This window comes from Bos indicus x Bos taurus, chromosome 5, assembly GCF_003369695.1.
Source record: "Bos indicus x Bos taurus breed Angus x Brahman F1 hybrid chromosome 5, Bos_hybrid_MaternalHap_v2.0, whole genome shotgun sequence".
Taxonomy (NCBI): domain Eukaryota; kingdom Metazoa; phylum Chordata; class Mammalia; order Artiodactyla; family Bovidae; genus Bos; species Bos indicus x Bos taurus.
The window spans coordinates 9,966,025-10,105,808 of NC_040080.1; the positions used below are offsets into that span (position 1 = coordinate 9,966,025).

General features: G+C 52.9%; 3 protein-coding genes across 15 annotated transcripts; 2 read left to right on the top strand and 1 right to left on the bottom strand.

The window, feature by feature from the left end:
- The first annotated feature begins 12,723 nt into the window (after window positions 1–12,723).
- On the top strand, window positions 12,724–49,690 carry CSNK1E (casein kinase 1 epsilon). Of its 12 annotated transcripts, none has more exons than XM_027540798.1 (12): window positions 24,644–24,769; window positions 28,245–28,329; window positions 38,088–38,198; window positions 38,330–38,478; window positions 39,886–40,114; window positions 40,728–40,898; window positions 42,045–42,193; window positions 45,388–45,448; window positions 46,212–46,404; window positions 46,536–46,675; window positions 47,237–47,302; window positions 48,441–49,690. In XM_027540798.1, exons 2-11 carry the CDS (start codon window positions 28,254–28,256, stop codon window positions 47,251–47,253), a joined length of 1,296 nt encoding a protein of 431 aa, XP_027396599.1. In that variant the 5' UTR covers window positions 24,644–24,769; window positions 28,245–28,253; the 3' UTR covers window positions 47,254–47,302; window positions 48,441–49,690. The 12 variants fall into 12 exon arrangements, with proteins under 12 accessions (XP_027396596.1, XP_027396595.1, XP_027396599.1 ...); XM_027540800.1 differs by having other exon boundaries at window positions 48,612–49,690; XM_027540799.1 differs by having other exon boundaries at window positions 48,615–49,690.
- A 21,579-nt stretch (window positions 49,691–71,269) lies between these two features.
- TMEM184B (transmembrane protein 184B) lies at window positions 71,270–121,551 on the top strand. Of its 2 annotated transcripts, XM_027540806.1 has the most exons (10): window positions 71,270–71,403; window positions 96,727–96,976; window positions 98,504–98,669; window positions 110,282–110,372; window positions 110,869–110,944; window positions 114,329–114,420; window positions 115,208–115,377; window positions 115,836–116,030; window positions 118,102–118,122; window positions 119,180–121,551. In XM_027540806.1, the coding sequence occupies exons 2-10, from the start codon at window positions 96,785–96,787 to the stop codon at window positions 119,419–119,421; spliced, it is 1,245 nt and encodes a 414-aa protein (XP_027396607.1). In that variant the 5' UTR covers window positions 71,270–71,403; window positions 96,727–96,784; the 3' UTR covers window positions 119,422–121,551. The 2 variants fall into 2 exon arrangements, with proteins under 2 accessions (XP_027396607.1, XP_027396608.1); XM_027540807.1 differs by lacking the exon at window positions 118,102–118,122 and having other exon boundaries at window positions 71,271–71,403.
- A 1,691-nt stretch (window positions 121,552–123,242) lies between these two features.
- Window positions 123,243–132,363, bottom strand: MAFF (MAF bZIP transcription factor F). Its single transcript, XM_027540808.1, has 3 exons — window positions 132,029–132,363; window positions 125,672–125,737; window positions 123,243–125,080 (listed from the first exon to the last, which is right to left on the bottom strand). Exons 2-3 carry the CDS (start codon window positions 125,705–125,707, stop codon window positions 124,598–124,600), a joined length of 519 nt encoding a protein of 172 aa, XP_027396609.1. The 5' UTR covers window positions 125,708–125,737; window positions 132,029–132,363; the 3' UTR covers window positions 123,243–124,597.
- Window positions 132,364–139,784: the final 7,421 nt, after the last annotated feature.

The window sequence follows — 139,784 nt, forward strand, 5'->3', positions numbered from 1 at the left end:
CTTCCCAACCTCCTAGAGGAAGCTATTTCATATCATTTCACAAGTGAGCAGCTGAGATGGCCTTCCCAGGTGGTGCTAGTGGTAAAGAAGTGAAAGTGAAAGTTGCTCAGTCGTGTCCGACTCTTTGCGACCCCACAGACTATACAGTCCATGGAATTCTCCAGGCCAGAATACTGGAGTGGGTAGCCCTTCCCTTCTCCAGGGGATCTTCCCAACCCAGGGATCGAATGCAGGTCTCCCGCATTACAGTCAGATTCTTTACCAGCTGAGCCACAAGGGAAGCCCAAGAATACTGGAGTGGGTAGCCTATCCCTTCTCCAGTGGATCTTCCCGACCAAGGTATCAAACCGGGATCGCCTGCATTGCAGACGGATTCTTTACCAACTGAGCTATGAGGGAAGCCCTGCCCATCTGCAAATGCAGGAGAAGTATGAGACACAGGTTTGATCCCTGGGTAAGGAAGATTCCCTGGAGGAGGGCATGGCAACCCACTCCAGTATTCTTACCTGGAGAGTCCCATGGACAGAGAAGCCTGGCAGGCCACAGTCCACGGGGTTGCACAGAGTCGGACATTACTGAATGACTGAGTACACATACAGCTGAGACTTGGGGAGGTGAAGAGATATACTCAAGGCTACACAGGGAGTCAGCGGCCGACTATTTGTCTCCATAGGGGCTCTGAGCCTCCCCTGTCCTCTCCTTGGGACTCTTCCCCAAGATCCTGAGTCTTCCGAAAGTAAAGATTCAGGGCCTATCCAGGGGCTGGGGTAGCTGAGTTCCTGTAGCTCAGACACTCAGCACCCAGCAATCCTGGCTGATCTGACCTCTCTCCTCACTCTAGGCCTCAGTGATCTCATCTGTCAAGTGGGTAGATTACCTCAACTGTCACAGGGAGGATGTCTGTGATTACAGTCCATCCTGGGCTCCTCCCCCTGGCTTCCCCAACTCCTCCAGCTCAGAAGGCCCCAACAGCTCAGTGCCCCCATCTGGCCTTCTCTCAGGCACCCAGCCCCACAACCCCCATCTCCTGGACCAGAATCCTGAGCTGCCCCTGGACGTTGCCCCTTCCTTGCCCTCGAATACAGTCACTAAGTTTTATAGCTTCTCCCAGCAAAGAGCTCGTGTGGCTTCCACTCTCACAAAGTTGCAAGCTCTTCAAGAGTGAGCCCCAGTCAGAGCCGTAGTTTGAGCCACTGAGTTCTGGGAACACCCCCTGGTTGCAAAGCCTTATGATTTTCGGGCTAACACACCATTCAGGCAGATTCTTGATGGACCCCTCCAAGGCAGAGAGATGGGTCACCGGCCCTTAGGGCCACCGGTTCAAATGACATCGCCTCCCAGAAGTGTCCCTAATTTCCCAGCTGTACGTGAACGCGTTCAGGGCACTTCTCGGGGTCGCAGTCTCAGTCAGGGAGTTTTGGGGCGGTCAGGGCCTGTTTTCTCTCTGCTCATGGCCCTCGCGTTGCCCTAGGCTTGGCCCGAACAAGCACCTGCTCTCCGCCTGACCCAGACCGAGCAACACCACCGCGACCCGCCTGCAGCGCCCGCGGCGGCCACTTGGGGGCAGCAGGTGAGCGCCCTCTGTGCCGCGCTCCTGCCCGCCGCCCGAGTTCTAGCGCGGGGAGGCAGCCTGGAATGAGGCGGGGTGGGGGGGGGGGGGAAGCTTCCGGGGGTGGGCGAGGGGAAAGGCGGGTCGCGGGGTGGAGGGGACTTGGACCTGGGTCTGGCTTGGCCCTGACTCCCCCCGCGGACCCAGGCGATCTACGGAGCCTCACTTTTCCCATCAAGCAAATGGACTATGCCATCTGCAAGGGCCTTAAAAAAAAAAGTGAATATAAATTGTCTATTTATTTACTTATTTGACTGCCCTGGGTCTTAGTTGTGGCATGAAGTCTTCTTATTTGGTTTTCATTCAGGATCTAGTTCCCCGAACAGGGATCGGACCCAGACCCCTTGTACTGGGAGCAGAATCTTACCCATTGTGCCACCAAGGAAGTCCCTGCAAGGGTGTTTTTGACCCTGGTAATCCCTGACTCAGGGCTTCCCTGGTAGCTCAGTTGGTAAATAATCCGCCTGCAATGCCGGAGACCCTGTTCGACTCCTGGATCGGGAAGATCCGTTGGAGAAGGGATAGGCTACCCACTCCAGTATTCTTGGGCTTCCCTTGTGGCTCAGCTGGTAAAGAATCTGCCCGAGATGCGGTAGACCTGGGTTGGATCAATGTGGTAGACATGGGTTGGATCCCTGGGTTGGGAAGATCCCCTGGACAAGGGAAAGGCTACCCACTCCAGTATTCTGGCCTGGAGAATTCCATGGACTGTATAGTCCGTGGGGTTGCAGAGTCAGACACGATTGAGCAACTTTCAATTCCTGAGCAAGATTCAGTAACAAATGGAGAGTGCCTTTTGTGCCTGGTGTCCCTGCTCACAGAGCAGAGTCTTGTCTTGGCCTGACTGAAACCTCTCAGGCCCAGGTGGGGAAAAGGAGCCAGGAGAGGGAGGCGAGGGCCCTGAGGTCACTCCTGACTCCAAGCGCAGTGCCCTGCCTTTGGAGATCCCCATATGCAACTCGTCCCCAAAGGGGAGGGGATCTGCCTGCTGTGTCGCCAGGACAGGGCAGCTGAGCCTCCCTCTCTGCCCAGCGCTCCCTCCACTGACTCCCTGGAGGTTTAAGAACCTAGCGGCCCCACTCCTACCCCTCACCTTGACTTGAAAAAAATTAAAGTTAAACAGAACAAGAATTGGCAGCTCACTCTGTGTGTATAGCCAGAGAAAGGGGAGGCTCCACAGGCACCGTGGAAGTTTCTGGACTCAGAGAACAGCCCCCATTCACTGCCTCCTGAGGGTCTGCACCAGGAGCCTGACCTGGCTGCCAGGACTTGTTTCCACTTGACCCTCTTCGAAATGTCATCTCGGGGCCAACCTCACCCAGGTCCTTCCATCTCCCTCAAGAGGGAGGAGGAAGCCAGGGGTGGCCTCCGCAGCCCCTGAGCATGGCCCTTCTCATGAGCACAGATAGCAGCCCGGACAGGCTGAAGAAGATACTTATGTTCATGGGTCAGAGGTGGGGCCAGGACTTGAACCTCCCTCTCTCCAGGCTGGTTATACCTCTGAGCTGTCCCCTGCCCACCTCAGAACAGGAAAGGAGGGCAGAGGGGATATCTGCTGCAACTCTGCCGGGAGCCTGGCCCGGACCTTGCCTCACTGGATGTTCCAGCTGCTCTGAGAAGTGGCGCCATAGCACCTCCGGGCTTAGACATGAGCCCTGAGCCCTGGCCACCAGGAGGGAGCACAGGCTGGGGCTTGAAGCTAGGTCAGCTTGGCTCCCACCCCTAGCACGGAGGCTAGGGTCTGACCTGTCTCCTACAGGGACCCTGCAAGCTGCTTCCCCATGTGACCCGAGAAATCACCAAGGGGAACAGCGTTTTTTTTTTTTTCTTTCAATTTTCATTAAAAAAAAACAATGTAACTGAATTCAGGGAATCCTAGCATCTTATGGACCTCCTGCCTCAGCTATCACACACAGCTATGCCCTCTGAGAAGACCCTCAGGTTGGTCCCCTTCTAAAAACCTCCTGGGACCCCCACAGTCTGGAAGATACTATCCGGAAGCTTTGGTCTGGCACTCAAGGCTTCCGGCCCCAGGAGACGTCTGCCATCACTCCTCTGGGGGCTGCACCAGATCCTGTACCCAGTGCACACCTCCCAGAGTGGCCCCATAGGAGCCTCTGCTTCTGGAAGTCCTGCTCCCTCCCTCATCCTGTGCCCTCGCACTCCTCCCCCGGGAGCACCCTCCTCCATCCTCCAGGGATGACCTGGTTTCCTCTTCTGAGTGCCTCCTGTCTAGCTCACTGGGGAAGCTTCCCTGGAGACCCGCAGGGCAGGGCTGAGTGTCCACCAACTCCAGGCCCTTCCTGGAGCCAGTGCACAGAAGGGGCTCAGGTGGAATGTGCTGAAGGATTGGTTTAAAGCAGCTCTCCTGTCCACCCTCTTAACTCAGTGGGAGCAAGTGGGACTGGTGGAGAGTTAAGTGTCAGGAGCCCTGGGTTCCTGCCCTGAGATTTGCTTTGTGACCTCCAGGCAAGTGTCTCTCCTCTCTGGATATTGGTTACAGCCTTCTAGGAAATGTGGCCTCCTGGGAAGTCAGTTCCATGGAGCTTGCTCTGTCTGAGAGCCATAAGGGCGGGGCAGGCAGAATCATCAAGGGCCATGACCTTATTGACAGGGCCAAGGCCATCATCCCCATGGTGGAGTTTTCTAGGTGCTCACACACACACACACACACACATACCACCCCAAGCTATGCCCAGCACTTAGCTGAACCCGCCCTGGGCTGTTAGAATGCCAGGGAGGGGCCAGAGCTCCATCACTGCCGCCATCATGCTCTTCATCACTACCATCATCTTCATCACCACCATCATCCCTGTCATCATCAAGAAGTTGAAAGAATTTCCTTCTCTGGAGGGCCCATCTCTGGCTGGAGACAAGCCTGCTCTCTGTACACACAGTGGGCTGGACAAGAAGACCTTTTTAGACCCTGGGAGGGGCTGGAGGGAAGCCCCTGTGAGTCTTTGTCCCCAACCTCCTCAGGGGTGAGAGGGAGGGAGGGGACCCCACTTTACGGAGGATCTGGTGTGTGCTCGGACAGGGCTCTAGCTCCTTAAGCTTCAGGGCAGAATTCTTCCCCCATCTGAAGTGGCGGCTCAGAGAGGTCAAGGTTGCACAGATGTGAGTGCACAGGGGTGGGGGTGCTCAAACTCTAGTCTTCTCAGCTTCAGTCTGGTCATCCCCCGGCCCGGTGATCCCATGTGCTGTGAGGCCATGCAGTGTGTTAGGAACCAGGCTCAGGAGCCTTCCTGCCCAGGTTCAAAGCCAGCTCTGGCTCTTTCCAACCATGTGCCCTTGAGCAAGTCACTGCCCTCAACATCAGAGTTCTCCAGCCATTAACTGGGGATGCTAATAGCACCTGCTTCCAGGTTGGCATGAGGGCCGGGTCAGCCTATGGAAAGCCCATAGATCAGAGCCGAGCCAGGCACATGGCCAGGCACCGATAAGCCTTGGCCAGCAGGATTAACATTTCCCTGCCAGGCAAACTCCTCTTCCTCTTCCTCGCCGACTACCCTCCCAGGCCAAGCTGCCCTCTCCCTCCTTGGGAGCTTTTTTCATCCTCCAAGCTGAGGGACACTTATCCCCCTGCGCCTCCTCATGGCAGCCCGTGCCCCTCCTGAGACTGGCAGGTGGCAGTGTCCTGCCAGGCTCCTGCCCACCTCCCAGGCCCAGCCCAGGGCTAGCCCTGGCAGGTCTACTGATATTAGAATGGGTGAGTCCACATCCATTTCCTCCTCCCGCAACTGCCAGTCACCTCCTCACCTCCCAGGACTTTGTGGAATCTTCCCTGACCTTCTGCTGCCTCATCTCACAGCTCAGGCCTTGGGCTCTGCAGACCTACCCAGCCCTCCTCCCTCCACCCTTCAAACTGTCCCTACAGTCTCTCCTCTGCCCTGCACACCTTCCGACCTCAGCCCTGCCCTCCAGGAGCCTGGAGTCCTGACATCCCCTTCCTGCTGGCTGTGTGATCTTAGGCAAGGCCCTGCCCCTCACTGAGCCCCAGGGATGTCAGGTCTAAAGGGAGAAGAACCCTCATCTCAGTGCATTCCTATGAGATTGAAAAGAGGGGATGGGGAGCTCTTTGTAAACTGGAAAGGGTGGCGCACTTTAGAGATCTGTGTTAGTGGACATTAGGTGCTGGCTGGAATGGGATTGGAGCGGTGGGCGGCTTTGGGATATAACCCCATCGTAGGTTGGGTTAGAAAGCCCCCGCCTTCTCTCAGAAGACCTAAGTGGGAGGGAGGCTTGTGTCCTGTGGCCTTAGAGTCAGAATACCTGGGGTCCCTTCTGTTGAATCATCTATTCCTGATTGGCCTGAGGCCCTGCTTTGGGCCAAGACTGGTGCCAAGTACTGGGACCAGGTGAATCCACAGGCTCTGTCCCCAAAGAGCTGAGAGCCTGAGGGGCTAACAGTTCTGGAAACCCTTCCCCATCACCAGTGTGAACCAGGGAGCCAAACAAGGAGGCGTGAATGCTGTCAAGTGGGAGGGGGATGTAGGGGGGTCCCAGAGGGGGTCCCAGAGTACGCAGCGCTGCCCAGAGTGAACCTGAAGTGGTCAGAGTCTCCATCTCCCCCAGAACTCCCTGGTAAGGTCTCAAAAAGCCTCAGAGAGGAGGCAAATCAAGTCTTGAAAGAAACTGCCATAATTCAATCAGAAGAAGAATCCCATTAATTGAGTCAGAGAACCACTTAATTGAATTTCTTTCCAAATGCAGGCCTATTCAAAAAGTCAGTGAATCCAAATGCTGCTAAATTTAAAGTAAACTCCAAGATAATTTAATAAACAGGCCAGTCCAGTCAAATCCCTGATAAATCTAGCCCGGAGTCATTCCAGTCCTATGACTGCTCATGCAAACAGCTTATCCTTTTCTTTTTTTAAAATAAAGTGTAATTCAGGCAAACAATAGTCCACTTTGGTCAAACCACCAGAAAGTTCAGGATGAAGATGGCCGGCACCAGTTAAATGAGAAATTCGTCACGCCTACTGGCCAGCTGGGGTGACATGGTGTTGGGACGGTCAGTGGGAGGGCAGGAGCCATAGATATGAGCAGGATGTTGGCTGCCCCATGCACGCCAGCCTTGTGCCCTCAGGGAGTCTTTCTCCAGCTCTAAACCTCAGTATTCACATCTGAAAAATGGGGAGGTAGCTGTGAAGATTAAAACAGGGAACCAAGGCGAGAGCACCCTTTTCCCCTCATTCCCTTCTTCACCAGGGACATTGTAGGAGAGGAACCTGCAAACTCTGTTGATCCATGGAGTTTCCCTTACTGTGAAATGGCTTCTTAAATTTTTAATTTAATATAGTTTTTGGAATGGAAAATATTTTCACATGAATCAAAATTTCAAAGTTACCAAGGAGGATACAGTAAAAGCCTCCCTCCCATGCCTTTTCCTACAGCCACCATTTCTTCTCCTGGAGAAGCCCCCAACAGCATCAGCCTCAAATATTGCCAGCCAGAGATACTCATATAATATACAAAAAGGGACTTCCCTGACGGTCCAGTGGTTAAGACCCTGTGCTCCCACTGCACGGGGGCATGGGTTCGATCCCTGGTCAAGGAACTAAGACCCCACACATCTCAAATCATGGTTAAAAAAGGATGATGGATAGATAGATAGAAAAAGACAAATGCACGTTCTTTCTCCTCGCTGTCTTTTTACATAATAACAAACTACATACTCTTCTCGGAAACTTGTTTTTTTTTCCCCTGCTGAACAATACTTCATGTATTAATAGATCTTTCCCCATTTGTGCATAAAAATACTTCCTCATTCATTTATATGACCTCATTATGGTCCACTGGATGAATGTTCTATGATCCATTTTGTTGTTAGAGTTGCTAAGTCATGACCGACTCTCTTTCGACCCCATGGACTGCAGCCTGCCAGGCTCAGCTCCTTACTGATGGACATAAATTTCCAACACACACACATTCACAGATATAAACAAACCCCTCTTTTTTTTTTCACATAGACCATTTTTTAAAAAGTCTTTATTGAATTTTTTGGAAGGACTGATGCAAAGTTGAAGCTCCAATACTTTGGCCCCTTGATGCAAAGAACGGACTCATTGGAAAAGACCCTGATGCTGGGAAAGACTGAAGGCAAAAGCAGAAGGAGGTGGCAGAGGATCAGATGGTTAGATGGCGTCACTGACTCAAGGGACATGAATCTGAGTAAACTCTGGGAGATAGTGAAGGACAGGGGAGCCTGGTGTACTGCAGTGTAAGGGGTCACAAAGAGTGAGGTTTGACTTAAGGACTGAACAACAACAATTACAATTGAATTTGTTACAATATTGCTTCTGTTTTAGGTTTTGATTTTTTTGGCCTCCAAGCATGTAGCTCACCAATCAAGGATGGAACCCACACCTCCTGCTCTGGAAGGTGAAGTTTTAACCATTGGACCACCAGGAAAGTCCCCAAACAACCCTTTACATAAGCTAATTCCCTCCTGTGTGACAATAGAAAGGTAAATGCCTGGATTTGGAATTCTGAGGGCAAAGGAAATGCGCAGTCATCATTTTGATGAGAGTCATCATTGCTCTCCTCTGGGACTGTACTTGTCTACTCTCCTAGGGATGAAGCGGTTTGTTACCCCAGAGCCTGGTCAGCAGTGTGTTAACAAAATTCTGTATCTTTCCCAACCTGATGGGTGAGAGTGGAATCTCTGTGTAGCTTTAATTTGCATTTTTCTTAGTTTGAATGAGGCCGCCATCTTTTCTAAGTTTCTGAAATCTTTGCATTTCCTTTTCTGTGAACAGTCTTTCCTTTTTCTTAGTCATTTTTATGTTCTATTGTTTGGGTTTTTTCCTTACTGATTTCTACGTGTTCTTCATATTTTAAAGAAAGGGTGATCCGTAAACATTTTTCTTCTGGAAACTTCCAGAGTCTATGCACATAGAAGCAAAGACATATATATTACAATGAACATTTTGAACTAGAATTTGCTGGAGGTTCTTTTCACTCAGTGGCCCAGGGGTCTGAGCTGGGGGTGGGATCCCTCCAGTCAGAACCTTGGAGCTGGAGCTGAGGATGAGCTTAGACTTTCTCCTTTCTGGGATAGAAGCTAATGACCCCCAGGTCAAGTTTCAGCAGGCTTCCTTAGGCCTTTGATGGCAGGGGACGCTACCTGGGGACAGCAGTCAGGCTTCATGGTCCCCTGAACACTCATCATCAGACTCCTGGTCCAGTGCTCTTTGCACTGTTCACTGCGTAATAACGTCTGCATACTCTCAGGACGTGCCGGGCCAAGCCACACCCTCCCTCTATTCCCTCTTGCCCAGGGCAGACGTTTGTGATCACACGTCCACAGTGAGGAATGGAGTCGTAGGCCACAGCCCAAATCACACCTCAGGCCTTACTCATAATGGTGGGCTCATTCCTCTGCCTTTACTCCCCACAACAAACTCCGACACATGCTTAAAGGCCCAGCTTAGTGATGCTTCCTCTGGGGAGACTCCATGACTCTATGGGTCTTTTTGCTTTGTTGTGCTGCGACTGCACAGCTGTGGGATCTCAGGTCCCTGAACCAGAATCGAACCCAGGCCCACAGCAGTGAAAGCACTGAGTCTTAACCACTGGACCGCCAGAGAAGTCCCATCTTTAAAATTAAAAAAAAAATTTTCTCTATAGTTCTGATCACTTTGTCTATGCCTATATTTACCAGAGCAAGAAAAAACAGTGCTTTTTAAAATTTTTATGTATTTATTTATGTTGAATTTTTTTGAGGGGGAGCATGTGCCATATGGCATATGGGATCTTAGTTCCCAGAGCAGGGATCAAACCCTTGTTCCCTGAGGTGGAAGCACGAAGTCCTAACCGCTGGACCATCAGGGAAGTGCAACACTGTTTTTTTCCCATTTCTCTGTCTTTTAGTATCTCCTGAGATGAAGTACCAAATTTTACCAAGGGCACAGTTTTGGGCCTTAGTTTCCTGATTTGAAAAGGAAGATCAGAATATAAAGCCAACAAAGGATTACTGAGAGGATTCAATGGGTCAGTTCATGTAAAGTGCTCAGCACAGCGCCAGGCATATAGTAAGGGTCTAACATGTGGGAGCTATTGGTTATCACTAACCCTGTGATCTGGGCATACCACTTCTCCTCTCTTCTTTATCTATAAACTGTAGCATGAACTAGCAGACTGAATTCATGGTCTTCAATGGATGCTAAAATCACTGGGTAAAAGTTTGATGGGGAACTCTAAAACAGAAGGCTGAGATTAATGACTCCTAAAGCCACTGATCAACCTTAGCATTGCTAAATGGTGGAACACCCCAGCCTGTGGCTCCTTCTCTGATACACTTGGAGGGATACAACACCATCCATGAAACATTCTTGAGAGGATCATTGAATCCAAATCAAATCAAGCCTCAAGGGACTTCCTTGGTGGTCCGGTGGTTAAGACTCTGCCTTCTGATACAGGGGGCCTGGGTTCAATCCCTGGTTGGGGAATTAAGATCCCACATGCTATATGGCCAAAAACAAATGAATAAATAAATAAAAATTAATTAATGAAAAAAAATCAAGCTTTCAGTTTTTAGAATCTACATCTAATTACCAGTTTATGAGAAACATAGAGGATAGTGGAGCATGTTAAAAGACACCGCAGGGATGCAGTCAACCAATTCTAGATGGTGGAAAACTTGGTCTGGACTATTATTCAGCCATGAAAAGGATTGATATATGTGGCCACATGGTGGAAACTTGAAAGCATGATGCCAAATGAAACCAGACACAAAAGGTCGCATATCATGTGATCCCATTTATGTAAAATAACCAAAGTAGGCAAAAGACCAAAGTGGCTGAGTGGTCACCAGGGGCTGGAGGAGCACAGAAATGGGGAGTGACTGCTGGTGGGTATGGGGTTTCTTTTTCTAGGATGATAAAAGTTTTAGGGGCTTAGATAGGGATAAAGTAGTACTTGCAAAACCCTGTGAACCTACTGAAAGCCATCAAATTGTACACCTTCTAAATGATATGTGAATTACATGATATGTGAATTTTATGATAGGTGAATTACATTTCAAGGAAACAAAGAGATTTAAAAGATTTATCAAACATATATAATATGTGGGTCTTGTGGGGATTCTGATTCAAGGAAACCAACTATAAAAAGATACTTTGAAGATAAACTAGGGAAATTTGGACATGGACTGCATATTAAATGATCTAACAAAATAAATGTATTATTTTCAACAGCTGTTCTAATAGTTGTGTGTGGGCCTATGTTTTGTTTTTTTAACAAATTCCTTATCTGTTAGAGATAATTATCAAAGTATTTATAGGTGAAATATGATCTCTGTATTTTTCTTTAAAAAAATGTGTGTGCGGTTGGGATTGACACATACATATTACTGTATATAAAATAAGTAACTAATCAGTACCTACTGCATAGCACAGGGAACTCTACTCAGTCCTCTGTAATGGCACATATGGGAAAAGAATTTTTTAAAAGAGTTGATATATCTATATACACATAACTGATTCACTCTGCTGTACACCTAAAACTAACACAGCATTGTACATCAACTATATGCCAATAATTTTTTTTAATGTGGGGGGGTAGATAAAACAAGAATAAAAAATGTTGATATTTATTGAAAATTGGTATTGGGTATATGGGTTGATTATACTATATCCCCTCTACCTTTTAGTATTATTTAAAATTTCCATAATAAAAGATAAGGCGGTGAAAGGATTGACTTTTCTTCTCTACCTTTTGCTTACTCTCAATTTTCTGTAAAAACATAGATGCTGCTTTTATAATCAGAAGAATACATTAAGGCTATAAAATTAACTGTGGAGGCTGAAATATCTGACCTGTCAACCTCAGAGCTTGGTCTCCCCGAAGCTGTGTCTGTGCCCCACCTCTCACCCCACCCCAGGGTCCTACCAGGGTCACGCTAGCCTCGAGGCTTCCTGGTGGGAGGGAGAGACTACTCATTGCTTCTTCAGGACTATTGCAAGGATTGCATGAAAGGGGCTTATTCTAAATTATAGGAAGTGCTCAATTAATGGGAACTATTTAAGAAAGAGATAGAGGGACTTTATAAAAGTGAAATGATCCTATTAGATGAAATACAGGAAACAAGGATAAAAAACAAGCTTCATAGTGCTCCTACCCAGAAAGAACCACAGTGAACTTTTTCTTTAAGCTTTCTTTCCCATGCAGGAAATTGTGTTTGGCTTTAAAGTACAACTAAGCCTGCTGTCACCACTCACTTACAGCCTGCTTTTATTCTCTTAATATTTTAACATATTTCCTTGTATGCTTAGCTGTTTGTAAACATAACTCTTCAATGGTTGCATAATATTCGATGGTGTGTTTGTGCTGTTCACCTGAGCCGGGTGTTGGACACTTGAACTAGTTCCAAGTTCACCACAATAAGGAACAGGGGACACGTATGCCTGAATGACTTCCTCAAGATAGATTTTCAGAATGAAATCACGGAGCCCAAGGGCCAGCACATTTTCAAAGGGCTTGGAGAGGTGAACCCGGGTGGTGCTCTTGATTTTTGCCACCGTTTTGCTAGAATTTTCAACATTGAACTTTGCCAAATATAAACAGGCTCTGATCATACAAAGAAGATGGAAACATTTTCTGACTATGGGTGTCAGATGGCAGGTAATTTCCCCTGATACCCAAGAGCTGGAATCACCCTTCTTGGCCGTTCACGCACACCCTTAGCAGGAGGTGGGGTCAGAGGGTAGTACAGAGAGCGGAGTAGGAAATGAAGAAAATACTCGGGGGGAATCACAGGCTACCCCCGTCCCTTCGATCACTCCTTACTCCAGCTGACGTGAACCTGAAATCTGAGAACTCCGCAGTTCTGTGTTAGCAGAGGGATTTGGGGGTGGTGGTGGGACCTCCCCTCTCAGTCCGCCCACCCCCGAGGGTCGCACTTTGGAGGCACCGCTGATGGATGGCTGGGGGCCCAGTCCGAATGAGGTGTGCGTGTCGGGGGAAGTGTCCCCTCACCTCACCCCGCAAACACGAGAATCACGAATCCCCGCGGGCCTGGAAGCGGGGGAGTGGCCGGGAAGTCGGGGGCGGGACCGATCTGGTGACGTCACGGCCCCGCCCCTGGCCGGCTCCCTCCTTCCTGCGCGCGGCGCGCTCGCAGAGTCCTCACCTGGAGGGACAGGTGTGCGCATCTGGCATCGGAGGCCAGCCCACGAGTGTCAGGTGAGCGTCCGCAGGAGCTCCAACCGGGGGAGCTAAGAGGAGGGTCTGGGGTGGGAGTCTTCACTGGACCCAGAAAAGAGCCTGGTCTAAGAGCGAAGCTGGTCCGGCGTGCGAGGAGGTACTGGTTTCTCCCCAAACTACCTATCTCTTGTTTATAGTCACGGTGTACTGAAAGCGTAGCCTTTGGAGGGATTTGAAGGAGGGGAAGCTGACGGGGAAATAGCAGATTTCCAAATATTTCAACCACAAATTATTATTTTTTTACACGGTATCTTTTCTTTGTTGTAAAAGTAACAGACACTGATTGTTTGGCAACTGGATAAAAGTAGGAAAGAAATCACCCATGGTACTAACACACAAGCAAAACAACTGTGGCTATTTTGATGTATTTCCTTTCAATCTTTTTTCTGGAGGCAGTCATTGTAATGCAACTTTATCATACTGTATTTACAGGTTTTGTGTCTTCCCTTCTTAACATTGTGTCATATGCATTTTCTTGTGTTGTTATTAGTCATTCCAGTATGTATAATCATTATTTTTAATGGCTGCATAATGTTACATTTGAAGGATGGGCCGTAGTTGGGTACCATTCTGAACACTTGGAGGAAGGATTAGAAGGGGGGACAGAGATGTATAATAGAAAGAACATGGGCTCTAGGTCAAGGAGGCCTTCAACAAAGGAATCTTGGGAAAGATCTTTGCTTTCTCTAAGCATCAGTTTCCACATCTGAGAAATGGCTACATAAATCTGTTTCCCCAGGGTACTGTGAAGATTAAGTGAGCTAATTTATGTAGACAATCCCCATCTCCCACCCAGCTCCCATGGTTCCAGCAGAAAAAGGGTCCACTTGTTTGTGAGGTTGGAGGAGGGATTTGGACGAGTGGAAACTGCTCAATGAGTGGAGTAGAGGAAGAGTTGGGGATGGAGGATGGGTTCTTGGGGAAAACCTCAGAATGGAGAGGCCTCTGGGTCTGGGAAAGATGGGCATGGCCATCCACTGTGTTTGGGACAGGCACAGACAGGGCCCCTAAGGCCCTGCTGGCAACCTCCAGCCACCTCCTTGGGTTCAGCTCCTCAGCTTCTGGAAAGAGTTCAGAGTGAGCGGATTGCAAGAAAAGTAGAGTGGGCAGAGGTGGAGCTTAGTCGTCAGCCCCTTGTACAGATAAGGAAACTGAGGCTTGAGCACAGGTGATTTGTTCAGGATCCACACAGGCAGCAGTAACAGAGTACATGTGGAGTCCCAGGCTCCTAATACCCTCAGGGGCCTCCACACCAGAGACTACTCAGTGTAGGAAGAGGAAGAGGTCAGGGCTGAGTCACCAGCTGCACTTATACCAGGCTAAGTTGTGCTTAGAGAAAACAGATGTCTCTGTTCTGCAAGCCTCCATTTTCTCATCTGTCAAATGGGGAGAATAACTCCTCACCTACCTACTTAGTACCCACTGCCAGGCCTGCCTATCCACAGCTAGCCAGGGCCTCCTTCCACTTTCAGGGACATAGTCTGTCTCTGGTCATACACCCTTACTCTGAGCCCCTCATCTTCTTGACCCCTAGCCATCTTCAGGGGGATGGGGTCTGGGACTTGTCAGCTTCACTAGGCTGTGGCCACACTTCAGTTAGAGTGGGAAATCCATACTCTCCGAATCATCTGTTTCCTGACCTGGGACATTCTGTTCTGTGTTTCTAATTTGGCTCTCCCATAATGTGCCCTGACAGCCCGCTCCCACTGGATGAGAAGGACTCTGAATCCTGGCAGGAACTCCTGAGGACTAAGAAAATCTTGTACTGAGGGTCTACAATCCTCTGAGGCTTTCTCTTTTCTTTATTCTTTTTTGGCCAAGCTGCGGAGCTTTCGAGATCTAAGTTCCCTGATCAGGAATCAAATCCCCCAGGGCCCAGCAGTAGACACGCAGAGTCCTAACCACTGGACCATTAGGGGAATTCCCTTGAGGCTGTCTGTTTCTGCCAGGCCTGTCACTCCAGGACAATAACGAGGGTGTCAGGGATCTCTGATGTTCTGAAGCAGAATCGGGGAAGTCGCCTTCCAATTCACAGAACTTGAGAACTAAGACTTGTTGAGAGCCTCTTGTCCTCTCAAGAGGTTTGCCAGCCTCTTTTTCTAAGTGCTTTTGAGCCATACTATGAAATTGTCCCCTTATTGTTCCCATTTTACAGATGGTGAAACTGAGGCACAAAAAGTTAAATAAATTACTCACATGGAGCCAAGATTCAATCCTGGCCATGCTAACTCAAGTGTTGGTTCCCATTACTGCTGCCTCTTTAGCCTACAATGGTGTCTGATTTGATGCACACCTGTTGTCATCTTCTGCCTGGACCATCAGGGCTTTCTGGGATGTCAATATCCTGCTGATGTCCTGTTGATGTCCTTAACCCTGGTCACACTGATTTCTAATGACTCATTCTGGGTTCTGAGTCTGCAACTGACACACTCCATCAGAGCAGGGCTCATCCCAAGGCCCAGACCAAGCCTGGCTCTGCTTCCTGTAACTGAGTTGGTTATAACTGCACATATCAATATGTGTCAGGCTCTGGCTACAGACTTTTGGTCCATCACCTCTTTTAATCCACTTGAGTGCTATTACCACACCAATCCCTGAGATGATGAAATGAGGCTTCGGAAGGTTTTATAAACTCACCCTGCCACATAGGCCAGAAGTAGCTGATGGAGGACTTGAATCCAACTCGTTGAAGCAGGGTCTCTACCATCACTGCCTCTCAAGTGAGAACGCATTGCAGGGCTCCTAAACACTAATGCAGACTTTGGCTGCATACCCAGTCTGTACAGATAATTTTGAACATGGCTTTTGTATTTAAATGTATGTCTGTTTGTTACAACTTAAGTGTGTGTGTATATATATATTTTCTGTGTTAATGCATGTGTGTGTGCTGTGCGCACTGTCTCTTCAGTCGTGTCTGACTCTTTGCTACCCTGTGGACTGTAGCCCGCCAGGCTCCTTTGTCTATGGGATTCTCCAGGCAAGAATACTGGAGTGGGTTGCCCTCCTCCAGGGGATCTTCCTGACCCAGGGATCGAACCCCTGTCTCCTGAAGCTCCTGATTTACAAGCGGATTCTTTACTGCTGAGCCACTGGGGAAGCCGCAATGTGTGCATTATAAAACAAACATTAAATTAGAATACTTAGGGAATTCCCTGGTGATCCAGTGGTTAGGACTCCACACTTTCATTGTCAAGGGCTTAGGTTCAATCACTGGGTCAGGGAACTAAGATCCCACAAGCCACCCAGCATGGCCAAAAATAAATAAATAAAAATAAAATAGAATGTTTAGAAGGCTCAGGTGAATAAGAATACAAATTCCATTTTTTCTCTTCCCACACCCCAGTGGATCACTGCATGAACAGGTATCTACTTTGGACATAACCACCTTAGTGGGCCCCAGAATCCCCTGGATGCTTCCAGAGTGGGTGAGCAGACTCATTTAGTGGGGGCCTGAGATACGTGGGCAGGTCCAAGTTGGCCCGAGGGAGACAAAGGCAGACTGGGGCCCAGTCCCCGAGGATAGGGTGGGGCTCCAGAGTGGATCTGGGCTTCCCTGGTAGCTCAGACAGTAAAGCGTCTGTCTACAACGTGGGAGACCCGGGTTCGATCCCTGGGTTGGGAAGATCCCCTGGAGAAGGAAATGGCAATCCAGTCCAGTACTATTGCCTAGAAAATCCCATGTACAGAGGAGCCTGGTAGGCTACACAGTCCATGGGGTGGCAAAGAGTCGGACATGACTGAGCACTTTCACTTTCCAGAGTGGATCTGGGAGGGTAAACTGAGCCTTTCATAGCCTTTATGAACATTAGGTCAGATTCTCCTGGACTCTCGAGTTTTGAGCTGTGAAACAGGTGGGGCCATCTCCAGCTCCCAGGATTGTAGAATTCAACCAGGTTCAATCACGAGCGCCTAGTGTGGCCACGGGCACGTTGTGTATCCAATAAATGTCAGTTTGCTAGTTCAACTCCTCCCTCTCCTTTTCACCCATGTGTAAAACGTGAAGCTGCTCTGAGCTAACAGTGGATAAATCCCCTATTTAGCTGTTTTGGTTTGGAGACCCTGCTGACCTCCACCTTCTCCCCAGAGGGAGATTTGACTGGGTGCCATTTGACTGGTCTGCTCCCCAACCCCCAAATATCTGAGGTTCCTTCCATAGGGCATTCACCTGGGCTGTTCTTTTTTAGCTTCTGTCTCGTCGCCATCCTCAAATCCTATCCACTTTCAAGTCCCACCTCCCCCCACCCTCACCAATGGCAACTCCTGAGTCACTGAAAGGGCTGGGGCTCAGTGTGCTTAGAAGGAGACTCAGGGACTTGTCTGGATGCTCTATGTGTGCAGCACCTCACTTGAAGTTAAGAAAACCCAGAACTTCTCCTAGTACATCTCATAGAACGCCCCAGTGGAGGGCCAGGGGACGGCTGGCCACCATTTGGTGCCTCTGCCGACTGCAGGCCACGTGGATATGTCTGGCATTGTTAGTCCATCTTTTTTCTTTGGTACACCTAGCCTCCCCCCAGCGGATTTTCAACTCCTGGTGAGCAGAGTCCGGTGAGCATCTCTCAGGCCCTGAGAGAAGTTGGCATCAGGAAATGTTTGTGGACAGACATGTGACACAGTGAAGACATGATGAGTCGCAGCAACTATGCTGAGTTGAGAAGTGCTGTGGGAATTGGGATTATTAGCCATGGCAATCATTGTAATTCCCGTGGCCTGGCTAATGAGTGGTTGTGTATCCTGGGGACGGGATTCCTTGGATTCCCCGAGGATGGAAGGCGCGAGTTTTGGAGAGAGTCAACAGCAGTGTGAACAGGGGAGGTTGTGCCTTGTTCACAGGGGCCAGGTGAGCCCAGAGGGGCGGCCAGGGGACAGGCTGAGTTGTTGGAAGGAAGTGGATGAGGGTGGGGCTAGAGGCAGGGTGATGTGGTCCTTTGGTGATGCTGGGGTATTTTTAGTGCTCACTCTGCCTTTGGGACACGTGGCAGACATTCCTAACTCCTCTGGGAGTTGATTTCCCTTAAGAAGACAGCAGCATAGGAAATGCTGAGAGGGTGTGCCCTTGCCGAAGGGCGGGCTAGAGCCCACCACAAGAAGGCAGGGAGAGGGTGAGGAGAGACCACAGGCCTGTCCCTGAGGGGAGGCTGTCAGGCCACATCTGGCCCAGGGATGGAAAGTGCCCGGCCCCGCCTCCACCCCCACGACCACACACCCGGGCAGAGTTTGCTCATTGCACAAGTATTTATGGACACCCAATACCAACTAAGGGCCCACGGGAGCAGCCTGTTACATGAGGGGTCCTTTCTCTAGGAGATTATGTTCACGAGCATTAAAAATAAACGAGCTTATGTGTTCAGCCTCCAGCAAGTTCCGTAAAGACAAGAAAGTCAGGGTGATCCAGCAAACCAGGGTGGCCTGCTTTAGATTGTGTGATCAGGGAAGGCCTCTGTGAGGAGGTGACTTTTGAGTTGGGTGTTGAATCATGAGTAGGAGGCAGTCACTGAAGACCTGGGTGGGGGAGATCACTGTAGGCAGAAGGAGCGGGAGGGTGAGGGGCCCTGAGGTGTGACAAAACGGAAAGACGAGGAGAGGGTTTCAGGGTGAGACCTGAAAGGCAAATTGGGGCCAGATCGTGGCAGGCCTGGGAGAGGACGTGGATTTCACACGGCTAGAAGGAGCTGTGATGTATTTTCAGTAGCAGAGGGACACAACTTCAGCATTAACAGACCAGTGTAGGGTCCAAGTAATTCAAGCCAGGTTCAGAATGCAGTTGGGAGGCAGAGCTGACAGGAAGTGCACGTGTTTTGAATATGGGGGTGGTGATGGGAAGAGAACCCTTTCCCATTTGGCCCAGATGTGTGTGACCTCAGGTATTTCTTAACAGAGTGCCCGGATGTGGAGTGTGTAGGCCATTCCCCACCCGGTCCAGCCTTGAGTTTACGGACAGGAAGACTGAAGAAAGAGCCTTACAGGTCTCCTTGTCCAGCCCTCTGGAGGGGGGCTGTGAATTCTCCAAGGTCCCACTGAAGTTCAGGCCTCCTGGCCCCGGTCCAGGCCTCTTGCTGCCCTGCCCTGCTGCCTCTTGGCTGAAGCTGGCAGAGGAGGGAGGAATCACTGCCGGAATGACCTGACTAGTCATGACGATGTGGTGAGGTCACCCAGAAGAAGCGTGGAAAAGCAGTGGAACCTGGAGAGGGCAGGCCAGGGCAGGGCATCACTGTAGCAGCAGCCGGGGGGGGGGGGGGGGGGGGGCGCGGGGCGGGTGGGGTAAGAGGGACGTCCTGGAAGGGTCTGGGGCAAAGGGCCAGGGTGAATGGAATAAGGCAGCATTTTTAGGCTAGCATGCAGGACAACCTCTGAGAGCAGAGCCTACGTGGGCCACTGACCCTCGGGGGTCTCGGGAAAGACACTAGTAGGAGGACCCCAGATGAACTTCTCCTAGAAGCAAGAACACAGATGTAGACAGAGTGGGCAGGGCCAGTGGCTCACCTGGGCCCAGCTAGGCTTGCATCCTTCCAGCCCACCCACCCCAAAGGGATTGGTGGAGGCCCCTCTAGGGGGAGGTAAGGTAAGGAAAGAAGAAGGGATCCAGGACAGGCCTGTTTGCTCCCTAACTGCTCCTCAGAGCAATCAATAGCATCAGCATCTTCCTCTTATTCTGGACTTTTTCTGCACTAAGGTGTTTCTGTGCATGCCCATCTGTATTATCTCCACTTTACAAATGAGACTCAGAGAGTTAAAGGAATCTTCCTAGGGTCACACAATTCAAAAGTATCAAAGTCAGGTTTTTAACCACTGTGGGCTACTGTCTCAGACTCCCTCTGTGACCTTGAGCAAGACTCCCTGAGCCCCAGGCTCTCTGCCTGTGAAATGATGGAGTTGGAGTAAATGAGCCCCATGAGGCCCCCTGTCTCTCCACTGGGTCCCAGAATTGATTCTCGGGTAGAGGGGCTTAGTGGTCTGATGGAGGGGGCCAGGGTCCTGTCCCGGAGCTGTGTTCTCCACCAGCCTGGGCAAGGTGATTAAGAGCATAGGCTCTGCCAGGCCACTATCTCTGCGGAGGATACACGTGAAGATTGAATGCAGGTAACAGGGCTCAGGGAGGGCCTGGCACACAGTAGGTGCTCAGTAAGTGATAGCTCTTAGTGTATTCTCAGAGCTAGTGAAGGCCGCCCTTTCACAATCCAACCATTCACTCCTTCAGCACGTATTTGTTAAATCCCTCCTGTGTTTCTGAAGGACAGTAGTCTTGATCCTGGTGACCTAGTGATGCCCCCAGAGAGCTTTAACTCCCTGCCTTCTGATATTCCAGTGGGGGAGGCGGACCAAAAAAAAAAAAGCCACATGAAATAAATACCATGTAGAATAAGGTAGATAGTGATAAATGCCAGGACTCACTGGGAAAGACCCTGCTCCTAGGAAAGATTGAGGGCAGGAGGAGAAGGGGGCGACAGAGGATGAGATGGCTGGATGGCATCACCAACTCGATGGACATGAGTTTGAGCGAGCTCTGGGAGATGGTGAAGGACAGGGAAGCCTGGTGTACTGCAGTCCATGGGATCGCAAAGAGTCAGATACGTCTTAGTGACTGGACAACGAAGTGCCAGGAAACAAAACAAAGCAGAAAAGGAGAGGGAGAGGGAGGCAGTGTCTGGAGGAGGGTGGGGGGTGGGGGGTGGATCTTATATCAGGACTGGAAGGCCTCCCTGTGAAAGGGACTTGAAGGTCCTGACCTGAGCGAGGGAGGCTAATCCCTGCGGGAAACACGTCCTTGGCAGCTGGAGAGCCAGGCCTGAGATCCTGAGGCTTTGGGACAGCCTTGTGGGACAGATTGTGTAGGGTCATTTTTTTTTTAATGGTTTTTTTTTTTTTAATTCCTTTTTTAAAAACAATTTTATTTATTTATTGTTGGATGTGCTGGGTCTTCCTTGCTGCGTGGGCTTTCCTCTAGTTGCAGAGAGTGAGGGTTACTCTCTAGCTGTGGTGGTGTGCGGGCTTCTCATTGCAGTGACTTCTCTTGCAGAGCACAGGGACACCTGGGCTTCAGTAGTTGCGGCTCCCCGGCTCTAGAGCACGGGCTCAAAAGTTGTGGTGCACAGGCTTAGTTGCTCTGCGGCATGTGGAATCTTCCCAGATCAGGGATCAAACTGTGTCTCCTTCATTGGTAGGTGTATTCGTTACCACTGAGCCACCAGGGAAGCCCCCATAATTCACTTTTTCAATATTTTCTTGGCCATGCAGCACAGCATGTGGGATTTCAGTTCCCTGACCAGGGATCAAACCCTCATCCCTTGCATTGCAAGCTCTTAAGTCTTAACCACTGGACCACCAGGGAAGTCCTATGTAGGGTCATTTTAAGGATCCTCCCTGCTGCGTGGTAAATCTACAGTGACCTCCCCCTGCCCCAAGATTCAGGTTGCAGGTGCCTTGGGGGTGATACTGAAATCTTTCTTCTCATCACTGGGCACCACAAGCTTCCCAGCCCAGTGCTCTGGGTTACCAGAAAAAGTTCAAGCTCTCAGGAATGGCTGCCCCTGACCCAGTACAGAGGAGCTGAAACCCAGAGCTGGACTCAGTGATTAGCTCCTCACTGACACCTATTGTCCCAGGCCTGATTGCATCTTCTGGGTGGGTGGGTTGGTGAGGGAAGGGGAGGGAGGGGGGCTAGGGGAACTCCAGCCTGACACACCCTTGGGCTTTAAAGTTGGGAGTCAAGTCCTGGGAGGAATCATTGAGAATCCAGTCTGGAACCCAGCCTCAGGCCCAAAGGCTGCTAGACAGAACTCCCTTTGAATCACCTTTGAATCACCTCCCCACCTTGGCTGGGTTTTTCGGCCCCTCAGTTTTTTCTGAGAGCTGAGAGGCAAAGTCCTTTAAAAGGACTCATGGGTGGTGTCAGAGGGGAGAAGGAAGGAGGAGAACTTGGGCCCACAGAACAGCTAATCGGAAGGGGGTGTGGGGAGCATTCTTCCGAGGAAGAGACTGGGTGGGGACTGGGGGGAGAGGCTGGGGACAGGCCTTGAGGCAAGGAGTGGGTCTGAAGACTGGTTACCAGGATCAACAGTGGTGTGTGTGTGTGTGGAGGGGGGTCAGTTACAGGTTTTGGAATGGGAGGGGACATGTGACAAGACTGGGAGGGGAAGCTGGGACATCTGACTGTTAATGTGTGTGTGTGTGTTAGTTGCTCAGTCATGTCCGACTCTTGGCAACCCCATGGACTGTAGCCCGCCAGGCTCCTCCGTCCATGGTATTCTCAGGCAAGAATACTGGAATGGGTTGCCATTTACTTCTCCAGGGGATCTTCCCGACCCAGGGATCAAACCTGTGTCTCCTGCATTACAGGCGGATGCCTTACCGTCTGAGCTACTAGAGAAGTCCCTAGTTAATGTGTACCTGGAGGCAAAGGTGAGGAGCCTCAGATTTCTCCCTGAACCAAGGAAAGGACAGAGGAGGATTCCGTCTCCTCTACTGAGGATTGAGAGGGTTAAATGAGATAGTAGGTGCTGGTGGGGGGTGGGGGATTATCAGTCCCTTCTTGGAGAAAGAGGGCTGGGAAACAGGGCCATGTAGGAAGCATGGGATGGTTGGCTGGGATGGAGAGTACAGTGGTGTATCCACCCTGCTTAGTAGTGCCATGGGAGGCCCTCTGCCTGGGGACCCGGGCCTGGCACCTTGTCTTACTCAGGAGAACCTGCAATCACAGGCAGGGTTGGCCTCCCTGGGCTCTAGAAGCAGGATTCAGGGTTGATGAGATTGGGTTGGAAAGAGATGACAACGGAAGGGCCTTGGTAGCCAAGCCTGGTGGGTGGCTTCTACAGGTCACATTGGGGGCCTCCAGGAGATGAGGGAGTCATCAAAATGGGCAAAACAAAGCTGACATGAGGAAACCAGGGCCCTTGAGCTGTGACCAAAGTAGGTGGCTGCCACCCAGGCCAGCTAAGTATGGCCAGGGCCCAGAGTGAGTTTGGGCCCAGAGTGGCAGTTCTCCCAGTACTTCAAGAGAAGTAGGGAATACAGACCTGTCATCTAAAATCTTTCCTTTTTTAAAAAATTTATCCACTTATTTAGCTGTGCCAGGTCTTGGTTGCCGTGTGTGGGAGCTTTCATTGCAGCATGTGGGATCTAGTTCCCCAACCAGGGATTGAACCTGTGCCCTCTGCATTGGGAACATGGAGTCTTAACCACTGGACCACCAGGCAAGTCCCAGATCTTTCCATTTTAAAACTCTGGGAATCAGTTAACAAAGCAAAAGAAATAACAACAAAAAGCACCACGCAGGCCAGGCAAAGCCTACCACTTTTGACTGGTGACCCTCTCCTCTGGCAACAGTGGCACTGAGGGCAGGTCCCCAGTTGAATGTCCCAGACCTCTCCTGGAAGACTTGTCCTCGCTCTCCTGCTCTTGGAAGCGAGACTGTGATAGACTCAGTTTCCCAGGGCCCGATGGGAGAACAGAGACATCTTGGGCTGTGTGGCCCTGGGCCAACCCCTTGCCCTCTCTGGACTGCGGTTTCCTGGGCTCTGAAAGAAACCAGTCTGTGGGGCTCCTGCCAGTTTGGAGACTGTGTGACTAAGTTCTCAGGCTTGAAGGAAGATGCGATTATTATTGACGTGACTCTTCCCACCAACCATGCTTCTGGGATTGGATGCGGTGCACTCTAGCACTTTGCGTGTCCACAGCCAGAGTTGTGTGCATGAATGGTTGTGTGTCATAATTTGGAGCTTTGCATGGTACAGTGTAAATATCATTGTGTTAATAACTCTGCCCTGGAACCTTTCATCCCCTGCTCTGGAAGCCAGTAGGAAGCCTTAATTAATTCTTGGTGGCCTTGGGAGGGGTGCAGGTGAGGAAACCTAAGCCCAGAGCTGGGAGGCAACTTGGCTAAATGTGCAACACTTGGGGGACCCTGACTCAAGTGTTGGTTCCAGGTCAGGGAAGGCAGGAACCAACCCGTGCCAGGCCATTCCTGTGTGGGGTCCAGTCATTAAACGTGTGAGGACAGGATTGGGTTTGAGGTCAGCTCTGTGCCCACGAGTTTGAGCTGTGGGAAGAGGAAGAAGGCAGAAGAGAAAGGTCACTTGAGTTTTTCTATGGAGGGGAGAAAGCAGCACAGCCTTGGCTACCTCTCTGGACCTTTTGTCAATGTCCCTCCATCTCTTGCTATCTTGTCAAAAAGTTGGCCCCTGAGTCAACCTGGCCTGCGTGCTCAGCAGCACTCAGAGCCCCGAGGCGAGGCGGAGTAAGCCCTCAACTCTCTAAACAATCTCCTTTTGCAGTAACTCACATAAACACCGGCCTTCGGAGGGGCCCACTGCTAGGGTGTGAGAGGAGACAGAACCCGGCAGAGGAGAGAGGACGGTCTGGGGCTAGAAGACCCCAGCTTTTGGGGCGCCTCCTCCTCCCCACCACCACCCAGGTTTTTCCACCTGTGCCCCCCACTGGATCAGTGGTGTTCGTGTCTGTGTGCGCTTCCCGGCCCCACACGGAAGACCCGGTTCCTTGGAAGGCGCTCCTCGCGAGGCTGGTGGGGGGAACCGTGTTTCCCGGCTGCGGGCCCCCAGCGTCCCCGGGATCAGGGGGGGCGCGGGCCCTTTAAATCCTCCGGGGCGGCGGCGGCGGGTCGGGGATGACATCAGCGGGCGGGCCCGGGGCTCAATGGGAGCCGGCGGGCGCGCGCCGTGCGGGAGCGCGCGAGCCGGCGGCGGGGGCGGTCGGGCAGAAGGGCCCGGAGGAGGGAGGTGGCGGCGGCGGCGGCGGCGGCGTTGAGAGCCAGATCCTGAACCCGGCCGGGGCGAGCGGAGCGGGGCGCGGCGGCGCGGCGGCGGCGGCGGCGGCTGGGCCGGGAGAGGCTGGCGCGGCGGGCGGCTCTGCAAATCCTCCGGCATCCGCCCCGGCGGGCCGCCCCCGCCTGCGGCAGCCCCCCGAGCAGCGGCCCGGCACCGGCGCCTTCCCGGCGGGGTAAATATTGGGGGGCCGCGGGCCGGCGGAGGGGCGCAAACCTGGGGGGAAACGGGGCTCCCTCCGCCTCTTTGTTTTTGCGCGAGAGGGAGGGGGGAGAGGGCGGACACACACGCGTTCGCACTCGGCTATGGGGGGGCTGCCCGGGCGCCGCCCGCTCGGCCCGGCGAGGACAAAGGCGCGGCTGGGGACGAGAAGGAGAGGAGGGTGACTATTTTGCAGGCTTGCCCAGGGGAGCCCCCCACCCCAAGTCCGGCTCGCCTCTGTCTCCCCAGCTGGACCCTTCAAGGCCCCGGCCGGCCGAGGCGGCCACCCCTGGCTGCGATTTGAGGACGCTGACGGAGGTGGGGGGGTCCGGGACTGGGGTGCCGGGGACACCCGATTCTGTTGATTCGGGATTCTCAGCCAAACCCTTGGCTTCGGTAGGCTTCACTAGCCCATTAGCAGCGCCCCCCACCCCTCCGCTCCTGGCTTGAGTGCTCCAGACCTGGGGGTCAGCAGGGCTGCTCCTGCGTGTTGGATGGGGTCGCTTTGGGGCCCTGGGGTGATGGGGTGTGTGGTCACCCAGCCACCGACTCTTGTTTTCCTTTGTGGAGAGAAAGAAAGGGGTGGGGGTTATTTATCAGATCGGATTCTCCCATTTCTGCCTGTGAGAAATCCATGTTTTGCAAGTCCCTGCGGAAGAGAAAACTATGTTTGTGCCCGGGTGTCTTTAGAGAGCAGATTCCCAAGCTCTTCACACCCAAACTCAAAGTGGGGTGAGCCCCCTCCCCAACTTTTTCTCTTAGTTTTCTTGCATATATTCTTGGAGTAGCCTTCTTTGGGGAGAAGGATTTGGGGACAGGGCCAGGGGATCCCCAGTGTCTTAAGTTGCACCCGTTCAATAAATGCCTGTGTCTTGGGGCTCCTTTGGCTGGCTGGCTGGGATGTCCCTCCAATTTTTATTTTAATGATCCAGGGAGGGAGGTGGGCAGGGAGTAAGAAGACTGCCCATGTGCCATTCAGCTTGGTAGTTTGTCTCATTTTTCTTAACCAGTTGAAACTCTGGAATCTTCACGTCCGCCTTTTTTATCCCCTTCATTTCTTCCAGCGCCACCCCCCCTTCCTCCCCCCAAAAAGAAGCAGCAAAGAACTGGAAAGCCTCTCCCATTCCCGCCTCAAGTCTTTCTGCTCTCTGGGAGGCTTTTGAGGGGGACAGGGCTGGGACACTCTAGGCTCTCCTTGAGGCCTTGGCCCCTGGAGTGTAGGAGCAACACTGGCCGGTCTGGGTGGTAGCACAGAGCTGGGTGGGGGGTGGGTTGCCTGCAGGGCTAGTGGTTTGCACCCTCTCTTCTCCCCTTTTCTGCCGACAGCCGGGTGAGTGGGGAGGGGCTGGGGGGGTCATGTGCGGTGTATTTATGTAAGACACCCAGACGGGAGGGCACGGGTATTTATATAACCCGGCGTGGGTATTTATGTAATATAGGATGCGGGTGTATTTATGTTCCTTTCCGAACCTGCGGCTTGCCCGGCTGCCATGTGTGGTCTCTGAATTGGCGTTGGCGGAAAACGGACTTGGGGGTTGGCGGTGTTTGTGTGTGTACACACCCGCGTCCCCCCACCCCCACCCCATTCCCCCCCCCCCACAGCGGGGCTCCCGGTACATGTCTGCGTTTCTTTCTTCCTTTGAAGTGTCCACACAGGACGGTGTGTGTGTGAGGTGTGTGGCGGGTGAGTTTCCCACAAATGTGGAGTGGGTTCTCCTGGCCGCCCTGGCACCTCCACTGAGACTGGCCGGGGCGTGTGGGCAGAGGCCCTTGGTGGAGAGCCCGGAGTTTGGCCGGCGCGGGGTGGAGGCTCCTTCCTTGTGACCACTGCTGAAGGGCTAGCAGCGGCTCCCTGGGAACTGGCACTGGGGTGGACGTCTCTCCTGGGCAGGAGCTGTCGGCTCCTCGCCTCCACCCGGGCGGGGGGAGGCAGAGAGTGACCACGACCTTGTGGCAGAAAGCTCTCCTCCCACCTCCCCTCCCAGGTGGGTCTGGCTTTCCGGGTAGTCCTTAGTGTGGGGAAGGGGCTGAGACTTTGCCATTTTTCCCCCTTCCTGTGCGGCCTCCTGGCCCTGGCATCAGCTGGTGGGTGGGAGGCCGCCAGGTAGGGCAGCAGGAGCCCTGTCTGGGCCTTAGGGTAGGAGACTTGCTGCTGGAGGGGAGGTGGGCAGGCTGCGTGACCTCCCTGGGCTTGAGTTCTCTGTCTGCAGAGAGCATCTCGCCTTCCTAGTTGTCTACACTGGCTGTCTTGTAGACACTCTGTGATTTTAGCCGACCCCCACACAACCTTCTCCTTATTTCATAGGCCCCCCCAGAGCAAGACCTCATCTCCCAGCCTTGGAGTTTCCTCCTCTGCTGGCCAGAACCTCGAGAGTGCCCAGACCTTTGCCCCAGGCCAGAGCAGAGGGGTCCCTCCCAGGGTGGTCCCTGCTGTTCAGAGAGCTTGGGAAAGCTTGGACACCCAGCGTGGGGCACAACAGGGAGGGAAGTGCTCAGATAGGCACTTCCCCCCAGACTCCTCCCACCCCACAGAAGCTGACGGGCGGCTCAAAACTTGGCTTTGGTCCCCTTGGTTGCTCTGCAGGGCTCTCTTAGGAGACCCTCCTCGTCTTGAAGAAAGCCAGCCCCAAACTCTCTGTCTATCCATAGAAGGCCGTACAGAGTCCTGTTGCGGTTCTTGGTGTTGGCGAGGTTGAGAGAGGGAGAAGGCCAGAAGCTGGATGTTCAGGGGGCCCCTTTCTGGCCTTCCCCCTGAGTTAGGGCAACCTCTCTTTGTGGGGCTCAGTGCACACTTGTAGAGTCTACCTCTGGGAAGACCTGTCCAGGCTGTGGAGACCTGGCCTTCAGTTCTTGGTGCTGGAAGCCTGGGGTGGGAATGGGGTCACCGGGACCCCATCATTTCCACGTCCTAAGGGGGCTGAGGAACTCCTTTGGGGACCCTCCATTCACTCTGTCCTCCTGTCCCTGGAGGTTGGAATTAGCAGGTGGTTGCCATGGCAGCAGCCCCAAGGTGATCAGCTTCTGCATCTGCCCTCCCCATCACCCCCTCTGTCCTTGATTTTCCTTTCAGGGTCTTTGCCCATTGTGACTAGCCTGCCCTGAGAGACTCCTATTGGAGAGTCCCCAAATGCATGTCCCCCGAGGAACTGCTTGCTTTGCTCTTTCCTCCTGCCCCCTGTCTCCAACCCCCTTCTTCTGCCTGGCGACACTGACACCTGTTCTGATAGCCTCACCACCCGTGGAGGCTGTTGGGCTACCTGACACATGGTTGCCCTCAGGCAAAGTGAGGCCAAATCCCTTCCAGGCCAGCCGGATGGAGATCCCAGTGTCCCGAGTTTTTTCTTGTGGCTTTGTCAGACCTTTTTGGTGGTGGAGGGGTGGGGTCTGGGGGCTCACCCCCTTCCCAGCTCCCCTCCTCTCTGACCCTGTGTTTCTGCTTCCCTCTGCAGGAGTGAACCATGGAGCTACGTGTGGGGAATAAGTACCGCCTGGGCCGGAAGATCGGGAGCGGGTCCTTTGGAGACATCTACCTAGGTGAGTGTTTCTGGCTCCAGCTCAGTGGATCTGGAGCCCCTGGGACAGCGCTGGGGACTCGGAGGAAAGATGCCAAGATTTCACACTCTGAAGCTAGAACCTGACTCTGGTACCGTGTTTTGATCGTTTTGTCCCAGAACCATCCCAGGTGGGGAGGAAGCCGCAGGCTGGGGGTGAGGCAGGCCGAGGGACTCCTCCTCAGTCAGGGCAGGAGGGTGGGCGGCCGGGATGTCAGTGCTGCCATCGGGCTGTAGGAGGTATTTTTAACTCTTGGTTTCTAGCTGCAGATGACCTGGGTTTCCATCTGGGCGTGGGAAAGCCCAGGCTGGGTTAGCACCCCTGTCTTGTCTCCTGGGAAAAAGGATGCTGGTGGACAGAAGTGGCCTGGGCCGCTGTTGCTTCCCCCGTTTGGCCTGCCCCGCCAGACGGCCGCCTGGAATTCAGCCCAGGAAGACTTTGGAATGATGCAGCCTCCCCACTAACCACGGGGGCGGGGGCGGCGGGGGGGCGGTGGCGGGGCGGCGGCGGTGGTCTTAACTTTTTAGAATCTCTCTCCCCGGATGTGCTTCCTGTTGAAAGGCTGAGCATGGTCTCGTGTTGTTGATTGAGTAAATCACTGACATCTCATCCCTGTCCTTGACCCTGGAGAATGCCACTTTCTCAGCGGCCCTGGATCGGGGAGGGGGGCGAAGTCAGGAGGCGCGACCCTTCCTTGGCAGTTGTTGGTCCAGAGAGAGAGACTGTGTTGGTCGATCGGGAGTGGGAGTTGTTAGAGCGAGGTAGCAGCCCCTGGGGTTTCTCCCCATTGCTGTCCCTGTGCTCTTGCCAGCATCTGTGCTTCAGTTTCCCTCCTGGAAAAAGAGTCGTTGGTCAGTTCTGTCCTGAGCGGAGGAAGCCTACAGGTCAGTGTGCCGGGCTTGTTGCTTCAGACCTCAGAGGGTTTCTCTTACCCAGTGGTCTGGGTCCCTGCCCTCTTGGGGTATGAGATCTGCTTCTCAGTGAGCCACTTCTTCTCCATCAAGGTCGGGGGAGACATGTATGCCCACATTCTTCAGGCAGTACTTGTGCTGGGAGCCCTGTGCGAATGTGGTCTCTGCTTACAGCCGCCTCTGGGGACAACGCCGAGCTGTTCCCGCTTTACAGATCGAGACAGGGTGGAATGGTCAGGTTGGCCACCAAGACTTTTCTCCAAAACTAGAAATGACAAGGCGCTCTCTTGGTGACAAGGTCCAGGGGTTAGGACTGCATGCTTCACTATCAAGGGCGCAGTTTCGATCCCTGCTCAGGGCACTAAGATCCCATGGGCCAGGTGGTGTGGCCAAAAAAGAAAAGAAAAAAAAAAAACTAGAAAAGGCAGACTTTCTACCCATAGCCCTCCAAGGAGTAAGAGTGTAGAGGACAGAACATGGGAGGGAGCCGTCAGACCTGGCTTGGTGCGGTCGCTGAGGTCTGTGCGATGCAGCAGGTTTGTGTGATGCTGCCGCCTGGCTGACCAAGGACTTCCAGGAGGCACATGAGGAGAGCATCTTGTAGACTGGCAAGTGCCAGCCAGATGTGCACGTCACGGTCAGGTACCTAGTAGACCACCCTCCTGTAAACACTGCAGAGCCCAGGGCAGAGGAGGAGGGGACAGTGCAAGCGGGAGCTGATGGAAGGGTTTGCTCTGCCACTCTGAACTCCTGTGGGTGTGGGGAGGGGCACTGGCTTGCCTCCATGCTTTTGCCCCAGGGCTCAGCACGTGGGGGTTCAGTGAAAGCCTCTGAAATGAAGGAATGAGGAAATGAGGCTGTGACACTCAGAGGCCTGTGAAGTGGCAGGGGAGAAGAAGGATGGGATGTGGGGGGCAAGTTCAGGTCCCTGGTCTATTTCTCATGGGCTTTGACACCTGGGATAAGTCATTTTCTCTCTCTGAGCCTCAGCATTCTCATCCGTGAAAGAGGGAGGTACCCCATCTCCTTTCTGTTTGTGAAATTGGGGTGAACATAGAGGATCCGCTTATCGTGGCAGCTTCGGGCTCAGAACTGAAGCCTGGAGCCGTTGGTTCAAGGTGGCTTTTGGCAGATGCACAACACTGGGTCCCAGGCCTTCTCTATACAGAAGGGAAACTGAGGCCCCGAGATGGAGGGCAACCCAAGGTCATTCAGAAAGCCAGTGTTCCTGGTCCTCCCTGGGACAGGACTTCTGTTTATCCAGTAATCATCTGTGTGACTTGCTCAGTTGTGCTGACTCTCTGCGACCCCATAGACTGTAGCCCACCAGGCCCCTCTGTCCATGGGATTTTCAGGCAAGAATACTAGAGTGGGTTGCCATTTCCTTCTCTAGAGGATCTTCCCAACCCAGGGACCAAACTTGGGTCCCCCGCATTGGAGGCAGATTCCTTACCATCTGAGCCACCAAGAGAAGCCTTAATTCCCAGTATTCATCTAGTTCATTTTAAAGTTTAGGTCCGAGTTCACTCCTCCAATTTACTCTGGAGTACATTCTACCGGCTCTGGGTATTGGCCTTTCTTTACCTCGTGTGTGCCCTTGGACAAGGGATGACCTCTGCCAGCCTTGGCATCTCCGTCTGCAAGGTGGGGTCGTGAGGCCACCAGGGTGGCGAGAAGCAGCGAGATCAGGGCACACAGACCCTCTGCATGCGCTCAGCCCAGCAGTGGTGCTTTCTTGTGGTGTCCCCCAGCCCTCAGTCTTGGTTAGGATTTGCTACCATCAGAGGAGCTGGGTCCCCTTGGGCCTGAGCTGGGGTGGGGGCAGGGGGTGCAGGAGCCAGTTCTCCGCTGACTGTCCAGCCTTCATCGGTGCACAGGCCGTGGGGACCCTGGCCTGGTGCAATGTCCCGCCAGCTCCTTCCTGGGCCCCTTTCTCTGGCGTGGGGGTGGCAGGGATTGTAGGGCCTGCCCAGCTGGCCTCGCTGGCTCCCTTTGTTCAGAGCTCTGGCCACATTCTCATCGCTGGTGCTGGCGCCAGGGCCTGACTCCAGATGGCCTCTGCAGGTGGGGCTGGGCGCGGCCTCCAGGCCCTGCTTTCCAGGATCGACCGAGGGCAAGCACATTTGTGGATGTGGCTTCCTGGCCGGTAGTGGTCCTCTTCAGGTCCCTCCTCCCTCGCCCTTGGCATCTCAAGGGGCTGCCCAGCAGGGGTGGCCCGCTTTGCTAGTGGCCAAGCTTGTGCCACCAACTCTACCAGCTGCCGACCGACTGCCCTCAGGAACTCTCTAGACCTCTTCTTAGTCTCTGGGCCTCAGTTCCAAATGGGGAGGGGATGGCCCACTGCAGTGGGTGATTGTGGGGTGTGCGTCATCCCCACCTTCCGTCCAGCCAGGTCCCTGATTATGCCAGTGTCTGAGGGAGCCCCCATGTGAGATTGGTCATCCTCCTCCCCATCTAGAACTTGCCAAGGTCCCAGACCCTCAAGGGCTAGCCGGGGCCAAGCCCTTCTCTGTGTCCAAATTTGTTTTCCAGAGTGTTTCATCCCTGCCCCACCTCCCTGCAGAACTGCTGTATCCGACCAAGGGGCCCCCTCTGCTGCCCTCGCCTGGCGCTTTGTGCCTAGTCAAAGTTATCCATTGTCATTGCCACAGAAGGTGAGCTGAGCTCCTCCAAGGCGGGGCCGGCTCAGGGCTCAGTGTGTGTCTGTTGAGTGATGAATGAGATGCTAGGGAATTAAAATCGAGAAAAAAGCAGCAGCTCCAGAGATGAAGTTTCAGATCCTGGCTCTGCCCCAGCCGGTTCTGTGTGACCTCAGGCCAGTTACTTAACCTGTCTGAGCCTCAGGTCCACAGCTGTGAGAAGTAAGGGAGGTCAGAGAGAGGACTTGCAACTTCCTGGTAAGAGTTCAGGGGCAGTGCGGGGATCTGGTGGGGCTGGTGGGACCCGGAGGCAGCTTGGCAGTAGTAGGAGTCATACGCCTTTGTCTAACATCTTAGGTCCCTGCTCAGGGATGCTGTGCAGCGTTTGCTCATTGATTGACCTTTGGTGTCTCAGTTTCCACACGTGTCAAATAGAGATAAAGGCAGTAGTACTTGCAGGATGGTGTGTAAGGGCCCAAAGGCCCCTCCCCTTCACCCCCCCTCCCCCATCTCGGGGAGGGGCCTTCCCCGTGCACCTCTGCTCTCCGCACAATCTGCTGAATCATAAGTGCTGAAGGCCCTGCGTCGCCCAGGCCCTGCCCCCTGCCTGAGCGGGGCCACCGTCGTCTGGACAGTTGCAGCAGCCTCTGTGCAGATCCCCACCAACTTCAAGTCCTCTCCTGTCCTTCCTGATACACCAGTGGTCCCAACAAGAGGTGGGACTGCCGGATTTTATCACACGGGAGACATCAGTTTTGGTTGTTTTGGCTCAGGGTGGGGGGACTGCTGGCAGCTGGTGGGTAGAGTCGGGAATGCTGGAGAACACCCTGCAATGCGCAGGACGGCCCCACCACAGAATCACAGGGCCCTGTAATAAGGCAGCCAGGCCTGGTCCCCAGAGGCTCAGGCTGATGCCTAGGATTGTGGCACTTGAGACCCTTCCCGCCTCCTCCCCGCTCACCTCTTCCACTGTCTGCTTCGGCCCACTCGAGCACCAGCTAGCTGCACCAGAACCACCCAGAGCTCACTGCACCCCACCCGTCGGGCCTTTGCACGTGCTATGACCACTCTGGCCCAGTCCTCCTCACACCGCAGGAGCCTTTGCAGCCTTTCCTGCCACTGCTAGGCTGGTGGACTGCAGTGAGCCCCAGCCCCCACCGCCTGCATCCTTACTGTGCCCCCAGAAACACGCGAGGCTTTCCCCAGCGATGAGTGTTGATGTTTCAAAAGCACCTTAGAGTTTGCACAGTGCTTTCTCTCCTCCCATTGTGCACTGAATTTGGAGATCTGCTTTATTTTTTTAATTTTAATTTTGTATGATTCAGAAATGAAAATACACACAACCAAAGTCCAAAATACACAAGCATACTAAGGGAAAGAAGCCAGTTACAAAAGATCGCATATTGTATGATTCCATCTGTATGAAGTGGCAGGAGTAGGCATATCCATAGAGACAGAAAGTGGCTCCGTGGGTGCCTAGATTGGGGGGGTTGCTGGGGGAGGTGGGGAGTAACTACTAAGAGATACGCGTGTTTTGAGGATGGTGAAAGTATTCTAAAATTGATTGTGGTCCCGGTTGCATAACCTTGTGAATGTACCAAAAAAACCCCACTGAATCCTACACTTCAAAGTATGTGAATTTTAACAAAGGTTTTGAAAAAAAACAAGGGCAACATATAACTTAGTATCAGAGAAATGTCCTTTCACTCCCCTGCCCTGCTCCAGCCTTGTGGGTTTCTCCTGTTTCTTTTCAGTGTTTCTTTATGTAGATACAACCAAACACAGATACATACTGTGTCCTCGAGCATAGAATACATACAGTTCTGTACTTCGCCTTTTCACTTCCTATATCTTTGAGATCTTTCCACTTCTGCACCGAGAGAGCTTCCTCATTCTTTCTCCATTGTGTTCCGCTTATGGATGGGCCTTTCTTTATTTAACCAGGGCCTGCGCTGGACATTTGGGTTGTTTCCAAGCTTTTACTATTGCAAACAGCCTACAGCCCACAGCCTCATCCAGGCCTGTTTTGCCCTGTGTGTGCCTGTGTCGACTAAACTCCCCCAAGTGGAAGCCGGAGGGAGCCAGGCGGCCCTGCAGCCTGCTTCCCCAGTTCATATGGGGCCTGCCCGCTGGGGAGGGGAGCCCCCTGCCCCTGCAATGCAGGCCACCTTACGTGGACCTGGTCTTTCAGGATAATATTAACTTATATTTTCTCTTACAGGAGGTTGGGTGTCTTCATGAGTAAGCCATTTTTATACTAATAATTTCTTTCTCTGTTAAGTGTGTGTTTGACTCCTTCAGCCTATTTTCTGTGGAGTTGTTGGTCTCTTTCCTGCTGATTTGTAGATGCTCAGTATAAGTGTGATATTAGTTCTTTGCCATTGATAAAAGTTACGAGTATGTACTGTAAGTCTTTGGAGTTTGTTTGTGGTGTTTTTGCCATGCGGAAGGGATTCCTCTTTTGGAGGGGAGGGAGACTTTTTTTTTATGGCTTCTGGATGTTAAGTCAGGGATAGAAGACCTTTCAGTTCAGTTCAGTTGCTCAGTCGTATCCGACTCTTTGCAACCCCATGGACTGCAGCACACCAGGCTTCCCTGTCCATCACCAGCTCCCAGAGCATACTCAAACTCACGTCCATCGAGTTGGTGATGCCATCCAACCATCTCATCCTTTGTCATCCCCTTCTCCCGCCTTCAGTCTTTCCCAGCATCAGGGTCTTTTCAAAAGCGTCAGTTCTTCACATCAGGTGGCCAAAGTATTGGAGTTTCAGCTTCAGCATCAGTCCTTCCAATGAAAATTCAGGACTGATTTCCCTTAAGATGAACTGGTTGGATCTCCTTGCAGTCCAAGGGACTCTCAAGAGTCTTCTCCAAGACCACAGTTCAAAAGCATCAATTCTTCGGCACTCAGCTTTCTTTATAGTCCAACTCTCACATCCATACATGACTACTGGAAAAATCATAGCTTTGACTAGACTGACCTTTGTTGGCAAAATAATGTCTCTGCTTTTTAATATGTTGTCAGGTTGGTCATAGCTTTTCTTCCAAGGAGCAAGTGTCTTAATTTCATGGCTGCAGTCACCATCTGCAGTGATTTTGGAGCCCAACCGTTGTTTCCCTATCTATTTGCCTTGAAGTGATGGGACCAGATGCCATGATCTTAGTTTTCTGAATGTTGAGTTTTAACCCAACTTTTTCACTCTCCTCTTTCACTTTCATCAAGAGGCTCTTTAGTTCTTTGCTTTCTGCCATAAGGGTCACGTCATCTGCATGTCTGAAGTTACTGATATTTCTCCTGGCAATCTTGATTCCTTCTTGTACTTCATTCAGCCCGGCATTTCTCATAATGTACTCTGCATATAAGTTAAATAGGCAGGGTTACAGTATACAGTCTTGACGTACTCCTTTCCCGATTTGGAACCAGTCTGTTGTTCCATGTACACTTTTAACTGTTGCTTCTTGACCTGCATACACATTTCTCAGGAGACAGGTCAGGTGGTCTGGTATTCCCATCTCTAGAAGAATTTCCCACAGTTTGTTGTGATCCACACAGTCAAAGGCGTTGGCGTAGTCAATAAAGCAGAAGTAGATGTTTTTCTGGAATTCTCTTGCTTTTTTGATGATCCAGCAGATGTTGGCTATTTGATCTCTGGTTCCTCTGCCTTTTCTAAATCCAGCTTGAACATCTGGAAGTTCTTGGTTCACATACTGTTGAAGCCTGGCTTGGAGAATATTGAGCATTACTTTGCTAGTGTGTGAGATGAGTGCAATGGTGCAGTAGTTTGAACATTCTTTGGCATTGCCTTTCTTTGGGAAACCTTGCCTACCCCCAAATTAAAAGCAATGCTCCCTTCCTGTAACATCTCATTGTTTTATTTTTTAAATTAAATGTATAAAACATGTGCATGGTTTAAGGCACTCTTCTCACCACTAGTTGGAGGAAGACAGCTCTGTCACCCTGAAGACCCCTAGTAACCCACCCCATCCTGCCGTCTGCTTCCCCCACACGGAGGTAACCACACCCCATCCTGCCCTTTGCTTCCCCCAAACAAAGGTAAGGACTGTCTGAATCTTACATTTTAAGTTATTCCCTTTTGTTGAAGAGTTCTATCACATGTTTATATCCCTAAACTGTATATATTTCGGCATGGAATGTTTTAAAATTGAGACAGTCAGGATTGTGCTTGCATCCTTCTGTCTCTTCCTTCCTCTTTTTTTTCTCCCCCTGAAATTGAGGTGAAATTCACATGACATACAATTAATCATTTTAAAAGTATACCATTGTCTGATAGGACTGAGCAACTTCACTTTCACTTTTCACTTTCATGCATTGGAGAAGGAAATGGCAACCCACTCCAGTGTTCTTGCCTGGAGAATCCCAGGGACCGGGGAGCCTGGTGGGCTGCAGGGGAGTCTATGGGGTCCATGGGGTCGCACAGAGTCGGACACGACTGAAGCGACCTAGCAGCAGCAGCAGTACAATCTCAGGGGCTTCCCTGGTGGCTCAGATGGTAAAGCGTCTGCCTGCAATGCAGGAGACCTGGGTTCGATCCCTGGGTCGGGAAGATCCCCTGGAGAAGGAAATGGCATCCCACTCCAGTACTCTTGCCTGGAAAATTCCATGGATGGCGGAGCTTGGTAGGCTACAGTCCATGGGATCACATTCGGATAGGACTGAGCAGCTTCACTGACTCTAGTACAATCCCAGTGTGTGTGACCACCATCCCTGTCTAGTTCCAAAACATTTTCATCACCCAGAAGAAAACCCTGCACCTGTTAAGCAGGGTAGCCTGCCCTGTGGCCTGTCCTACTTCCCCCTGCCCCAGTCCCTGGCAGCCACCAGTCTAACCTTTGTCTCTGTGGGTTCCCCTGTTCCGGGCATTTCATATACTGGAATCAGACAGTGTTTGCCCTCTGGAGTGTGGCTGATCCACCATGCACCATGTTTGTGAGGTTCGTCAGCGTCGCAGCCTGTGTCGGTCCCCTGTTCGTTTTTAGGGACAGGCAGAGTGGCGGTCCACGGCTGCGCTGATGAGCTCTCGGGTGTCTCCACCTTCTGGCCTTTGTCAGCGGTGCTGCTCCTTGCCCTCTGCTCAGGGAGGGTTCAGGTGCAGAGAGCCACCCCCACAGCCGTCGTGCTGGTTCCCCCTGCCTGGGGCGTCCCTGGGCGCCTGCCCCACCTCGTGGCTGATTTCTGGCGCTGGACATTGTGCTCCTTTGCTGCTGCGCAAAGGTCCTTGCTTGGCCTCCCGGCAGTCACGTTTCTGAAGGGTGTACCCTTGGGAGTGGCCTGGTTTGGCTGAGGGTCTGTGTGTGTTCAGCTTTACCAGACAGAGACCAGCCTGGCCTCCAAAGTGGTTGAGCCAACTTACACTCCAGTCTTTTTTCCCCCGTGTGATCTTCTGCTCTACTCAGGACTTGTGGTGCGTGGCGTGAGCTGTGTTGTCTTTCCTCAGATTGCCAGCTGTTCCAGGCATGTTTGTTGTGGAGCCCCATCTCGGGCATCCCTGGTTTAAGGTCCTGGCTTTATCATGCCCTCCCTTCTTCCAGTGGCTGTCTCCTCCTCCGGACTTTCTGTGTTGTCTCTGTGCTGAGACTACACCATTTAGTGATGGCAGCTCTAGTACCCCTTGGCTCCCAGCAGGAGCTGGCCTCTCAGCTTAGCCCCCAGCCTTCCAGCTCAGCCTGCCCGTGGCTGCAGCTGGGGAAACTGAGGCCCGGCACAGCTTGGGTTGGGATCTTTCTCGAGACGGCCCTGCGCCTCTGCCCGTTCCCCTCCTCGGCTCTACGCCCCACTGACGGCGCCTCTCTCCAGGGAGTCCTCAGTGGCTCCACTCTGCAGGACACAGCTCCCTTGAGTGGTCTGGGAACGTTTTTTGGCCCCGCCCTGACCCCCTCCCGTCTGGTCGCCTGCTGCCCCAGCCTCCAGTTCTCTGCATGGTCCGCAGCCCTTCCCTCCTTCCACCAGCATGTGCTGCAGTTCTGGTTCTCCCTTCCTGCCCAGGCTGGGTCAGGGGCATGCTCTGTGCTCCCTGGTCCCTCTGCTTCCCCTGGATACAGCCTGGGGCCTCCACCACCTTTCCAGCCTCTTCCCAAGGGACACTGAGCTGCTCAGGGGCAGACATGGAGTGGTCCTGGCCTGGGGCTGCCTGGCCAGCTGAGTGTGACCTGGGTCCCTCTACCCCTGCAGGTGCCAATATTGCCTCTGGTGAAGAAGTCGCTATCAAGCTAGAGTGTGTGAAGACGAAGCACCCCCAGCTGCACATCGAGAGCAAATTCTACAAAATGATGCAGGGGGGAGGTGAGGGCCGGAGGGGCGGTGGGTGTGGGGGTGGGAGCTCTGCACCTGTGCCTTGAGCACTTGCACGGGGAGGGGCCCACGGACTGGTGGGCTGGGGAGTGATGGCGCCTGACTGCCCTGCCTCCATGCAGTGGGGATCCCATCCATCAAGTGGTGCGGGGCCGAGGGGGACTACAACGTGATGGTCATGGAGCTGCTGGGGCCCAGCCTCGAGGACCTCTTCAACTTCTGCTCCCGCAAGTTCAGCCTCAAGACTGTGCTGCTCCTGGCCGACCAGATGGTGAGTCCCCCAACTCCTCCCTCAGGCCGGGGGCCACTGGGTACCCAGCTGGAGGATGCTGGAGCAGGAAGCAGTGACAGCGACCTGGGACTGGGACCAGGGGACCTTGACCATCAGCCATGGCTGGGAGTGGGTATTAACATATAGACTGCCAGTTTCCGCTCCAGACCTGCTCAGCTGGGCTCCCACGGAAGGCCTGGGACTCTGCCCTCGGGTGACTGAAAAGCCTGCGGTCACCCAGACCTTTGGGCCTGTTCCCATGCAGTGGCCATAGGTAAGCTGCTGGGCCTTGTCTCTTCAGGAGTGGCTCCCTTTTGTGGGGTCACTTGGGACGCCCCCTGGCCCCAGTGCCCACGGACAAACATTTCTTGCATCCTCAATCCTTTTATAAATTCAAGGGAGGAAAAAAAAAAAGTAAAGCACAGGATCCTGGCCCTGGGGGACTTTCCTGGTGGTCTAGTGGTTAAGACTCTGCTTTCAATGCAGGAGGCACAGGTTCAATCCTGGGTCAGGGAACAAAGATCCCACAATACTGCATGGCACAGCAAAAAAAAAACAAAACAAAAATCCTGGCCCTGGAATGGAACGTGGAGATCTTGTTCCCCAGGGTCTGTGTCTGCCCTGCAGAAAGTCCGCAGACATCCTCCAATTTTAGGCTAAATGTGTGTGCGCAGAGAGGGTTGTCAGATTCTCACAGGACGTGAAACTCAAAAAAGTCTAGGTTTTTTGAGTTTAGGAAATATTCAGAAGCTTGAGGCCCAGGGAGGGGGCCAACCTGCCAGAAGACAGATTGTGTGCTTATTTATTAACATGTGTTTCTAACACATTGTTGAAAGGAAGGTCCTCTGTGTCTCCCTGACTTTGGTATCCTCCAGAAGCCAGGGGTTAAATCCTGCCTGTGTGCTTCATCTCTGTCACCCCTACCTACCAAGTTTAGGGTTCCATGTGCTCCTGTTCCCCCCAGTCTGGTTGGCAGAACAACCTCTGAAATGCCTCTCTGGTTCCTTGAGGGCCTCTTCTGTACCCTGAGGGTGTAGGGCCAGGCAGATGAGGCCTGAGTGCCTTTCTGGGCTTCCTTTCTAGAGCTTGCCATGTACTTTCCTGCCTTGCTTTCTTTCCTGTGTCACAGCAAACCCGATGAACCCCTCCATCAGAGTTTCTCTCTACTGTCGCTTCCTCCAGGAAGCCTTCCCTGACCTGCCCCTTTAAAATCATCATACATGGTGGCTGCAGACTGATCTTGCTCCCCTCCTCGTGGCAGGGGTCCCCATCCATTGGCAGGGACCACGGATGTGTTTTCCATTTGTAGGGCCCCAGCCCCCAGCCCAGGCCTGGCTCCGAGCATCTGGCGAGCCCTGCTCCCCCTGCCTCAGCACTTGCTGAGTGACTCGCTGTCCCCTCCCCCAGATCAGCCGCATTGAGTACATCCACTCCAAGAACTTCATCCACCGGGACGTCAAGCCTGACAACTTCCTCATGGGGCTGGGGAAGAAGGGCAACTTGGTGTACATCATTGACTTCGGCCTGGCCAAGAAGTACCGGGACGCCCGCACCCACCAGCACATCCCCTACCGGGAAAACAAGAACTTGACTGGCACTGCCCGCTACGCCTCCATCAACACCCACCTGGGCATCGGTGAGTGCGCAAGACCTGGGAGCAGAGGGTACCTATGGGCTGCCCGCCAGGACCTTGGCTTCCTTCTGCAGCCTGGGTTTATTCCTCAGCTGGTCACACAGGCAGGTCTTCTTCTTCGCAAGAAGCACTCTTTATTTCATGCCTTAGTCATCCCCACAGCAGCCTTGGTGGGCGGGGACGTGTCCCCATTTTTACAGCTGGGAATTGCAGGCTGACCGTGTGACACAGGCACTTAAGGTCGTGCTGCTTAGCAAGTGTTAAAGTCAGGTCTGACCCAGGCCTGTCTGATGCCACTGCTTGTGCCTGATCCATGGGGTGGGCTGGGCAGGGAGGCCCCGGGGTGCCTACTGCACAGGGACTAAATGAATGAGAGCCTGAGCTGGAGACACTAGGCCTAGGTTGAGTGAGCAAAGCCCAGCCTCAGGCCCCTGCTCTGCAGGAGGGGTAATAGTGCAGCAAGCCAGCATGTGGTGGGGTGGGGTGGGCTCGTGCTGAGTGCACAGGGAGGGTTGTTCACCCCAGTCAAAGAGCAGGTCCTGGAGAAAGGGGTCCTGGCCCCCTCAGCCAGGAGCCCAGGTGGACCCTGCCCCTCACCTTGTCCTTGACTCTGCAGAGCAAAGCCGTCGAGACGACCTGGAGAGTCTGGGCTACGTTCTCATGTACTTCAACCTGGGCTCCCTGCCCTGGCAGGGCCTCAAAGCAGCCACCAAGCGCCAGAAGTACGAGCGGATCAGCGAGAAGAAGATGTCAACGCCCATCGAGGTCCTCTGCAAAGGCTACCCCTGTGAGTAGCCCGCTGGGGCAGCGTGCTTAGCCTGCGGTCCCCAAGGCCCCTTCTGAGGCCCAGCAAGGCCGCACAGAGCCCGTCTTGGCCCCGCTGCCCGGCTCCACAACATCCGTCACTCATAGCTCTGTTGTTGTCCTCAGCCCACACTCCTGCCTCTCCTCGCAAGGGCTGAGTGTTGAGACCAACGCTGGACCTTGCTTGACACCAGCTGGGTGTCCTACATTTTAACTCACTTCCGACACTACCTCCCTGGAGGAAGCGTCAGACCCTGCAGTTAAGGGCTCAATCCTACGAGGCTGTTCCTGCCACACTTCAGATGCCAGTCACGAGTCCAGGTTGCTACCTGTGCTCCTGATCAGTTGGCTATAAATCTGAGATTTCCCTCTTCAGATTCGATTAATTTGGCTCACCAAAGTCAGGGAAATACGTTTTAACCAGTCTATGAAAGAATGTGATAAAGGATACCGACGAGCAGCCAGTTGAAGAGAGACCTGTAGAGTGAGGTCTAAGAGCGTCCTGAATGCAGGAGCTTCTTTCTTGAGTGGAGTTGGGGATGTGGTCACCAACCAGGAAGCCCTCCAGACCCCATGCTGTTGCAATATTTATGGAGGCTTCATCCCATCGGCATGGCGACCATTAACTCTGATCCCAGCCCCCTCCCTTCTCTAGGGAAGCGGGTAGGGGTGGGCCCCGGGAGTTGCAAGTTTCTGATCATGGCTTGGTCTTTCTGCTGACCCGCTGCCATCCGGGAGCCACCTGGAGTCTCCTCCGTTGAGGTCTGGACAGGATGCTCCTTGTGCTCTCACCACTTAGGAAATTACACGGGCCTTAGGAGCCCCGGGAGAGGAACCTCTGTGTGTGTGTGTGTGTGTGTGTGTGTGTTCTGTCATCTCACAAGGGCCCTCTCTCACCTCTGGTTTTCAGAGGAGGAAACCCAAGTTTTTCTCCTATGGCTTAGAATTTCCATCAGGTTCTTGACTGTCTTTGGGGCTCACAGATCGTGGTAGGGAGGACATCGTCTTGACCCCTCTTAGGTCCAGAGCATCTGTAGGGGCGGGGGCTGGGTAGCACAGCGCCGTCTGGGGGGCCCCGGGAGTGCAGGCCTCATGACAGCACCTTCTGTCCCCCCGCCCCCCGTACCAGCCGAGTTCTCCACATACCTCAACTTCTGCCGTTCGCTGCGGTTTGATGACAAGCCCGACTACTCCTACCTGCGCCAGCTCTTCCGCAACCTCTTCCACCGGCAGGGCTTCTCCTACGACTACGTCTTCGACTGGAACATGCTCAAATTCGTGAGTCTCCTGAAGGCCGAGGCGGGCATGGGGGACTGGACCGGGAAGGCCAACGTGACCCTGTGGTGGGCGGGGCTCCCGGAAGCAGGGAGCTATGAGCTGGACGGCACACGTGACCCCCACTCCAGCTTCATCTGTGCGGACAGCCTGTGCTGCCGCGGTCAGCAGGGCCCAGGTGGGGCGCCGCCTCCCAGCGGACCCGAGAGGGCCCACCTGGGCCTCCCGTCCGTCCTGGATGCCTGGGTGAGCGGGGCCCGGATGGCACCGGTGGGCCCCCCCACTGTCTTGATCCTGGCCTGCAGCGTCTTGCTCTTGGTGTCCTGCACGTGCCAGCTGGCGGCCTTTGCTGAGTCCCCCTTGGCCAGCCTGGACCCCTTCATTGTGTCTTCCTTCTCCCTGGTTGTGGCACCCTGGGTCTTGCTAGGCACCTCTCTTTTCTCTCTCTCTCTTAAGAGTTGTGGGGGTGGGGTGGGGAGAAGTGTTCAACCGCTGGGCCTGGGACTCCGGAATCTGTGACATCCTGTATCTTGTTTCACGTCTCTTCTGGAGAAGGGGGCTTCCTCGAGCCAGGCTCAGCCCCGCGACAGCGAAGCTGTTGCACTGCCCAGCCCCCGCCCCTGTCCCTGTGCTGGGCCGGCGAACCCACCTGTGTACTGGTAAGCGCCTCCAGGATCTGACTTCTCCGAGACTTACCGCTTGGCGGGGTGGGGGAGCCCAAGAGGCTGAGCCTCCGCTGTGCTCTCTCTGTCCCTTCCAGGTGCCCGGCGCCACTGGGCACCCAGGACCCTCCACATAGGCCCGTGGAGGAGGTGGAGGAGCTGCCCCCCCAAAACTACTGGCCTGTGGTCTGGGCTGCGGGGCCCCAGTTCTGACATCACCAGGTGTGCCCAAGCCCATCGGGGCCAGGCCCGAGGAGACAGCCCTTGATGTGGTGGGGGTATAGTGGAGAGGGCGTGCAGAGAAGGCCCTGCTGTGAGATTCTTGGGGACGAATCAGCTGCCTGGTGAACAGAGCCTGAAGGAGACACCATGTTCCTTGCCCTGGAGGGCCTGGTGGCAGTGGACCCCAGGAACAGCCTTGGCCAGACCCCGCCGGCAGCCTCTGTGTTGAACCTGAGCTCATTAAACGCCCCTACCTGGAGTGCATGTCCTCCTGACTGCCTCTTTTCTTGGCGGGCACCCTTCTGCCGGATGCTCAGGACGAGGCCTTGTTCTCCAGGACCCTGGGATTGGCACTTGGTCTCTGATCCGCGCTCTCTCTGACTCTCAGACAGTGGCCTAAGGAGCGGGGCGGAGATTGGGCGGAGGATGAAAATGTCCCACAGGCTGGAGGGCCCCAAGGGTGGGAGATGGGCAGTGGCAGCCATCACCGCAGACCTTCTGTCTAGGAGCACAGCTCTCACCCCAGGGTGCTGCTTAGGGCACTGTGCCCACCCTCTCATCCATGTACAGACGTATTCATGAGTCTGGTTCAGGGCCGAGTTTGGCCCTTCCTCTCGGTACAGCTCAGAGAATGGATTTTGCAGTCTGGGCCTATGCCCGCCAATGTGGTAGCCACTGGCTACATGTGGCTAATTTTTCATTAAAGTTAATTAAAGCTGAAAACATACTTCCTCAGATCGTTTGCCATATTTAAAGTTCTCAGGAGCCACAGGTGGCCAGCTAGTGGCTGCCACACCTGTCAAGGTGGATGTTAACACATCCATCATTGCAGAAAGTCCAGGGGCACCTGCAGCTCCAGATGGCTCCTCATAGAGCCTCTCATGGGACCACCCAGCCTACAAGATCTCACCTCAAGCCAGGCCGGGAGCACTCTCTCCACCCTTTGCTGGCACCCTGACCCCTTCCTGGAGTTCCCATCGAGGCAGGCCCTAGAGGCAAAAGCTGAGCAGAGGTACCAACCTCCCACACCGATCTCCGACTTGAGGGCCATTGGACTGGATAACTGGGCACCTCTGACCCCATTCCCGCTATGGTGAGCTTGACCACCTCCAGCTGCCCCTGGCGGAAGTATCTGTGGACACGCCCTGGGGACCTTCCATGTTTTTACCTCAAGGCCAAGCTCCTCCCACATCACCCCTCCTGCCCTGCCTACAAGAAGCCTTCACCGGTACCTACCAGCAGACCGGACACCATGCTGGGCACCGAGGGCTGCAAACTCTTCCATGGGAAGGATCCTGTCCTTGACTGAGAACTTCCCTCCTTGGAGGGGCCACGCCGTATTGTTCAGCGTCAGGGCCCCGGAGTCCCCCGATACCTGGAACCTGGGATACTGCACAGAGCCACTGTATTCTGAAGTCCAACCAGCCAGCCGGGTGGAAACTTGACACTGCCAAGGACAGGGGTCTGCACAACACGGGGGAAGGCTCATGTGACTCGGACGTTGACCTTTTGTGTCTTCTTGTGGGCAAATAAAAGCCAAGAGACCTTCCTGGTGTGCATTTCTTGAGGCATCACTCGGGTTGGATGGAAAACGGGATGAGTGACTCAGCTCCTCCTGCTGCAGGGCTACTGTGGGCCCAAGTCTGTGGAGGGCGAGGGCTCCAGCCCTCTGCTCAGCCACAGCCCCTGGGCTGGGCACCTCTGGGGGAGTCACTTGACTTCAGTGAGCCTCAGTGTCCCCCCACCAGAGAGTGCGGACCTGCCTTGCAGGGTGGATGTGCCCCCTCCCCGAGGGATGTTTAATGAGTGGGCGTGGCAGCTCTCGTCACAGGTTTGGCCCTGCTTCTGGCTCAGTCATTCTCTCTCCCCATCTGTTAACTGAGTGGATGGGAGCCCAGGATGAGGACCCGGGGTCAGGTGGTATCGCCCTGGTGCTTCCCGGCCTGCCTGGACAGGCTTGAGGGTGGGAGGACGGAGAGCATACATCTCTAGAATGTTCTGCCCGAGTCCTCTGGGAGCACGGAGAGCGGAGACTGGGACATAGCCCAGTTCTGCCCTGAGCTGTGCGGCCCCAGGCCTCCCGAGGCCTCTCTGGGTCCCGGTTCTTCCTGTAGGATCCAAGGATCCTCTGATCCCCCAACCGCTAGCTCCTGGAGTTGCTTTTAAGTCCAGAGCCAGCCCCCACCCCATCTCTGAAGGATAGTCAGGCCTTCTCGGCCAGTTCTCTGGGAGAGACAGGGTTGTAGGAGCCTGTGGCCCATGAGCAGGCCGCCTCCGCCCCCCCAACTCAGCCTGCAGCTCTCTCCTCCACAGATGCGGCCCCCCTCATGCCAGCCCCCTGCCCGTCCCTGTGGACGACCCCAGGACCAACTAGGTAACGCGGCCGCTGCCGCCCCCATGCCACGCTCCTCTCTCTCGGCCTTTCTCCTTTCCTCCTGCGTTGGGGGTGGCAGAGGCTAGAGGGCAGAGCCCCCCAGGGGCTCACGCACCTCTTCCGCCCCCATCTGCCTGCTGGGCCTCTTTCTTCCATGGGGCATCTAGTCCATGCCTTCTCCAGCTCCCATCCCAAGCAAGGCAGCATCTGTGTGGGTCCCTTGGGCCTCTTAGTTGTGAAACCATTGCCAGGTCCAGGGGAAGAGCAGCCCTTTGAAAAGATCCCCCTAACTGGTCCCTGAGAGGCCTGTTTGAGTCCTGGCCCTGCCTTCAGCTCGCCTTGTAACTCTTTTCTCGGCCTCTGAGCACCTGCCCTGCTGTGTTTGGAAGCGTCAGGGAACCAAGGGCCCTCTGTACATGGGGGCGGTGGGGAACCTAGGTTGGTTGGCCGTCCTGGGGCATCAGTCCTCCCAGCCCTGACTCCAGGCCCCACGAGACCAGGACAGAGTGACCTCCCTCTGCTCCCCAGGTCGAGCTTTCTCCTGGGCAGTCGTGTGGCTTTGTTTTTTATCTGTGCAGTGTGATCAGGGGGCATCTCTGGGTCTCTCGGGCTACCTGCTTTGTGGGGAGGCGGTGGGACCTGAGGGTTTCTGAGACACACACCCCCTGGCCTGCCTCCCCTGCTCTGACCCCGATGGAGTGCCGGATCCCGGAGCACCCCATCCCCCGCAGGGTTGACCAGGGTTCTCGTCTCATGCCCGCAGGGTGCAGCCCGAAACCCCGAGGACGTGGACCGGGAGCGGCGAGAACACGAGCGAGAGGAGAGGATGGGGCAGCTCCGGGGGTCGGCAACCCGGGCCCTGCCCCCTGGCCCACCCACGGGGGCCGCTGCCAACCGGCTCCGCAGTGCAGCCGAGCCTGTGGCTTCCACCCCTGCCTCCCGTATCCAGCAAGCTGGTGAGCGGGCACCTTGGGCAGTGGGCGGGGGTCTCCAGTGTCGGGGGCGCAGGGCAGCCAGGGGCCTGGGTGCTGAGGGCAGCTTCCCTCTCCCTCCTCCCCCAACCCTGACCCCCCGCCTTGCCTTCCAGGCAATACTTCTCCCAGAGCGATCTCACGGGTCGACAGAGAGAGGAAGGTGAGCATGAGGCTACACAGGGGCGCGCCTGCCAATGTCTCGTCCTCCGACCTCACTGGGCGGCAAGAGGTCTCCCGGATTTCAGCCTCACAGGTGAGCTGCCCTTGCCCCCAGCCCCTTCTGGGCCTCACCACTGCCCCAGCAAGGCGGTGGGAGTCAGGACCCAGCCCTCTGCCAGGGGCCCCAGCCCGGGTGGGTGGCAGGGAGCTCACAGCGGAGGGGGTCGTGGTCCCTGCCATCAGCACGCCCCTGCTGTCCCCACTCAGCACAGGATGGAGGGGTGGTCGGACCCCATCGGGTGGCCCCCACATAGGGGCTGTGTGTGGACTAGCAAAGTGGGGAAGGGAGGATCCCCGGGGAAGGGGTCTGGCAGAGGTGGGCGGGAGAGCCACTCTGGGCCTCCAGAGGCGGTGGTGGCACCCCAGCAGGACAGGTTGAGAGCTGGGAAGCCCACGGCCTTGAGCAGCTGCTGGGCCTCCCAGGGCAGCGTGCTTGTCTACAAGATGCGAACATCTGGGGTGCTTGAGATCACACACCCACTCCTTCCCTTGCATGAGAGTCCTGGCGGGGTGGAATTCTGTAGTGGGGAGAGACTTGCCCGCTTATCCTGCCAGCAGCTCAGCCCCTCCCACCCTTCTGCCTCCCTCCCCCCAGACAAGCGTGCCATTTGACCACCTCGGGAAGTGAGGAGGAGCCCCCATCGGACCAGTATTTGCTTAGGTGAGTCGACGTCTGCTGCAGTCGCAGCCCAGCCAGGTCTGGACCCCCACGGTCCCTGGAAGAACCCATGGTTGTGCTCTGAGCAGGCCCGGCCCATACCAGCTAATTTCTGCCAGAAAGCCCTCTCTTTGTGTGGGGCTGTGTGGGGCTGGCTTTCCATCCCCATGCTGCCCTAACTGTTCTGGGAAGTTGGTAGCAGGGACGGAACCCGAGGGCCCACCCTGTGACCTTCCCCAGGGCTTTCGCCCTGGTCTCAGCCTCTGGGCGGTTATGCTTCATTCATGCAAACCACTTAGAGTAGAGCCTTGAAGTCAGGAGTTTACCTGCTCTCTGAGAAGCCCCTTGGTGACCTCCGCAGCCCCAGGGCTGGGAGGGTGGGGGGCGCCCTCTGGTCAGTATGAGCCTTGATGGGACCTGTGGTTGCACGAGGCTTTGAGGCGGGGTGTTACAGCTCAGCTCACTGGGGCCCCATCTGGAACGCAGGTGTGGCAGGGACTAACTTGAGTGTGTGTGTGTGTGTGTGTGTGTGTGTGTGTGTTGGGGAGGGGTAGTCTGAGCTCCCTGGGGAATATGCACGTGGCTGGCAGCAGCTGACATTTCACGGGCTTGACCTCACACCAGCTGCGTGTGACCTGCTTTGTGGACGTTTATTCCGCAGGTAGCTTTGGGCCGGCATTCGGGCTTTACCTTTGTCAGCCTCACGCCCAGGAACCAGCCCCGTTCATGGCAGGGTTGGGTGTTTGTATAGCTAGGAGGTGGCTGTTCACCAAAAGAGAGGAGAGAAAGTGATTGTGTCTTTTCTGTGAAAATGGAGCACCTACTGTGACTCAGACGGTCAAAAATCCGCCTGCAGTGTGGGAGACCTGGGGTTCAATCCCTGGGTTGGGTAGATCCTCGAGGAGGGCATGGCCACCCACTCCAGTGTTCTTGCCCAGAGAATCCCCATGGATGGAGGAGCCTGGCAGGCTACAGTCCATGGGGTCACAGTCGGACATGACTGAGCGGCTGAGCACACTGTGTGCTGTAGAGGGACTGACTCGGAGCCTTGGGGCCAGGGAGACCGGAGCGGAAGGTGGTTGGCGGCTGGGTGACCAGGGCAGATGCCCACCTTATCTGTCTTCTCTCTCCCCCTTTCTAGTGTCTTCACTGTATTTTCTTTAAAAAAAAACAAAAAACAAAAAACAAAAAGATGGGGAAAAGAAACCACTCAAAAGAACAAAAAGAAAAAAACCCAGCACAAAACCAACGATGGATTCTGTTTCGAATTTTTTTTCTTCTTTTTTTTTTTTTTTAATTTGCCGATGGCAAGAAGATGGGATACCCTCAGCACAGAGAATCCTGTCCCTTCACGTTCCCCGCTGCCCACAACCTCCAGGCTGCCAGAGGCTCCCAGATACCAGGCTACACTCACCGGATGCCACGGCCCCACCCAGCCACCGCCTGACTTGGCCAGGAGGGACATTTCTGCACTGGAGCTGCAGCGGGTCCTCACAGGCCCTCAGGAGGTGGCCCGAGGCACTGGGAGGAACGGACCTGCTGGTCAGAGGCAGGTCCCGCTGGGTGTTCGTGAGCCTGGGGACCTCAGGAGATGAGTGCAGTCCCCACCCCCAACCCCGAGATGAAGGTCACCAACTTTCTGTGTTGGGCTTTCGTCAGTGCCCCCTTGAGCGTGAGAGTCCCTTCTCTGCCTCCCCACAGAGACCTTGAGGAGTGGGGTGGTGAGGCGGTGGGGCTGAGAGTCCTTGTGGGCGTGTGTGTCTGTATCTGACCTCTGTCTCCTAGGACAGCAGGTGTCCTGCCCGCCTGCCAGGCCAATTTTTCTGTTCTTATGCCCCTGACAAGGACATGGGAGTGGGCAGTGACCTCCATGTCCCTCAAGAAGGGTACAGACAGTCTTTGCCACCACCGACCCCTGAGACTGTCCTCGGCCTGTGGTCCCCCTGGTGTAGGGACAGAATCCGTGGAGACTACTTCCAGAAAGCATCTGGCTCCTGGGTTATGAATTAATTCCCTGGTTCTGACACTCACCTGGGTTCCCCCTTCCCAGTGTTCTGTCTCTGTCAGGAGGAGCCTGGGGTTCAGGGCTGGGCACTGGATTTATCCATCCCACCTAGTTAACCCTTTTTTTACTTTATTTTTGTTTGTTTTTTCTTTTTCCGTGTGTGTATTTCCTAATTTATTTACCTCTGTTTCCCCTTTTATTCTTTCTTCTTTTTTTTAATTAAAGAGCAAAGCTTTTTATTACTTTGTAATTTAAAAAACTGAAAAAAAAAATACTGAAGAACTTTGGGGGGAATTTTGTACTTTTTTCCTGTGTAAATATTGGACTTTTTTGAGCTTTATTGTGGTTGTTAATTTGAAGTAATAAAGTAGAAAAGGATAAAGTGACCTGGGAAGCCCTTGGTCCACCTCTTGCTCTGGGGGCTTCTCCCCAGCAGACCTGGTGAACCGGGTATGGCTGGGGACACTCGAGCAGCGCTTGGTGCCTCCTTGGGGCTGTTTCAACACTTTGCTTCAAAAACCACACACAGGGACGTTCCTGGTGGTGCAGCGGTTAAGAACCTGCCTTGCGTGGGCTTCCGTGGTGGCTCAGTGGTCAAGAATCAGCCTGCCAGTGCAGGAAGCACAGGTTTGATCCCTGGTTCCAGGACGATCTCACATACCAAGGAGCGACTGAAACCTGTGAGCCACAACTGTTGAACCTGTGCTCTAGAGCCCAGGGGCTGCAACTCTTGAAGGCTGAATACCTATAGAGCCCGTGCTCTGCAGCAAGAGAAGCCACCACGATGAGAACCCTATGCACCACAACTAGACAGAAGCCCCAAGAGCAATGAAAACCCAGCACAGCCAAAAAGTGAATAAATAAAATCTGCCTTGCAATGCAGGGCACACGGGATCAATCCCTGGGTAGGGAACTAAGATCCCGCGTGCCACGGAGCCGAAAATACTGAAGCCCATGTGCTCTGGATCCTGTGTGCCACAACTTGGGAGTCCATGCACTGCATTAAAGATGGTGCGTACTGCAACTAAGCCCCGACACAGCCGGTCAAGTCAGTTCAGTCATTCAGTTGTATCCAACTCTTTGCGACCCCATGGACTGCAGCACGCCAGCCTTCCCTGTCCATCACCAACTCCCGGAGCTTGCTCAAACTCGTGTCATCGTCGAGTCAGTGATGCCATCCAACCATCTCATCCTTTATTGTCCCCTTTTCCTCGTGCCTTCAATCTTTCCCAGCATCAGGGTCTTTTCCAGAGAGTCAGTTCTTCACATCAGGTGGCCAAAGTATTGGAGCCTCAGCTTCAGCATTAGTCCTTCCAATGAATAGTCAGGACTGATGTCCTTTAATGGACTGGTTGGATCTCCTTGCAGTCCAAGGGACTCTCAAGAGTCTTCTCCAACACCACAGTTCAAAAGCATCAATTCTTTGGCGCTCAGCTTTCTTTATAGTCCAACTCAACATCCATGCATGACTGCTAGAAAAACCATAGCTTTGACTAGACGGACGTTTGTTGGCAAAGTAATGTCTTTGCTTTTTAATATGCTGTCTAGGTTGGTCATAGCTCTTCTTCCAAGGAGCAAGTGTCTTTTGATTTCATGGCTACAGTCACCATCTGCAGTGATTTTGGAGTCCCCCCCCAAAATAAAATCTGTCACCGTTTCCATTGTTTCCCCATCTATTTACCATGAAGTGATGGGATAGGATGCCATGATGTTAGTTTTCTGAATGTTCAGTTTTAAGCCCACTTTTTCACTTTCCTCTTTCATCAAGAGGCTCTTTAGTTCCTCTTCGCTTTCTGCCATAAGGGTGGTGTCATCTGCATATCTGAGGTTATCGATTTTCTCCCAGCAATCTTGATTCCATCTTGTGCTTTAACCCAGCCTGGCATTTCTCGTGATGTACTCTGCATATAAGTTAAACAGGCAGGGTGACAATATACAGCCTTGATGTACTCCTTTCCCAATTTGGAACCAGTCTGTTCAATGTCCGGTTCTAACTGTTGCTTCTTGACCTGCATACAGATTTCTCAGGAGGCACATACGGTGGTCTGGTAATCCCATCTCTTGAAGAATTTTCCACAGTTTGTTGTGATCCACACAGTCAAAGGCTTTGGTATAGTCAATAAAGCAGAAGTAGATGTTTTTCTGAAACTCTCTTGCTTTTTTGATGATCCAGCGGATGTTGGCAATTTGATCTCTGGTTCCTCTGAGTTTTCTAAATCCGGCTTTGAACATCTGGAAGTTCTTGGTTCGTGTACCATTGAAGCCTAGCTTGGAGAATTTTGAGCATTGCTTCGCTAGCTTGTGAGATGAGTGCAATTGTGCAGTAGTTTGAACATTCTTTGGGATTGCCTTTCTTTGGGATTGGAATGAAAACTGACCTTTTCCAACCCTGAGGCCACTGCTGAGTTTTCCAAATTTGCTGGCATATTGTGTGGCATCATCCGACACAGGTGAATATTAAAAAGAAAAAAAACTACACACAAACCACCTGGGGAACTTGTTACAATGCAGCTTCTGACTCAGGAGGGCTGGAATGGGCCTGGGGGTCCACATCCTAACACGTTCCAGGTGATGCCGCGACCCTGCTGAGTGGGGAGAGTTCAAAGCACTCTTCACAGCATTATCTTATCCACAATTCTATCCATTAATCCTGAGTTAGGTATTAACCTCTCTGCCTTCAGATGAAGGAACACCATGAAGACAGTTGTGCCATAGATGACCCTGGGTGGTCTCTTCAGCCAAGCCCAAGCTCCGATAAAGAAACAGCCCTCAGCCTCAGCGGCCTTTGTCTGACCAGCTTATCTAAGAATTGGTCTAGCAGTTCACGTTTACCCAGCACACATTACTGTCCTACGTATTCATTAACCCAAGAGCCACTATGACCATGATCTCTGCCCACAGGCAAGAACTCAACCTGAGGAGGGGATGGAGGGCTCTGAGAGCCCCCTTGTAAGTCTTGGGCATCACTCAAAATCCTCATAATTCAGGTCTCTTCCAGGGCTGGCATTCCAGTCTGGCTCAGCCCTAGTAAAGGGTCTCCTGGACCTTCCTGTGAGACTAAGGAAAAGGTGGGTCCTTAATGCCTGTGTGTGTGTTACTCACTTAGTCATGTATTGACTCTCTGTGACCCCATAGACTGTAGCCTGCCAGGCTCCTCTGTCCATGGGATTTCCCAGGCAAGAATACTGGAGTGGGTTGCCATTTCCTTCTCCAGGGGATTTTCTCAACACAGGGATTGAACCCAAGTCTCCTGCATTGCAGGCAGAATCATTACCATCTGAGACACCAGGGAAGCCTTAATTCCTCAGTTTCCAGTTCAGTCGCTCAGTTTTGTTGGACTCTGACCCCATGGACTGAGGCACGCCAGGCTACCTTATCCATCACCAACTCCCGGAGCTTGCTCAAACTCATGTCATCATCGAGTTGGTGATGCCATCCAACCATCTCATCCTCTGTCCTCTCCTCCTACTGCCTTCAATCTTTCCCAGCATCAAGGTCTTTTCTAATGACTCAATTCTTTGCATCAGGTGGCCAAAGTGTTAGAGCTTCAGCTTCAACATCGGTCCTTTCAATGAATATTCAGGACTAATTTCCTTTAGGATTGACTGGTTTGATTTCCTTGCAGTCCAAGAGTCTTAAGTCTTCTCCAACACCACAGTCCAAAAGCATCAATTCTTCAGTGCTCAGCTTTCTTCATGGTCCAACTCTCACATCCATGGGCTTCCCTTGTGGCTCAACTGATAAAGAATCTGCCTGCAATGTGGGAGACCTGGGTTCCATCCCTGGGTTGGGATCCTCTGGAGAAGAGAAAGGCTACCCACTCCAGTATTCTGGCCTGGAGAATTCCAAAGAGTCGGATGTGACTGAGACACTTTCACTTTCTCACATCCATATGTGACTACTGGAAGAACCATAGCTTTGACCATACAAACCCACCAGGAAACGCCAGAGGGTCCTGCTTTGCAGGCAGTGAACCACATGGAGACCTGCCTTGGAGTAGGGTCACTCTCAGCCCCTCCCATCTGACTTCAAACAGTAGGTGTGAAGTTAGCAACTGTGGGCCCTGAGGGGAAGTACAAGGAGCTAATCTTAAAAAAAGAGCTTTTTATTTCTATATCTTTTGCAGTGAAAGTTTTAGTTCCTGCTAATAGTAACGTGCTTATTTGCTGTACCCAACAATATATGCAAGTTTTCGTTTCCCTGGTGGCTCAGGTGGTAAGGAATCTGCCAGCATTGTGGGAGACACAGGTTCGATCCCTGGGTTGGGAAGATCCCCTGAAGGAGATGGCAACCCTCTCCTTGCCATTTCTGTTACCAGTATTCTTGCCTGGCAAATCCCATGGACAGAGGAGCCTGGTGGGCTACAGTCTGTGGGGTCTCGAAGAGTCAGACACAACTGAGCGAGTGACACACCCACACACTAAAAGTATATGATGTGTTAGTTGTTAAGTCTGATTCTGTGACCCCATGGACGGTAGCCCACCAGGCTCCTCTGTCCATGGGATACTCCAGGGAAGAATACTGGAGTGCATTGCCATTTCCTTCTCCAGGGGATCTTCCCCACCTAGAGATCAAACCTGAGTCTCCTGCATTAGCAGGCAGATTCTTTACCCGTGAGTCACTAGTTGGTTCAGCTGCTCAGTCGTGTCCGACTCTTTGCGACCCCATGGACTGCAGCACGCCAGGCCTCCCTGTCCATCACCAACTCCCAGAGCTTACTCAAACTCACCTCCATCGCGTCAGTGATGTCATCCAACCATCTCATCCTCTGCCGTCCCCTTCTCCTCCCGCCTTCAATCTTCCCCGGCATCAGGGTCTTTTCCAATGAGTCAGTTCTTCACATCAGGTGACCAAAGTATTGGAGTTTCAGCTTCAGCATCAGTCCTTCCATTGGATATTCAGAACTGATTTTGGAAGCCCAATACCTATGGGTAAAGAGTTTTTTACAGACTTTTTTTCCCCCTTAGATTATATTCTGAGGAAATGTGGTCAGAGCACAGTGCCTGGAAGTAACTTGAAGTCATTCTTTTCTCTGTATTCTGTGTAGTAATTAATTTCAATAATGAGTTAGTGTCCCCCTTCTCTTTTGTTTTAATTTTTTGGAGCTATTACATATATGAACATCAAGCTGTATAAGTCAATTTGTGAGACTTCCCCGGTAGTCCAGTGGTTAAAACTCTGCCTTCCAATGCAGGGGGGGCGTAGGTTCAATCCCTGGTCTGGGAGCTAAGGTCCCACATGTCATATAGTGCAGCCAAAAGTCAAAAATAAATAAAAGTCAAATTATAGAGAGTTATTACCATCCCTGCCCCCTCCACTGTGTTCCTACCCACGATCATCACTGGTGTCTGGTTTCTCTTTCCTGTGTTTCTTATTCAGGGAGCTAATGTATATGAGAGGGGGTGGTGGCTGACAGCCTCTGAGGAAGTGATATTTAAGCTGAGGCCAGGGAATGACCAGGATGCGTCAACCAGGCGAACAGTTTATTTTTATAAAGTACGCCAAACAATTGCTCGGAAATTGTGCCCAGATTGGAGGGGGCAAGCATGCCACTTAGTGAATCATTTTTGTTCATGCAACAAACACTGGGGCTTGTGGGTGCCAGTGCTGGGCTGAGGGGGAGTGGAGTGCAGGGGTGAGGGGTGGAGAGCACAGAGTGGAACCCAGAGGGCTGGCTTGGTCCCTCTGTGACCTGGGGCATTGTCTGGGCCTCAGTTTCCTCTTCTGTAAAGTGGAGGTACTATTACCTGCTTCAGAGGTTGTAAGATTAAATAAAACCACAGATGCTCATAAGGGCCGAGGAGGCTCCTGGTGCCAGGCCCTGTTCCCACCCTCTCTGCTCATAAGCATCCTAGGAGGCTGATGTACTCTGATGCTCGCTGAGTGCATGAGGACACAGAGACACAGTGGCCCATGCTCCTAACCTTCACTCTAGCCCAGTGCTGCGTAAGTGCTCAGTAATGGTTCCTGCACACTGCAAACCCGAGGTGTGACTTTGGCTTCCAAGGGCCCAAGTCAGAGGAAAGACTCAAGTTAACCAATGGCTTATCCCAATCCAAAATCCAGTGTGAGATACGCAGTATGAACCAGGGACAAAGGAGGGAGGGGGTGTGTCAGGAAGGTGTTCAAAGATACCTGATCTGACCCTTGAAACGTGAGTAATTTACTGGGTGGTGATGGCCTGGGGGGTGGGGAGGAGGGATGAGGTGGGGACAGTCATTACTGCCAGAGGAAACAGCATGAACAAAGGCCCAGAGCTATGAACTAGCTCGATATATACTCAGAGATCCAAGCACAAAGGGGTAGGGAGGAGATAGCCGCCAAGGATAGAAGAGGCAGACGCCAGAACCCACCGGCCTGACTTCCATCCACCAGCATCTGCACTGCGGGGAACCAACGATTAGAGAAGAGCCACGACGGATGTGAACTTGAGGGATATGAATTTGGCAACAGTGGGCAGGGAGATTGGAGGATGGAGCAAGGAGGCAGGGAGAGGAGTTAGGGAGCTATGGTTACAATCCAGGCAGGAGACATCCAGAAGGCAAGGATGACTGAACCCTTTTCTGAACCGGTCTGTTCTTAGCCGACTGAAAGAAAGGGAGAAGTCGGAGGCTCTGAGGTGATGTACGTGGGAGCCTGGGAGCATCGCAGGACCGCTGACAGAAAGCAAGAACGCAGATAGGGCAGTAGGGCAGACCTTCGGGGCTTGGAGACCTTCGCAGCTTGGAAATCAAGGAGGCCGGGCCAGGGAGAGAGGAGCCTGGCTGGGGGCGGGGCTTCAGGGAAGAGGTGGGGTCAGCGAGCTCAAAGCAAACAGAGCAGAGAGAGGAAAGGGGGCTGGCAAAACACAAGCTTCCCACTGACCATTTCCCGCTCGATCTTCTTTTTCTTTTCTAAGAATTGAAGTATAACGTATGCACAGAAAAGCACACACATCTTAAGTGTACAGGGATCCATAGCTTTTTACCTGTTGCTATGTACCTGTGTAATCACTACCTGAAACAGATGTGGGCAATGTCGACCCGCCAGCAAGTTCCCTCATGCCCCTTCCCATCCCTGCAACTTTGCCCCACATGCACACACAGGTAACCGCTCCAATAAAAGCCAACAGGTGACCTTGTGTCTGAGGGGGTGTGGGGAAGAGTGGAGGGGAGGCAACTGGGGTTGAGGTGTGGAAGGAGATGGTTTTGAGGATCTAGGAGGCCTGTTCTTGTTTGGAGGCCAAAGATCACTGGAGGAAGGGGATTGAAGACTGAATGGCAGAAGGTCTGGAGGAGGAAGGAGGGGAGGAGACCGAGGAGACACCCGCAGAAAATGGTCTGGTACAAAAGGAAGGATTTGGCTTCCTCTGAACTTGGTTCAGTCACTTCCTGCCGTAAAACACAAGCCGCTGGCGCCACGGGGCTGCTCCGTGGCAGCCTCTCTCCTTCTCCCCTTTCCCACCTACCTTCTGATGCCCCCCACAACCCTCTACACTCCCCTCTGCCGAAAGCCAGGGCCTCCTGTAGGGGAGTGGATTGGGCAGACCCCTGCCATCAGCTCCAGTAGGAGTCACTCCAGTGTGACTTTAGCCAAGGAGAGAGCCTTCCCCTCCTGTATTCTCTCATTCCCTTGCCTCCCCCTCCCCCATCCCTGCTCTATTTCGGAAACGGAGATGGGAATAGTTACAGCTAAGAAGGCTGAGGCCTCCACGTCACATCCTCGTTCCCAAAGCCTGCAACACAGGCGCCCACAGGAACCCGTCTAATCGTTCAGAAGAGTAAACACATTCCAAGCTCCAGCCTCCAGCTGCCCAATCTCTAGACATCTCCTCTCTCGCTCAAGCCACACTTGTCTGGGGCCAGCTTTCCGGGCTGGGCTGTGTGTGGCTGGGTGACGAGAAGGGGTCTGATGAGCCGGGGAAGTGTTGCCATGGTGACCGAGAGCCACCTTCCCCTCCTCCTCTTCCTCTGGCCTGCTCCCTCCATTCTTCCCTCCACCCTAGCCCTGAGACGCCAACAGCATCTTCCTGTCTGTCCTCCAAACTGTTCCATGTGAGGCTGTGTCCTGTTGCCTATTGAAGTGCAGGAAGCTGCAGAGCTGGAACCTGGCTTCGCAGAGGCTGCACTTGCCCGTGCAGGGGATGCTGATAGGATGGAAGAGCCGTCCAAGGAAGGGAACAGAGAGCCCACCCCTGGGGTGCTGCCCCTTTAAGAAGGCCCCACTGGGGACTCCCGCAACATATCTCTGCAGATGGTGACTTGGGCTCCTGCAGGCCCCTGAGAGAATGGCATCTCCTGTAATTATACCTCCCAAGGCCTTTCATCCCTGCATCTTCAAAGCACCTATGATTAAGGTGCCGCCCCTCTGAAGTCATCCCCTCCAGGTTTACTGAGTCACAGAAGATCTGAGACTGGGCCACCAGGCCTACTCTGGACCCTTCCCTCTTATTAAAGGCTTTCCCGGGAAACCCTGAACCCCGCTTCCCCAGTTCCTGCATGTCCCCGACCTGAACCTCCCTTTCCCGATCGCAGTGCTCGGGATAGTTGGCAGCAACCTGGGATTTTGTAGAGAACCTGAAACAAGTTCCTAGTGATTCCAAGGCAACTGCAGTAAATCCTTCTCTTTGTTTTCACTTGTTTGTTGGTTTGGCTAGGTAAGCTCCAAGTGGGACTCGCCTCACCTTTGTTGGAGGCCCAGGTGTGTAAGTCTGTGTGTGCACGTGTGACAGGCAGGCAGAAAGAGGAAGCTCCTCTCTGTGTCTCCAACTCAGGCTCTTTTCACAGCAACCCATAAATCCATCACCAGCCACATCTCTGATTCACACACACACACACACAACTTGGAAGGCAGGAATGGCCTTGTTCTGCTTGCTGATGGTCACTATCCCAACAGGAAAGTCTTGGTGAAGTCATAAGCCTTTTGTCTTGCCAGTTGATTTTTCCTAGTTCCCTGTGGGACTGGTGTGGGTCCCGGCTTCATTTAATAAACCCGGGACCACTAGGCCTCCCTGTGTGCTGGGCAGCTCAGGTGTGACTTTGGCCAGGTAATGATGCGTCTCCGTGCCTCAGTTTCCTCATCGGCCAAATGGCAGTCAGCACCGCTGCTTGTTGAGATAATGAAGAGGAGCTTAGTACATCGCCTGCCACATAGCAGCTGCTCAGCGCGTAGTAGTCGTGATGAATATGATGGCCCGGTGTGTCGGGTTCTGAGCAAAGATGACTAACACCCAGTCCTTGTTTGGCCTCTGTTTATGGGAGGGCCCGTGCTTCTGCATTCCAGAAAATTACTACGCATTTTATTTATTTTTATTCATTTTATTTTTTTAGCTACACTGCACAGCTTGAAGGATCTTAGTCCCCCAGCCAGGGATTGAACCCACACCCTCTACAGTGAAAACCTCAGAGTCCCTAACCACTGGGCCGCCAGGGCATTCCCTATTTTTTTTATGTATTTTTTAAAAAGTATTTCTTTTTGGCTGCGCTGGGTCTTTGTTGCTGTGTGTGGCGTTTCTGTAGTTGCGGTGAGCGGGGGTTCCTCTTTACTTGCGGTTGGTGGGCTTCTCACTGTGATGGCTTCCCTTGTTGGGGAGCTCGGGTTCTAGAGCGTGCTGGCTTCAGTAGCCATGTGCAGGCTCTCAGCTGGGCTGTAGAGCACAGCTTCAGTAACTACTACACATTTTAAACCACACACAAATAGATGTACACACATATATTTGCATAAATGATATATTTAGTACTGTTCTGTACGGTATTTTCTTTTCTCTACTTAATGACATATCCAGGGGAACTGACGTTTTATCAGGGACCTGAGGGAGGGGCAGAAATTACCTAGCGAAAGAAAAGGGTGTGAGAAGAAGTGTGGTCCAGGTGATGGGAACAGTAACAAGGCCCTGACGCCAGACACAAAGTGGTTGCTGTGGACAGAATCACTGATGCCAGAGTTTGAAGCAGGGTCATCAGAAATGACCCAGTTGGGCCTGTTTATGTTTTCAGTTGCAAACAAGAATTTCAGGAAAGGCCTTCTTGCTAGTTACATTTATAGATATTAAAAATAGCACTTTCTGGCTTCCCTTGTGGCTCAGCTGGTAAAGAATCCGCCTGCAATGCAGGACACCCGGGTTCGAATCCTTGTTGGGAAGATCCCCTGGAGAAGGGAAAGACTATCCACTCCAGTATTCTGGCCTAGAGAATTCCATGGACTATATAAATAGTCCATGGGGTTGAAAAGAGTCAAATGTGACTTAAAAAAAACACAAAACACAGCACTTTGTTGAGGACTTCTCTGGCAGTCCAGAGATTAAGACTCCTCATGGCCAATGCAGGGGCTAGGCCTGTTCAATCCCTGGTCAGGGAACTAAGATCTCACTTGTTGGCTTAAGTGAAAAGTGAGCTCATTTGTGTCCGACTCTTTTCGACTCCATGGACTATATAGTCCATGGAATTCTCCAGGCCAGAATACAGGAGTGGGGAGCCTTTTCCTTCTCCAGGGGATCTTCCCAACTCAGGGATTGAACCCAGGTCTCCCGCATTGCAGGCAGATTCTTTACCAGCTGAGCCACAAGCTTGGCATGGCCTAAAAATAGATGAGTAAATAAATACATTACTTCCTGAGTCCTTACAGCATGTCAGGCCCAGTGCTAACAGCCTTCCTTGTGTTATTTCATCTTCACATCAGCCTTGAAATGAAGGTATGGTTGTTGTTGCTCAGTTGCCAAATCATGTCTGACTCTTTTGCAATCCCATGGACTGCAACACACCAGGCTTCCCTGTCCTTCATTCTGTCCCAGAGTTTGTCAAACTCATGTCCATTGAGTCGATGATGCCATTCAACCATCTCATCCTCCGTTGCTCCCTTCTCCTCTTGCCCTCAATCTTTCTTAGCATCAGAGTATTTTCCAATGAGTCAGCTATTCACATCAGGTGGCCAAAGTGCTGGAGCTTCAGCTTCAGCATCAGTGCTTCCAGTGAATATTCAGGGTTGATTTCCTTTAAGAATGACTGGCTTGATCTTGCTTTTCAAAGGACTCTCAAGAGTCTTCTCCAGCATCACAGTTTGAAAGCATCAATTCTTTGGCACTCAGCCTTCTTTATGGTCCAACTCTCACATCTGTACATGACTACTGGAAGGACCAAAGCCTTAACTATATGGACTTTTGTCAGCAAAGTGATGTCTTTGCTTTTTAACACACCGTCTAGGTTTGTCATAGTTTTCCTGCCAAGAAGCAATCGTCTTCGAATTTCATGGCTGCAGTCACCATCTGCAGTGATTTTAGAGCCTAAAAAGAGTAAATCTGTCCCTGCTTCCTCCTTTTCCCTTTCTATATGCCATGAAGTGATGGGACCGGATGCCATGATCTTAGTTTTTTAATATTGAGTTTTAAGCCAGCTTTTACACTCTCTTCCTTCACCCATAACAAGAGGCTCTTTAGTTCCTCCTAGCTTTCTGCCATTAGAATGATATTATCTGCATATCTGAGGTTGTCAATATCTCACCTGGCAATCTTGATTCCAGCTTGTAACTCATCCAGCCTGGCATTTCATATGATGTACTCTGCATATAAGCTAAATAAACAGGGTGACAACAAACAGCCTTGTTGTACTCCTTTCTCAATTCTGAATCAGTCAGTTGTTCCAAACAGGGTTTAAACTGTTGTTTAATCAGTGAAAGAGTCCAAAATGCAGTACTTGGGTGCAACCTTAAAAATGACAGAATGATCTCGATTTGTTTCCAAGGCAAACCATTCAATATCACAGTAATCCAAGTCTATGACCCAACCACTTATGTTGAAGAAGCTAAAGTTGATAAGTTCCATGAAGACCTAGAAGATCTCCTAGAACTAACACCAAAAAATGATGTCCTGTTCATCACAGGGGATTGGAATGCAAAAGTAGGAGTAACATGCAAGTTTGGCTTTGAAGTAGAAAATGAAGCAGGGCAAAGGCTAGCAGAATTCTGCCAAGAGAATGCACTGGTCATAGCAAACACCCTTTTTCAACAACACAAGAGATGACTTTACACTTGGACATCACCAAACGACCATTGACCTCAGATCAGATCAGATCAGATCATTTGCTCAGTCGTGTCCAATTCTTTGCGACCCCATAAATCGCAGCACGCCAGGCCTCCCTGTCTGTCCATCACCAACTCCCTGAGTTCACTCAGACTCACGTCCATCGAGTCCGTGATGCCATCCAGCCATCTCATCCTCTGTCGTCCCCTTCTCCTCCTGCCCCCAATCCCTCCCAGCATCAGAGTCTTTTCCAATGGGTCAACTCTTCGCATGAGGTGGCCAAAGTACTGGAGTTTCAGCTTTAGCATCATTCCTTCCAAAGAAATCCCAGGGCTGATCTCCTTCAGAATGGACTGGTTGGATCTCCTTGCAGTCCAAGGGACTCTCAAGAGTCTTCTCCAACACCACAGTTCAAAAGCATCAATTCTTCGGCGCTCAGCCTTCTTCACAGTCCAACTCTCACATCCATACATGACCACAGGAAAAACCATAGCCTTGACTAGACGAACCTTTGTTGGCAAAGTAATGTCTCTGCTTTTGAATGTGCTATCTAGGTTGGTCATAACTTTCCTTCCAAGGAGTAAGCGTCTTTTAATTTCATGGCTGCAGTCACCATCTGCAGTGATTTTGGAGCCCAGAAAAATAAAGTCTGACACTGTTTCCACTGTTTCCCCATCTATTTCCCATGAAGTGGTGGGACCGGATGCCGTGATCTTTGTTTTCTGAATGTTGAGCTTTAAGCCAACTTTTTCACTCTCCACTTTCACTTTCATCAAGAGGCTTTTGAGTTCCTCTTCACTTTCTGCCATAAGGGTGGTGTCATCTGCATATCTGAGGTTATTGATATTTCTCCCGGCAATCTTGATTCCAGCTCGTGTTTCTTCCAGTCCAGCGTTTCTCATGATGTGCTCTGCATATAAGTTAAATAAACAGGGTGACGGTATACAGCCTTGACGAACTCCTTTTCCTATTTGGAACCAGTCTGTTGTTCCATGTCCAGTTCTAACTGTTGCTTCCTGACCTGCATACAAATTTCTCAAGAGGCAGATCAGGTGGTCTGGTATTCCCATCTCTTTCAGAATTTTCCACAGTTTATTGTGATCCACACAGTCAAAGGCTTTGGCATAGTCAATAAAGCAGAAGTAGATGTTTTTCTGGAACTCTCTTGCTTTTTCCATGATCCAGCGGATGTTGGCAATTTGATCTCTGGTTCCTCTGCCTTTTCTAAATCCAGCTTGAACATCAGGAAGTTCACGGTTCACATATTGCTGAAGCCTGGCTTGGAGAATTTTGAGCATTACTTTACTAGCGTAGGCTATGTTTCTATGCTATACATTTAGCATAGAAACCTAGAAAACAGACACATCTGGCATCAGACCAAACCACACCCTTATTCAAGTTCTTAGTCCCTGTTCACCATGGGCAATCTTTGAGTTTCAATTTACAGAGGCCCCAGGCTGGCAGGAGCAGAGGCAGGTGGTGGGTATTTTTAGGTTTGGGTTGTTCAGAAAGGGGCTCACACACAGAAAGTCACCTGGCCTGACTGACATGGCAGGTTGGCAGCAGGTGGCACTGGGAGCCCTCATTGTTTTCTCCTTGTCTTTCCTCATCCTCTCCCCAGGCTGTCTAATTTAGAAGATAAATGTTTCCCTGCTCTGTCACCTCCTCACTCCTTGCAAATTTTCATTCACCCTGGCTCAAAGATGTCACTCACATCAGTCCCCTCGCCCTTTCATGCCCAGGGCCACTGTCCTAGTTCAGGTCCCCCTGGTGTGTGTTAGTCGCTCAGCATGTCTGACTCTTTTTGACCCCATGGACTATAGCCCGCCAGGCTCCTCTGTCCATGGAATTCTCCAGGCAACAATACTGGAGTGGGTTGCCATTTACTTCTCCAGCAGGAACCCTTAGTTCTGGACAATAGTAACAGTTCCTCAGCCCAACCAGACACCTTTACCCCTGCTCACTGGCTACAGGAGGAGTCTTTTTCCACCTCCAGCAACAAGCTACTCTTCCTTCAAAGGCCAATTCAGATATCATCTTTTGGTTCTTTCTAGATCCCCACCTCCCCCACCCTCCCTTCCCCATTCCGTTTTAATTAGCTTCTCCCCAATAAGAAAAAAAATCACAAATGATTTGAAACTCATCACAGAATAGTTAAGTAATTATGGTAGATCCATGGCCCTAGTGGTAAACAACCCGCCTGCCAATGTAGGAGATGTAAAAGGCTGGAGTTTGATCCCTGGGTCAGGAAGATCCCCTGGAGAAAGACATGGCAACCTACTCCAGTATTCTTGCCTGGAGAATCCCATGAGCAGGAGGGCAGAGGGACCTGGTAGGCTACATTCCATGGGGTCACAAGGAGTCAGAGACAGCTGAAGCAACTTAGCACGCAGGCACACACAATGATATATATCGTGTAGATATCAGAACAGCCTCTATGCATTACAAATAACAAGGGGACAATGATTAGTAAGACTACTCGTCGGAAAAGGTAATAAATTTGTAGTAAAAAGTAATAAATTTGCATGGCAGCCTGATCTGAACCCTGTAGTTAAAAAAAATAATAAGTCTTAGAAGAAAGATTGGAAGGAAATATAACAAAATGTTAATAGTGGGTTCTCCTAAGTAAAAGGATTATGAATATTAATTATCTTCTTTCCCCTCCTCCTTCTCTCTCTTTTACTTGTTTAATTTTTGTTTGCATTTTCCAAAATGTGTTTGCAAAAAGCATGCAATGTTTTCAAAGAAAACAGGTTGTTTAAAGAAATGATTTGTCGTTCCCTTCTGTTTGCATCATTTTAGCTGAATGCATCTGGCTCCCCTCCCCACCCAACCCCCAGACTAAGGGCCTCTCGTGGGTAATGGGGACCAGGTTGGATTATCTCTGATCCCAAATCCACTCCTAGCATCTGCTGGAGAGTACAGAGGAAAGAGCCAGGGCCTCAACAGTGCTAGCTGACAAGTGGCCTAGAGCCCAGAGCACTTCAGATACACTTACCTGCAGTCTCTGCATCTTCTGCTTGCCCCCAAGGATGCTGTGGGAGCTCTGGCCAAGTGCCCTGGAGAGGCAGTGTGGTGTGGCAGGCAGAGCACAGGGCCAGCTCCACTTACTTCCTAGCAGTTGGTCTTAGGCAGGTGGCTTTGCCTTTCTGAGGCTCAGTTTCCCCATCATACAAAAGTGTTGACACGGAATTTTGCACACGGCTGACAAGAATGGTACAGTCTATGGCATGGGGCTGCTGAAGGCCCAACTAACTTAGTACCCGAACTGGATCCATTTGGTTGCAGCGGATTAAAAGCCAGTTCAAACTAATTTAAAAAAAAAAAAGAAAGAGAATTTAAGTGCTCACTTAATTAGAACGTGTGAGGCACAGCTGGATGTGAGGCTTCATACACCTTCATTAGCTCATTATTTCTCTCATTCTTTTGGGGGGGTGGTGTGTGTGAGGGGCTTGTTCCCAGGTGGTCTTTTCCCTCTACAACAAATAGACTACCTTTCCTTTTGTGGCTGGTCAGTCGCTCAGTCATTTCTGACTCTTTGTGACCCCATGGACTGCAGCATGCCAGGCTTCCCTGTCCTTTACTGTCTTCCAGAGCTTGCTCAAACTCATGTCCATTGAGTCAGTAATGCCATCCAATCATCTCATCCCCTGTTGTCCCCTTCTTCTCCTGCCCTCAATCTTGCCCAACATCAGAGTATTTTCTAATGAGTCGGCTCTTCCCATCAGGTGGCCAAAGTATTGAAGTTTCAGCTTCAGCATCAGTCCTTCCGATGAATATTCAGGGTTGATTTCCTTTAGGATTGACTGGTTTGTTCTCCTTGCTGTCCCAGGGACTCTCAAGGGTCTTCTTTCAGCACCAGAGCATCTCTTTCAGCCCTCAGCCTTCTTTATGGTCCAACTCTCATGTCCATACATGACTACTGGAAAAACCATAATACCTTTCCCAAGAATTCCAAAAATTCTGTTCCATAATTGCCTCTGATTGGCCCATCTTGGGTCACTTTCCCATCTCTGAGCCAGTCACTGGAGCCAGGAACTGCAGTGCTCCAATTGGCCAGTCCTAGGTCAATGGCCTGATGTTCAAGCTGGTTTTAGAAAAGGCAGAGGAACCAGAGATCAAATTGCCAACATCCGCTGGATCATGGAAAAAGCAAGAGAGTTCCAGAAAAACATCTACTTCTGCTTTATTGACTATGCCAAAGCCTTTGACTGTGTGGATCACAATAAACTGTGGAAAATTCTGAAAGAGATGGGAATACCAGACCACCTGATCTGCCTCTTGAGAAATTTGTATGCAGGTCAGGAAGCAACAGTTAGAACTGGACATGGAACAACAGACTGGTTCCAAATAGGAAAAGGAGTTCGTCAAGGCTGTATACCGTCACCCTGTTTATTTAACTTATATGCAGAGCACATCATGAGAAACGCTGGACTGGAAGAAACACGAGCTGGAATCAAGATTGCCGGGAGAAATATCAATAACCTCAGATATGCAGATGACACCACCCTTATGGCAGAAAGTGAAGAGGAACTCAAAAGCCTCTTGATGAAAGTGAAAGTGGAGAGTGAAAAAGTTGGCTTAAAGCTCAACATTCAGAAAACAAAGATCACGGCATCCGGTCCCACCACTTCATGGGAAATAGATGGGGAAACAGTGGAAACAGTGTCAGACTTTATTTTTCTGGGCTCCAAAATCACTGCAGATGGTGACTGCAGCCATGAAATTAAAAGACGCTTACTCCTTGGAAGGAAAGTTATGACCAACCTAGATAGCACATTCAAAAGCAGAGACATTACTTTGCCAACAAAGGTTCGTCTAGTCAAGGCTATGGTTTTTCCTGTGGTCATGTATGGATGTGAGAGTTGGACTGTGAAGAAGGCTGAGCGCCGAAGAATTGATGCTTTTGAACTGTGGTGTTGGAGAAGACTCTTGAGAGTCCCTTGGACTGCAAGGAGATCCAACCAGTCCATTCTGAAGGAGATCAGCCCTGGGATTTCTTTGGAAGGAATGATGCTAAAGCTGAAACTCCAGTACTTTGGCCACCTCATGCGAAGAGTTGACCCATTGGAAAAGACTCTGATGCTGGGAGGGATTGGGGGCAGGAGGAGAAGGGGACGACAGAGGATGAGATGGCTGGATGGCATCACGGACTCGATGGACGTGAGTCTGAGTGAACTCAGGGAGTTGGTGATGGACAGGGAGGCCTGGCGTGCTGCGATTCATGGGGTTGCAAAGAGTCCGACAGGACTGAGCAAATGATCTGATCTGATCTGATCTGATGCTAAGCGTAAGATATGGTGATAACCGAGACAAGGACTTTGCCCTGGAGGGGTCATGTGCAGGGAGAGAGAATCAGGAAGTCGTGAACAAGTGAAGATGATGCAACTGATGATAAATGTTGTTTGTGTGCTGGGAAAGCCCTGAGCAACTTCCTACCTGGGGGCTGGGAAGGAATTTGCCTAGAAGACTTTCTCTAGATGATCTCTGTTCATGCTACACATATTCTTTAAGCATGTTGTCCATACCAGCCCTAGTACTAAGTACTGGAATTATATCAGGCAACAACAAGGACAAAATCTTTGTTCTTCTAGAATTTATGTTTTACAGGTTGAAGACAAGCAGTAAAACAGGCGAACTGTGTTATGATAGACATTAAGTGATGTGGGGAAAACTAGAGCATGGAAAGGGGGAATCAGGACTTGCAGGTAAGGAGTTTGGCAATTTTACTGGGTGGTCAAGGCAGGCTTCCTGAGTGGGGAATGTGTCAGTAAACCCTAGAAGGAAGTGAAGGAGGGGGCATTCAGGTATCTGTGTGTGTGTTCAGTCACTAAGTCGTGTACGACTCTTTTGCAACCCCTTGGACTATATAGCCTGACAGGCTCCTCTGTCCATGGGATTCTCCAGGCAAGAACACCGGAGTGGGTTGCCATTTCCTTCTCCAGGGCGTCTTTCTGACCCAGGAATCGAACCTGGCACATCTTCTGCATTGCAGGCGGATTCTTTACTGTTGAGCCACTGGGGAACAGCAATAGGTATCTGAGGGAACAGCACTCCCAGCAGTGGGGAACAGCCAGGGCAAAGGATTTGAGGCCAAGGCTTCATTTGTTCTAGAAACAGCAAGGGGTCAGCATAGAGGGAAAGAAACAGAGGAGATGAGGTTGGACGTGACTAGGTGGGTGGAATGTTAGACAAAGCAAGGCAAGATTCAGCAGGGATCTGTTAAGGTCTTTGGGTTTTACTCAGAGTGAATTGGCCAGCCAGGCGAAGGCTTTGAGCAAACAAGTGCTATGTTTTGAGTTAGATTTTAAAAGAATCCCTCTGGGGACTTCCCTGGTGGTCCAGGGGTTAGGACTTCGCCTTCCAATGCAGGGATGTAGGCTTGATCCCTGGTTGGGGAGCTAGTCTCCGACATGCCTCGTGGCCATACAACAGAAACAATATTGTAACAAATTCAATAAAGACTTTAAAATGGTCCACATCAAACAAAAAAAAACAACGAACCCTTAAATAATAAATATAAGAATCCTTCTGGCTCCTGCACTGAAGTAGACTGGGTCACCAGGAAAGCCTGGAAAAACAAACAGGTTAGGAAAATATCACATTCACCCTGGCCAGCTTCGGTTCAGTTCAGCTGCTCAGTCGTGTCTGACTCTTTGTGACCCCATGGACTACAGCACACCAGGCTTCCCTGTCCATTACCAACTCTCTGAGCTTGGTCAAACTCCTGTCCATTGAGTGGGTGATGCCATCCAACCATCTCATCCTCTGTCGTTCCCTTCTCCTCCTGCCTTCAATCTTTCCCAGCATCAGGGTCTTTTCCAATCAGTCAGTTCTCCACATTAGGTGGCCAAAGTATTGGAGTTTCAGCTTCAGCATCAGTCCTTCCAATGAGTATTCAGGACTGATTTTCTTTAGGATGGATTGGTTTGATTTCCTTGCAGTCCAAGGGACTCTCAAGAGTCTTCTCAACACCACAGTTCAGAAGCATCAATTCTTCGGTGCTCAGCTTTCTTTATGGTCCAACTCTCACATCCATGCACTTCCCTTGTGGGTCGACTGGTAAAGACTACTGGAGAAACCATAGCTTTGACTAGATGGACGTTTGTTGGCAAAGTAATGTCTCTGCTTTTTCATATGCTGTCTAGGTTGATCATAGCTTTTCTTCCAAGGAACAAGCGTCTTTTAATTTCATGGCTGCAGTCACCATCTGCAGTGATTTTGGAGCCCCCCCAAAATACAGTCTGTCACTGTTTCCATTGTTTCCCCACCTATTTTCCATGAAGTGATTGGACTGGATGTCATGATCTTAGTATTCTGAATGTTGAGTTTTAAGCCAACATTTTTACCTCTTTCACTTCCATCAAGAGGCTCTTTGGCTCTTTACTTCTTCTTCGATTTCTGCCATTAAGGATGGTGTCATCTGCGTATCTAAGGTTATTGATATTTCTCCCAGCAATCTTGATTCCAGCTTGTGCTTCATCCAGCCCAGCATTTCACATGATGTACTATGCATATAAGTTAAATAAGCAGGGTGACAATACGCAGCCTTGACGTACTCCTTTCCCGATTTGGAACCAGTCTGTTGTTCCAAGTCCAGTTCTAACTGTTGCTTCTTGACCTGCAAACAGATTTCTCAGGAGGCAGGTCAGGTGGTCTGGTATTCCAATCTCTTTAAGAATTTTCCACAGCTTGCTGTGATCCACACAGTCAAAGGCTTTGGCTCTGCATACAAATGGGCATATCTTTCCTTTTTTCCTTTGCCTTTAGCTTCTCTTCTTTTCTCAGCTATTTGTAAGGCCTCCTCAGACAACTGTTTTGCCTTTTTGCATTTCTTTTTCTTGGGGATGGTCTTGATCACTGCCTCCTGTACACTGTCACAAACCATAGTCATGTTCATAGTTCTTTAGGCACTCTGTCTATCAGATCTAATCTCTTAAGTCTATTTCTCACTTCCATTGAATATTGTAAGGGATTTGATTTAGGTCATACCTGAATGGTCTAGTGGTTTTCCCTACTTTCTTCAATTTAAGTCTGAATTTGGCAATAAGGAGTTCATGACCTGAGCCACAGTCAGCTCCTGGTCTTATTTTTGCTGACTGTAGAGAGCTTCTCCATCTTCGGCTGCAAAGAATATAATCAATCTGTTTTCAGTGTTTACCATCTGGTGATGTCCATGTGTAGAGTCTTCTCTTGTGTTGTTGGAAGAGGGTGTTTGCTATGACCAGTGCATTCTCTTGGCAAAACTCTGTTAGCCTTTGCCCTGCTTCATTCTGTACTCCAAAGCCAAATTTGCCTGTTACTCCAGGCATCTCTTGACTTCCTACTTTTGCATCCCAGTCCCCTATAATGAAAAGGACATCTTTTTTGGATGTTAGTTCTAGAAGGTCTTGTGGGTCTTCATAATACCATTCAACTGGTCAGCTTCGGCTGCTATAACAGATTACTGTAAACTGAGTGCCTTATCAACGAGAGACACTTACTTCTCATAGTTCTGGAGGCTGGAAGTTCAAGATCAGGCTGCCTGCCAGCATGATAGGTTCTGCTGAGGGCCCTTTTTTGGGTTATAGAGTGCCAACTTCTTTCTGTATTCTTAGGAGGCAGAAAGCAGGCTACAGAGTTCTCTGGGGTCTCTTTTTAAAATCCTATTTAAGTTTGCTCCAAAAGTTGCTCTGCTCCACCCAGATGAGCTAATCACCTTCCATCCCCAACTCCTAACACCATCACATTTGGGGGTTAGGATTTCAGCATGTGAATCTGAGGGGATACAAACATTCATTCCCTAACAAGAATATTGCAATAATTATAGACAGAAAATAAGCAAAGTGGTTGGTAGCAGTGGAGATGGAGTGGAAGAGGTCAGAGTCTAGGTGGTGCCAGTGGTAAAGAACTTGCCTGCCAGTGCAGGAGATGTAAGAGAGTAAGAGTCGCAGGTTCAATCCCTGAGTGGGGAAGATCCTCTGGAGGAGGGCATGGCAACCCATTCCAGTATTCTTGCCTGGAGATTCTCACGTACAGAGGAACCTGGTGGGCTACAGTCCACGGGGTCACAAATAGTTGACACGACTGAAGCAACTTAGCACGCACCCAACGTAATTTCCTGGTCTAGTGGGTAAGCAGTTGAGAAGAAGGATCCAAGGGTAACTCCAGGAGTTCTGGGCTGGTGTCGGAAGGGGGCAGCTACTAACTGCTGTTGTGGGTAGGCTATGAGAGTGCAGTCTCTGCAGTTTGAGAGGAGATGGTTCTGTTGTGGGTGTGTTGACTTTGAGCTCCTACTGGACCTCAAGGATGAGATGTGGAGTACACAGTTCAGGCGAGGAGTCTGGGCTGAGGATAGAAGTAAATGTGGGGATCTTGAACACACCAAAGCCAAAACTTGATTGGATTTTCTGTTTTTCAGTTAAACTGCTGTTTGGTGTGGACCTGGCACACAGAAATGAGGTGAGCGGTTTGAATGATATCTGAAGAATTTGCTAGTTACGCTACCTAGAGCGAGGTGGGGCAAGACGCAAGCGCTGCTAAGTGGAGTGGGAAGAAAAACCTCTTCCTTTCTTTTGCAATTTCATTTCGATTATTGCACACAGCACTTCAGTAGACATTCATTCCACAAACACCTGCATCCTTCACACGATTAAAAAGCCGTTACTGTTTCATTTTCAAACAGGCCCAAATGGAGGGAATTAGGGTTAAAAGAAGTGAAGTTCCATACAGCCTGAGAGTGCCAGGACAGAGCTTGGAGCCCACGACTCTGTCCCGGCACCCCAAGAAGCTCAGTGGTGGGTGGGGTTGGGGGGGGGTCGGAGGAAGGTGGGGGAGGCGACTCGACTGGTTTGCTAGAGGCTGGAGAGCCGAAATCGCTCCCACCACTACGGGGTTTGGGGCCGCGGTCCCTTTAAGGCCGGGCGAGTGAGCTCAGCCTAGCGTTCGCCGCCCCGCCCTCCCCGGCGGCGCGCTCAGTACGCAGGCGCGCCGCGGCGGCACTCGGCTGGGCCCGGGACGCGCCGGCCAGCGGCGAGACTTCGGGGCCGCGGTGCTGTCTGCCTGCCTCGCTCTCCCAGTCCGGCTGCCGCGCGTCGCCCGCACACGCCGCCGCCATGGGCTCCTGAGGTACCCTGCCCACCTGCCCTGCGCTGGAGGCCCCGAGGCGGGGGGAGGTAGACGAGGGCTCTCGGGAGCGGAGGGGCTGCTCCGATCTGGAGGGGCCCGTTCGGGGGGTCGTCCCCGCGGGTCGCCGTGGCCGCAGGTCCTCAGGCGGGAAAGGGGACGGAGGCAGCTGTCTTGGCAGCGGAGGGAGGGGGCGTCTGCGCCCCCGCCGGCCTAGCCCTGCGCCTTCTCCCCGCCCTGCGAGGTCGCGGGGCCGCCCGTGGGTGTGCCCTGGCCCCCTCCTCGCCAACGTGGCGGGGCCCGCGCCTGGAGTGTAATCGGACCTGCCCGTGGGGGTGGCTCGGGGAAGAGGGGAGGCGGGCTGGACAGGCCCTTTGCAAGTGGGATTGTGTGCGCCTGGTGGGTGTGCTGGCGCCTGGCACGACCGAGTGAGTGGGGGAGCTCCTGTGCCGGGGTTGGGGGGGGTGGCGCGAGGGGCGAGCTGTAATCTGGGATGGTGGCTGGCCTGGCAAGGCCTCCCGGGAATGCGTGCATGAAGGTGTACACGGCTTGCATACAGGTCTGCAGTCTGGAGGGTCACCGGCAGGGACCTGGGGCTCCAAGGATGTTTTCTTGGGAAAGGACCCCCGAGACTGGTTTAGGGTGTGTGTATGCCTGCCCTCGGTGTCCTCCCTGGACTAGCTGCTGGGGTCTAGTGCTGATGGACTCCAGGCCAAGGCTAGAGGATAGGGTTGAGAGGTGGGCATGAGTATCAGTTCCCAACTCATATATGCCCTCTGGAGTTGTGTAAGGCCAGGCATTACACACACACACACACACCCAGGGCACTGTGGGACTAAGCAGGTGTTTGCACAGCTGATACCTGCGAGTGAGGCAAAGGCCATATATTATTTATCTGACTGCTTGGTGCTTTATGTAAGGAAAGAAGCAGCAATCAGTGCCCTGGAGGCCCTTGTGCCGCGGAGGCGGCCAGGCAAACAAGCTCGCACACCTGCCGAGGAGGCACAAGGTCTCAGAGGTGTGACTCCTTCACAGGTTACCTGTGCAGCGTCCCTTCCTATCTCCTTTCCTTTTCGGTGTGCTGGAGGGTGCCGTGTGTGTGTGTGTGTGTGTGTGTGTGTGTGTGTGTGTGTGTGTGTGTGTGTGTGTATCAGAGCTTGGACTGTGGGTGGGAGGGGCCCTGCAGTCAGGCCTGCATGCCCATTTTATCAGGCTTTGAACATGGAACTCATGGTGCCTCTGGGACTCAGGACCTCTTGGGTTGGAGGGGGAATCCAACTTAAAACCAAGTAGTCACAATGATGTGAAAGATACAAAACAATAGGGGCACTGCAGAGTAGGTTCAGTGCTGGGGGAGGGGGCACATGGCCAGCAGAAAGGGCTCCAACATGAGGTGGGAAGGTGCAGAGAGAGCTGAGCTGAAATGGAAGGGTAACTAGCATTCCTGTGATGCTATGGTGCTTTCCATGTGTGTTTCCCCAGTTAGTTCTCTCTGAGGCTGTGAGAATACAGAACTGTTTGTTATCCCTCTTTACAAATGTGGAAAGCGAGACCCAGAGGGAGCACGTGACTCCTTGTCCATGTATGTGGGAGGCCCGGATGGAGTGGTCCATGAACCAGCACCACTCTCTTGCTGCCAGGTTTTGCTGCCTTGTAACGTACCTAGCTGGACTTCCTAGGTGGCTCAGGGGTAAAGAATCCACCTGCTAATACAGGAGATGTGGGTTTGATTTCTGGGTTGGGAAGATCCCTTGGAGTATGAAATGGCAACCCACTCCAGTATTCTTGCCTGGGAAAATCCCATGGATGGAGGAGCCTGGCGGGCTATAGTCCATAGGGTCACAAAGAGTCGGACAGGACTTAGCAACTGAGCACGCACAGCTTACTGAGCATCTACTATGTGCCAGGCACTATGCTAGGGGCACAGGGGTTTAAAGATGAATGGGACCTGGTGCCTGGCCTCTGAGGGCTTCTGGTCTGCTGGGAGATGGACGTAGATAGTGACCTCAATCCAGACACGAGGCCCTGATAGCTAGTGTGCGTGGGGAAGGCACCGTTAGCTCCCTCCAGGAACCTCAGGCAACCTGGTTCTTTTGTGCAGCCTAAGGGGGATGTGTTGTCAGTTGCTCCCACGTGGTAGTAGTGGGTTATACCAGGAACCCCATCTAAAGGTCGCCAAGAGGGTGGGAAGAAGAGCTTCAAGGCAGAATGGGTGCAAGTGATCTTGTCCTAGTTCGCTCGGGTTGGCCGAGTTCTGCGGAGCTCGGGCTTCTGTCTGGAGGCTGTTTTCTCCTCTGCCTTTGAGGTTTTGCTCCTGGTTCCTGGCGGGCCGGCCGTGCTCTCTTCCCTGAGAGGGGCTCCGTGCTATTTCCAGTCCCTGCTGTGCTCATTTCTCCCTGTGAATTCCCTGGAGTGGAAGCAGCCTGGGAAGGCAGAGGACAGCCCTTCATTGTTTTGAAACCAAGTAACTGTGAATGCCCTCCTCACTCTGCTGGGCCTGGAGACTGGGGATTTGGTGTGTGAGCTGTGGAAGCAGCTGGGCCCTGGAAAAGCTCTGGGGTTGGGGGGGTCTGCCGTTGAACCCTCATAGGTGGTGAGCACTTGCTGAAGACCTACTGTGTGCCCAGCACTGTGCTGAGTCGTAGGTTGTGTCTCTTGCGACGCAGTGGTTGGCTGAGGCTGTCCACTGGGTAACAGATACATGACAGACAGTGCTCTGCTTGTGGTGAAGACAGAGGGCCCTAGCGGAGCCAGAGGACAATAGGAACAACAGCTCGTTTATTAAGCACTTACTGTGTGCCAGGCACAGTTCAAAGCGCTTTCGTGAATTACTGCCTTTCATCCCCCATCACCCAGTTAGGTGGGGACAGTTTTCTCCACGTTTTTCAGAGGAGGCAGCCTAGGAGGGTAAAGCTGTACTCGTTGGGGAGCTTACCCTGGAGCCCACGCTCTTCCCCACTAACCGTGGGGTGTGCCAGGCCTGGAAGGATAGGCATGCTCTGCCCAAGGAGAGAGAGAGGGCCTTGCAGGCAGAGGGAGCCCCTGGGCAGAGGTGCAAAGGCCTGAAATACCTCGCCTCCCAGACATGGCTGCAAGGGCCCGGGGCCTGAAAACCTTTGAAGGCCCTGCTAAGGAGTTCAGACTTGACCCCAGAGTGGCCAGCAGGGAGTCCTGAAGGTTTCAAAAAGGAAACGACATACTCAACTGCGTATTCCAGGGCAGTATGTTGGTGCCTCTCCCCCTTGCTTCCTTCCTGCAGGTAACTCCAAGGACAATGGGCTTTTCTTCCTTTTGCTTTCCCTCAGGTCAGTGGCATCCTTTTGGTCCCTGTAGCCTTTCCCTTCTGTTCTTCCAGCAGCTTCTGGTCTTGACAGCCCTGTGTGATGCAGGACGGGCCTCTGGAGCCCACTGCTGTCATGGTGGTTCTGGCCTGGCCTCTGTGGCTGGTGGTGGGGGTGGCTCTCTGAGCTGGAACTTCGGTTCTTCCCGGCTCTTCTGGGCCTGGCAGGTCCTCCCTGACTTCTCACCCTGAGGATCTGGACTAAGTGGGCAGCCCCCTTCCCCATCTTGCATCCTCCAGGCCCCCACGCTCATGAGTGCTATAAATACAGGCAGGGGTGGGGCTAGGGACATAGCGGGAAGTGGGCATAGACAGCTGGGCTTATCTGCCTGATCCCACTTGTGGGTTCACGGAGGGCATGCCCGCCCTAGCCGCCTGCTTTGTTGGGTGTTGAGTAGCCAGCTGAGTGCCCCAGCCTGTCCCACCCTGCAGGGCTGAAAGACTAAGGGTCTTTGCACAGGATGTTCGGTGAAGCACAGCAGAGGGGGTCCACATCGGCATGGGAAGCCATGGGTGTAGGTCATGGGGAGAGGAGTCAGAGATGACTTTTGAGTGGAGTGCCTTGGGAGAGGAGGCTGAGGATTCAGAAATGGGACAGAAATGGTCACTGGGAACACAGGACCAAGAAGTGCCCCTTGGGGTCCCGGGGAGAGAGGGAGGTCAGCCAAGCCTTCTGGAGAGCGAATTGAGAGCTGAGGTTCAGTCTTCATTCTCATTAGCTGCATGGCCTTGGACAAGTTGCTGACTGGGTTTTGATTCCCATTCTTTAAAAATAGGGGGAGATGATGCAATTTCCTTCATCTGTGAAAGGGCAGGAGTAAGAGTGCAGCCGTCACATGCCGATGGTGTTCTAATGTCTGTGTGGAGTTCCCACAGCACTCGGCCCATAGTACGTGCTCAGTAAACAGTGGCTTTTATTATTACCTTCCAAGCTGTTTTGCTTATTCAGGAAAGAGGTGTTGCACACCTGTGTGTCAGTGCAGGGAGCCGAGTATCCATCTGGGGAGAGAACCGCTCCAGGTGTCATGGGTACTCTGAGGGAACGTTGGGGCATTCCTGCCTGGGCAGGCACTTCTCTGACCAGGTAACATATAAGCTGTTACCTGGTGTAAATGGAAGTAGGTTCCAGGCAGAGGGAACAGCATATGCAGAGCAAAGGTCTGAGTTCTTTGTCTGCAAAACTATTTGGCATCAGGGCTCAGCACATAGTAGGCCCTCAGCACATAGTAGGCCCTCGGTTAATGTTAATTGAATGTGATCTTCTTGGCTCCAAGAGGACAGGAAGGGGAAGAAGTACAGTGTAAAGGGCCCAGGAGAGAAGATTTGGATGGTCCCCAAGTTTCAGGTTATCTCGTGTTCCCTCCCTGTCTTGTCTCCCTCTGCCAAGTGGCCTGCAGTTCAGGTACCTTAATTCAGTGCAGTTAAGCTGCTGGGTTGTCATCAGGGGCTCAGGCTTGGCCCCCACTTTGCCCAAGTCCTGGGAGGAGCGGCACTGGAATTAGGCAGCACTTGTTCACATTCCTGTTTGCTGCTGTTTTGGTGTATCTGAAACCCTATGCCAGGGCAGAACTTAGAAGGGTGGCATGGGCCTGCCTCTGTCTCATTGGTCGTTTTTCCAGTTTGGGGTTAATGGTGGCTCAGTGTCTGGTATGATTCCTTGCACAGAGTAGGTGCTGAAATAGTTTTTGACCAAACAAGCCAACACTTGGATAGCTTAATATCATTGCCACTCAGGATAAAGCTAGAATTGTTCTTGAGAAGTGACAGGTCAGAGCAGCATTGTTTATTAGTACTGAGCTTATATCAGAAATCGACAGGTACATTAGACAGCCTTGGGTCTGCCCAAGGGCAGGCTCTGTCTGATGGCCTGGAGGTCTCGGGCCTGGGCTGGGAGGCAGGAAGCCCCACAGTCACCTCCTTTTCCTTCTCTTCTGGGGCGGAAACCAGAGAGGGAAGATCCCACCCAGAAAGCCTTTGTGCCTAACCTGCGTCACTTCCAGCTTTACTGTGTTTTTATAAAGTTACACAGGACGAAATGAGCATTTCACGGAAAGCTTGCGATGTTTCAGCCTATGGAAAACAATAGGCATCTCTGCTTTTGAAAATAGTACTTGTTGGTTATAGTAAATTTGGAGCACAGAAGAGAGTGAAGGGTAAGAATAAAAATCACCCCGGATTTCCAATAACCAAGAAATAGTCACTGTGGAAAAGTGGCATAATCCTCCTAGGCATAATCCTGCGTTATCTCATTGTTCGTATCACGGCGGGGCACAGGCCTTTACCCATGCCATGAAAAAGGTAGCCATCAATGTGAAAGGATCGGAGAGGGGCTGAAGCAGTGCCTCCTAGTCCTTTGTGTCAAGCTTTCTGTGAGAAAGACGGGGTCCCCACCCTGTTTGCTGGATGGTCCTACGGTGTGAGGAGCAGGCAGAACCCTGCCCAGAGTCAGAGAGCCTGGTGCTGACCTTGGTGCAGTCACTTGCCCTGCAGTGGGGCTGCTCGTCACCTGCTGGCTGTCACAGGGCCCAGAAGAGGTCCTAGGTTAGAAAACCGTGAACCTCCTCCCACCCCCCAGAGGAGGGGCCTGGTTTCTGTTTTGGAGGGAGAAGCCGTCTTCATCGTCACGTGAAGATGGATGGAGAAGGGGTGTGTGTGTGTGTGCATTTTCTTTTCCAACCTGAAGTGTTTTGGGCGATCTTCCGGAAGACTTCAGTCTCCTGGTTGGGGAGCCATGATCTGTGGGCCCTGTAACTTCTGGCCAAGGGTGGTCCCAGGATGGCTGTCCCCCACCCTCACCTCAAGGCAGGGGGTGGCGTGAGACCTCTAGAAGTTACCGCGTCTGTCACCCTGAAAGGGATTTTCAGATCTGACAGCCTCCGCATTGGGAGTGAAATGTGTGTGGAGGTTGGTACCTTTATTTTTCTCCTACTGCAGCCCCTGTGGACAGCCTGCACCCATGGAGGCCCTGTTCTTCTGGCAGGTGGCTGGGTACCTCCATCCTGCTGGGCAGGGCTGTTCACCAAAGCCCTCTGGGTCATCACTTACAGGAAAGCTCCAGGCGAAAATAACTAACCCCATGGCGGCGGCTGCTGTAGCTGCTGGCAGAGCCCTTGGTCTCTATGTCTGTAGCAGCTGTGTATGTTATTTTCATCTAGAATGAACAGAGAACCTGAGATTCCACGAGCAGTCATTTCGGGTGCCTGCAGACACAATGATAGGTGTTGGTAAAGGGATGTGTGTGAAGAAATGAACATTAATCAATGTTCTTATATTAATTAGTACTAATATTCCTAATCCTCACTGGGATTGGTGTAAGGCTTTGCAGTTTGTGAATGACTTTTCACAAATAACATTTCATTTAATCCTCCCAAAGGCCCTGGCATCTTGGAAATTTTGCGCCCATTTTGTAGACAGATAGACTGAGGCTCAGAAGGGTGAATTTGCCTAAGAAACTGTGAAAGGAAGCACCCAGGTTTTCAGTTGCAAATCCTGTGCCCTCGCTGCTCTGAGTGGCCCCTCCAGCACAGCCATGGCCCCCAGAGAGCCTGCAGTCCCACTGGGAAGCCTGGCAGGTAGAATTGCTTCTCAGACTTGGAAAGCGTGTTAATAGAGAATCTGGTTGAAGCTGTGGGGGCCCCAGGAGGCAGCCCTGTGCTCTGCCTGCCGGTGAGCTGAGGAGCTGAGACTCCCCAGGAAGAGGGCAGCTGAGCTGGGGCTCTGATGGACAGTGGCAGTGGGCAGGTGGAGGAGCCGAAGAAGGCTTTGCAGGTAGGGGGGCCACCCAGAGCACAGGCCCAGGCCGGTGAGTGGAGGAGCGGAGGGAGTGAGCTCGTCTGGAACAGTAGGTGTCAGGGCATCGCTTCCAGGAAGAGAAGTGTGTCTCCCCATGAGCTGGTCGGTGGGTTTTAAACAAACAGTATGTATGAAAGTCTGGACTTGACAAGGCGGTACGTATTTGCTTCACAAAGAAAGGTTGATGCACGGGGCAGTGGTGACAGAAGGTTAACAGCCGTAACCTCAGTGCATCTGAGTATGATTTGACTTGCAGGAGGCCCTGGCCATCCAGTCTGCTGGAGCAGGGCACAGGCTGGGAACGGGGAAGGCTGGCGAGCCTTCTGCCCCTCGAATGCTGCCTTTGGTTTGCCAAGAGGTATCTCCCACTCGACTGGGGCAGAAGACCACTTCTTCCATTTGCAGTTCTGGGTCGTTGAGCAGAATTTGTGGGGGTGGGAGGAAGCCCCACCCTGCCCGCTGCGTTTACCCAGCTGTCCTATCTCACAGGGAGGACGTGAGGCATCCAGAGGCCCGCCTCCGTCCTCTGCCGGCCGCCGCTTGATGAGCGAGGGTTGGGTGGCCGTGGCTGTTACGTAACAGGTCTGATGGACGCAGCAGTGAATGGAATGGAGTCTGAATGTGTCATGCAGGGCTGCGGTGTCCCTCCAGCTCATGCAGGTGCATGTCACTGGATCAGGATGGCCAGACTGAAAGCACCCCGCCTTCCTGGGCTCCGCAGTCCCACCCCTCCCCACCAGGCCTTCTTCGTGGTCTGCCCGCCCCTCCCCTGGCACCTTTGCCCAGAGAGACCAATTAAAGCTGGGTGTCGTGGTGACTGCGTCTTCATCCGCACTCCCACTGGCCCTGGAACCAGAGCCTGTCTGTGCCAGGAAGGGCCGAGGGGGTGAGCAGGTCTGGCCCTTCACTCACAGGTGAGGAAATGCGAGTTCGTGGACCAGGGCACTAGCGAACCAGGGCCGCTCCAGGTCTAGAGCCATCTCCTGACCCAGCGCTCTCTGTCTGCTGAAAATGGGGCTTTACTGTCTCTTCATCTGGATGTCCGTGGGGCTACCTGTTGTCAGTATTTTCCTCAATAATTCGGCTTCTTTCTTGGATGAGCAATTAAAATGTATCCTGCGTCTCCAGCAATGTTTTTAAAATTACAGATGCTTGAGGCTCTCACCCGGCAGTTGCACTTCTAGGAATTTACCCTACAGATGAAATTCCACGTGTACAAAGTGACTGTGCAGTTAGTCACAGCTGCCTCTTTTTTAATAGAACAAGGTTGGAAGCAACCTGAAAGTCCATCCGTAGAGGGCCAGGAACAAATTATGGTCCATCCACACCATGGACCACTGTGCAGCCGTAAAAAGTTAGATGGAGACTGCTTGCCATCCACAGATACAGAGCAATCACCAAATGGATGTCTGTGAACGAGGCAGGTGCAGGACGTGTGTGTCTGCTGTGCCTCCGTCTGTGTGAAAGTGAAGGGAAGTGGAAAGTGCATTTGCTTCTGTGTGTGCTCAGGGTCTCTAGGGGTTCACACAAAGTCGGTGACTGGGGTGCCTCTGGGGTCGAGGTGGTGCCCGGGAGCTGTTCACTGGAGACCCCTCATACCTTTTGAGTGCCGATTCATGTGACTATGTAACTTTTTCAAAAACTTAAAATGAATACAATTAAATAAACAAGAAGCACAGGAAATGTATCCTCACCTCTTGCCAATGCAGGAAGGCCAGGGCTACCCTGTCAAGGAGCAGCGTCCTCACTCAGGCCCCTGTTGTAGTTGTTATAGTCATGTCCAACTCTTTGCGACCCCATAGACTGCAGCACACCAGGCTTCCCTGTCCTTCACTGTCTCCCGGAATTGGTTCAGACTCATGTCCATTGAGTCAGTGATGCCATCCAACCATCTCATCCTCTGTCCCCCGCTTTTCCTCCTGCCCTCAATTTTTCCCAGCATCAGGATCTTTTCCAATGAGTCGGCTCTTCACAACAGGTGGCCTAAGTATTGGAACTTCAGCTTCAGTATCACCTTCCCAGTGAATATTCAGGGTTGATTTCCTTAGAATTGACTGGTTTGTTCTCCTTGCTGTCCAAGGGACCCCCTGACCATCAGTTAATCAAGAATGCAAGCTTGGGTCTCACGAAGGGGACCAGACGTGGAAGTTTGGGTGTTTCTTGGGAAGTCTGGCCCCTAGCCCCAGCCCTGGAGAAATGGAGCCCCCTCCCTCTGGTCCCTCTGAAGTACCGCTGTTGTCTAGCTTGGTATTTAAATCCCTGCTCTGATATGTTTGTTTTCTGACCCCTGAAATCTTCAGGGGTTCCCCCTCTGACACATGAATGAAGTCCCTGCCCCAGGCCCTGCTTACTGGGCCCCTGGCTGAGCCACACTTGACTGGGCACCCTTTCCTCCAGGTGCCTCCTCGCCTGCCCACCTCCGTGCTGTTGCTCACGCCATTCCCTCTGCCTGCCTGCCTCTCCCTCCCAGGCGGTCTCCACGTGCCCAAATCCTATCTACCTCTGAAGGCCCAGCTCAGTTTCCACCTCCCTCTGCCCTCTGACCTCCCCGTTTCTTTATCTCTTCCTCTCCGCTGGCACTTAAGCCTTTTACACTGCGTCCTAGGTGTGATTCCCCACTGGGCTGCAGGTTCCTTTAGAGCCAAGTGCACTTCACAGCCCCTGTTTTGTTAGATGTTTGCACTTTTGATAGAGGGGGTGAGTGGTGGCTGCCCTCTTCGTGGTGGGATCAGGAGCCGAGGCAGGGCAGGGCCTGTTTCACATCTGTGAACCGTGGTGCCTGGCACAGGGCGGGCGCAGCCTCGCGGCAGGAATAACAAATCTCACGGCCCAGTGCTCTGGGTGCATTCTTTCCCTGATCCTCGCAAGGACCCAGGAAATGCTGTGCTTTCCACTGTGGTTCCCCCGTAGGCTGAAGAAGCAGAGCAAACGTCGGGTCCAGGTCACACGGTGAGAAGCAGGATCGGACACAGGTCTGGCTGCCTCCAAAACTCCTGCATTGGATCAGTTTTTTCTACCCCTTTCCCTGACTCAGCAGTGATGCCAGCAATCCCTTGGCCAGCTCTCATCACCTGCCCCACTGGTCACGGGCAACCTTGCGTTGTTATTTGAGTGTATTAATATCTTCTTCCCTAGTGGACTGTGAGCTCTTAAGGGCTAGAGCCTTGCTTGAGATACCCTTTGGACTTAGCACACAGAAGGTGCTTGAAGGTATATGTTCATTAACCTGCTATAGTAAAGTACACAGGTGGGTGTACAGTGCGATGATTTTTACATCTGTGAATACCCGTGTAAACCACTGTCCAGCTCAAGCTGCAGAACATTCCCAACCTCTCCCTGGGGCTCCCTGGGGCCTCCTCCGGGTCAAAACCTCTGAGGGAACCACTGCTCATACCTCACCACTATTGACTGGATCTGGCCTTCTTGAAAATGGAGTCATGTCTTTAGAAGAGTCACCCAGGTTGTGTGGAGCAGTCCTTGCTCACTGCGGCATGGAAGTCCACGCTGTTTCAATATACAGTTGGTCCTTGAACATGGCTTTGAACTATGTGGGTCCACTTACCCATGGACTCTTTTTCAATAAATGTGCTCACAGTGCTGCCTGATCCATGGTTGGTTGAATCTACAGATGTGGATGCAAAGGGCTGACTGTAAGTTATGCGTGGATTTTCCACGCCTGAGGGCTGGAGCCCCTCACTCACTGTTCATGGACCACTGTTTATTCACTCTGAGGTTGGGCATTTGGTTTGTGTCCAGGTTTTGGGTGTTTTAAACAGGGCTGCTATGAAATGTCTTGTTCTTATCTGTGGGACACACGTGGATTCCTGTGGGGTGTGCACCCAGGGTGGAATGCTGGCTCAGCCCACTCAGTACGTACATGTTTTCATGAATGACCTTCAGGCTGGGATTTCTCACTGGGTACCCAGGGCTGAAGCTGGACTTCTTGCCAGAGGAGTCCCAGGGGTCGGGGCAGGTTCAGGGGTCTCAGCTTCCACAGTCTGTTCTTCCGGGCCAGCGGGACTATTGAGGTTCAGGGTTTCTCATCCCAAGGGAACCCATTTGCTTAGGGCTGGATTGGGTTTAGCTGGCTGAAAAGGTGGTTTCATTAGAGGGACACAGGGTCTAGTTAGAGAGGCTGAGCACTGGCCCATCTGTTCTCAGTTTGGGAGAAAACTGTAAGGGTCAAAATTTGGCCTGGTATGTATTGGAAAAAACAAAACAAAACAAAACTTAATTATAAGGCTGAATTAAGTAAGCTCTTGCTGAAGGATTTTGGATTACTTTGTTCTCTTTCATTTCTGCACCTACCCCCTGTCCCTACCACCAAGTGAAGGATAGATACACGATTGGATGGTTTTTCTTTCCTGTTGAGAGATTTGTGGGAACTTGGCCCCAGGAGAAGAGGAACAGATGCCGAGCCACTGGCGTGGCCTTGGCTTGTCTGTGTTGATCCCAGGGGAGTGGGACCGAGAGACAGGACCCTGCCCCCTCGGGAGGGCATGTGATACTCTTTCCAGAGGCTAACCACGCAGAACCGCCGAGCCCCTGGCTGCTCTTTCCCTCTAATCCCCTCTGGAGAAAGGCCAGGCTGAGGGCTGCTGACCTGCTCTGATGTGGGTCAGCCTCCCCCAAAAGGCAGCCACCCAGAAGTTCCCAGAGCAGATAGCCCCCGGAGACCGGAGGGCCCGTCATCCCCCCGGTGGCCCAAGTGGGAGCAGTGGCCAGTTCAGATTAACTGTGCTCAGATCAAGTGCTGCCTAGTGAGCTCTGCGAAGGTGAAAGTTTCTCCATGGATCTTAAAGAGCTGAAATCCCTCCCAGGCTGTGTTAATATTCCAGAGACGTGCTGGTGAGCGTGTTGGAGCCCAGCTTGGCTCATGGGTGTGTAGCAACCGTCCGAGCAAGCACTTCGTGGCTGCAGCTCAAAAGGGTTTGGATCGGAACCTATATGAATGAAAATATGACCTTGGAAGGTTTAAAACAGAGCCGACCACTGGAGACAGGACTGGCCCAGGTCTCAGAGACTGTTGGGTGGGTGCCTTCCCACCCTGGCCAAAGGAGGGAATGCCTGTGAAACAGGAGCGAATTGTCACAGATAATGCCATGCCCTCCTGACCCTGTCCTCGGTGCTGTGTAGTAACTTGTTTATTCCCTACAGTTCTCTCGAACCTAAGTGTGGCTGCAGCCCCATCTTAGCACTGAGGAAGCTGCAGCAAGGAGAGGTTGTGTAACTTGCCCACAGACACAGAGTGAGTAGGTGATGGGGCTGGAAGTCAAGTCCTGCTGTCTGACTCCAGAGCTCACGGCTCTTTAACAGCCCTTGGAAATCCAGGGCCTGACAGGACGGCGCGGGCAGCGTGAGGAGCCTTTTACCAGGATTCTGTGGGCAGATGGCCTTAGCCCTCCAGACCCCTGTTTTCCTCATCTGTAAACTAGGTGTATTAATTTTCCACTGCAGCTGTCACAAACTGCCAGCAACTTAGTGACTTAAAAGATGAATTTGTTATCTTTGGGTTTTGCAGTCAGAAGTCTGAAATGTATTTCACGGCTCTGAAGTCAAGGCGTTGGCAGGGCCCCATTCCTTCTGAAGCCTCGAGGGGGGAGAATCTATTTCCTTGCCTTTTCCAGCTTCTAGAGGCCACTTGCATTCTTTGGCTCAGGGCCCTTCCTCCAGCTTCAAAGCCTTTATTTTCCCCTCTTGTAAGGACCCTTGTGATTCTGTCTGGCCTACTCAGATAATCTGGGATAATCTCTTCATCTCAAGAGCCTTAATCACACCTGCAAGGTTCCTATGGCCATTTAAGGTAAAATGTTCACAAGTTCAGGTGAATATCTTTGGGATGCCATTGTTCAGCTGTCCACACAGGAAATCTGCAGGGGACACGAAACGGCGAGATAGCGCCCAAGCATGGAGTGAGATGATAGAATAAAATCTGGGTGAGATGGTAAAATACCTAAGTTCCAAGGCAGGTGGCTGAGTCTGGGGACTATACATAGCTCTGTAGCTTTTCTGGAAAAGGTGGGTGTCTTCAGAACGGGAGTCAGCCAGAAGATATCTTTCCCAGAGAAGGACGGGGTGGGGCTCTATTAGCAGCCGTGAGCGTCTGCGTCACTCCGGGTTGTTTGCTAAGCTGTGGCGTGGTTCATCAAACCTGCCAGGGCCTGGTTGAATTTGACTTGAGACCCTCCCATCTCCCTGTACGCTGATCCTGTGACCTCAGGTGCCCTTCTGGGGGCTGATAGGAGGCGTGGAGGACATTCATAAACCAGCACTCCTCGCTTGTGTGCTGGGTTTGCCTGACCTTGTCCCCCCAGTCCCGGGCTTTCTGCACCTGCCAGGTGAGCTCTGCCCAATCTTGCAGCTTGCTGCTCCCCGAGGCCCTTCCAGAAGACCCTGTTACCCTGCCAAGATGCTGTGACTCCAATCAAACCCACTCCACACGGCTGTCAGGAGTGCTTTGTCCACTGTAGAGTCCACAGGCCACCTGTCAGGCAGGACGCAGTGCCCCTCACCTGACAAGGTGTCCTGCTCTGGGTGCACCCCGCTGAGTGTCCTTGTCACCATGTCCCCACAGCAGTCATTCAGCAAGCACATTTCATCATGGTACTTAGTCCCTGCCCTCATGGAGCCCGACTCACAGGATGTTAAGGGAACAGATTTAATGCCACTTGTGGTAGATAATGGGAAAGGCCAGGGAGGACATGCCATGTACAAGCAGCTACAAAGGCAGGGAGGAGGGGGAGGTGGTAAAGATCCGGGGGCAGGTGGCACAGGAGAAGGTGTTGTTCCTGGGGTTGGTACAGGGCTGGTGGGTGGTGTCATAGAATGTTAGAGTTGGAAGGAGTTGCAGAGCCCGAACATTCATTTGGTTTCCCCCGCCTTTATCCAGCCAAAGCCTGTTGAGTGCTGACCACATCCAGGCTCTGAGGTAGGTGCTAGAGATCAGAGCTGCACATGAGACATGGCCTCTGACCTCCAAAAGCTTGCAGGCTGACTGGGAAGAAGACAAGAAAGAGTAAACCACCTTCCAGAGGTTCCTCAACCAGTGTCTCTGCACCAGGAGACCTTTAGCCCTGTTTTATTGGGAGCTTCCTTCTTTTGGAAGCAGCCAGAACATTTTGCTATCTTGTGCCAGTTGGTTCAAACATCCCTATCTTGGCAGGTTCTCACCTTCCTGTTGCTTACACCAGGTGGACTAAGTTCTGATGGAGCACTTGGGACAAATCCCTTTGCTCTCAGTGGCGTGGCCTCTCCACATTGGAAGACGTGTGTGAGACAGTGTAACTCAGCCTCCATCCTTTGCCCTGGCCTATCCTTTCCTCCAGCCAAACATCGAGGTCCTTCAGCAGAACTCTGAATGGCGAGGAAGGGACCAAGTGACAGAAAGCCAGCGGCCTGCATTATGTGGCTTAATGCCTGGCGTTTATCAGTCATCTGATTGATCCTTCTCTTCCAGATCCCTGCTGTGTATCTGGTGCTATGCCAGGCTGAGAGATAGATGACTCAGGTGTGGGGAGACGGGAACATTGTCGGAACAAACCTCATGGAGACAGCTGGGAGGGAGTGAGCCGGCCCTCACGGAGGCTGTGATGCTGAGGATGGCTCATGAGTGAAAGTGGTCACTTGCCACAAGGACCAGGGCTGAGAGGAGGGTGTGTTGGGACCGGGGCCAGGCCACATGTAGAGGGACCCTGTGTTGCCAGCACTCAAGGAGGAGGCAGGGAGGGAGGCTGGGGCTTGGCTGCGAAGGGCTCTGGACCTCTGCATCCCACCATCAAAGCCTAATGTATTCTCAGATAATTTCAGATCAGGAGAAGGGATGTGGGCATTTTTGAAGATAAGTGAAAAAATAAACCACACTTGATTCCTGCTTCCCGCAGCATCACCTCCCCGAAGTGTTGGAGGATGGTCCAGGGCCGTGTCCCTTCTCCTCCTTTCTGGAATCCAGAACGCTTGAAATCCCAAAGGTTCTTCCTAAGTCTGCAGCAAGCTAATTTTGTGGCAAAAATCTGACCTGAATTGATGCGAGACTAATTATGGTCTTTAAAAATATCTCACCTTTCTCTGTGGAAATACTATGTGTTTGATTTGGGGGTGCCACCCAGACCCCTCTAGGAGTGTTACCACGTAACAGCACCATGCACGTGTGCTAAAGTCGCTCCAGTCGTGTCCGACGGGAGTCCAGAGGGTCGCAAAGAGTCGGACACGACTGGAGCGGCTTCACTTTCACTTTTCACTTTCGTGCATTGGAGAAGGAAATGGCAACCCACTCTCCAATGGGCTGCTGTCTGTGGGGTCACACAGGGTCAGACACAACTGAACTGAAACGACTTAGCGACAGACTGTAGCCCACCAGGCTCCTCTGTCCGTGGGATTCTCCAGGCAAGAATACTGAAGTGGACTGCCCTTTCCTCCTCCAGGTGATATTCCCAACCCAAGGATTGAACCCAGGTCTCTTCTGTCTACTGCAGTGGCAGATGGGTTCTTTACTATTAGTGCCACCTAGGAAGTTCATAGAAAGAAAAAGAAAGTGAAGTCTGACTCTTTGCGACCCCATGGACTGTAGCCTACCAGGCTCCTCTGTCCATGGAATTTTCCAGGCAAGAGTACTGAAGTAGGTTGCCATTTCCTTCTCCAGGGGATCTTCCCAACCCAGGGATCTAACCTGGGTCTCCCGCATTGCAGGCAGACGCTTTCCTATCTGAGCCACCAGGGAAGCCCATACAGCACCACAGTTCAGTTCAGTTCAGTCGCTCAGTCGTGTCCAACTCTTTTCGACCCTACGAACCGCAGCACGCCAGGAGTCCATGTCCATCACCAACTCCCGAGTCCACCCAAACCCATGTCCGTTGAGTTGGTGATGCCATCCAACCAATACAGCACCACAGTCCTTCCTTATATCTGAACAGCTCTTGAGTTGGTAAACTCTTTGGCCCAAGGGTCCTGCTTACAGCATGGTGCACCCAGAAAACCAGTTCGGTCACCTGCCCAGTCACTGCTGGGTAGCGGCACCGAGATTCCAGCCCGGCTTCCCTGACTCAGAGCCTACGACCGAGTGCAGCAGGGGCAGGCGAATAAGGCCCACGTTTGCGGCCACCTTGCTGCTAGTGGGCTGCCGGAAGAGAGAGGCAGGACCAGGCCTCGACTGTGCTTCCATTCTGGTTCAGCCTGGGACTGAGGGAGGCGGGAAGACAGAAGCAGAGAGACTGAAGAGAAAGTTAGGAGCCGTGTCAGTGACTGGCTTTTCCCACTGCTTACAGCATCACTCCAGACTTTCTTTACTCACATGTCCCTATCAGTAAAAGAACTTTGGGGACATGTGCCCCCATCATATGGATACTGTTGTAGTTAGTATATACTTGTATTTTCTTATTGTTACATTGCGAACTTTGGAGAAGGAAATGGCAACCCACTCCAGTATTCTTGCCTGGAGAATTCCATGGACAGAGGAGCCTGGTGGGCTACAGTCCATGGGGTCGCAGAGTCGGACACGACTGAGCGACTAACACACACACATACATTGCGAGCCTAGTCACTCAGTTGAGTGCCATCGCCTCTTGCAGGGGATCTTCCCAACCCAGGAATTGAACCCAGGTCTCCTGCATCTTCTGTGTTGGCAGGCAGATTCTTTACTGCTGAGCCACTGGGGAAGCCAGTGTTTACACAAAAACTGTAAAGATACACTGTTACAATACATGTATCATAAAACCTACACTAAAACTGGAAATCAGAAGATGAGTTAAAGATGTAATGATTTTTAAAAATTGTTAGTAGTTCAAAAACCTTCTGGCTTCATGTACTTATTTTTGGAAACTGTGCTCTGATGCTGTGGGAGAGACCAGTTTGTTTAGTTACTTTGTTTTAATGGCTGCCCTCCCTGAAAAAGATCCCTGCCTGGGACACGTAGCTGCACACAGAGGAAACGCATCACTGGCTTGTTTTCTAAATCGGGTTACTCATTTTTCCATCCCATGCACGCGTATGCAGAGGATTTGTTGAAATTTGGCTAGTACATTTCCATCCTCCCCGAGGCCAATCAGATGTTCCTGTAAACTAAATGGAAGGTATTTTAAAGTTCTTAACGCATGAGTCCAAAACCCACTCAGATGCTTTGGAAATTTTTAAACAGATTAGAAAATTCTGTTACGTAGGCTTTTAGGAGCTCAGATATGAACATTTTTTTAAGTTTCAGCATATTGTTTTGGGTGACATACTTTTGTAACAGAAGTGTTTTATATATACTTTTCTGGAAACCTCTGCCCTAACTGAGGTTTCTTTTAAAGAGCAGTTCCTTTCTCATTGACTGTGAGAACAAGCCTTTCCTGTGAGGGACATGTTAAACATGCTTAAAGATGTTATTAGGCTTCCCTGGTGACTCAATGGTAAAGAACCCGCCTGCTAAAGCAGGAGATGCGGGTTTGATCCCTGGGTCAAGAAGATCCCCAGGAGAAGGAAATGGCAACACACTCCAGTGTTCTTGCCTGGGAAATCTCATGGACGGAGGAGCCAGGCAAGCTACAGTCCATGGGGTCACAAGAGTCGGACATGACTTAGCCGTTAAAATAGCACCAAAGATGTTTTTGCAACATCCTTGGGAAGCATATCTCTGACAGCCAGTGGTCACAGGGAAAAATGGGCAAGTAGAACTTTTTTTTTTTTTGGTTAAAGAAAGATGTGTTGAGGTCAGTGATAAGGTTTGACAGATCTTTTTGATTGTGTTTCTACAAGATAACCAGTAAATCTCTGATAGAGACGCTTTCCTGAGTCAGCGCCCATCTCATTACAGATTTGGTGGGAAATTCTCCTGTTCTGTGGTCGGAAACTTTATTATGAAAAGTGTCTAACGCAGGGAAGTAGAGCGCCTAATAGACTATGTTTCTACCTGCCAGTCACTCAGCTGCAACAGTTAGTGACATCTGGCAGCCTTGTTGGCATCTGTCTCTTTCCCCCTTTCCAAAGAGCAAAATCCCAGCTGTCGTGTTCTTTTTCATCCTGAAGTAGTTCAGTATGCATCTCTACTTGATAAGGACCTTTTAAAACCTTTTAAATTTTGAAATAATTATAGGCTCATAGGAAGTTGCAAAAATAGTACATAAAACCCCATGTACCCTTCCTCCGCCAAGGCTAACATCTCAAAATTGCTGTAGGCCAATATCAAAACCAGGATGTGGACATTAGTATAGTACTGTTTTTTGAAAATATTTATTTATTTGGCCGTGCTGGGTCTTAGTTGCAGCATGTGAGATCTTTAGTTGAGCCGTGAAAACTCCTAGTTGCTTCATGTGGGATCTAGTGCCCTGACCAGAGATTGGAACCTGGGGCCGGTGCCTTGGGAGCGTGGAGTCAGCCACTGGACCGCCAGGGAAGTCCCTATGGTACTGTTAACCAGACAACAGTTGTTGTTTAGGCACTAAATCGTGTCTGACTCTACAGTCCATGCACTGTAGCCCACCAGGTTCCTCTGTCCATGGGATTTCCCAGGCAAGAATACTGGAGTGGGTTGTCATTTCCTTCTCCAGGGCGTCTTCCCAACGCAGGGATCAAACCTGCATCTCCTGCACTGCAGGCGGATTCTTTACTGCTGAGCCACCAGGGAAGCCCAGCTAGACAGCAGAGGACAGACCTACTCAGTTTTCACTGTTTTCTTGTGTGTGTCCCTTTTTGCAGTTTTCACCTGTAGTCTCATGTAGCCACCACCACTGCAAGATACAAAGTGTCTCTCCGCCTGGAGGGACCTCCCGAGTTTCCCTCTATGTATATGTGCGCCCACTTTCCTTGCTGCCTTGGCCAACCACGGAGCTGTTCTCCATCTTTATAGATTTGTGGTCTTGAGTATGTTATATAAACGGAACCAGGCAGTATGTGATATTTTGAGACTGGCTGTTTTCACCAAACAGTACCTCGGGATCTGTTTAGACTCCCGCCTGTGTCAATAGTTTGCTCCTCTTTGTCGCTGAGTGGCGAGCCACGGTCTGGATGCACCAAAAGTTTAACCTTTCACCTGTAGAAGGATATCTGGATTGTTTCCATGTTTCCATGACAGTTACAAAGGCAGCTGCTGCAAACATTTCGTGTATAGGTTTTTGTGTTAATGTACGTTTTCATTTCTCTAGGATAAATGTCTAAGAGTGATTACTGAGTTGTATGGTAAGTGCGTGTTAGTTTTGTAAGAAACTGCCAGACTCTCTTCCAGAGCAGCTCTACCTTCTCATACTGCCTCCAGGAATGTGTGTGTGAGCCAGTTTCTTTGCATCCTCACCTACGTTTGATGTCGCTATTTCGTATTTATATGCGGGTAGTGATACTTCGTTGTGGTTTTAGTTTGCATTTTCCTAATTGCTAATGTTGAACAGCCATTTACATGTTGGCCATGCTACTTGTGTGAAGTGTCTGTTTGTATCTTCTGTGAATTTTCTGACTGAATTGTTTGGGTTTTTTTTTTTTTTTTTTCTTTTTACTGTTGAGCTTTGAGCATTCTTGCTATATTTTATATTCCAGATGCTGGTTATTTGTTGGATACGTGGCTCAAAGATATTTTCTTCTGCTCTGTGGCTTGTCTTTTCATGCTGTTCACATAATCACAGCATGAAAGTTTTTACTTTTGGTGACGTCCAGTCAGTTTTTCCTTTTAGAGGGTCATGCTTTTGGTGTTAAGTCTAAGAACGCTGCACCTAGCCCTGTGTTTGAAAGATTTCCTCCTGTGTCTTCTAAAAGGTTTGTAGTCTTATGTTTTGCATTTTTAAAAACAATTTATTATTTTATTTTTGACCGTGCTGAATTTTTGTTGCTTCTCACATGGGCTTTCTGTAGTCAAGGGGAGTGGGGGCTACTGTTTGTGGAGGTGCCCGGGCCTCTCCTTGTGTTTTCCTTGTGGAGCACGAACTCCAGGTGTACACACGTCAGTAGTTGCCTTTGGTCTCTAGAGTAAGGCTAGTTGTGGTGCGTGGGCTTAGTTGCTCTGTGGCATATGGGATCTTCCTGGACAAGGGATCGAACCCATGCCCCCTGCATTGGCAGGTAGATTCCTATCCACTGAGACACCGGCTAAGTCCCTACATTTTGCATTTAAATCCGTGATCATGGTGTAGAGTTTAGGTTAAGGTTCTTTTTTTTTTTTCCGTCTCTGGATATCCAGTTGTTCTAGCTAGTACTATTTATTGAAATGATTATTCTTCCTCCATTGATAAACACTTTTATTTTTGCAAAGCTACTGTGCACCTAAAGTGGGCTTCCAAAGTGGCTCAGCAGCGAAGAACCCACCTGCCAATACAGAAGATGCAGGTTCCATCCCTGCATTGGGAAGATGCCCTGGAGGAGGAAATGGCAATCCATACCCGTATTCCTGCCTGGAGAATCCCATGGACAGAAGAGCCTGGTGGTCTATGGTCCATAGGGTCACAAAGAGTTGGACCTGACTGGAGCGACTTAGCACATGCGCCTAAGAAAATCGGCAGGAATTCTCGTGTGCTATCTATTTCAAAGATGTCTTCTTCTATTTTTAATTTATTTTTTATTTCTGTTAACTTCTTATTTTATGTTGGAGTATAACTAAATAACAATGATGTGATAGTTTCAGGTGGACATCAAAGGGACTCTGGGACACACGTATCCATAAAGATATCTTTTTACATCAGTGGTTTGTTAACAGAAACTCAACAAAGTCCACACGTTGCATTTAGTTGTAATGTCTCCTTGGCCTCTTGTTCTGTTACTGCCCCTCAGCCACCTTGGTTTATAAGCCATTGATTCCTGGGAGAAACCAGGTCCTTCGTCCTGTAGATGCTCCCACGATCTGGCTTTGCTGCTGCTTCTTCATGGTATCATTTCATCTGTTGTGCTCCCCTCTGTATCTCCTGGATAGTGGTGGTTAGTTCTAGGGACTTGCTTTGATTCCAGTTCACTTTTGGGGTGAGGGTCCTTCCTAGATGATGTCGTGTGTGCCCTGCGTACCCCATGCCCCTCTTCAGTGATGTTGACCTTGACTGTGGCCTGTTCCATCCCTTATCAGATTCCCCATAGCCTCACCCAGTGGTTTTATCAGCCACTGATCCATATCTGTGTCCATGGTTTGTATTTGGAGTTGCAAAATAGTCATTTTTTGGTTGCATTCTGTCTCCCTTTACTAATGGGACTTGTGTAAAGTAGAAACTCCCCCGACAATGATGTCGTTACCCTCAAATATTATAGATGAAGCAACTGAAGCTCTGAGACATGAAGTCGAGCTTGCAGGTGGTGGAGTCCAGTAGGAACTCGGCTTGGTGACCTCACAGCTGGAGCTTGGGTGTGCTCCTTGGAGCTCTGCCCAAAGCCCCCTGCCACTTTGAAGCCTTTCCCGACCCCTCTCCCCAGCCTTTGCCAAGGCGGTTGGCGCTTCCTCGGGGCTCCCTGGGTAGTGGGCACTCCCTTGTGCAGTGTGGTGGGGCCAGGCCTCCAGGTCCCGCAGTCATGTAGAGCAGGCGTGTAGAGGAGCCGTGAGTCCTTGAACCTGCTCTTCCATGCCCAGCACAGTGTCCAGAGGCCTCAGGTCGTGTTTGCTGGAAAGATGACTCCAGTGTCTCCCCTCAGGCTCTCTACATGACCCTGGCAGTTTAATTTCAGTCGATTAAGAACATACAGGGCACCTGCCAGAGCTGAGGTTCTGAGCTCCATCTGTGTGTCTGCCTCCCTCTGGTGTGTGTGGGCTGTGTGGAGAAAAGGCAGCTATTGGGGTCCTTTCCCCTGGGGAGCAAAACCCCCCACTTCTCCCAGTTCTGAGGTGTCACCAGGCCAGGATCCTGCTCGCTTGTGGGGTCCAGGCAGGCAGAGATCCTTTCCAGGAAGGTGCCTGTCCCATGTGTGAAAGGATGGGACCCAGTGCCCGCCCCCTGCTGCCAGCGCTCACACTCTGTGAAGTTTGCGGGGTTTAGCGCCATGAGCTGCCCAGGGTCCCAGAAGCAGGGCGACCCCTGAGAGCCGCCTTCACTTGCCTCTCTCGGTGCTGGGGACCCTGCCCCTGTAAGTCAGAACACTGCCTGAAGTATTTGGGGTTTATTACGAAAATCCTAGAGTTATTTGGTGGTACGCCCAGAAGTATTTTGGGGGTTATTATGAAAGTCCTCGAGTTGTTTGGTGGTACCCCCGGAAGCTGTAAAAACCCAGTTTCACATTGTTCTCCTCATCTCTGAGATGCAGACAGTCCTACTTACTTCAGAGTTGCTGTGAGAAAAGGCATGAGATCATGTTGGGGGAAATGGTTTGTAAACAGCGAGGGCCGCCTGAGAACGAAGTCAGTGGTCTGTAAATCACGGGGCCCCAGCACGAGACATGGTCAGAAACGTGGCCAGCATGGCTCAGGCCGCAGGAGCACCCGCCGAGGCCGCAGCTTCCTCTCCTGGGAAGTACCTCCCTCCCCTTCCTGCTAGAGTCAGGGCCCTGGTGAGACGGCCGTGACCCCCGTCCTGGAAGGGGGCTCTGGAGCCCGCGGTGGCAGCTCATCCACGGCCCCCCATTGGTAGATAGTAGGCGTCTGGAACATATTCTACTGAAGTCCTGGGTCTGATTTGGGGGCAAGTCACTCACCCTCTGAGTGGACTTCTTGGGAACTAGATGACCTACATAAGGAGAGCACTCAAGGGAGAGGAAGCAAAGCCCAGCAGGAAACCAGCCACACTGAATAGATGCCCTAGTGGGTCACCCCTTAGCGGGGCCAGAGCTCAGCGGTTACCCCGTCTCGGGAGGTCTATGCACAGTCCCGTCAGCACCGCTGTTAGTTGAGGGCAAAACAGCCTTTGACACACCCAGCCCTTGCTCAGAAGGGGAAGATGGAAGCGTGTCTGTACTTCCTGAACCCCCCCTTCCCGTTTCCTTGTGTTTGTTCATTTAATTGGGGATGACAGACAAAGATGATGATTTACAATCCAAATCTTCTCTTTTAGGAAATACTTCTGGCACTGGTTTTCAGTGTTGCAACCATACTTCCAGGAGCTATTCTGAGACTTGTCACCGTGTCTCTTTTTCAAAGCGCCACCAGTCTTTATATAGACACCTTCAATTTTGAGTTTCTTTATATAGATGCCTTCTCCACTTTTGAGTTTTTAATCGAGATTCTTCTCTCGGTTGGTGCGTTAGAGATTGTTTATTTTTACAGGAAAATAAAAACATAGGGGGCTCTTCCAGGGTAAAAACATATAGCTAAGAGCAGACGTGACTCAGACGGGGGCCGAGGGGTGGGGAGATGTGGGCAAGAATTCTCTTCTTCATCTCGGGGTCAGGATCCACCCTGGGAAGGCCCCAGGAAGCCTCAGACGGGGAGGGCTCTGGGAGAGGTCATCTGGGCTGACTGCAGGGTTCAGGCTGAGATGGTTGGGTGTGGGGGATTGGCCGTTTTCTGGGTCGGGCAGTGGAGACACTCTGGGGTCCACTGAGCCTGTGCAGACACACAGCTGGTCGTGGTGGAGCTAAGATTTGAGCCTCAGCCAGGGCTCTTTCCGCTCTCACCTTCGTATCTGTTTGCATCAGTGGTTGGACGGTCACCTGGTCCGTTGCAGGTTAGTCTGGGGCCTTTGCTGCATGGAGGCTCCGTGACCCCAGGATGGCATTGTCCAACCTGTCAACAGGTGGCAGCGCTGAGAGGGACTCCCATCAGGGCCGTGGGTCTCGGCGAGTCTGTGGAGGGGAGTGACCGCTCCTCCTAGAGCTTTCCAGGTGCTTCTGATGGAATGGCTTCACTCTTTGAGAGTGGTGCCAGCCCCCAGCCTGGCATTGGTCCTTGTTTGTAAACTTGCCAGGAGAACTGTAACAACAGTTCTTCCTGTAATATATGGTTTCCTTCCAGCGTGAAACTATTAATTTGTTACCCCAGGTACTGAAGTTGCTACCAGGAAGTGTGGGGCCGACATGGCAGCCCACGTGGGGTAACTGCCCGGGACGCTGGAGTGCCATCCTGTGCCCCACCCACCCCGTCTTTACTTTCCCCACCCAGAATCTTCCTTTATGTCAGCTGTCTCGACCCTATTCTTTGCTTCTCTCTGACGTACCTCAAATTCCTTTTGAAATAAGGAGTGGAAATCGATGGATGATAAAATAAACATTATAAATGGTCTTGGTGCTAAGCTTGCTGCTGGGGATTCCGAGATGGAAAAGTGGTCTTGCCTTAGGAGGGTAAATGCAAGCAAATGACAGCAGCAGCACGTGTCACGTAGGGCAGCAAAGGCGGGTGAAATGCACGGAAGTACCTAAATGGGGAAAGTGATCAGGGCAGGCTTTTAGGACGAGTGGTCCGTGAGCTAAATTAAAAGGTGAGCAGTTTGCAGGTGGGGAAGGGCCACAAAATCTCCAGCACAACACAGCTGGTTGGTGAGGACCAAGTGTCAGCGTTAGGGAAACTGGGGAGAAATGGCAGAGGAAATACACCTGCCATTAGAGGGGGTGCCTCAGGGCTAGAGTGACCCTGCTAGACCCGAAGTGTAGAGATGGGCGGGGCCCGCAGACAGTCACCGAACACCAGCTGCGTGTGTGCCCGCGCTGTTCCAAGGGCCGGAGATCCAGTCCTGAGCAGAGCAGGGCCCCTGCACTCAGGGAGCTAGTGTCTGGTGTGGGAGACGGACAGTTAACACGTGAGTGATGTACAGTTTGTCAGCTGGAGCCAGGTGGTAATGCGTGCTCTGGAGAGAAAGCGAAGAGGTCCAAAGCGCTGGGATGAGGGTGGTCATATTTGAATGGGTGGTCAGGGCAGAGACCTACAGGGTGTGTGGGAGCTGCTGTGTGGGGGGACAGAGGCTGTGCAAAGGCCCTGTGGCAGGAGCAGGCATGGCATGTTGGAGCCGCAGGAGGCTAGTGTGGCTGGAATGGAGGATCATGATGGGAATAGACATGAGATCAGAGAGTGTCGAGGGCCCATCAGGCAGTCTGTGGGCCTCTGTAAGGACAGCAGCTTGTAGTCTGATGGAGACAGGAGCCATTGGAGGGTTTTGAGCAGAGGAAGGGCTCAATCTGACCGATGTCTTAGAAGGTTCACTCGCTGCTCTGTGTGGATGGCGGGGCCAAGGAAGAGGCAGAGAGATTGGTCAGGAGCCTGTTCCATTAATCCAGGGACTGGAGTGAGGCATGGTCAGGGTCTGGTTACATTCTGAAGGGAGATATACAGCCTAGAAGGTTCTTTCTGGTGCTGCTGCTGACACTGGAAGGAGGCTAACATTGTGGTTCCCTGTTTCTAGGCCAGCTCGTCGTTTATTCTGAGGCTTTCTCTCAGGAAGCCCCCTGCTGCCGGGCACCATGACCGTGAGGGGGGCCGCGCTGGCCCCGGATCCAGCGTCGCCCACCACGGCAGCAGCCTCGCCCAGCATCTCCGTGATCCCCGAGGGCAGCCCCACGGCCATGGAGCAGCCCGTATTCCTGATGACAACCGCTGCTCAGGCCATCTCTGGCTTCTTCGTTTGGACAGCCCTGCTCATCACCTGCCACCAGGTACCCAGGCCAGGCGAGCCAGCAAGCCCCAGCCCTCCGGGGGTAGGGGGGCAGTGGTCCCGAGAGGTTTCTCATCCAGCATAGTGTTAGTTAGGCCAGGCCAGGCTACACTACAGTAACAAATAAGCCCAGAATCTCAGAGGCTTCCCTGGGGGAGTCAGGTTCTCGCTTAGCCAGCCCAGTGCCGGTCAGCTTCCATTCTGTGGCTCCAGCATCTTACAGTTGCAAGACACCATCTGTCTGACAACTGCAGGGAGGGGTGTGTGTAGAAGGTACTCTGAATATTTAACCTTCTCAACCAGAAAAGGCCCACCTTCTGTGGGCCAGAACTGGTCACGTGTCCAGCCCAAGCTATAGGGGAGCCTGGGAACTGTGTACAGAGTAGCAGTGACCCCTTTGCAGATGAGAAAGTTGAGACCCAGAGAGGAAAGAAGGAGGGGACACTAGCCTAGTCACATACAAGTTGGTGGCAGAGCTGGGACAGAAGTCAAGTTCCGCATCCCCCGGGCTCGCCATCCCAGGGGACGCTGCCATGGGCTGTGACGTGCCTTGGCTGCCCAAGGAAGAAGGTTTGAAGGCTGCTCCGTGAAGAGGGAGGCTGAGCCCGTTCCAGTTCCAGGGTTCCCCGCCCCTCCTAGAACCCGATTGCTTCCCAGGCGGCTAGCTCACAGCAGATGGGAAACGCTTCGTCTTCCTCCTCCCGAGCATAGGGCTTGGCTCGGCCAAGCATGAAGTCATGGGAGCTGGGACAAGGGAGACTCTGGCTGCTGGGACTGCTGCATCGTGGTTAGAGCTGTTCTTGGCATTTGTGTGCAGCTTTTATTTTTTCCCCTGCTTTCTAAAAAGTGCATTGCATTCTCCCAACTTGCCAGCGAGGCCGGCAGCGCTGCCCCTGTTCAACAGATGGGAAAGTGAGACCCAGAATGAGGCTGTTGCTGCAGCCACTCAGCCAGAAAGGACTTCCACCTTCTGTGGAAGGGAGGGTCCCGTCTGTCCCGCCCTCTGCACCATAAGTTAGTTAAGCAACAGGGCAGGGTGGGCCACCACCTGAACACCTGTTTGTTAGCTCCATGCCCCAAGGGCAAGTGTTTAGAAAGTCCTGGAGGTGGAGGGACAGTACATGCATGTCAATCGACTCCTGCATCAGGCACCTGGTTCCCAAACCCAGACATGCACACATCCTGGTCCCCAGGGAGCATGTCATTGCTGTGGATCCCAGCTCATCCCTGACTGATTTGCATAATCTTGGGGGTGACCTCGTGGCCCTGGGTCTGCAAGGCAGCCTGGGCACCACCACATGCAGCTTGCGGGCTTCACGCACCCCTTGGTCGGACGCTTACAACAGCCTCACCCGGGAAGTGTATGTCATCACAGTGGAGAGAGAAGGACGCTGAGGCTCAGGGCTGAGTTATGTGGTGGTCCCTGTGCTAGTTGAGGGCAGAGCCGGACGCGGGCGGGCTCCTCCTCCCATGGGGTGGGCGGGCCGTGGGCCCTGGGGCTCCGGCTGACCGGCCCCCTCCCCCGCAGATCTACATGCACCTGCGCTGCTACAGCTGCCCCAACGAGCAGCGCTACATCGTGCGCATCCTCTTCATCGTGCCCATCTACGCCTTCGACTCCTGGCTCAGCCTCCTTTTCTTCACCAACGACCAGTACTACGTGTACTTCGGCACCGTGCGTGACTGCTACGAGGGTGAGGACGGCTTGGGCGGCAGCCAGAGGCTGTGGGGGGGCTGGGAGCTGTGCACCCCCACTTTGTCTGGGGGCTAGAAGACCCTCTTCTCGGCTTCCTTCTGGAGGGGCCACCTGTCCCTTCTTGAACCCCTTCAGGGTTTTCCATCCCTAGGTTTTCAGGTCCCAGCACACGTGTAACCAGGTGTCACCTGCTGAGACGCTTCGCAACGTGGCCCCCAAACACCTGCACAGACACCCAGGATCAGGGCTCCTTTCTCAGTGCCGGCATCTCTGGTGGGGATGGGGGCAGCAAATAAGTGGCTCATTGGTAGACAGAAAGGCCTTCCTTTCTGTGGAAGGGAGGGTCCTGTCTGTCCTGCCCTCTGCACCATAAGTTAGTTAAGGGACAGGGGGGGGTTGGGCCACCTGTGTTTTAGCTCCACAGCCCAGGGGCAGGTGTTTAGAAAGTCGTGGAGGTGGAGGGACAGTACATGCATGTTAATCGACTCCTGCATCAGGCACCTGGTTCCCAAACCCAGCCATGCACACCGGTCCCCAGGGAGCGTGTCATCACTGTGGATCCTAGCTCATCCCTGACTGATTTGCATAATCTTGGGGGTGACCTCATGGCCCTGGGTCTGCGAGGCAGCCCGGGCACCACCACACACAGCCTTCACGCACCCCTGTACCACGAGGTACAGGTGGGTAAGGGGCTTGTCCAAGGTGTATGGTAAGGTAGTGTAGTGGCAGGGCTAGGCCTCCCTCCCTGTGTGTCTTAATCCTGAGGGCTTTGTCCCAGGAGGAGCTCGCTGCCTTTCAGGGGGCAGTTCTCATGTGTGGTGTGGACATGTCACTTGCTCCTGTGCCGAGCTCCAAGCACCCAGCCAGGCCCCATGCTGGGCTCCAGGCAGGACAGCCCTCACCCCGCCTGCCGTCCAGGAATCTGTGCAGCCTAAACAGTCAGCACAAGGAGACAGGGTGCTCTCTCCCAGTGGCCCTGGCTAGGGTTGGGGTGGCGGTGGGGCAGGAATCAGGGTCTTAGAGATGAGTTGGCATCTGCCAGGCAGTGGCATGGATGAGCATTCATTCTGGGCAGAGAGGAATCTCAGTGTGCCAGTTTGGGGGTGCTGGAAGCTGTGGGGGGAGTGGGGGGCCAGCCATGGCCAGAGGAGAGGCCAGTGGCTGGAGGCGATGGACCTGGGAGGCAGGGATGGGGACATACACAGCTTTGGGGGCATAGAAGGAAACAGAGGCTTTCTTTTTTACTGGTGATACACAAGAATATGACATGACTGGAAATTGCAGTTTAGAAAATCTCCAGGTGCTGAGTGGGTGAAGGAAGGGGAGGCCAGAGACCCCAGGACAGGTCGCAGGCCAGCGATGCTTCTGCCTGTCCCCAGGCAGGCCAGCAGGGAGAGGAAGGAGGACCCTTGAACTCAAGATGCCTGCTCTGACGCCCACCCTCCTCAATGGTTCTATGCTTTCCTGTCTCCTCCCCGTACCTGCGCTGATGGTTTCGGGTAGAATGACCAAACATGGTTTTCTTTATGCCGAGGCTCTGACCACGACTAGTTATCTGCTTCCCAGACCCCGGGGCAGGGGAGCGCTTTGCCCTGGCCCTGGATATTGGAGTGCAGCATGCTTGGCCCCAAAGAAGCTAGAGTCTCCTCTCATCTCACTTTGAACCTGTGTATCCCTGAAGACTCGCAGGGTGCAGGAAGTGGCCTTTGAACTTAAGAAAGAATGCAGGCACCGGGTGGGCCCCGCCGGCCCTGCAGCACCGCCGGCCTCCTTTCCCACCCAGCACAGCACATCTGTTTTCCCAGTACCAGCAGAGCTCTTTCATCTTGACTCCAGCATCCCCTCAGAAAGGCCTTCCCGTGGCTCTGGCTCCCAGCCCCTGTTGCAGTTAAGCATGGACAGCGTGTGAGCCTGGACTGTCAGCTCCACGAGAGTAGACACGGGCAGAGAGCCCGGGTGATAGAGCCAGCAGGTGAGAGGTGCTCATGCCATCTGTATTTTTGAACGAATAAGAAGCACAGAGTCTTCTACTGCAGGGGGTGCAGGTTCGATCCCTGGATGGGGAACTAATAAGAACGTGTGTGCAGCTTGGCACAGCCAAAACAAGAAAAGACTTTATTAAACACCCGCTACGCGCCTTGCAGTCGCCCACATGACTGCCTCGCTGAGTCCCCAGGCTGGAGTCCCTGCCCGGCTCCATCAGGGGAGAACGTGGCAGCTGGGCGGGGACCCTAGAGCCTGATGTTCCTGGAAGCGGTGGATCCCCAGGGAAACCGCTGGGCACCTAGGCAGTGGTAAAGCCTGGGGCCGGGGACGGTGGGCTCCCTTTTCTGTTCAGCTGCCAGCCTTGCCATGGTGCCCAGGAGCAGCCTCTGCCCACTGGTTTCTTTGGAAGCAAAAAGCACTTCCCTACTGGGGGCCTGGGGTGGGGCTATCCTGTGTGATGGGGGGACAAGTATAGGCTCCCTTCTCTCCAGGGCCCTGAAGACTGGGGCTCACAGCAGAAGTGGGGACCACCCGGGGCCTCCAGCCCATCTCACTCTGGGCCCCGGAGCCGGCAGCAGATGGTCGGCAGCTACTCCATCCCAGAACCCTTTTGTTCAGGTCCAGCCCGTCCCATCCTTCCAGCCACACGAAGGTCCTCACAGGAAGCCGGCTGCCCTACGAAGCACATCTCCTAGCAACGCTATTATCCGCTTGGCCTCTCCGAAGGAGTTTACAAACAGCGCAGCAGCTGCCGTGGAGTTCAGGCTGCCCCCCGAGTCCACCAGCTCGCAGTGTCTGAGTCAGTGGGCTGAGCCCTGGCCTGACCTTTTCCGCACCTCCCTCTTGCTGCTCTTATCTGCAGCTGCCCGCAGGAGCCGCCCCCACAGAGTTGGTGATGGGGCGTGTCTCTTAAAATTCAAAAAGAACCGCCCCCCTTCACCTTCGTTCTCCCTCCCACCCTCCCCCCCAAAACTCGGGAAGGGACACGAATCGACTGGGCTGGGGGCCTCTTATTTCAGATAGAACCTGCCCGTTGTGTAGGCCGGCTCAGAGCCAGACTCTTTGTCGGGCCTCTTCGAGACATCTGCTTTTTTTTTTTGAACAAAATTAAAACAACTGAAATTTTACTGTTATTGAAGTAATATATGCCCTTGGTTGAAACAAAACTCCTTCTCACTCTCAAAGTCATCCCACTTTCAACCTTTAAACTGGTTTCATTTGCTTGAGTGACCTAAAAATAGGCTTTTACTGTTATTTCTTAGCTTTTCAGTTTTATGTAGGGTTACGTAGTGACTTCCTGCTGTGGAAGGCTTTTTGTTTTGGTTTTGGGGTTTTGTTTTTGGTCACGCCGTGCAGCATGTGGGATCTTAGTTCCCCAACCAGGCATTGAACCCATTCCCCCTGCAGTGGAAGTGCAGAGTCTTAACCACTGGACTGCCTGGGAAGTCCAAGGAAGGCTTTGAGCTAGGTATCTTATCTCCAACTACAGCACACACACACACACGTTTTCTTTCCTTCCTCTCTTTAATGTGATCGTATCCTGATTTTTCTTAGTCTGTATGCAGTGTGAGGATTATACATCTGTAACTGTTGTTCAGGGCTCAGCCTTACAGTGACCCAAGACGACATTTCCTTCTTCAGCTTTGTTTTCCCTCTGGTTACTACTTGTCTGCCTCTTTGGCTTGCTGTTTTGTGTTTCTTATCATTAATTTATCCCGCCAGCACTTTAGTTGAATAAAACAGGAAGCCCTCCTGTCAGTCTCGTAGCTCCGGGTGTTCCAGGCGGAGATCCTCCTGGAGCCCCGCCCTCCTTGCTCCCCTCTGGACTGGTTGTCCTCCACGCCTCTTACTTTTCAGCTGTGGTCCTGGGTTTTTCCTTCACCATCAGTCCAGGAATCCTGCCGTCTTTCCTGTCCTGAACCGCCTGTTCCCTGGGTGCTGTCTTTTCTGCGTTTGAGGTTTGCCCTTTTTGGTGAGCACACATCTTCCAGGGGCTTCCTGAGAAGACAGGTTGCATGGGAGTTCTGTTTTCTGAAATCTGAACATTATCTGCAAGTATCTTTATTATAATGTTTAAGTTTGTTGGTGTTTGGTGGGAATATGATTTCTGAATTGAAAATCATTCTCCCTCTGAATTTTGAAGGTGTGTTTTTAACTGTCTCTTAGCTTCCAGTGTTGTTTTTGGAAAGTCTGCTGGATCCTTAATGCTTATATGTAACTTTTTTTTTTTCTCCTAGCTTTTTAGGATCTTGCCTTTATCCCCGTTGTTCTGAAATCTCACAAGAGATGGGGTGTTCATTGTGCAGGGCATCTGGTGGGCTCTTTCAGTATGGCTACAACTCATGGTCCTAAGGTTCTGGGAAATTTTCCTGAATGTTTCTTTGATAATTCCTTCCCCTCCACTTTATCATCCCTTTCTGGAGTAAGTTAAGTAGGACATTGCACTTTTGGATTGAGCCTCAAATTTCCTGTACAGTTTCTTGGCATTTTCCATCTCTTTCTTTGTTCCGCTTTCTAGGAATTTTTCTGATTATGTTTTAAATCTTTACCTTTGAGCTTTCTGTTGAAGGTTTTATTTCCTTTATCACGTTGTAAAATGTCAGGAGCTCTCCCCTGCTCTTTTTCCCTTGTTCCTGGTTTTGTTCTTCTCTCTCTGGGGATGCTAAGTACATTTTTCTTCTATTCCTCACATTATCTCTGTCTCTTGAGTTTCTTCCATTTGATTGCGCACTTTGCTCTTTGACCTTTGAATAAGAAGCTTTCCTCAAATGTCTGGTGTTCTTGGCTTTTTTTTTTTTTTTTTTTAATATATTTGAGAATGGGGCTTGGGCTTTTCAGGTGGCACAGTGGTATAGAATTTGCCTCCCAGTGTGGGAGATGCAAGAGACATGGGTTCAAACCCTGAGTCAGGAAGATCCCCTGAGTCAGGAAATGGCAACCCACTCCAGTATTCTTTCTTGGGAAATCCCAGGGGCAGAGGAGGCTGGCAGGCTACAGTCTGTAGGGTTGCAAAGAGTCAGACATGACTGAGCACACACATAAGTAAAGGAAATACCAAGTACACGCTGGAGCCCAAAGTAAGAAATCTAAAATGGTGGAAAAGAAGAATGGGTTTTAAAACTGCTGGGCCTTGTCCCAGTTGGGTGGAGGATGTGGATAGGACATTTCCTCTGCCTTTTATTGACTTTTTTCTTTTACTGCAGCATATGGGATCTTATTTCCCTGACCAGTGATTGAATCCACACCTCCAGTAGTGGAAGTGGGGCATCTTAACCACTGGACCACCAGGGAGGTTGTTCCTCTGCTGTTTGCTTGCAGTGATGGGGTAGACAGTATATGAAGGCTCCTTGATTCTGGGCCTGTTTCCCCAGAGAATAATGTTCTCATCGCCTTCTAGGAGGACGAAGCTGAGGGGCTGAGCTATAGCTGGGAAAGGGCCCTGGACATCTTCCCTTCGTGTTCAGACTTCCCGTCTATATTTTCTGCAAGTCTCATTGCTGCCCTTAGCTGGGCCAAGTTCTGTGAGGGCAGAACCATCTCAACTGTCTCAAAAGGAAAAAGCCAAGAGCACCACATGGAGACTTGTAGCCAGTGTTCCCATCTGTACCCACAGTCATCAGAGCTGCCTGGCGTGCCTGGTTACACAGGTTCCTGGGGTTCTTACTGGCTCCTTCCTGTCCCCAAGTCAGTGGCCATGCCACACCTTCCAGAGCTTTTGTGACATCCCTCTGCTTCATGGCGCCTGCTGCTTCTGGGGCCATGTCCTTGCCTTTGAAGGTCTATAGCTTTCTCCCCAATTCCTTCTCACTTCAGGGCCATTTCAGGGGAGAATGGAAGTAAACCCTGTGAATTGGAGCTAGTGATTCCATTATCTGGGGAGAAATGGATGCTTGCCCAGTGCCCCTAATGGAAGTGTTAGTTGCTCAGTCGTGTTCGATTCTCTGTGACTCCATGGACTGTAGTCCACCAGGCTCCTCTGTCCATAGAATTTTCCAGGCAAGAACACTGGAGTGGGTTGCCATTCCCTTTTCCGGAGGATCTTCCTGACCCAGGGATTGAACCTGGGTCTCCTGCATTGCAGGTAGATTCTTTACCACTGAGTGTCTACCACCTGGTAAAGACCAGAATTCACAGAGCTGGGAGTGGAGCACCAGGGTGTACAGGTGTACAGGTGTACAGGCAGATGGTGAAGGGGTGGGATCCAGCCCCCTTGCCTGCATTTAGTGTTTGACTGGGGTAGGGGGTCACCCCTAAAGATGACTCTGAGACACCCTGGGGAGTACGGTGGTTGGAGAGGCGCAGGTGGCCGAAGCTCAAATTGGGGAAACGCTTCCACAGCTGCTCTGTGTGGGCACTGTCTTGTTAATAAGGTTTGTGTGGCACTTCACAGTTCACCACATGTGTTTCCAGTACTGTTAGCTCATTCTCTCATCTCAGTTACCTGGTGGAGTATCTGTTATCATCCCCATGTTTCACATGTGAAAAAAAATTCACATAGGCTAAGAAATTTGCCCAAGTTGTGACCTAGAGAGTAACTGCCAAAGGCCAGACTCTGGTCTGGGTCTCTGAGGTCCAGGAATTGCTCTGCGGCCAAGCTTGGGGAAGGAATACAGGACAAGGTTCTTCCTGCAAAAGTGTGAACTCTTGTTAAGGGAAGAGGTGTTACATGCACGAGAGAAACAAAGACTGATGCTTCTTTCACCCAGTTTCCAATTTGGGATGAACTTGGATTCCTGGATTCTGGTCCAAAGTGAAACTTCTTCCCAGGTGGGGAGAGTGCAGTTGAGGACACCAGCTTGAGGACCACCAAAGACTCAACGACAGTGTGCTGCTGCAGGACCCACGGGGCTGGCAGTGGCCCTTGCTGGTCATGGCTCTGAGACCGCCAGGAATCAGAAGAGCTCAACCCATCAGGATAAAGACAGGCAACCAGAAGAAACCAATGAACACAGGGATCGGAGTCAGCTTTTTGGGTGGCAAGGAGCAGCAGTGAGCAGGAACAGCAAAGGGCAGAAAAGCCACGAGGGAGGAGGAGCAAGGACCAGTGCAACGGCTCAGAGTTCGGGGTCAGTGCTGAGGGAAGACCCCACCCGCCTGGCTGTAGCACGTGCATCTGCTATTGTCCATGATGATCAGCAGCCACGGGAAAAGCGGGAAAGAACGTTCGGGTGCCCCTTGTTTGCTAAGCAGTTGACTGTGGTCTTTTGCCTCTGATTGTGTGCATCTGTCTCTAGTTCATTTAAGATTTGGTGTCTAGAATGGAGATGGAAGTTCCAGGTACCTGACTGTCCAGGGTGAGCAAGAAAGAGAGAGAGCCCATTTTTCTCTTATGTTGGATGCTCCTTGTGGGCCCCTGTGGTCACTTGTGTGTCTGGGGTCTCTCCAGGGAACCAGAATGGGAGCTGTGGTCAGAAGCGTGGTCAGGTGAGAACCCCCCACTGTTAATCTTTTTTGCTCTTGTGACGTTCAGAGCTAGCTTATCTCTGTGTTTGTTCCCTGGCTGTGTGTTGAGCTGTCCATTTTAAACACACATGCTGGAGCGTGGGGGTGGTATTTTGCATGGCTCTGTCATTTCCTAGGAAGGGCATTGATTTGTCCAGATGGTCAGTGGGTCTTGGTGTGGGCTGGTTGAGTCATCTCCAGGAGATTCTGTCTTGTTTCCCTTCTCCAAGATGCATTATCGACTCACTAATGATTCTTTTAACAGAAACCATCAGCACATTGGGATTTTACAGACTGTCTGGCCCCAGAGCACTGATCAAAGGTCAAAAATCCTGAATTGGGAGAGATGGAAGAAGTTTGGTGATCTCACCAGTTGAATGCAGAGCTGCATATGGACAGAGAGCTGGACCACGTAATTCAGGAGCGGGCTGACATATGTTGCGACACAGGAAAGGATGTGAGCTCAGGCACCAAGCTCTTCCCAGAAGTGGATTGCAGGATAGCCTAGTTCGGTGGTTCTGGACAGAGGGGCAGAGGAACCTTGGGCCCTGTGGCCTCTCCCTTGGACTTTGGTGACCGGAAGTCCGATTACCCTGGGGAAGGTGCAGCTTCCCAGCCCGTGAGAGGTTGAGCACCCTGAACGCAGGACTCAGTGAGGGCCGCACCCACAGCCGTCCTCTCTGAGCCTCACCTGGAGCTGTGGCCTGTGTCCATCCATTCGTTTCTTCGTTGCTGATTGAGTGTGGAAGTGCCAAGCCGTTTGATCGCTGTTGGGGGTGGGCCTCGGGTCCTGCCTGCCAGGTGTTCACAGAGGACAGTGGGTAACACTGTGCAGTGTTCACTGCAAGCCCAGCCTCGTAGATAAGGCATCACACTCTCAGCCCTGAGCCCCGTCCTCACCGCAGCCCCCACCCGGAAGGAGCTATTATCCCCGGCTTAGAGATGAGGAAACCGAGGCCCAGAGCACTGAAGAAATTTGCCACACAGCTCCTAGGTGGTGGGACCTAAGTGGTGGGACACGCAGGCAGTCTGGCTCCAGGGTCCATGGCTTGCTGCCCGTTTTACGCTGCCTCTTGTACTTGAAGGAGCAGGCGTATCCACAGAGATTGTGGGGTGTGATATGAGCATGGCGATAAGACAGGGGACCAGCCAAGGACAAGGTGGCGTCGCAGCTGGGTCTGCCTCCGGGATTTAGCAGAGCGACCTGAATGTACCCCCAAGGGGAGGCCTGAGAGATCGTGGCATGACGTGGGGACTCCAGAAGAGGTTTTGTGTGCATCCCGCTCACTTGGCTGTGTACGTAACTACCCCACAACAGGCTCGTGTGAACAGCAGTTTATTTTGTCCATGAATACTGCAGGTCAGGAATTTGGACAGGGCACACCGGGACAGTTTGGCCATGCTCCGTGGGACCTGGGCCTGAGCCGGAGAACTTGAAGGCTCGGGGACGATCACCTGATGTCTGGTTTAGTCACGTTGCTGGCAGTTGATGCTGGTATCAGCTGGGAGCCTGGGTTCCTGCCACATGAGCCTCTTCATGTGGACTCTTCACATGGACCAGTGTGGGCTTCCTCTTGGCATGATGGCCGGGTCTAAGGGCCAGCATCACAAGAGAGGATAAACCAGAAGGAGGCCTTTTCTGGGCTTCCCTGGTGGCTCAGTGGAAAAGATCTGTCTGCCAATGCAGGGGACGTGGCTTTGATCCCTGATCTGAGATGATCCCACATGTCTTAGAGCAGCTAAGCCCATGCACCACAACTGTTGAGCCTATGCTCTAGGGCCTGTGTGCTGCAACAGCTGAAGCGCATGCACCCTAGAGCCCGTGCTTCCCAACAAAAGAAGCCACCGCAATGAGAAGCCCACGTGCCGCAACTAGAGAGGAGCCCCTCTGCTCACCGCAACTAGAGAAGAGCGTGCACAGCAATGAAGACCCAGCACGGCCAATAAATAAATTTTTTGAAAAGTTATAAAGAAAGAAGGCTTTTCCAACCACAACATCAGATGTCAAAAAGCTTTGCTTCCGCTATGATCTCCCCCGTTCACCCAGATTCGAGAAGAGGGAAGAAAACCCCCATCTCTCAGCAGAGGAGTGTCAGTGTCAGGATGTGGCTGCCTTTGGGAAAATACCATTGACTACAATATAGCTGGACCGATTGGAAGAGACACATCCACTCCTCTTGACCTTATATGGTTTTGGATAAAACCATTTTAGTAGGCTGACATCACATTTGGCTTGATGCTCCTCACCTCCTGCCTTCAGATGCCCAAAGTTCCTGTCAGTGGAAAGTGATCTAGAGGCCAGTGAGTGGAGATTCCCACCACATACAGGGCGCTCAGCCTTGTTGGGGGACAGCGGGCCCCCAGGGAAGGTGGGCAGATAAACAGCCATGACCGCCGATGCTGAGGGTGCCAGCCACTCTCCTGAGCACCTTGCATACTCACAGAAACCCCACCACCTCCTAACTTGATAGGAGCTCTTTGTGCCCCTGTTTAACAGATGAGAAAACTGAGCCACAGAGAGGCACCCAGCAGAGCCACATTGCGAACCCTCTGCTGTGTGTCTCTAGGGGGATCGTCACAGCACAGGTGGCCAGTGCTATGGGTCCTGTTTATACAGGGTGCCACCTGGGCCCCTGTTTCCCAGCCCCCGACATGAACCCTTAGTAGGTTAGACCAACTGAGGGGTGTACAGCCCTTTCCAAGTGGCTAAAGGCCAGTTTTACCTACAGACATGTGGCCAGGGTCTGCTGTGCTCCAGTTCCAGGCAGTCAAGCTTCTGTGTTAGTGTATGGCGAGGGCTGAGCCCATGCTAATCCCAGTCAGTGATCACACTCCAGCGGGGAAGGGCTGCCTGGTGTCTGCAAATCAGCAGGTTCCGTGGATGTGGGATGCACGCGTCCCCATGGTGGTGGCCAGGGACTTCTCAGGAAGGGTGATGTCTGACGGTTGGCGGTTCCAGGAGTGCAGAGGGCAGGGCACAGGCAGTGGGGCCCCCGAGGGCAGAAGCACGAAGGGCATAAGACCCTGCCAAGGGGAAGGGGGTGCCTTGTGTTGCTGGGAAGGAAATGTGAGGGCTGTGCAGGGACCAGGCTACCTGCTGAAAGGCCTTGAGCTGAGCCGGGGGCCTGCTCTGGGAGCCTCGAAGGCCTTTCTGCTGCACGCGGACGCGGCGGGTCAGATGAGAAGGGGCCTGCTGGCTGCAGGGCCGCTGGTGCGTCTCCCTGGATCTTCTTACCCCCTGACCCCGCCTTGACCCTCCCCTTGGCCTCACTCCTCTGCCGGACGCCTGTCCTGTTCCCCTGCCCCCGCCCCTGGCCTGCCTCCTGCACCTTTCCTCCACACGTCCTCCTCCTCTCTGTGCCCTGGCTTCCAGCACATCCTGGTACTTCTAGTACCCTGCAGGCAGCAGCCTTCATTTGCTGACCCCTCAGAAGTCCTCTGACCAGGAGACCTATGACAACGTCGTGCTGTATTTATAGCACTCACAGCATACTTCTACTGTGCCCCCGTTGGAGGCTGTTGCAGATTTTGTATCTTTGTGGGCGATGTCAAGCTGTGTCCTGATTCAGAACGCGCTGGCCCAGCTTCCCGAAACATTTGCACTGTATTTTGGGCACCTCTCATACGTTTTGTTGTAGCTTATCGTGCAAAGGCTAAGATGCTGCTACATGCTGATGAATGCATAAGGGTTCTTTCTGTCTCATTCTTGCTGAGAATTTCTCCTGAGATCCTTCTGGAGAATGTTTAATTGTTGCTTGGTCATAAAACTGTGATTTGTAACACAGACACAGAAAAGTGCATAAAACTAGTAAACAATTATAAGGCCAAAACCCAGAATGTGCACCCTGCCAGCTCTTCAAGCCCCCAGCCTACCTGTCCAGCTCGCCCCTCACAATCCTGTATTTGGTGGTAATCACGTTCTTGCCTTTCTTTAAGGTGAGACCAGCAGCGTCTGTGAACACCGTGGTTTAGCTGGGCCTGAGTTTGATTATACACGTGGAATATCCCCTGTGGGTTCTTACATTCCTGAGGTCCGCCCCCCACCCCTGCCACTTCCAGTCCTCCCCACCTCGTCTCTGTCTGTGACTGTGGTTCATTCACTTTTGTTGCTGTTTAGAATTCCACCATCTGTTTATCCGTTCTGTTGATCTGAGTGGTTTTCTCTGGACTTTGTTTTCACAGCCTTGGTCATCTATAATTTCCTGAGCCTGTGCTATGAATACCTCGGAGGGGAAAGTTCCATCATGTCAGAGATCAGAGGGAAGCCCATCGAGTGAGTAAAAAGTCCCCAGGAGCCTTCCCCACTGCCCTGTTTCCTGGGCCTGACGTTCTCTGAGCCATCCTGGCATCAGCCAGTCACACAGACCATCTCTGCCTGTGACCTTGACTTACTCTGCCTCTCTTGCACCTCCTGAACAAGGTCATTCACTGGGACTCTGGGGAGGGCCTGCCTGGCTTTCTCCTCATCTCCCTTCCTGTCCTTTACTGTCTGCCTATGTTTTCCCTCTTGCAGTTTTCACATTCAGTGCCTTTCAGGTTGATTTGTTATCCCAAGGGTTCCTGCCGCATATACTGTGTCTCTCCCAGTTCTTGGCCTCAGGCTCAAAGACTGCCCAGGATCTGAGCTTGATCCCCACCCTGGCCCGCTCCACCCCGGCTTGTCAGGGTGTGAAGGAGTGAGGGTGGCCTGCCCCCGCCACTGAGTCCCAGCTTTCCTGAGTCCCAGCTCTTTCTTTGCTCACCAGCCCTTCTCCGCTCGTCTCTTCCAGGTCCAGCTGTATGTATGGCACCTGCTGCCTCTGGGGAAAGACTTACTCCATCGGGTTCCTACGGTTCTGCAAGCAGGTGGGTACCCCCTGCAACTGCCCTGGTCACAAGCTGCAGGCCGGGGACCAGGAGCCTGGGTCTATGCCCTGGAGCGGCAGCTGCAGGGACCAGGCTACCTCTGATTGACAGAGCAGTAGAGGCAGGCGTCAGGCCAGGAGGACCCTGCTCCCGGCCCGCCAGCAGGGTTCCCATTTCCTGCAAGGCACCCACTCCCCAAGCTGTTAGGGATGCGCGAGCACTGGCAGGGTGTCCTCAGAGGAACATTGGCAGGTGCCCCAGGGGTGTCTGATGCAGCCCCCGGGCAGGAAGTGGCCCCAGACGCTTGCTCATTTCATCCAAGTCTTGGTGTGTATGTGTGAGAGTCCGAGGAAGTGCATGGCGATTCTGGAATCTCATTGTGAAAACGTATCAGCTGTGGCTAGAGCCAGGAGGGTTTCTGCATTGAGGAACACGATGGAACAGACCTGCGCAGCCTCTGGTTCTTTCCCCCGTTTCCCGCTTGGCAGGCAGCCCAGCAGCTTCCAGTTTCCAGACCCGCCCTCCCAGTGGTCTCGAGTAGCCTGGGAGGAGGCAGCGTGGTGTTGCGCTCAAGTGCCTGGGTCTGGGTCTCTGACCGTCTGAGTTTGAATTCCAGCCTCGCCTCTTGACTATGTGACTTTGGCTAAATTACGAAACCTCTCTGAGCCTTGGTTTCCTTTTCTCTGAAATGAGCATAATGATACTTAACCTCAAGGGATGGTTTGAGGAACAGATGAAGGAAAGCCCTTAACACAGCCCTGCCTCTGAGCCTGCCATCCCTTGCTCAGGAGGGCCTCAGGCACCGTGCCCCGCTGGCAGGACCCCGGCTTCATCTCCACAGGGCCCATCAGCCCATCTAGCATCGTGCATCATCATCTTGGGAGATGAAACTCACAGCCCATCCCCAGACCTGCTGGAGGCTGGCCTCCCTGCTCCCTCCTGGGCGGGGCTGGGGCACGGCCCCACCCTCAAAGCCCTGCTTGGATGGCCAGTCTCCAGTTCTTCCAGATCTTCCTTCCCTCGGGTGTTTCTAAATTCAAAACCTCCCTGCGGGACCTGCAGGGAAAGAGTTCACACTGTCCTGGCTTCAGGGTGGGGCCTCTGAGAGCCTTTGTTTACTAGTGCTGGCCCAGCTGTGACTCTCTGCCTTCTTCTTGGAGGATCAGATTGTGTACGAAGTGTTGACGCCAGATCACTAGCTTCGTTGCCTTGTCGGAAATTACTCCCCAGCCTTGTGGGCCCAGATGTTCCGCTGCTGGTCCTGGAGGTGGCGGGGACAGGTAGTCAAAGGCGAGAACTAAAGAAACCTCTCACCCTTTGCCCTTGGAGAGAGGACACCGCGGCTTTGTCATCAGGGCCACCGTCTGGGTCTGAATCCTCTGCCGCTTCAGCCAACACCCCCCCATGCTTTGGTTTCCTTATCTGTACCCTGGGGGTGATGACAGACTTACGTCAAGGGGCTGTCCGGAGCACCACATGAGCTGAGCCAGGGCAGCACCAGCGCTTATTTCGGACATGCTGCTGACCCTCCCCAAAGGTGCTGATCCCACTTCCTTGAGGGGGTGGGGGGCAGCAGGGTTTGTGGGCATCACCCATCTAACCCCACCATGTGCGCCTCTCCTCTTGGCAGCCCTGCAGCTCAGCTCGCCCTGGCCTCCCCTGCAAACCTCACTCGAGCCCCTCTCGGATCAGAAACTTAGGGTTCCACAGGTTACTTTCTCTGCTCTGAGGTCCTTGCCCCATTTGGAACCACAGCAGCTTAGCCTTTGAAAGCTAATCCCACCTCCCCAAGCAGGACTTTGTGGCAGACATTTATTGGGTTTCTAGAGAGTGGTAAATGGCAACCCACTCCAGTGTTCTTGCTTGGAGAATCCCAGGGATGGGGGAGCCAGGTGGGCTGCCGTCTGTGGGGTCGCACAGAGTCAGGCACGACAAGTGACTTAGCAGCAGCAGAGAGTGGTAATGGCACCCCACTCCAGTACTCTTGCCTGGAAAATCCTATGGACGGAGGAGCCTGGTAGGCTGCAGTCCATGGGGTCGCTAAGAGTCGGACACGACTGAGCGACTTCCCTTTCACTTTTCACTTGCATGCATTGGCGAAGGAAATGGCAACCCACTCCAGTTTTCTTGCCTGGAGAATCCCAGCGATGGGGGAGCCTGGTGGGCTGCTGTCTATGGGGTCGCACAAAGTCAGACATGACTGAAGCGACTTAGCAGCAGCAGCAGCAGAGAGTAGTAAAGTGAAAGTTGCTCTGTCGTGTCCAACTCTTTGCAACCCCATGGACTGTACAGTCCATGGAATTCTCCGGCCAGAATACTGGAGTGGGTAGCCTTTCCCTTCTGGGGATCATCCCAGCCCAGGGATTGAACCAGGTCTCCCACATTGCAGGCGGATTCTTTACCAACTGAGCCACCAGGGAAGCCCAAGAATACTGGAATGGGTAGCCTATCCCTTCTCCAGGGGACCTTCCTGACCCACGAGTCAAACGCAGGTCTCCCGCATTGCAGGTGGATTCTTTACCAACTGAGCTACCAGGGAAGCCCGTAGAGAGTGGTGCTTCTCGTGATTACATGGGCACTGCAGCTCCCCTCGGCATTTACTGGGGCCTCTGGAGGGACTTGTGAAAACTCTACTGAGGGCTCCTTTCAGTGGCAGAGGCCTCTGCTGAGTGCTCAGAGGTGGGAGACTTCCAAGGGCAGCCTGTGTGGTCTTGTGCTTCAGTCCCTGCACAGCGACCCTGCCTCAGGGGCTGGTTACAACCGTCCTTCATGCACCACCACTCAGAGGCTGAGTGACTGCCCCCTTGAGCTTCCGCAGTGGGTAGTTGATGAGGCCAGAATTCAGACTCAGTCGGGACTCCAGGCCTTTCTTGGGCTTTGGGCTACTTCCTATTTTGGGGTCATCCCCATCGTCAATAAAACCCCAGCTCAACATAAATCCTAGACCCAGGCCCAGAGCATGGGGCAGAGGGCCAGACCTGGGGTGGACGAGGAGGCCCTCACCCACCCAGAGTGGGAGGCCTGCTCCCCACTGCCGCCTGTACACCAGCACTTAACCCCTCGCCCTTGTCTGCTGTCTGCCCCTGGGCCGAGCTCGTGCCCCTGGCTGCCCCCTCTGCCAGTCCTCCCATCTTAGCATGTTCAGTGGTCTGTCCTGTGGAATCTCTGTCTCTGTGTCTCCTCCATTCTTCCTTCACACCCGTCTTCGCACGCAGCCGCGTTGCCCTATTACTGCCTCGTGTCTTCTGCAGACAGCAGTTCCACGGGGGCAGGACAGTGGGTCTCTCCCATCCGCTGGCTTCTGGCACCAGCCCAGCTGGCCAGAGGAGGTGCTGCTTCCGTGGTCCGTGTGCTCAGCCTTGACTCTTGCCTTATCCCCAACAGGCCACCCTGCAGTTCTGCGTGGTGAAGCCGCTCATGGCCGTCAGCACCGTGGTCCTCCAGGCATTTGGCAAGTACCGGGATGGTGACTTTGAGTAAGTGGCGGGTCCCCTCCTCCGAGGTGCGTGTGGGGAGGAATGGGCAGCTCTGCCCAGAGGCTCAGGCTCTGGCTGAGGGAAGCGGTGGCCGCAGACTGGCCCCATGCCTGTGTCTGTCGTCCGAGTGGAGGGCAAGCCTGACCCCATCTGTCCTCACGCCTCTCTGCACCCCTGAGTTGCCAGGGCCGGAGCCTGGCAGTGGTGCCATCACACTTGGCCCCGCCTCTGACAGAGGAGCATCTGTCAGACAGTGGGGCCCCTGGGGGGAGGGGGGCAAGAAGGGACAGTGACCATTCCCGGGTAGGGGACGAGAGAGCCATATCCCTGAGATCCCCAGCTCGAGTCTCTTCTGCATGGATTGACACACATGCCCCACTTGAGGGTTTAGTGAACATGACTGTGTGTCTAGGCCCTGAGCTTGCACACACACCCCCTGTAACCCTGCACGACAGTCCCCGGGGGTCGGTGAGCAAACAGAGGCTCAGAGGGAATGTAACGTGGCTCAAGTGAAAAGAGCCAAGCCAGGTTCTGTCCCTTGGACCATCAGCTGAGACCCTGCCCCCGAGGCCGCCTGGAGTCCTCTGCCAGGAGCGTGGGCAGTGGAGCAGCAGGTGGCAAGGCTCACCAGTGCCCTGCCCACTTCTATCAGTGGCTTGGGGAGCACTGCCCAGGGAGCCTTCTGAGAGCCATGTGAAGGGGCATGCGGGCAGGGCAAAGGGGGAAGGAGGCCCCTTGTCGCTCAGAAGGGTCTGTTCAAACCCAAGAATGTCCCCGGTTCCCGCAGCGTCACCAGCGGCTACCTCTACGTGACCATCATCTACAACATCTCCGTCAGCCTGGCCCTCTACGCCCTCTTCCTCTTCTACTTTGCCACCCGGGAGCTGCTCAGCCCTTACAGCCCTGTCCTCAAGTTCTTCATGGTCAAGTCTGTCATCTTTCTTTCCTTCTGGCAAGGTGAGCCTCCTCCCGGCCCCTGCGAGGCCAGCCTGTGCCTCCCTGTCCCCTCAGCCTCGTCCTCTGCCTCCTGCTCACCATCCCCAGTGCCCCGAAGGCCTGGGCCATGGGGTTGCCATGGGCGATCCTGGCTGGAGCTCAAAGGGACCTCTGTCCACTGAGCACCTGTGGAGCATGAAGTCTGGGCCCCCAGGGCCTTTCACTGGAGCCAGGAGCTTTGGCGGGATTGCTTCCTGGACAAAGGGATCTCAGGGTTGGTGTCCAGCCAGGACCTGGGGGGTAGTTTCCTCAAGGCTCCGGCTTGTGTCAACAGCCCCACCCAATAGGAGTAGCTGTACACCCCGCTTTCATCCTCCCGGGGGCGTGTGGCACTGGGACGCTATGTGGAGGGAAAAGGAGAAGGGGATCCAGTCTTGGGCTCGAGGCCCATGGCGCCCCTTCCACACCTCCCCTTCCAGGCATGCTCCTGGCCATCCTGGAGAAGTGCGGGGCCATCCCCAAGATCCACTCGGCCCGCGTGTCGGTGGGCGAGGGCACCGTAGCTGCTGGCTACCAGGACTTCATCATCTGCGTGGAGATGTTCTTTGCAGCTCTGGCCCTGCGGCATGCCTTCACCTACAAGGTCTATGCCGACAAGAGGGTGGACGCACAAGGTATGAGCCAGGGTCCTAGAGTCGACCCCCGACCCCCCACCAGCTGGAAGAGTGCTTCCCGGCCCTGCCCCCCGGCCCCTCCTGCCTCCCAGGGTCTTTCCGGTATTGATGGATCAGGAGGTCAGGAGGGGACCCTCGGTGTAGGAAAGGGGCCACAGAGGTCCAGGCACCCCTGCCCCCAGTTACAAGGTGTCGATGGGGGTGGGGACTGGTCCTGGAAGTTGGTGGGGGTGAGGACTGGTCCAAGAGACCCCTGGTCTCTTGCAGCAGGTCTGGAGTATGGAACCCTGAGATGATAAAGCACAATATCCCCATGGGAAGGCCAGGACAGAGACCCTGGGTTAAACAGATTCCTAAGTTCCTGATATTGAACAGCATTATCCATTTTGTCCTGTATTTCCTTGTCTCTAAAGCTTTTTTTTTAACCTGCTTACTTCTAAGAAACAGACTCGGATGGTAATAGCTTTTAACAGCTTTCTTTTTACACCTGCTAATCTTCGCTTTGTTAGAACAGCGGTTGGCAACCCCAGTTGTATATTAAGATGCCCTGGAGACACTCACCCTCAGAGATTCTGCAGTACTGGCCCTTGGGTTGGGCCCGGCAGGAAGTGCCGACAGCTCCCCAGGCAATTCTAACATGCTCTCAGGAAAAGCAGGGGCTGGGGCTGCCTCTGGCTGCTGCTAGGCAGAGAGGGGAGGCTTGGGACGAGGAGGAAGAGGCTGGCAATGCCTGAACCAGCTCGCCCCTCGAGGAGGCAGGAGGGTCTGGGGAGGAGGAAGTCTCCTGGTCTAACACATCTACCCACGGGGTTGGTTGCTGCCAGCTCTTTGTGTGTGTGGCTGAAGGCCCATGGCCCACTTGCCTAGGCTCACCACCTGTGCCCACCATGGGCTCACTGGGCATGCTGAGCTGAGTGTAGAAACACTGGCCTGGCCTTTGCAGGGCTCCTCAGGGGCCCCCTCCCACCCTACTTGTCTTGTGCTTTCCCTGGTTGAGAAGGGGCCTTAAAAACCTGCGGCTGCTGTAGGTGTATGGACTGAATCACCTCCAGGCCTCTCAACTCCTGGGCAGCTGATTACGTTCACCCAACACACTTGCTGCCTGGGCATTCTCCATCCTTTTTCCGGTTCGGATTCTACGCTTAGTGCCAGAGGGGCTGTGCTGGCCAGGGCTCACCGCTGCTGGCTGGCATCCCACCCGCTTCCCATCAGTTGGAAGAGATGTGGCCAGCACTGTCCCAGTGTCGAGGGCAATGTCCCTGGGACCTGGTCACCCTGGTGCCTGGAGCCTAAGGTTGTGGCCGAGAACCCTTTCTAGACCATTAAGGTCTAACATGGTTTAAGGCCCTGCTTCTGTGGCCCTCCCCACAGAGGCTCTCCGCGGTCACCTGGGCTCTCTTCTTGCCCACTGCCCCGAGACACATCCACCCCCAGCCAGAAGCAGTGTGGCCAGGCATCCAGCTCTAGCAAGGACCCCAGCCCAGCCCAGGGAAGCTGCTGCATGCCCTCGACCACCACTGTGCGGGTCCTAGGCCGCTGTCCACCTGTTAACCACAGCGCCTGGCCTCTCTCAGCCCCCATCAGAGTTGGGTGCAAAGCCAGCTCTGTGGTGTGGTCTGTACCTGTCAAACGCCCTCTCCTCCACGCCCCATATATGAAGTGTTGCAAGGTTGGCAACGCACGTAACCCAGGCTCAGGATTTCTGGCCAAGCGTGAAGAGAAGGGGTGGGGGGGGGGTCCCTCCTCAGGTGCAGAGGTTGAGCTCCGACCAGCATTCTGGGTGTCCACTCTTTGTCCCCCAGCAGAAGAAAGCCTGAGCCCTGAAGGAGGAGTCTCCTAGATGGACAGAACTGCCCCCCTGCCCAGGCCTGGAGGGGCAGTGGGGCCACCTGAGTGCCAGCTGGGGTAGGGGGTGGGCGGGACCTGGGGTGGGGCGGGCAGTGTATGCGGTGAGGGGCCAGCCTCGGTGATGGGCGTGAGGTGTTCACTCAGCTGTCTCTTGTCTTCTGTTTCTCTGGCTCCCCTCCCTCCCCCACTGCCCTGCTTTTGCCCCGGGTTTGGCCTCGGGCAGTGCCAACATACGGCCCTTACGGTAGGTTCCACTCTGTCTGTACGTCTGTCCTGCACGCCAGTCCTGTCACCAGCATGAGTCTCTCCCTAGCTCCTTCTCTGTGTCCCCGTCTCCTCCCACACAAGCACCCCTGGGTGCGGAGAGCGCCTACCAAGGGCTGCCCTCTGTAGAGCTTGCCTGCTTCATCCTGTCTCTCATTGTCCTGGAACATGCCCTGTGCATTCTGGGGGCACAGTGCTCGTTGATGGGGAATTGGGGCATTTGGTTCTGTTCTGTGGCAAAGAATGCCAAGGGGGAAAGGGCACGCGAATTTGGGTCTGAAGACTGGGGCCAGGGTGGGGCTCGCCCCTTAGGTCTCAGTTGGGGGCCTGGGCCATCTCTGCCCCCGCTTCCTCCCTGAGCCCTTGAGGACAGTATGTTAGGGAATTAGGAGGAAGAAATAAAGAACCCGCCTGCCAGTGCAGGAGACATAAGAGATGCAGATTCAATCCCTGGGTCAGGAAGATCCCCTGGAGAAGGAAATGGCCACTCACTCCAGTAATCTTGCCTGGTAAATCCCATGGACAGAGGAGCTTGGCGGGCTACAGTCCATGGGGTTGCCAAGAGTTGGACACAACTGAGCGATCAAGCACCTCAATGCAGGGTCGCCCCCCTCCAGAGCCAGTATGTCTGCTCTGCTGTGGGTCCAGGCCCCCGTCGGCCTGTTTGGGTGGAGCGGGCCCCTGGTCTCCTCTCCAGAGTGAAGGGGAGCATCCCACAGGCCTGGGCCCTCTCCCCCAACTCCCTGGGGTCCTTGGGCTCATGCCTGCAGCACCCCAGTCTCCACCCCAGCTCCCTTCCCCACTCCCAGACACCCCCCACTGCCCCCCGCCCTGTGGCTCTTGACTGTCTCCCTTAGGGGTGCCCTGCAGCCAAAGGAGCCGTTCCTTTGCTCATCCTTTCTCGTGTCCAGGACCCTGTTCTCTGTCCCAAGAGGGGTTGGTTAGATGACACACACTTGGGACCAGGGGCGGGGGCCTAGCTGCCTTGCACCCCGCTGCCCAGACCCCTCACCCTGCCTCCCGCCTCCTCCCCACAGGCCGCTGTGCCCCCATGAAGAGCATCTCCAGCAGCCTCAAGGAGACCATGAATCCTCACGACATTGTGCAGGACGCCATCCACAACTTCTCGCCTGCCTACCAGCAGTACACGCAGCAGTCCACCCTGGAGCCCGGGCCCACCTGGCGCGGGGGCGCCCACGGCCTCTCTCGCTCCCACAGCCTCAGCGGCGCCCGCGACAACGAGAAGACGCTCCTGCTCAGCTCCGACGATGAGTTCTAGGGGTGGCTGCTGCTGGCGGGGGGAAGGACTGGGCCCTTGGCCCCAGGGCAGGGTGTGCCCCGCCTCCGGCCTCACCTCCAGGCGGGGAGGCCGGCTGGCACAGCCTTGGCATCGCCCTTTAATTTATTGGACCAGAAACACTCACATATCGCTTCAAGAGGAACAGCCCGACGCCGCCATCTGCCCAGGGTACGGCCCAGGCTCACCCAGGAGCCTTCAGGAATATTTATACAAGGCCACGGCTCTACCGCCTGGACCACGGGGAGAGGATGGTGGGAGCAACTCCCCGTGCCCCTGCGGCTCGTCCTGTGAGGACCAGCTATGCCCAGGCCCCGACGCTTGTGTTGTGGACCAGCGGCTGACACCTTCTCAGCCCCTCACCCTTCTCCCCCAGATGTAAACCCCTCCCCCAAACACCGTGCAATACTCTCTCCCCTGGGCTCCCGCCTGCTCCCAACCCTGCCCCTCTGGTCCCATGCTAGATTAGCCTCACGTGGGTGGGAGGAGGAGGCACGGATGCTCTCTGCGGACCCTCCTCCCGACCCAGGCCTGCCTGGCATGCTGCAGGGATCAGAGCCAGACACCAAGAGCCATGGGTCCCACCTCGGAGGGCGCCTGGGCGTCCTCCGGGGCTGCCCCTTCTGCCTGCCTCACGCCCCTTCCCCTGGGCCTGCTGAGGAGCCAGCAGTCCACACTGCCCTCCCACGAGGGGTCCTTCTTGAGAGCGTATTGAGCAGAGCCCTTGCATCCCAGCTACTCAAAGGGTCAGGGGCTCCCAGCCCTCCTTCCTCTGCTGGATCCTCGTCTCTCCCTGGGGCTCCTCCCTCCTGTTTCACAGGGAGGGCCTGGTCTCTGCATTGCAGACCAGCTTCCAGAGGAGGAGCAGCGCAGGCGGGAGGGATGGGGCGTGCGGCGGGGAGCCAAGAGTTGGGGGACTCCTCTCTCTGGCCCCGTATCCACACAGGACCTGGTGTCCTGCCTCATCGGCCCCACAGCCCATCTCTTCTGTGCCTTAGTCACATATGAAAGCCCCCTACCCCGCCACTGCCCCTGCCCCTGGCTGTCAGTCTGGCCCAGACACTCCCTGGGGGGCTCCCTGTTAAGCTGCTGGCACTCAGTGGATCCTGTAGTGCAGGGCCAAGTACCCTTGGACAGGCCTCAGGGGTGGCCAGGACCACCAGTCCCCCTCCCTTCACCCACCTCCACGCCCACGTGCATGGAGCCTCCCAGGGCCGGAGCCCCCAGGCAGGCCGGGCTTCCACTGGCCACTGTCTTTGGAGGAGCCTCATGATAATGGGACACAATGCATGTTCATTCAGGCAGGAGTTCCTGTCACATGAAACCCAGAGAGCACGCGGGTGTGGGCTGCACCAGCCTGGAGGAGGGGAAGGGGAAGGGGGCCCGACCCTGAGGGACCTTGGCATCTCTCAACCTTTTGGCCACTCCTGGACTGAACCATGCCAAGGTCGGGCAGAGGGTTCCATCCCAGGAGTCTTCCCCGGCCTCTTTTGGCGACCAAGCCAGCACCGGGGTTGGGGGGCACAGAGGCCAGCTCGTGGGCCCCTGTTGGATGGGCCTGGCCAGCTGGTTCCAAGCTGTGCAGGAAGGCAGCGGGTAGGTGCGGGCTGTCCACGGAGAACCTCTGGGCTGCCCCTGTCATTTGCTTTCATGAATTTGAGTCTCCTTCCAGGCCAAAGTGGGCTGCTGACTCCCTGTCCCCCACCCCCGTCTTTGCCTGCTCTGGCCGCTGGCCGCTTGCAAGGTGGACGGGAGGTGCCCATGACAGGGAGCTAGCAGCCCTCAGGGAGATGGGGGCCGGGAACGCGTGCCCAACCACTCCACCCCTCCTTCCTAGGATGTGTAGCCTACCTTGTCTTTTTATTTTTTTTTTAATTTTTTTTTCCCGATCGAGTAGCTCTTTGTATATAAAAAATACTTGAAAAATTAATTGTATGATGTATGAGAAGACAGAGTCCCCTAGTTTTGTAGCTCGTGTATGACTGCCATGAGTTCCACCAGAAAGCCGCTCTATTTTGGTCTCTGTGACATTTTAAATGCGTGACAGAAGTGAGCAAATACAGTGAGAAAGAAATATATATATGAGATAATATAGATTGTATTGAAATCTCCTCTGCTGGTGGGTGAGATTTTTTTCCCCCCCCAGCTCCCGTGTATGTGTGTTTGGGGGTGGGTTTAGTGGTTGTGGGTTCAAAGGTGTCCTAGAAAACCCTCTTCTGTCTGGGTTGTAGGTATAAGTGATGGGGGGGGTCACATTGCCAGACTGAAATTGGGGTCCAAGTCCCCGTTGGACAGAGTGTCTCCCCCTCTTCTGGCCAGTGGGACATTGGTCACTAGGATCCACCCACCTCAACACCCAGCAGCGGGTTGATGCCTCATGCCAGCTTCAGTCAACCAGCTAAATGGCGTGCACCCTCCAGCAGCCCCATTCCTGCAGGTGTCTCCCTGGGGTTTAAAGAATTTCCTACGATCCTCATGCCTCCTAGTCTATCGCCATGCCTCCAGGAGCCCACCCTCCACCCTGGGACCCAGGGCAGGAGGCCTGGAGCAGGGCCTGCCCAGTAGTGGGCATGTGCCAGACACCTGGCACCTTCCTGCCACCGCTGCATGCCTTCTGTGGCCTGGCCCGGCTGACAGGGGCGCTCAGGAATGTGGCGTGGGCGGGGGAAATTCCCAGCCCGCCACCCTCCACTCAGTCCCCCGCACGCCTTCCTGCTCTCCTTTCTGCAGGCCTGGGCTCAGTGTCTCGGCATCAGGATCCTGGACCCCAGCCTGAGAGGGGAGAAGGGCCTGTGGGCCCACCCAGCCCGTGTGGTCTGGCCCTTTCCCAGCTTTCAGATCCTCCCCAGAAGCATCCTTCTAGCCCGGCCATCCCTCCATACCCAGCCACATGGAACTCCTCCTCCTGGCCATCAGGTGCTCTGGGGTAAGCGTTCACTCTGCCTGCGGAAGCTTACAGCCCCTGGCATCCCCAGTGTTTGCCACACATATAACCTTACACTTCTTGAGTTGTACAGATGGGTAAACTGAGGCTGCAAGCAGTGACATGAGACATTGAAGGTCATACAGCTAGAGAAAAACACACCCCAATTTCCCTGACCCCTGGACCACAGAACACTCCTTCCCACGGTGCCCCGGAAGCACTGGCAGATTGGATTAAATTAACAGGGAAGTCTGGCATGCTGAAGTCCGTGGGGTTGCAAAAAGTCAGACACTACTCAGTGACTGAACAACAGCAACAGCAGGGAGTTTGGGGCCTAGGTTGAGACCCAGGGTTGCATTCTAGGCCTGCAGGCTGGGGGTGAGGAAGTCACTTCTCTCTCTGCCTCCCTGTGCCTTTCCGGAACATGAGGAAAATATTTTTTATTTGGCTGTAGAAAGTCAGACCTCAATGTGAAAGTACAATTCCTCTTAAACTGGGGAATTTTCCTCTCTGGGTGGGACTGTTTATTTGCTGACGGGATGCCCAGGGAATTTAACCCTACATTTCGTTGTTCGCCTGGCTTTGCCTTCCCCAGGGAGGCTCCCTGGCTCCAGGCACCCAGATGGAAGGACAAAACCCTGTCTGGTTCCCACCTCCACCCTACATCCCCTTTCAACCCCACCAACCCACCCTACCCCAGCGCAAGCCCAGGTGCTAGAGTTAGTGATGGGTCACAGTTTCTTCATCTGCAAATTGGAGGAAACGCTCCCACCCAGCAGAGGGTTCTGCCTGGGACTGAAAGCAGAATCCATCTTGGGGCCCACATTCAGAACCCACCCCCGCAAAAAAAATAAAAAAAATCATAAACCAGGACACATACTTCTAAACTGTGGAAAAAGAGAACTTGACTTTATTCAGGAAGTCTACAAAATACAGAAGGCGGATAACTCGCTTACTGTAAGTCAGAAAAATAAATAAATTCTGGGGGCCGGGCACTTTTCTTTTAAAACACATTTTTTGGTTGTTTTGCTATCCGGCTTTCCCTAAATATAAGATAAAATGTGTTTTATTTGCAGATATAAAATATAAAGTCCAGCTCAGGACTGCACGCCACATTTCCCAGGCAGTGGGCGCTAGGCCTCAGGCTGGGGAGAATAACTTAGATTCGTGCAATAAATAAACAGCGCGAAGGGGCAGCTGTCTAACAGGGAAAGGGGAGGGGCTGGGGCCAGACTTCCCAGGAGAATAGCAGTCAATGGCAGTGACCCGCCCCCACCCAAAAGGATGGACAGGTCGGACCCTTCCCTTTTTAAGGACCCCTATCCCAGGGTTCAGAACAGTAGGATCTGTCTTCTCATCTCCCCACCTGCCTCTGTGGTCACTTCCTTTGTCCCCTTTCTCTTTGGCCAGCTCCCTAGGTTCAGGGAGAGCCCAGGACAGAGTCAGGCCAGCTCCTTCCCTCTCTTCCATCTGTATCACCTACTCTTTCCCTCTACTTCTCTTCACCTGATTCACAGAGAGCTACCACGGAGGCCCTTGCATCACCTTTTCAGGCCCCGACCACTGTCCCCCTGACCACGGCTGGAATCTCAGGGCAGCAGTGGAAAGACACGGTTCCAGCTTAACCGCTAAGCATATGTGGCCTTGGGCATTGTCAGGTCCGCTGGAGGCCTGTTTTCCCATCTGTGAATTGGGCTTCACTAGTTGATTTCTAATGAGTCTTCCAGCTCTGGAGGGCCAGGCATCCAGGCCCAAAGCAGAGGCAGGAACATCAACTTTCCAGCTGGACAATCCTACCAGAGGCATGCGGGGTCAAGTCTAGTTTTGTATCGTGGAGGGTGGGGACGGGCCGATGGCACGATCTGAGCAAACAGTTACAAAATGAGGGGTGGCCATCTTCCCTTCTATGGCCCTTCTCTAATCAGCTTTGTATCCCATCCTCCCAAACTAAGAAGGCTGACGTTTTTAGGAAACGCCAGACCTCGACCTCACCCGACTTCCTATCTCACCAAAGTTGCCCCTCCCCGGGGCCATTAGGTCCCAGTTTCAGAGATCGCACGAGGAAGACAGGATCTGGGGAGGGAACGTGTGTTCACCACGGGGGGAGCTGGTGGCTGCAGAGAAATGGCACTTAGAGACAGAGGCGGCGCTTAGGCACTTAGGGATGGCAGCTGGGGTCGGAGGGGCGTGGTTTGGGGAATGGGCGTGGGTGGAAAGAGCGGGTCTCAGCGAGCACTAGGAGCAGGCGGCGGGGGCGGGGCCGGGGGCGGGGCCCGGGCCGGAGGCGGGGCCCGGGCCAGGGGCGGGGCCCGGGCCGGGGCTCGGGGCCGACTTGACGATAGTGATGACGCTGGCCGGCGCCACCAGCGCCGCGGGCCCGCGGGCGGCGGCCACCGAGCGCGCGAAGCCCTGCAGCGCCTCGCACTTGCCGCGCAGCGCGTCGAGCTCCAAGCGCATGGCGGCGTTCTCGCGCGCCAGCTTGTCCACCTCGCGCTCCAGCTCCGACTTCTGCTTCTGCAGCTCCTCCTTCTGGCACACGCGCTTCACGCGGCAGCTGGCCGCGTAGCCGCGGTTCTTGAGTGTGCGGCGCCGCTGCTTGAGCCGCGTCACCTCCTCGGCCGAGAGCCCTCGCAGGTGCCGGTTCAGCTCGCGCACAGACAGCCCCATCAGCGCTTCGTCCGACAGGTGCGGCGTGTTTTCGCTCAGCTCACGCTTGATCTGCGGGCATGGGCGCGTGGGGAAACTGAGGCTCAGGGTCACACTCTACCCCGCGGGCCCTGAGCTCTGGACCCGGCGCGCAGCAGGTGCTGGGGTCGGCTTCCCCTCCACCGCTAGTGTTCCCCATTCCGCGCCAGGGACACTGAGCTGGTGGCTGGACTTGCTCCAAGACTCCGAAAGGGAGCAGGAATCCCCAAAGGGAAAACCGGGAGAGATCGGGATCTGGATACAAAAGGAGCCACCCTAGAGCTCAGTCCGGATTCTAACCCAGCGACTCGGCCTGGACTCAGCCAGAAAAACCCAAGAAAGCACCTTTAAAGTCCAACAGTTCCTTGGACGTTGTCCTCATGGGGAAGTAGGTCCAAAGAGGGAAGTGACCTGCCCTGGGGTACACAGCCTATGGCCAGAGCCCAGGCCTGCTGTTTCCCAGCCAGGCGGGGCCTGGAAAAGCCCATGAATGGCTTCATGAATGACTGATGTCTGCTGAGCCCCTCTTGGGGATTCTAGGAACTGAAGGGGAAGTTGGGATGGGAGCTCAGCCTGGGCAGGGAGGGAGGGGAGGACTGGAGACAATAAGGGCTGCCTTCTCACCTTCAGCGCTTTGCTGGATAAGGGATCCACAGACATGTTCGCAGAAGGTACCCTCTGGGCTAAGACCTAGCGGAGAGAGGAGACCAAGGTCAGTTTTTCTCCCACTTGGAATAAAATCCAAACACTACTATCTTCACATTCAAGGCCCCTGCTCTCTTAGAATTCATCTCATACCACTTTCCTTGGCCCCAGTGGTCCAGCTACAGTGGCCTCATTGAATGGTTCATTCCAGCCTCAGGGCCTTTGCACTTGTTGTTCTCTTTACTTTTCTCTTTCTTTTTATCTCCCCAAAGACTCTTCATCATTTAGATCTTTGCTCAGTACTACCTTTTCAGAGAGGCTAAAACTGGCTAAAACACCCCTTGTACCATATCACATAACCCCATTTACTAACCCCAAGGCTCCTCTCACACCAGGCCTGCCTCTATTCTGCCCTCCAGCCACAAGGAATTTCTTTCACTTCCTCTCACCGCATGCTTTCTTGCCTTTGGGTCACGCCAAACCTTGTGACACTTCTCCCACTCCCACTTATTTGGCAGACTCCTACTATTCAGCCTTCTGCCCTGAGCGTGGACATCTCTTCCTCCAGGAAGGCCTCCCAGACTCCTAGGACTTTTTCAGCACCGCCAACCCCAGCAGTTCTGCCCTATGTTGTCACGGTCTATTTCCTTGACTCCCCACCAGACAGGGACCTCCACAGCCAAGAACCAGGCTCAGACAGCTCTGGGTGTGAGGCTGCCAGCACAGGGGCTGGCAGGGAGCAGGCACTGGTGAGGTGTGGATTGGTGGTCTATGACACTGTCACCCAGCTTGTCAAGGTCTGAACCTCGTGCCAAGCCCAAACCCTGCTGAAGACTGTCGAGAGAAAAACCTCCTGGCCCTGCCTCCAATTCTTCCTCCTTTCTATCTGCTTCCGCAGATAGGGGTGGCACACAGATACCAGGAGGATGGGAGGGAGACGAAGGGATTCTGTCTTCATAACTGGCTCCCAGGGAGGGTATAGGAAACAAGGAAAGGAACAGTGGATTAAGGGTCGAGCCTGGTTTGAATCCCATCTCTGTTTTCTCCAGGCTGTGTGACTGTGGGCAAGCCACTCCTCCCCTCTGGGTCTCTACTTTCCCGTCTGTAGGTTGGGAACAATACCTGTCTCATAGGGTTTTGATGGAACCAAATGATACAAACGGGAGGTCAGCGAGCACCTGGGGGGTTATTAGAATTGCTGAGTCTGTCCAGGAGGGGTTGCTGCTGCTGCTGCTGCTAAGTCGCTTCAGTCGTGTCCAACTCTGTGCAACCCCATAGACGGCAGCCCACCAGGCTCCCCTGTCCCTGGGATTCTCCAGGCAAGAATACTGGAGTGGGTTGCCATTTCCTTCTCCAATGCATGAAAGTGCCTGTAGCAATTCCTGGGACATCGCTTTGACTTGGCGTCTTCTGGCTGGCCAGGGTCACACAGGAAAGGCTCTTACAGACTGTCTAGTCCCTGCCTCCTCACTTCACCCAAGGGGAGGTGGAGACCAGAGAGGGGCCCCTCTTGCCTGAAGTCACACAGCAGGTGAATGGCTGCCTTCTCCTAAATCAGGAGGTATTCTGAACACCTGTAAAGGTCCCAGGACTGAATCCTGATTGCCTTCACACCATCAGCACCCCAGTTCTCCCAACAACCCTGTGAGGTAATGGCCAGAGAAGTCAATAGAGTAGTCCAGGGTCACACAGCTAACAGTGGATAAAGCCTGGGTCTGGGGCCGCATGGAACCACATGTCTCCTCGCAGTGAGGTCCTCACAGGGCATCCTCTCTGGGCCCTGTTTCTCCACCCCTGTAAAGAGGACTTGCCTGGCTCCAAGGCTACCCAGCTCTGATGTGCCAGGATCTATGTTGGGTCTGCAAGTGTCACACAGATATCCAGGCCTCCTGGCTGCCTGTTTAGGGGGCTGGGGTGTTACGTGATGCCCAGGCAGTCTGGGCTACACAGAGAGCCTGATGGGAGAGGTGATCTAAGAGCCCGCTAGTTGCTGAGCAATATGTGGCGGGTGACCGATGCAGAACTCTGGAGGCATGGCCCCTAGGACAAGGCATTTTTCCTCTCTGGACCTTGGTTTCCTCACAAAGGGGACAATCATCATAGTGTTCGTGGGTAAAAACAAGAGGCTTAGAAAGATCAGAAGTGGCAAATGCTTGGTTTATCTCCCCACATTCCTCCCTCTACTCCTAACACGGACATCAATAATCAATTACCGCACTTTTTCTCACTGAGGTTGGACACAGCTCCTGAATCCTCCTCAACACAGCCCTCCAGAATAGGCCCAAGAGGAAACTGCTGGCCATCCCCTATACTAGATAATGGCTGAAGGTCCCATCCTCTCTGTTGGCTGTGGTTCTAGGAACTTTGGGACCCCAGGGAGGCTTTGAACCTGTTCTTGCCTCCTGTCCTCTTTCTCCTCCTGTCCTAGCCTCAGCCCCTCAAGCACATGCTACATGTCAGCTGAGGCACCCATGTTTGCCCAGGAACATCCTAGCTCAGCAGAGCCAGGCAGTCACAGAGGGAAAGTCACAAGAAGGTCACACCTCAGACTTTCAGCCCTCCAGCTTCAGACCAGGTGCTGCTGGGCTGTCAACCAAGGGGCTGGGGTCCTCCACCAGGCAGCCTTGGCCAGTCTGTTAGACCCTGGACTTGAGGCAGCAGCTGATCCAACCTCCTGGTCCTGCAACTGAAGCAACCAGGCGGCTGTTTGGTGGCAGTGGTGGATTGGAACCCTGGAGTCCCCAGCTCAGGGCTCTTCTTCAAAGCGAGCCACTGTCCTCCTCTCTCTGAAGGGGAAGAGTCGGATACGACTACGCAACCGGACTGAAGACTCCCCATGCCCCCATCCCTGCTTCTTCCCTTCCTGAGGCCAGCAGCGCTGACCTCCAGGGTCTGCAGGTTCCTAACATTCTCTGGAGGCGTGGCTTGGGGACTGACAGCCGCATTGCCCAGTCAGCAGCCACGCCCCTGGCCCCCTAGTACACTCAGAGGCATCCTGGAGACGGCCCACCCGCTGGCATGGGCTCCTCTGGCTGCTGAGCCATTTTGCTTCCTCTGTGAGGACAGAAGGAAAAAATGTGTTTTCCTGGGCCTTGGCAGCCAGCACTGGTGGAGCCTCCTCCCTGCTGGAAGGGGAGCAGAGCTGGGAGAACCCAGCACCACAGGGAAGAGGAGCCTGGGGGTCTGGCACCCACTAACACTTGCTGTGTGACTTCAGGTACACCACTCCCTCTCTCTGGGCCCAACATGCCAAACCACCAAGCCTAAGGTACCTCCTAGCACTGACAATGTCAAAAGTTTAGAGAGTCAGATTCTGGCCTGGAATGGAACTCCAAGACCACCAGCAGAGTAGAGGCCCTGGAGCAAGGGAAGGGAAATCAGGGAAGACTTCCTGGGGGCAGGGGCCTGAGAACACAAACTCAGAGACTGTCAGCCTTGACTCTCCCTCTGCTCCATGCCTAGCCCTTAAGCATTTCCTCTTTCAGCTGCACCAAGACCAAAACACCTGCTCTCTGGCGTCCAGTCTGCCTCCACCTCTGACCCCACCAGCTCTCCTCTCTGTCAGAGGGATCATTACTGACACAAACCTACAAACCTGACCATGTTCGGCCCATTTCAAAACCCTATGATGCCAGCCTCCCCTCTAGCCCATGTGGTAGGCCCTTCTGGCCACCACCACGTTCTCTCCCCACGTTCTTCCAGGATCCCTGTGCTGACAACAAACGAACTCTTACCATCCCCACACATTCCCCAAAGGCACCCACAGGGTGCGTGTGTGTAAGAGATGTCACTTGAGCCCTGCAGGATCTGCTTGCTTTGGAGAAACTGCTTCAAGAATCTTACAACCCGTGCCCAGGAGTTCTTGTTCGCCTGGGGTTCCCAGGCCTTTTTCTCTAGGTGTTGTGGAGTTTTACCAGGACACTGACCCAGGGCTCATTCATTCATTCAATCAGCAAACACCCAAGAAGCACCTACCCTGTAGGTCCCAGGCTTGGTGCTGCACCCTGAAGGACCAAAGTTGAATCAAAGCCCCTGCCCTTGAGGTCTTCACAGATGATTATCACTTGATCTGACATTCTGGCTGACTGTCACCTCCCCAGGGAAGCCTTCCTTGATTGCCCTGGCTAAGTCAGAACTGTTATTACTTTTGTAATCACAGTGACTTCCTCCTCATACCATCTATCTCAGCTGTGGTTTTGCATTTAGTTTAGTGGCTCTTTCCCCGACTTTGTTTTCCTTCCTTGACTGTAAGCTCCCAGAGGGCAGCTCTGGATCTGATTTGTTCACTATCTTATCTCTAGCATCTGGTCCTTGGTGGGCTCCATGGCAACGCAGGCTAAAAGTATTAGGACTAAGGGAGGCACAGGGGCCAAGGGAGCCCTCACTGGGTCCTGGGCCCTACTGAAGGTCCACGGGTGATTCAGTGGGAGGTTAAACCTTTTGGTACTAGCTTTCCATCTATGACTGAGTCAATCCGCCACTTCCTCCTGTTCCCTGCTCCCTAGCCCTGCTCAGGGATGTTTCCTGCCCAGTTTTGAAGATCGGCCTGCCTGATTCCTGTGCTCCTGGTGGCTACCTCCCTTACATATTCCACATATTCCTGGACAACCCTGGCCTCCGCCTGGGGCTGTTGGCTCTGTTTTCTCTTGCATGGTTCCCCTGGAAATTAAGCTGTATGTGGAGGCTGTCACACCTCCCCCAGCCCACTGCCCTTTTACCACCTTGAATGTTGCCTAGTTGCTGCTACAGATGGGGACCCAGAAGTTACCAGCTGTGGTAGCAGCTCAGAGATTCAAAGTTAAAAGATTATCTGGTCCAGCTCAATGCCCTCCCCCCTGACACCCCATGATCCTGTAGCTCTGTGGGAGGGAGGAAGAGAGGGCAGAATAGGACCAAGGAAGCCCTAAGCCCCAGCTCAGCCCTCAACATCCCTCAGCAGGGCACTGATGGAGGAGCCAGACAGGGTGAGGCAGTGGTGGGAGGGCCCAGCCCTCTCACAGTAACCCCTCCCGCACCAAGACAAGTAGTCCCACTGCCTGTTAACCAAGCCTGGCCCAAGTCCTCAACTAGCTCCTCAAGTCCAGTCATCAATAGCTCTGTCTGATTAGTGCCACTTGTGAACTGAAACCACCAGAAGGGCAGAAACGAGCTCCACCCCAACCTTGGGTTCTCACCCTTCCTGATCCAGCAGGTACAGCCATTAGAACCCAGACCAGCCAGAGGAGTAGCCACCAGAGAAAGGAAGCCTGGTATCCCTTCCTACCTCCAACCTTTGCCGTGTTCCCGGCCCCCCATACTACCCCCACCCCCTCACCCCCGCCCTTCCTGTTTCTTCTGTGACTGAGGGGCTGGGTAGCCCCCTGGATGAAGAAGAGTCGGAGGGGAGAGTCTGTCTTCCCCAGGCAGTCAGAAAACCTGGGGACAAGGACCTGAACACCAGCCTACTTTGTTGCCAGACCCACCGGGGTGATGGAGCCAGGGGTGGCCCCTTCACCTCGTTCCCCGGGGAAGCCCGGTGGGATCTTTGATATTTTGCCCCACCCCGTAGCTGAAGGCACCGCAGTCACGTGGCTGCGGTCCTGGGAAACTCCGGGGAGAGCAAGGGCCTGGCGGCCACCGGCTGGTGGGAAAGGGACAACCCGGGAGAGAATTCCCAGACCCTTGTGACTATGGACTGGGCCATTTCTTTCGCTTCTTCTTTTATTCCTGTGGTCACGCTCTTTCGGAGGTACGGTCCGCTGGTTATACAGGCCCCGCCTGGGAGCGTTCGGACACACACACACACACACACACACACACACACACACACACACACACACACACACACTCTCACATTCCCCAAGGTACGCGGCGCAAGCACGCACCGGGCAGGATACCCAGGACGCTGGCCAGGGAACACACACGCACTCCCGCCCGCCCTCGGACGTAAACAAACCGCGCACGCTCGGCCTGCGGGCACCGGTCCAGGGACTGTTCTCACCGAGTCACGTACTTGCACACACCGCCCCCGGCCCCGCCTGGGCGGACGCTGACGCTCGCCAGCCCGCGCTGCCCCTTCCTGCCCGACTTCACCGCCTCTCGGCCCGCGCCCCCAAAAGGGGCCCATTAACCCCGCACCCCGCCAAGTTCGTTTCGGCCGCGTCTCGGTCCCACAGGACCTCCGCCGCTTCCCCCCCACCCCACCCCCACCTCGACACCCTCCCAAGCCAGCAGTCCGGGCGAGGGATCCACGGTGGCACCGACTGAGTCGGGCCCGGCGCCCCGGCCCAGGCATGTTCCAGGAGCGCGGAGACCCTGCCACCCCCTGGCCCTGCGCGCTCGTCCCGCGACCCTCACCCGCCTCTCGTCTTGCTTCGCCTGGCGTCCCTGGCACGCACGGGGTCCCGCTGCCGTCTGAGCTGCTCTCCTCTGCCCACGCCTCGGTCAGCCTCCCCCTCCGGTCCCGACCGCGGGTCGCTCAGAGCCCGGATCGCCGGAGCGATGCGCCGAGTTTTGTTGTGGGGCGGGCAGCGCTGGGGGCCGCGCCGAGTTGTAAGGCGAGCTTCCCGGAATTACTCACTCACAGGATTCCTTTCATTCATAAAAACCCAGTCATACGGTGACGTCACCGCCCCGGCCGCCCCCCGGCCCCAGAGCGGCCTCCCGGCTCCCCAGCCCCGCCCCTGGCCGGCTCCGCCCCAGATAGGCCCCGCCCCGGCCCCGGCCCCGCCCCCCGGGATTCTCAATCCCGGTTAGAGCGCTGACTGCGGGCGTTCACGCGACATCTCACCGGAGCCACGCGGGTGAAGGTGTCATTTGTCTCATTTTACAGTCCACAGTCGTGGGTCTCTTCTCCTTTCGACCTACACCCTCTACCTCGATGATCTCATCCAGTCTCGTGGTTTTAAATGCCATCTGTAGGCTCAGGAGCTCCAGATTTTGTATTTCCAGAGGGAACGGCTTCTCTTTGAGTTCCAGACTGTATCCAACTGCCCACTCAACGGCTCCACGTGGGTACCAGATGGGGCCTCCATGCCCTGCACGGCCAAGATCCTACTCCTGAGCGTCAACCCTAGCTCAGCAACATACACACCCAGTCTCTCCATCTCAGCTGTTCAAACCCAGACCTCGGAGCCTTTCTCCGTACCTCTCCTTTCTCCTCACTTCATGAGTCACTGGCTCTACCTCCAACACCATCCTGCAGCTGACCACTTCTGGCCACCCCCAGTTCTGCCACCTGGTCCAGGGACCATCAACTCAGCTGGACCACGGCCACAGCCTCCTGATAACTTCCTCATTTTATCCCTAAAGGCTGTCTTCACACACCAGACAATATTCTCCTTGTAACAAAGATCAGCTTGTTTAACACTCTCCCACCCTTTGGCTTAACACTCTCAAAGATTTTCCTACGCATTTAGAATAAACTATACTCCTCCCTTTGGTCTACAGGGTCCTAAGCCATCTGGTCTCCGCCCAGCCTCACCTCTGTCACTCTCGTCTCACCCCGCTACTCTTCAGTCACACTGTCCTTTTTATTGTTCATTTAACCCACCAAGCTCATTCCTGCCACAAGTCCTTTGCACTTGCTGTTTCCTCTTCTGTTCACTGCCTGGCTCTTTCTCATCTTTCAGGTCAGCTCAAATGTCATGGCCTTAGAGAGGTCTTTCCTGATGGCTCTGGCTAAAGGAGCCACCATCTCTGAAATTTGGTTTTTATATTAGCTTAATATCTCCATATTAATATTAGCTTAATATATGCTGATAAGGGTCCATCTAGTCAAAGCTATGGTTTTTCCAGTAGTCATGTATGGATGTGAGAGTTGGACCATAAAGAAGTCTGAGCACCAAAAAATCGATGCTTTTGAACTGTGGTGTTGGAAAAGACTCTTGAGAGCCCCTTGGAGGGCAAGGAGATCAAACCAGTCAGTCCTAAAGGAAATCAACCCTGTATTCATTGGCAGGACAGATGCTGAAGCTCCAGTACTTTGGCCACTTGATGCAAAGAGTCGACTCATTAGAAAAGACCCTGATGCTGAGGAAGTTTGAGGGCAGGAGGGGAAGGGGATGACAGAGGATGAGATGGTTGAATGGCACCATCGACTCAATGGACATGAGTCTGAGCAAACTCTGGGTGATAGTGCAGGACAGGGAAGCCTGGCGTGATGCAGTTCATGGGCTCACCGAGAGTTGGACATGACCTAGCGACTGAACAACAAATATCTCCATAGGTTATTATCTTGCTTACATATTTGCTTATTATAACCAAAATGCAAGTTTCATGAAGGTAGAAACTTGTCTATCTTCCTGACTACTGCAGATCTTTTGCCTAGAGCAGTGCTCGGCACATAAGCAAGCCCTTATGTGTAAATACTTGTTTGAGGAAATACTTGTTGAGGAAATAAATGAGTGAAGGCTCAGAGAGGTCAAGTGACTTTCCAAAGTCACCCAGCCAGGAAGTATAAGAACTGGAGTTTGAATCCAGACCTAATTCCTGGTCTAGACATTTGGGATTCTGCCCAACTGGGTGAGGCCCAGTATTAATGTAGGGGATGTGTTCAGGGCCTATATTCAGGGATGAATACATTCAGGGATGTATTCAACCACCCCAAAAGAGGTGGCTTTGGGGGCAAAATAGGGGAGTGTCCCAGTTCCTTCTTTTCCTTTGCTCATGGTGTTTCCATTGCCTGAAGTGCCTGCTGTCGCTCCAGGAGCCATCGGTTCTATGAAACGAACATCACAGCACCTACATTATTTTACTGAGAAGGACCAAGGACCTTCCCAACTAGGAGGTCTTTCTGTGGTCACCAGCAAGGCTCCCCCTTCCCTTGATCTCAGAGCTCTTGCTTTGCTTTCTCACTATGAGCGTTGGTCCACCTGGGATTGTGACAGCTATCCCTTACCTCCCAAAGGCCTGGATTTCATATGCAAGTTGGCCCACTAGCTTCCCAAGTGACCAAATGTTGCAGCAGCTATGTCTGGCAAAGTATTCCCCTCAAAAATTGTCCCTTGCCTTATATCTACATAGCTAAGAGAGCCACTCACATTACCTCTTGGAGTACCAACGTTCTCAGTTTTAGAAACAGCACAATTGTGATTTTCCTTTTTTTCTACCCTCCATTTTCAATGAGTTTTCAAAAGCTGAGGCCATAGTAGGTGTTTGACTAATGAATGAACCCCCAGTGGATCTGCACAACACTCCTAGACAGCATGAAGCCTACTTCTCCCATCTCCTGCCTGCCTGCATTAGGGGGTCAGAGCTTCAGGAGCCACCCAGCAGGGACTGCTCCCTGCAAATGTGGCTCCCTCTCTGGTCAAGGTCAAGGGACATGGTGCAATGTCATATTTAAAAGTGGGAGCTCTCTGGCTTGAAGCGGTTCCTAACGGCTAAATTTGGGACAATTTGAGCATCAGAAGAAATAACAGTAAACACGGGTTATGACCTGCTGAATAAGAGAAGAATCCATGAGTCCATATAATATGAATAAATAAATAAAGAGAAGAGAAAGCTCCACCTTCAAGTAAAAAGAAAGATAGGGACTTCCCTGGTGGTCCAGTGGCTAAGACTCCACACTCTCAATGCTGGGGCCCATGTTTGATCCCTGGTCAGGGAACTAGAGCCTGCATACATGCTGCAACTACGAGTTCACATGCCACAACTTAGAAAAATCCTATATGCTTCAACTTAAACCCAGCGTAGCCAAACAAAGACATAAACAAAATATTAAAAAGCAAAACACTGGCGTGTGTTCAGAGGTAAGGGGCATCTGTCTGCAATTTACTCTCAAATGGAGTGGGAGGGTGGATTATAGATAAAATGTGATAAAATATTAACAACTGAGGAATCTGGGTGAAGAGCCTATAGAAATTAGATATTGTTCCTGCAATGTTTGTTTTAATTAAAAAAGTAGGATTTTGTTTCTTTGCTTGTTCTAAGTAGAGGCTCTCAAGTCAGCTTATGAAACTCAAATCCCAGCCTCACACCCCACCCCCCACCAACTGAGTGACTTAACCACTCTCTGCCTCCTTTATAAATTGGATTCGCTGTTGATAATAGTGCCTGCTCTGTGGCTTATAAAACTATTTATCGGGTTCACACTGAGAAACACTGAGCGCAGTGCCTAGTACTCAGTAAGAGATCAGTAAATAAATACTGGGTTAGAGAGAGATGAATCCTCTGGAGTCCCCTAGGACACTCCCTCTGAAAAACTGCTTCTCCCCCAGGTGAGTGACGCAAAGCCAGTGGGGACCTCACCCTGCCCGGAGACCCCTCCTCCTGTCAACAGGAAGGAGCCTTGTGGCTTGTGCCTAGAGAGGGAGCGGCCCTTTGCCAGCAAAGTCCAGCAGACCTCCAACCAGCCCAGCTGGTCTCGGCTCACCTGCCTGGCCCCAAAACACCAAACGGCACTGCAGCAGGTCCCGGCGGGGCCCTGGCCCACGGTGGGTGCTGTGCCTAATAGCGGTTGCTCAGTAACCAAATTTGACCCAAGCCAGGGGCTGCAGCTCGGAACCCACCCCTGGCTGCCCCCAGAGTGGGGTATTCCTTCCTCCCAGCCTCAGTCGTTCCCACCTGCAAAGTGAGAGTGTAGAATCAGGTCAGTGGTTTTTCAACAACCTCAAACCACAGTGAAATTTCTTCAAATGAAACTTAACTCTGCAGTGTACTCTGCCTTATAAACCATCAGAAGCCAGGCTGCCATGGAGGAGACCCAGGCTGGCTTTAAGTTTTCCCTCTTTGGGTGTTTTCTGGAGACCCTTCTCGCCCTGAGATTTGATTTCCAGGCCCCCATGAGCTCCTGACCCTGGACCCTCGGGCCTTCCCTTCCTTGATTTGCAGGGTGGCTCCATCAGTTGGGCCAGGTCCCACATTTCCCACAGATCCCTCTACCTGGTGGGAGTGATCATCAGAGGCATCCCTTTCAGCTCCTTCAGGCACCTTATCTTGTCCCAGCTCCTCCACCCATCACATATACCATGTGTACGAGTATGTATGCTCAGTCACATCCAACTCTTTGTGACTGTAGCCCACCAGGCTCCTCTGTCCATGGAATTATCCTGGCAAGAATATTGGAGTGGATTGCCATTTCTTCCTCCAGAGGGTCTTCCTGACCTAGGGATCAAACCTAAGTCTCCTGCATCTTCTGCATTGGCAGGCAGATTCTTTACCACTGAGCCACCTGGGAAGCCCCTCAGATGCCTTGTACCAGTTTCTTACTACTGCTTATCCCTTCTTTTTCTTCTTCTTTTTAAAATATTTATTTATTTGGCTGTGCCGGGTCTTAGTTGTGGCATTTGGGATCTAGTTCTGAACTGGGAACTAGTTTCCTGACCAGGGATTGAACTCCGGGCCCCCTGCATTGAGAGTGTGCAGTCTAAGCCACTGGACCACCGGGGAAGTCCCACTGCTTATTACTTCTGACTCTACTTATGTCTATTATGTTTATGAGATGCCTCCTTTGAGCCAGACACTGCACTAAATGCCTAAGACCTATTTACATGATATATATTTTCCCATAGCATATCTCTTCTTCTACTGCTAAACAAACCAATCATCAAAAAAATTATCTGTACTTTTATCACATCTTAGTGTCTTCATAACTTCAATGTCTCCTTCTTACAGTATCCTTCTCCAATGAGGTGGAATGTGGCACAGAAATGATCAACCCCATCAGGTTTATGGGTTCACCAAATGCCTTGGGAGTCTGTCCCCCCATTGCTGGGTGTGGTGTGCCTGATCCCCTTAACCCCCTCTCCCCATCTTAGAAGTTAGGTATTATCATCACTATGTTGCAGGTGAGGAAATTGAAACCCAGAGAGGTGAGGAAACTTGCCCACTATCACACAGCTAGTCCCTGGCAAGAGGAGAACTTGAACTCAGGTTGATCTGACTCAGGGGCCACACTCTCTGCCGCTGCCCCTGTCAGGAAAAACCCTGGGCTTTGCTGGAGAGAAATGAGCTGTTTCACGTGGGCCACTCCTCGTGTGGGAGAAATCCTCCCCCTTTTCCCCTCCTACTTTTAAATCATAAGAAAGCTAGGCCGGGTTGGGGGAGGCCTGACAGATGGTGTCCCTACACTGGGCTGCTGTCTGCAGGGGTCCTGGGTCTGGGCAACAGATTGTCTGTGTGTGCTTAGTCGCTCAGTCATGTCCGGCTCTTTGCAAACCCATGGACCCCCACTAGGCTGCTCTGTCCATGGAGATTCTCCAGGCAAGAATACTGAAGTGGGTTGCCATGCTCTCCTCCAGGGGATCTTCCCAACCCAGGGATTGAACCTAGGTCTCCCACACTGCAGGCGGATTCTTTACCCTCTGAGATACCGGGAAAGCCAACAAAGGGAAAAATGAATTTGAACAAATCCAGATAATCATAATAGCTATTGTTGTCCTGTTTATGAGACATTTCCTCTGTGGATCTTTTATCTCACAAAACGCTATGAGGTGTCTTTCTTGTCCCCACTGTGTAGACGAGGAAACTGAGGCTTAGAGAGGCAATGCCACTTGCTCAGAACATGCCAGTGAATAAAGGCTCTCCCCACCTCTGTGAATATGAGCATTTCAGTGCCACTTTACCAGCACAGGGTATTCTCATTTTTTAAGTTCTGCTAGATACCCTGGAGTATGAAATCAAGAGGGCCTCAGGAAGCATCACTACGGACAAAGCTAGTGGAGGTGATGGAATTCATGTTGAGCTATTTCAAATCCCAGAAGATGATGCTGTTACAGTGCTGCACTCAATATGCCAGCAAATTTGGAAAACTCAGCAGTGGCCACAGGACTGGAAAAGGTCAGTTTTCATTCCAATCCCAAAGAAAGGCAATGCCAAAGAATCTTCAAACTACCACACAATGGCACTCATCTCACACACTACCAAAGTAATGCTCAGAATTCTTCAAGCAAAGCTGCAACAGTTTGTGAACCAAGAACTTCCATATATTCAAGCTAGATTTAGAAAAGGCAGAGGAACCAGAGATCAAATTACCGACATCCTTGGATCATCGAAAAAGCAAAAGAGTTCCAGAAAAACATCTACTTCTGCTTTACTGACTACACTAAAGCCTCTGACTGTGTGGATCACAACAAACTGGAAAATTCTTCAAGTTTTTGCCTCCTGATCTGCCTCCTGAGAAATCTGTATGCAGGTCAAGAAGCAACAGTTAGAACTGGACATGGAACAACGGACTGGTTCCAAATTGGGAAAGGAGTATGTCAAGGCTGTATATTGTCACCCTGCTTATTTAACTTATATGCAGAGTACATCATTCAAAATGCTGGGCTGGATAAAGGACAGGCTGGAATCAAGATTGCAGGGAGAAATATCAATAATCTCAGATATGCAGATAACACCACTCTTAAGGCAGAAAGCGAAGAGGAAATAAAGAGTCTGTTGATGAAAGTGAAAGAGGAGAATAAAAAAGTTGGCTTAAAACTCAACATTCAAAAGCTGAAGATCATGGCATCCGGTCCCATCACTTCATGGCAGATAGATGGGGAAACAGCTATCTGTTTCACAGACTATTTTCTTGGGCTCCAAAATCACTGCAGATGGTGACTGCAGCCATGAAATTAAAAGACGTTCGCTCCTTGGGAGAAAAGCTATGACCAACCTAGACAGCGTATTAAAAAGCAGAGACGTTACTTTGCCAACAAAATCTGTCTAGTCAAAGCTATGGTTTTTCCAGTAGTCATGTATGAATGTGAGAGTTGGACCATAAAGAAAGCTGAGCACCGAAGAACTGATGCTTTTGAACTGTGGTGTTGGAGAAGACTCTTTGAGAGTCCCTTGGACTGCAAGGAGATCCTAAATGAAATCAGTCCTGAATATTCATTGGAAGGACTGATGCTGAAGCTGAAGCTCCAATACTTTGGCCACCTGATGAAAAGAACTGACTCACTGGAAAAGACTCTAATGCTGGGAAAGATTGAAGGCAGGAGGAGAAGGGGATGACAGAGGATGAGATGGTTGGATGGCATCAGTGACTTGATGGATGTAAGTTTGAACAAGCTCCCTGAATTGGTGATGGACAGGGAAACCTGGCGTGCTGCAGTCCATGGGGGTCTCAAAGAGTTGGACACGACTGAGCGACTGAACTGAACTGAATTTTCTAGGCAAATGACAT

Excerpts from the sequence above, each read along its gene's own strand:
- CSNK1E (XM_027540795.1), top strand. The coding sequence starts at position 28,254 with ATGGAGCTACGTGTGGGGAATAAGTACCGCCTGGGCCGGAAGATCGGG. Across the intron at positions 40,115-40,727 it reads CAACACCCACCTGGGCATCG|AGCAAAGCCGTCGAGACGAC; the intron begins GTGAGTGCGCAA and ends TTGACTCTGCAG. Across the intron at positions 40,899-42,044 it reads CCTCTGCAAAGGCTACCCCT|CCGAGTTCTCCACATACCTC; the intron begins GTGAGTAGCCCG and ends CCCCCGTACCAG.
- TMEM184B (XM_027540806.1), top strand. The coding sequence starts at position 96,785 with ATGACCGTGAGGGGGGCCGCGCTGGCCCCGGATCCAGCGTCGCCCACC. Across the intron at positions 96,977-98,503 it reads TGCTCATCACCTGCCACCAG|ATCTACATGCACCTGCGCTG; the intron begins GTACCCAGGCCA and ends CCTCCCCCGCAG. Across the intron at positions 115,378-115,835 it reads CTTTCTTTCCTTCTGGCAAG|GCATGCTCCTGGCCATCCTG; the intron begins GTGAGCCTCCTC and ends CTCCCCTTCCAG.
- MAFF (XM_027540808.1), bottom strand. The coding sequence starts at position 125,707 with ATGTCTGTGGATCCCTTATCCAGCAAAGCGCTGAAG. Across the intron at positions 125,081-125,671 it reads TATCCAGCAAAGCGCTGAAG|ATCAAGCGTGAGCTGAGCGA; the intron begins GTGAGAAGGCAG and ends CCATGCCCGCAG.